The sequence below is a fragment of the Eulemur rufifrons genome, chromosome 8 (assembly GCF_041146395.1).
Source record: "Eulemur rufifrons isolate Redbay chromosome 8, OSU_ERuf_1, whole genome shotgun sequence".
NCBI lineage: Eukaryota > Metazoa > Chordata > Mammalia > Primates > Lemuridae > Eulemur > Eulemur rufifrons.
The window spans coordinates 18,468,390-18,594,506 of NC_090990.1; the positions used below are offsets into that span (position 1 = coordinate 18,468,390).

At 54.4% G+C, this 126,117-nt stretch overlaps 3 protein-coding genes across 4 annotated transcripts; all 3 read right to left on the bottom strand.

Annotated features, from left to right (window-relative positions):
• Window positions 1-1,437: 1,437 nt before the first annotated feature.
• AHDC1 (AT-hook DNA binding motif containing 1) lies at window positions 1,438-65,462 on the bottom strand. Of its 2 annotated transcripts, XM_069479642.1 has the most exons (9): window positions 65,424-65,462; window positions 65,042-65,177; window positions 64,712-64,809; window positions 22,553-22,724; window positions 22,164-22,379; window positions 17,171-17,282; window positions 17,001-17,038; window positions 11,675-16,597; window positions 1,438-2,095 (listed from the first exon to the last, which is right to left on the bottom strand). In XM_069479642.1, exon 8 carries the CDS (start codon window positions 16,521-16,523, stop codon window positions 11,718-11,720), a length of 4,806 nt encoding a protein of 1,601 aa, XP_069335743.1. In that variant the 5' UTR covers window positions 16,524-16,597; window positions 17,001-17,038; window positions 17,171-17,282; window positions 22,164-22,379; window positions 22,553-22,724; window positions 64,712-64,809; window positions 65,042-65,177; window positions 65,424-65,462; the 3' UTR covers window positions 1,438-2,095; window positions 11,675-11,717. The 2 variants fall into 2 exon arrangements, with proteins under 2 accessions (XP_069335743.1, XP_069335744.1); XM_069479643.1 differs by lacking the exons at window positions 22,164-22,379; window positions 65,424-65,462 and having other exon boundaries at window positions 2,009-2,095; window positions 64,712-64,806; window positions 65,042-65,325.
• A 5,960-nt stretch (window positions 65,463-71,422) lies between these two features.
• Window positions 71,423-85,553, bottom strand: FGR (FGR proto-oncogene, Src family tyrosine kinase). Its single transcript, XM_069477526.1, has 13 exons — window positions 85,446-85,553; window positions 84,733-84,796; window positions 83,583-83,827; window positions 83,055-83,157; window positions 82,228-82,326; window positions 78,081-78,184; window positions 77,683-77,832; window positions 76,636-76,791; window positions 76,364-76,543; window positions 75,703-75,779; window positions 75,285-75,438; window positions 74,060-74,191; window positions 71,423-73,946 (listed from the first exon to the last, which is right to left on the bottom strand). Exons 3-13 carry the CDS (start codon window positions 83,812-83,814, stop codon window positions 73,738-73,740), a joined length of 1,596 nt encoding a protein of 531 aa, XP_069333627.1. The 5' UTR covers window positions 83,815-83,827; window positions 84,733-84,796; window positions 85,446-85,553; the 3' UTR covers window positions 71,423-73,737.
• A 30,837-nt stretch (window positions 85,554-116,390) lies between these two features.
• IFI6 (interferon alpha inducible protein 6) lies at window positions 116,391-119,871 on the bottom strand. The gene is made up of 5 exons (XM_069477529.1): window positions 119,788-119,871; window positions 118,411-118,574; window positions 117,963-118,040; window positions 117,733-117,882; window positions 116,391-116,615 (listed from the first exon to the last, which is right to left on the bottom strand). The coding sequence occupies exons 2-5, from the start codon at window positions 118,478-118,480 to the stop codon at window positions 116,518-116,520; spliced, it is 396 nt and encodes a 131-aa protein (XP_069333630.1). The 5' UTR covers window positions 118,481-118,574; window positions 119,788-119,871; the 3' UTR covers window positions 116,391-116,517.
• Between the last annotated feature and the right edge of the window lie 6,246 nt (window positions 119,872-126,117).

Sequence of the window (126,117 nt, forward strand, 5' to 3'; positions counted from 1 at the left end):
ATGCTCTTTCCTCCTCCGAGAACTCCCTCACTTTCTGCCTAGCACTCTAGCCTGGCCCCCTGATCCTCATGGGGTCCTACTGCTTCCTGCCCCCCGCTTCCAGCTCTGTACTGGATTGTGGGCTTGAGTGTAGTGTTGGTGTCTTCCCCCTCAGCAACAGGAAGAGGAGGATGAAGTCTTCGTTTCAGTCTTGGGGACACAAGGAGGGGGCTTGGTGGGTGGATGAGCCTTTACAGCCAGCACAGAGGCTACAGCTTTAGGGGATTGTGACCTGAGTCCTCCTGCTTCTTCTTCCAGATGGGGTGCCCCGAAGGTGGGGGTGTGTTTCCCCCTCAGACAAAGGGTTCCCCTGACTCTCCTAAGTCCTGGGCCTTGCTGGCTGGGTCAGGGAGGGCAGGCCACGTGGAGTCGTCCCTTGGTGTATCTCCGAGCTTCGCTGAGGATGGACAGGAGAAGCCACACTCAGCAGAGCTTTAATATAAAATGGGTCTCTGGGAACAACTGCTTCCTACAGACCAGGGGGGCCAAAGTGGGCATTATTTGGGTGGGGGCAGCCAAGAGCACCCCAACGTCAGGGAGGGGGAAACAGCTTTGCTCTTCTAGGCCCACCAGCAATAGGCAGAGGATCAGGAGTTTTCTTTTCAAAGTTTGCCCAAGCTGGGAGGAAATACAGACCCAGCACCTGGGGTTCAGAGTAGAAGGAAAGAGAAGGGCAAAGAAACATTGGGGCGACGGGCCTGGTCACACCATGGGTTCTGCATAAGCAGATGTGAGTGTGCTGGAGTAAAAGGGGGGGCCTGGAGGCAGAGCAGACCCAGGACCCAGGGCGAATGGGAGACACGCAAACAGGGGGCACTCCAGTCCTAGCGGAAAGTTGGGGGGGGTCCTGCAAGGGTTCTGGAATGAGCGTTGCAAAGAGAGATGTCCCTGAACCGGGGTAGAACTGCGGGGCCCAAAGGCCAGGGAGACATAGGACAAAAGCAGGAGACCCAAGACTGGTGTATAATGGAGCTTCCTCGGGGACGGGAAACTCAGGATTTGGGGATACAAAAAGGGGTCAGAGAAAGGGAGACCTGGAACTTGGGATAGAATTGGGGGGGCGGTGCGGTCTCGGAGTCAGAGGAGACCCAGGATCTAGGGCAAAGTGAAGGTCCAAGAGGCAGAATTCCAGGACCTGGGACAGAATGCAGGGACCAAGGGCCTGGAAGTCCTCGGGAGCAGGGTGGGGAGCTCAGCAGAGGCAGGGGAGGCCCAGGGCCCGGGACGGAGTGGGGGTGTGTGTCCCGGATCTCAGGCAGGAGGGAGAACTCAGTGGCAGGGAACACATGTATGTATTTCAACTCCTTTGAGGGACCAGTGGCTGGTGACAAAACCCAGCCCTGTCCCTTCCATTCCATCCACCCTCACTCACCCCCCTTTCACAAGACACGAGGTTGGTTTTTTTTTTTTTTTTTTTGCTTTTTTTCATTTCTTTTTAATACAAACTTGGATCTTTGGGTGTGTCCTGCCAACAGAAAACAACAACAACAACAACAGAAGAGAAAACCCAAAAGAGTGAAAAATAAGAAAGAAAGAAAAAAAAAAAAGCTCCCGCAAGAGGTTCTTCTCCCTCCCCCCCACCATGCGAATTTGCACACCACGGGACCACAGCAGGTTTACAGAATGCAATATACAATCCACGATTTATAATAAAACAGTATATACAATAAATAGGATATTGTTCATTTTTGTCAAACGACCTGTAGATAAATTTCTCAGTGCATACTTGCAGGGGCTCTGGACACCTCGGGGCCCCGCTCGCAACCTCTTGCACACGCTCTCGCTCTCTCGCTCTCTCTCTCTTTTTTTTGTCTTTTTCTAAAACTGTGTTTTGTTTTTAAGTTTTGTACATTTTTAAAAAGTATTTACAATTGCTGGTTTTGTGCAGAAAGGGCTCACCTTCGGCTTCTGCGTGGAGGAGATGGGCAAGAAGGGGTGGGGGGGAGATGGGGCTGTGGGGGGTGCAGGGGGGCAGGGTGGGAGGCAGAGGGGCAGGCGCTCCTGCCAGAGGACGATGTGGACGCAGGGAGGGGTCTTGGCGTTGGTTTTCTGAAAGCTGCAAAGAAACACAAGAGAAGAGGCAGGGGTCAGCCGCAGGAACACACTCTGAGCTCTAAGATTGGGGGGCCAGGAGGGAGACCCCCACCTAATTCCCGCCAGGATTCTGCATTATTCCTTCTCCCAGAAAACTTGGCCCTCTCTTAGCTCAGTTTCCCAATCTGTCAGACAGGCATGTTCAAGCCCCACACCAAGAAGTGGAGGCGGCGCTGGGTGAGGAGTCAGGCACAGCTGAGTTCAAAAACCAGCACCATCACTTAATAGCTCTATGACCTTGGGAAGTCATTGAACTTCTGGGAGCCTCAGTTTACTCATCTGTACAAAGGGGATAACAGAACTATCCCACAGGTTGTTGGGAGGATTCAGTGGTTTAAGGTAGATGAAGCCTGATCCATAAATGCATAATAAATGATATTTTTCTGGGGCCAGTTGGGCTCTCCAAACCTGTTTCCTCATGCATAATGAGTTTAGTAGCTCCTCCAACCTAGGCTGTTCTGAGGGATGGTACAATGAGGAAGACAGGGCCACAGCACAGGTGTGAACCACTACTTTCATTTCTTCTAAAGTCCAGCCCTCTTCCCAGCCCCCACCAATGCCATTCTGTTCTTCAGAGAGGTGAGGTGATGAGGAAGTCTGTCTGACACAGAGCCATTTGTGTTTGGCTGAACCGTGCCTTCCTGAAGCTCAGAGACTCTCAAGTCCCCAGTCCCTACGATCCCCAGACACTGGAGACTGGAAGTACCTCCTTTTCCTAGACAGGAAAGGAGGGGCGCCGTGGACCTGACTTCCCTGTTCAGACCCCCAGCTTGGCTAGACCACCTGGCTTCCCAGCTCTGCTGGAGTGAACAAGAAAGTATCCAGAGGACAGGGCTGGGCTTGGTCACTCCCAAGACCTCCAGCCATTAGCCTAGTCCTTTTGGAGTTCTGTCCTCCTCTCCGAGCCCTGAGATGCACATCCCCCACACTGTGTGACCATGTCCACCAGAATTAAGGGGTAGCAGTGGGTGTGCTAAAACCGCCTCCTAAGACTCCTCGGCAAGCCTATCCATCCTCCCCCACAGCGACATGAACCAGGCGGCGACAGAAAGCCTCTCCTCCCTTGTACTTTCTTGGCTTCCCTTTCCAACAGGACCACATTTAAATTCTGCTCAGCCTTGGCTGCTGTCTGCTGGGCAGTCAGCCCCAGGGACGACTTTTGTCCTGAGGCTGGACTTGCCAGGACTGCCCCAAGGGCCAGAGGAACCAGGTGGGCTCCCGCAGAGGCAGGGGCAGCACCCCACCTGGGTGTATTGGACCAGGTGGCAGGCAGAGGCGCGAGAGGCAGGGTAAGAGCTGCATCTTTGTTAAGCTGTCAGGTCTCCTGCAGTTGCGGAGAGGATGGAACATTAGCCGTAGGGGTAAGCGGTGTGCCCGGGAGGGCGACAGCTGTATTGCAACTGGGGCGATAGGGAGAAAGCAGCTTTTGGGACAGGGGTGCTGCTGGGGTGGATGTCGGCTCTCCACAGCTAGGTGGTAAACAGTTCAGCTGCAGAGATGAGAGGGGCGTCCATTAGGGGGCAGGACCATGGTATCTGGGGTGACTGGTTGAGCCGGAGGGCTGGGGGCACCTATCCAGAGGACAGCTTTACTGTGATTGAAGAACAGTTGCCAAGCTAAAGAACCTCTGCTGGGGTGAAAGTGTTGGGGAGATTTAAGATGGGCAGCTCCAAACCACTTGGCGAGCTGATGGCGCTGAACCCCAGCCTTCCCTGCTCCCTCCAAGGGCTACGGGGCAGGCTGGGAGCCTCTGCACAAATCCCTGCTGCCGCCCACCCCCTCCCGGCCCTTCGCCACTGCCAGTGACCCTCTCCAAGCCAGGTCTCCATGGTGATCTCAGCCCAGCAGGCTACTCCTGCCAGAACCATTCCCGCGGTGCCTGCGGCCAGGCAGCAGGAGGCTTTCTCACCCTCTGCTAAGCCGCCCATCGCCTCTCACCTTCCTCCCCCCACCGCCCTCCCCAGCTCTCAGGACGTGGCCAGCCACAGACTTTGGCAGAATCTGGGGGATGGTAGGGAGTGGGGGAGGGGGAATCAAAGCCCAGGGGTTCTTGGGGAGGGGATGAGAAGGGAGAACGCTGTGGCTGTGTATAACCCTGACCTCACTAGGTTCAACAAAACAGACACCAAGACAGATCAGGTCCCTGCCCTTGAGAGGCTCACAGAGCAGAGGGGGAAGCAAAGCAGACCCCAAACCAGGCAATTACGACGCAAAGGGATGGGGGCTGTGTGAAGGGAAGTCCTGGGGGCACCTAACCCGGTCTTGGCAGGACGGACCGTGGCTCTTCAACTCAGTCCTGAGCACAGCGCCCGGCACATGCTGGGGTCAAGAACATGCGCTGACTGAATGACAGAGCGACGGCTGATCTAAGTCCGGTCCAGCTCAGGTCTTGCACGCCTCCAGCACGCCTCCTAAGACTGCCCTGTTACCATAGCTACGGTGCCCTGGCCATTCCCTACCCTGCTCTTCCAGGGCAGAGACCTGTAGGTGGTACCTCTGCTCTCCAGTGCCAGCATGCACCTGGCCCCCAGGACACCAACCACCGTTCCTAAGACTTCACCTTCAGTGCCTCCGTGATGAACAACTGCACCGCCACATTGCACTGAGTCCTCACGCTCCAGCAGTTTTACCATCTGAGGTGCCAGGGCATTAAGTGGTCCCTGCCTGTCAGTGGGGGCTGGCACCGGCAGCACTGAGGGACAGCCGAGCAGAGAGTCAAAGTGCTGCAGATCATATATAAATCAGGTTGTCCAGAGAGCTGCTCTCCCCCGAAAAGGAGCACACACATTTGTGTGTCTAAGCAACCAGCAAACGTGTATTCACACCCACTAATTGCCAGGGCACGAGTGAAGGTCTAACCTCCACTCTCCAGTCTCTGCCCTCCAGAGGAGGGTCTCAATGTCAGACAAGGCAGTAGAGCAGAAGGCAAAGAGAGAACAGAAGAATTTGAGAGACAGATTTGCTGTGTGACCTAGAGCAAGTCTCTTCCCTCTCTGGGCTTCAGTTCCTATTCTATAAAATAGGGGGGCCGAACAGGTGATGGGAGAGATCTTTGGGCACTGAGATGGTCCCCCAGATGGTGCCCCAAAGACAAGGGGCCAGTGGCAAATCACGGCTGCCCAAAGGCTGATCCATCCTTCAAACATTTTCAGGCAGTCAGGTCTGTGAGCCACCGGGATGTGGACAGGATACTGCTTTCTGGGCACTCACACCGCATCTGATATGCAGAAATCTGGTCAGGTAGGGGGGACCTGGAGTTTACTGAAGTATCAGTGAGGCTCCCAGTTGGGGCTGGAGGGTTTGTGTGGTGTGGATGTGTGTAGCTCTCCTCCTACCCCAGAGACGTTTTTAAAAATCTGAGTCCACTACTGACCAGAGGCATCCCTTAAACTCTAGCCCTGCTAGCCACTCCCTCCCCAGGGCGCTTCCCCTGCCTCCCCACTGCTGGGCAGGACCAACAGGGTTCACATCCATGGTCACCCACCAGCCTCGTGGGGCCTCACATTCCTTGCCTGTCTGGGGAGGAGGTTAGATTAGATCCACCGTCTCTGTCTCACACACACGGTCTCCACCCTCGGGCTGGAGACCATGGAGCTATGGTAGGCGATCCCCAAGCATGCTTCTTGGCTCCACCTTTCTGTGTGTCAATGACTGGGCTGCTGAGTCCTCAGGTGAGTCCCTGTCCCTCTCTGTAAACTGGGAGGTGCTGTCCTTGGAGAGCTTCAGAAGCCCAGTTAGCCCTGAGAATTCGAATTGGTTTATTTACACACCCCGTTCCTGTCCCACTTTTAGGAGCATTTCCTGATGACAGTGGGTGAAACTGTCCCACACCCCACAGCGCTTAACTTTTCTTCTTACAACTGTCCCTCTCTTCTACATGCTTTTCTTCTACTCAAAGTTAAAAAAAAAAAAAAAGACCTGAACTGTCCAGGGCAGGATGAGGCACTGGGGTGGGGAGGGGAGGATGGTGCACAGAGATGAGTAACCGGCCTAAAGGGGTTGATGGCGTGGTGAGGACATTCCCGGGAAGGGCTGTCATGGATGCACACAGGGCTAAGATTAACTGGGTCTGGGAAGGATCCTGGAACGCTTCTTGGAGGAGGTGATGTCTGAGTGAAAGACAGAACTGACAGGTGGGAGGCAATGGTGGGTAGGAAAGGGCCATCCAGGCCTGGGAACAGCAAAAGCACAGGTCTCATTCAGGAGACAGCCCCCCTGAAAGCTCCCTCCTGAACTGACACCTTCTGGGGGCTGGTAAGAGAGGTTGGGTTTGAAAAAGGCAGGGAGCCAGGACAGAAGCCTGGAATACCTTGAATACCATGCTAGGGAGGTGGGCCTTTAGTTTGCAGGCAAGGAGGCTGGAGAGGGAAGGATGCAATCAAAAGGCGTTAGGCAATGGAGTCACAGGAGCAGATGTGTTTTAATCAATTCCTCCAATAAATATTTTAGGGGCTCCAGATACCATGCATCTAAAAATGTGGAAAAGCAAGCACTTTGGCAGCCACAATGGGGAGAATGGACTCTCGTGGGCGTTGCGCCAGAGACCCAGGTGGCTGGGCTGGGGCCACGGCCTCTGAAGTCTCAAATTTGTCAAGACCTATTTCCACCTCCAGGAAGGTCCTGCTGCCTGCCCTGCTCACAGGGTGCAAGAGAGTGGTCCCTGATCATTCTCAAGGGAGCGTTCCCGTCCATTCTCTAGAGAGTGAAGCCCACGCGGAGGTTTCGAACCAACACTGCATATAGGCTGCAAGCCCCAAGAGGGCAGGGCACTGCCTGCCTGGTTTAGTGGTACCCTTGGCATTGGATGTAATGCCTGGCCTGAGCAGATCCCTGTTCATGTGTGTTGAACACAGAATTAACCTACTTTCTGTGACCTCTGGCACAAATACAGGGCACTGTGGCGGCAAAGGTTATGCTGACAAAGACAGCAAATATGCCAGGGGGAAAATCACAACATACTGGTCATAATAAAATGTCTTTCAGATTATTTGCAGTGGGGGAGAGGATTGGCATGGATAACTGCGTGGACAGAGTTCCTCGCTGACACAGGTCATTCTTGAGTCTGTGTCCTGTTGTCCACTGGGCTTCTGGTCCCTTGGGATGGGGCATATGACTTATCTTGTCTCTGGCAAAGAACCAGGTGGTATTTCAGTCTCTTTCGAAGGCCCCAAACCTGCAGTAGAATACACGAGCCTACCTAGCAGCGAAGCAGGGGAGGGAGGGCTGGCTATGTGGTCCTGAGCAAAGGCACGTGAGGCGAGGGTCGGAGGTGTGTGACTCACGTGACTCACGCAGACTGGGTCAGAGGCCCCGGAATTCAGTCGGTGGGAAGGTATTTATCCACCCATCACCAGCCACTGATTACGTGCTTACTGTGTGCCAGGGACTGGGCTGAAGGCTTCACGCATAATCTCATTTAATTCTCACAAGCGATGCAGAGAGGTGATGTGACTCACCAGGTGACATGACTCAGCAGGGCACCTAGCTGGTAAGGGATGGAACCAGGTTGTGCATGGAGGCCTGTGTGCATCCACAGGCAGGCTCCTCGCCAGTTCTGGGGCCCTGCTCCGGGACGTGGGGAGATGGGAGAGGAGGAGTGTGAGGGCATGTTCACGGGGAGATTACATTTACAGGAAATGAGGGCTCAGAACAAGAAGGCCCGGCGTGAACGTGGCTGTAGGAGACACAAGAGGTAGGGAGGACGGCCTCAGAGAGTGGGGAAGAGCATGCACCCAGAAGAGGCAGGGCGGGACTGGCTGAGCCCTGATGTGAAACCTCTTGCTCAGAGCCAAAGGCAAGATCAAGTGACCTCTTGAGGTTTCAAGACACGAAGAGACAAAGCCCAGAGCAGCTGGGGCCAGGCCCAGGCCTGGGCATGCCTGCTGACCCCGGCTGGATGGTGGCCTTGGAAATTGCTTCCTGCTCTGGTCAGGCCCCAGCTGGTGTAACCTTGGAGGACCTGTGACATTTCTCTTGGCCTCAGGTCAGGCCTGAGAGGAGTAGGGAGGGGAGAGGGACTGGAGATTCCTGAACACCTTGGAGGACTCTGCCCCCCTCCCACCCCTGTCCCCAAGGATCTGGTAGGACTGATCTTTAGCCCATGGGCCCAATGTGGAGCCAGTCTGTCTGGCTCTACTTTCCAGCTAGAGGACCAGAGGAGGTGTCTGCCTGGGACCAAGGCCCCCGCTTTCTTGATCTGTTCTCTTCCCTGTCCTGTCAGCCACAACTCTCAAACTAGTCGGGTCCCAACCTCCCCACTCTGTCTCCTCTGAGCTTTCATCTAATTCACATGGGGATGTGACCTGCCTTTGTCCACAGCTCCCTCTGCCTGGAATGTCCATCCCCCCGTCTCTGTGTGTCCAAGTCTTGCCTATTCTTCAAGGTCAAGCTCAAGTGCAGCTTCTTCCACAGAACCTCAAAAGCCATTTAAAATGTCAGTCTCAGAAAGAGTTGTAGGGATTGTCATTTTGCAGCTGTGGAATCAGGAGTGTGGCGTGGACGGAGGCAGCCGTTGTGGCAGAGCACCCAGGCTTCGGAGGGGACCAATCCTGGCCCCACTATTTACTACCTACAGATGCCCTGGGCAAGGTTCATAGCTGTATCCATTTCCCCAACTCTCTGATGCGGGTGGGGGGCACCTTGCAGGCTGCTGTGAAGGGTCGGTGAGACAGTGTCACACAAAGGGCCCAGCACAGATATGTGTCCCTTTTCTCACCAAGGGGGCAGAGGGACGACATCTGACCACAACACCCAGCTGCCTGGTGCACAATCTTTGTTTCTGTGCATTTGCCACTTTCTACCAGGTGTTTTCAGGTTCTTTGTGTATTTGTTTTAGCTTCCTGCAGTGGATGCTGACCTTGAGGACAAGCACCATGCCTGCTTTGTCTCCCCAGTGCCTGGCATTGGATGGGCATGGAGGATTCGAGATGGGAGGCTGAGCTGAATTACCATTTCTGCGGTGCCCAGCATCAAATCTGCTCACTGCCTGTTGGTGAACGAGTGCGTCACTGTCCTCTCTATTCAAGTCCTCTGTTGACAATGTGACTCCCTCTATTAACTCTCCTTCCTTGCTACTCTCCTTCCCTACATCCCCAACTTGTTCTCACCCCCACAATGATTTTGATCATTCCCTGGCACCGGGGGGTTGCCCTAGACGAGGAAGCTGGAGTGCCATCTTAGAGAGGAGAGGAGGTCTGGCCCACCACCATTGCTTGTCTGGAAGGCTGCAGCTGGTCTCCTCACTTCAGTGCTTGCCCTGCTCACGGTGACCCATGGCATTCCAGCCAAGAACCCTTCAGTGATTCCCGGTTTGTCCGGGACAAAGTTCAAACTCCTTCCAACGCCTGCATGATCTAGCCCTGCCTGCCTTGCTCTTCGCTTAGCTGTCCTGCCCTCCTATCGGTTCCTCAGAGCTCAGCCCTTTCCTGCCTTGAGGCTTTATACACTGCTGCTCCCTCTGCCCAGAATGCTCTTCCCACCCCCTGCCTAGCTCTCTAGCCCCCTCATCCCTCAGGCACCAGCCTCAGGGGCAGGTCAGCCTGCTGCAGACTCTCCCTGGCTCCTGGCTCTTTTCTCATGGCTGTAATTAGCAAATGCTTTGTCATTCTGTTTACTGTCTTTGCCTCTAAACTGGAAGCCCCCTGAGGACCAGTACTTCATTTGTGGTGCCCCCAAATCCTGGCACATAGGAGGTGCTGGACCGATGTCTCTGGAACAATTGAATGCATCGGTCTGAGGATAGTGCTGTTAACTCCCAGCCCTGAGTGGGGAGCGGGGCCAGAATGTGGGGCTGGATGGCATCCCAGTTCCTCCTGCGTTCGGGCCTCACTGGGTGGTTCCATTATGTATTTCACTGAGCTGTGACCTGCCCAAACACCCAGCCCCCACACCCATCCATTTTCCCACCCAGAGTCGGGAGGAATGGTCTTTTAGATTATTTCTCGTTTCTGGATTATCCAGGAGCCATCTCCCCTCCACTGAGAAGGATCAAGAGTTTGACATTTTAAACCCTAAGCAGCTTCTCCCTGCCCTGCTTCAGATCTGCAGCTCTGCTGTGCAGTGAGACACACAGGGAATGGGGGGCCATTTTAATCTTGGCCTGGCTTCATTAGGAAGGAAAATATGCTGCCAAAAAAAAAAAGTTTGGTCCATCGTCTATGTCATGCAGAGTTGCAAGAGCCTAAGAGATTATCAAAGTCAATTTCCTTGAACAGATGGGGAAACAGAGGCCCAGAAAGGGGCAAAAGCTTAGTCAAGGGCATGTAGCAAGTTGGTGGCCAATCAGGGAATGGTCCTCCCCCAGGTCTCCTTATCCTCAGACACCAGGGGTCTGGAGAGGGGGTAATAAGTTTCCACTGAATGACTTCAGGACCCTGCGTCACCCTGGCCTTGGATGGCCTCTGCAGAGCAGGGATGGGGCTTTCCAGGAGCCCCTACTGTTCCTTCTCCAGGAAGAGAAACTCCCAGGAGGCTTCTGGCAACAGAAGTGAAGGGTAAGGGGCTCAGACATGCTCCCAGCCCACCCTGCCACCTACTACCGTGTCTGGGCCAGTTTTCCAACAGATCTATCGTCCAAAAGTGGGGCTGGTTGTGACTGTATTTCTGGAGCATATTGTTCTTCAAGATGATTCCTTCAATCCTGTTCTCTTTTACCACTTTGGGGGCATTTTCTGTCTTTTATTATCGTTTTTAAAAACACCAAATCTTCGGAATATGAAAACTGGCTCTAACTAAGGGGGTCACAATGCCTGACAAAAACAGAATCTACATATCTAACGATATTTAACTGAGCTCTGGGGAAAGCATTTGGCTTCAGGAAAGGGACTGGCTTTTCTAGGGTCAAAACATCCTGCCTGGGGAGAGACCCACTGGCTGCAGCTTCCCAGGGACAGTGGGATCCCAACCCCACATGCTCCTGACCACACTGAGCCCCTCAGGCCAAAGATGTTGAAAAATGGCCTTTGGGGGGACCCAGGGGAGCCAAAAGAGGACACTTTGGGCCATTCTGTAACGTTCTTGCAGAACGTGTGACCAAGCCACACTGGCCAGGCTTGGCCTGGCCCTCGCCAGGCTACACCTTGGAATAATTGAAGCTCCCAGGGAAAGGAGGGTGCCCAGCAGGGCTAGTCCTCGGGATAGGCCCTGGGTCGGTGACCGTCCAACCTGCTTCCCCCTCACCTGTCCCATATAGAGCGATACAAAGGCCCACCCTGTTTGGGAGGTTCTCTCACTGCCCAAGACCTAGCATGAATGAGGGAAACAAGTGTTTGACAAACCAAATTAGGTGGGCCCATCCAATCTATAATCCTCTGGCCACTTCAATTAACAGGACCCCCTGAATGTCCAAGCACCCCATCTCTCCCCACCCCCAAAACTGTCCACAACACCCAATCCCGAATCCCTACTCCCTGTCCCCCACCTTGTCCTTAAATCCTACACATGCGTCCTGCTCCTCTCTGTACCTCTTCCCCTTGCCCAAGCTCTCATGTCCTCACCCCCAACCCCAGGCCTCCGTTCCCTGAGCCCACACCCCCAGACTCACCCAGGAACAAAACCTCGCGGTCCAGTCGGCACTTCAGTTGGCACTACAGGGAGGTGACGGTGAATGTGTCCTCAGGGTGAGGTTCCGCCATGGGCCCCAGGAAGCCGCTCTTGGGGCCCCCACCCAGGCCGGGATGCGCCTGTGGCATAAAGCCTGGATACCTGTAGGCGGTGTCCTGCAGGGGCAGCAGCGAGTCCCTCGGCACGGGGGACAGGGTCAAGTCACTAAGGAGTGGGCAGCCATATCCAGCAGCAGCTGCAGCAGGGCCACGGGGTGGGCCAGGTGGCCGGGCCATCTCCAGTGGCTCCTTGTCAGCCTTGGGTGTGGCTGGTGGGCTGGCCAGGTGGGGGGCACTGAGGCACGCGGCCTCCGTCCTGCCCAGGAAGTCAGCCAGCAGCCCGGTACCCACCTTGCCTTCATAGGGCGGGCTGCGGGCAGCTGAGCCTGGTGGGTACCAATAAGCTGTGCCCTTGCAGCTGGGGGAGTCGTAGTGGGGCTGGCCCAGAGGCAGGTCCCGGCAGCTCAGGTGGGCCTGGGCTGCAGCTGCGTGGCCCAGGCTGGCTCCCTGGAGCCCATGCTTGAGGGGCTCGCAGGCAGCCAGCTTTGTGGGCGGCGGCCGCAGCTCCTCCTTGAAGCCCAGTGTGGGCGAGCAGGTGGGTGAGTACGCCTTCTGCAGGCCAGCATCAAACACCGTGGGCGGGTGGGCCAGTGGTGGGAAATGCTTGCTGTCGAGCTCGGGAGCACCCAGGCTGGGCGAGTCGCAGTGGAAACCTTGGCCGAAGGTGCCATCAGAAGGCGTGGACGGGTTCATGGAATAGGGTCCCATGAAGTCACAGGGGTCTCGCTCTCCCACGCCAAAGGCCCTCGACTGTGAGGGCAGTGGTGACATGCTACTGTCCCCACTGTAGTAGTCCAGGCCGAGGTCTGGACTGTCCTGGAACAGCGGGTTGACTGGCTGTGGCTTGGGGATGAACTTGGCTTTGGCCGCTGCACCACCCCGCTCCTTCTTGGCTGAGCAGGCCCCACCACCCCGTCCACCCCGTGGCTGCCGGGGCCCGGTGCTCCGTTTGGACGGGTAGCCTGAGGCAGCAGCCGAGGCAGACGTTGGGAAGCCCAGGTGTGAGGCCTCAAACAGGTCCACCTTCTTCCGCCGTCCACGGCCCGGCTTGGAGCTGCTCTGGAAGAGGACACTCTGGTTCCAGTTGTAGCCGGGGGCGGATGATGCCTCATTCCAGTCCATCATCAGTTTCTCCAGGCTGGACAGGCTCGACTGGCCCTCACTGCTTGAGGCCTCGCTGTTGGCACGTCGGAACCCGCTGCCACCAACTGGCTGATTGAACTGGGTGCTGTCAGAGGACGACTCGGAGAAGGTCTCAGACACAGCCGTCTGCTGCTTCACCTTCTGTGGCGTGTAGTTGGAGATGTCCAGGATCACGTTGGGTTCGCTGACGTGACAGTCGAAATTGGGATTGTAGAGCTGACTAAAGGCCTCTGAGGCCCAGTCCAGGCCTCCGTAGCCCTGCCGGAAAGGCCACTGAGAAGCCCCCGCAAACTGCCGACAGTTCTCAGGCGAGGGCTGGAAGGAGGAGGAGGAGGAGGAGGCGGCAGAGGCTGCGGAGGTGGCAGAGGCTGTGGTGCCCTTGGGCACCATGTAGCCACCGGGCGAGACAGTGCTGGCCCGGCTGTCACAGCGCAGGGGTGTGGGGACTGAACCAGAGAACGGGGCCCCCTCAGAACTGTTGAAGAAGGAGGCCTTGCTTGGTGGCAGGCAGGGGGCCCCGGTAGGCGGTGGGGCATAGCCAGCGCTGTGGGCACTGCTGGGTGAGGCAGGGAGGCTGCTGCCACTGCCGTAGGCGAAGCTGCAGTCCTTGCTGTTAGCGCAGTCCTGGCCCGTAAAGGGCTTAGCCGGGGCGAATACGCTTTGTCCAGCCCCATAGCCGCCATACTGGGGAGGGTAGGTGTTGGCGGGCGGGTGGGTTGTAGGTGAGCGGGCCACAGCCGAAGGCGGGGGAGCCAGCTTTGGGAACGTCTCAGCTGCCCGGCAGTCTGAAGTGGCTGGAGTTATCCCATAGCTTGCTGCCCGTCCCGGTGGGAAGGTCTGGCGAGCGGGCAGGACGGGCTGGAAGGAGGGTTCTGTCCCAGCCCCACTGCTACCCACTGCCACTGGGCTGGCCTTGGCTCCTCGGCTGGGAAAGGTGGCCAGGCCCCGCTGGGCAGGCAGGGCACTGGTGGGAGGCCCTGCATAGGTGCCCGATGCCTTCCGGGACTCTGGGCGAGAGGCTGAGAGGGCAAAGTCCAAGAGGTCGGAGGAATCATCCGAATCAAGCAGCGAGCGAAAATAGCCAGTGAAGAGGTTTTGGCGTTCCTGGCTGAGCTCAGTCTGGCCTGAGGGCGCGCCCGTGCCGTAGTAGCTGCCACGGCCCGAGGCTCCGCTCTCCAGCCCAGCGGAGGCAAAGGCCCTGGCCTCAGTCCCCTGGAACCCACAGTTTCGGCCAGCTTGTCCGCCTGGGTGCCCATGGTGAGGGGCCCAGCCGCCACCCTTGTCCCCGGCCCACTCGGTGCCCGCTTCCCCAAAGCCTGGGCCACTGGGCACCTGCTCCGGGAACAGAGTCCCATTCTTCCGGGACCGCCTCTTGCGCTTGGGCTTCCCAGTCACAGCGTCCACCTCCCCCCGGCCCCGTTTGCGTGGGTGCCCCAACTCAGTGAGGCCAGGGGCCCCAACCCCAGCAGCTGCCACTGCCACCACCTTCTTTTTCTTGCCAATGCCCTCAAAGAAGTCACTGAAGGAGCATCGGGCTGCCTTGGCTGCATGGCCCCCACCCCGGCCACCAAAACCGCCTGCTTTGCCCCCACGTCGCCGGAAGCCCTGCACACGGTGCAGGAAGTGGGAGATGCTCTGGGTGTCGGGGGCCTGATGCACTGACTCGGGCTCACTGGGTGTCCAGCAGCGGGGTGGCGAGCACCGTCCAGCACACTGGCTCTGGCGGTTCAGGAAGGCCAGCTTGGCGAGGACGTCTGAGTACTCGGCCTTGCTGTCGTTGGCGTCCGCTGCATAGGACGGCTGGGGAGATGCCAGCTTCTGCTTCCGCCGCCGTCGTTTCTTCACCTCTGGCATGGCCATGGTGGCTGCTGCCACAGTGGCCACCTCAGCAGCCACCACGGCTGGCTCTTTGGGCTTGCCAGGACCCAGGAGCAGGTTCTTAGGAGGGCGGCCGCGCTTACGCTTGAGGATAATGGGCATCTCACCGGGCGGGAAGACCACCACCACGTTCCGCCCGTTGTTCTTCATCTTCAGCAGCGGGGTGGGCTCTGCCGACACGCGCAGGCCCAGCTCCTTGCCCTCCACACTCAGGCTGCTGCTCAAGGATGACACTTTGTATGTGGTCTTGTTCCGCCGCCCCAGTGACACAGGGATCTTCGCCATCTTCACCACCATGCGCCGCACACCCCGGCACTTGCCTTTGCGGGTAGGGACCACTGGGGTCTGGGAAGATTCTGGCTCCAGCTCTGGGACTGGGCCTGGGCCTGGCAGGGCAGGAGGTGGTGGAGGTGGCGGCGGCGGGGGCTCGGCCAGGGCAGCCGCCAGCCCTGTGGGCATAGGCAGGGGCAGCAGGCGTCCCTCAGGTCCGGCGTCTGCCTTGCGCCCTCGTCCAGCTTTCCGCCGGCGACACAGGATCTTTGGCCTATCAGTGCGCCGCAAGGCGTACTTGGGGTGACCCTCGGGCCCAGGGGGGCCGTGGGGTGAGCACAAGTCCAGGCGCAAGGGCTCGGCCAGTGGGCAGTGTCCCAGGGGCTGCTGGGGCTCTAGACGGCGACCCGGGACGTCAAGCAACTTGGGTAGGGGGTCGAGTGCCTGGGGGTCAAGCAGTTGCGACTCCAGGGAGTCAGGCAGGGAATCCAGGCCCTGGAGGGCCAGGCCGGGCAGCCCCAGAGGATCAGCAAGAGGCTGCAGGGGTGGCAGCTCCAAAGCTTCCCCGAGAGGCTCTAGTGCCTGTGGGTCCAGGAAGCGGGGCTGAGGGTCCAGGAGCTGAGGCTCCGGCTCAGGTGACGGTGGCTCGAGGGCTTGGGCCTCTAGCAGTTGGGCCTCAGGGCAAGTAAGGGAGGCCAGCTCACTGAGGATGTCGGCATCAGCGAGTTCTGAATAGTCAGGGCCATCTGGTTCAGGCTCTGGGGGCAGACCAGTGGCTGCAGCCGTGGCTCCAGGACTATGGCCTTGGCCAGGCTGGGGACTGTCCCTAGGCTCAGGCTCAGGCTCGTAGAGGGGGTGGCTGGGCCGCTCTGACTTAGCATGGGGGGTGGCCCGTTCCTCAGGGCTGCGGATGCTGTTGGCCAGGCTGGGTGAAGAGAAGAAGCTGTACTGTAGGTCGCCGGGCGGTGGGGCGGGTGGGCGGCTGAGCCGGAGCCCGCCACAGTCCAGGTGCACACCACTGTGCTGCAGGTCCTGGGAGAGCCGCGTCAGGTCCTTCATGATGTCAATCAGCTGCACCACTGGACGCAGGTTCACCCGCCCGTTGTCCCAGTGGCGTCGGGAGCTGCTGCCGTCTCCGGCCGGTGTGGGGCAGCGGGCCTGTGAGACAGGACGGGCTGCCCGTGGGGGCAGCGGGTCGTCCCCCTTGGCAAGGACTGGTAGGCGCCGGGTGCTGGGGTCCCGGCGTGGGGGCGGACGTGGGTTCTCGGAGAAGGTGTGGGTGGAGAAGGCCTTGTCAGGTGGGCTGGCGGGGGGCCGGGTGGGAAGCAAGGGCCGGGGGGTGGGGGGGCCGCCGGGGTAGTACTTGGGCTCCCGGAGGTAGTCAGGAGAGCTGCACACGGCACTGGAAGTCACCACCAGGCCCTGGGGCTTCACACGCATCCTGACCTTGTCCTCCGCGGGCCACCGGGCGGGGCCGGGGCTGACATGAGGGTGCGAGAAGCCGGGACCAGGACCTGCCGGGTGGGACAGGCAGGAGCTTCCTCACTGAACGCCCAAGTCCTCACCAGCTCCCACATCCTCAAAGAGCTCCCGGACCCCCGCAAGGTCTCCTCCCGTATACCAACTCCATCCTCTTCCAGGCCCAATCCCTTTGCTGACTCCCAGCCTTTCCCGAACCACCATGTGCACAATGAACCCTCGTGGGCCGTTGCACTTACTGTCAGCCCACCCCCTTCTAGAACCTGGCTATGTGCTCACGGAGAAAGGGACCCCTGCCTTCGAGAGGGAAACTCATCTTCAGGCGAGGTGACCACTCCAGATCAGACTAAGGAGAGGGCCAGGAAGTCCCATCAAGGGCATGGCCTCCCTCCTTCTTGCCCCCACACCCAGGGCTCAAGGAGAACCGCAGCCACTCACCCTCGGCTCTGCCGCCTGGGCTGTCACACTGGAAATCTCTGTGGGCAACAAGATAGGCAACAGATCTGAATTCCCCAAATGGTCTGGTGGCCACAGCTCAACCCCTGCTCACCTGCCCAGCCTCTTCCAGGTACCACCCCCGCCCCCTCCAGTGCACACACCCGGCTGACCTGGGAGGGAGAGGGCCCCCGTGCCTGGGGGCTCTGCCAGTTGCTGGCTGTCAGCTGGGGGTGCTGTGGAGCAACTTCGGCCTGAGCCCAGGCCTCGGGGCGTGGACAGCGCCTGGAAAGGACCATCGCAGCTCAGGTTTAGTGAGCACCTACTGCGCGCCAGGCACTGGGCGGGAAGCTGTCCAGGCATCGTTTCACTTAATTCTTCATACCAATCCTGTGAGGTAGGGGCTATTAATAACCCCATTTTGCAGATGAAGAAATGGAGGCGCAGAGATAACATCATTCATTCACACACTCATTTATGGAGTGCCTACTTTGCAGAAGGACTGTAGGACAGACATTGGTCAAATCTTTCTAAATGATGTAATTATTAGTGGGATAAGAGCTACAAAGGAAAAGTAAAAGAGTGCCTAAGGTCAGAGGTTTAACAGTTGTACCGGGGAGGCAACAAAAATAAAAGTCCACACTTTGGGGACACATTTTCTGTTGCCAAACACTGGGCTAAGCACTTTATATGGATTATCTCATCTAATCCCCCCTAACCTGAGACCGATAGGATTATCCTCCCCATTTCTACAGAAACCATCCGCTGGAAGGTGGTAAGCACCACAAGGGCAAGGGTATCTGTCTCGTTCACCACTGTATGTATCTCCCAACACCCAGAACTGCAGATGGCACAAGCCAGTGTTTCAAAAAATATTTGTTGAATGAATGAATGAGACACACAGAGCCAACAACCTGCCTTTTCCCATGAGGCTCTTTTTTCTTTTTCAGACCCAAGAAGGATACTGAAGGAGGGAGAGAGACAAGAATGTAGAAAGAGACATGGGCTGGGCATGGTAGCTCACGCCTGTAATCCTAGCATTCTGCTGGGAGGCCAAGGTGGGAGGATTGCTTGAGCCCAAGAGTTTGAGACCAGCCTGAGCAAGAGGGAGACCCCATCTCTACTAAAAATAGAAAAAAAATTAGCCGGGTGTGGTGGTGTGCACCTGTAGACCCAGCTACTTGGGAGGCTGAGGCAGGAGGATCGCTTGAGCCCAGGAGTTTGAGGCTGCAGTGAGCTATCATCACACCGCTGCTCTCAAGCTACATACTCTTAGAGCCCTATCTATTTCACCTTCATAGTATGTATCACAACTGTAATCAATTACTTTGTGTGACTGGCTGTTTAGTGCATCTCCCCCAAGAGTATGGGCTCTTCAGGGGCAGGGATCACGTCTGCCTTGTTTACTGCTGTATCTTCTGACCCCAGGGCCTGGGCTGTGGATGCTACGTAAATATTTACCAACTGACTCCCTGAGCTGGTCAGGGTAGGGCTGGGATTTAGATCCAGGCATGTCTGACTCTCAGGAGAGCCTGGGGACCCAGGGCTGTGGCTGATCCCCAGGAGCTGGGATCTCAGGGAACAGGGAGCTGAATGGGCCCCAACCACTGTGAGGGTTGTGAAGGCTGACCCCGGTCCCTGCCTAGTGTTTGGCCCTAGTGGTCAATTCCCAGAGCCCACCCCCCAAGGACACATGTAGACTCTCACTGGCTGCCATGCGGCCCAGTGCTGTCACCCCACAGGAAGACTGCAGAGGACAGAATAGAGTGGAAAGGGACATTCCTCTGCTCCCCTTTGGTGGGCAGCAATTTGCAATCTATAAAGCACCTTCACATACACGACCCACTGAATCCTTACTGCAACCTGGGAGGCACTGTTTGTTATTCCCCTGTTACAGAGGAAACAGGCGCAGAGTGGTTGTGTAACTTGCCTGAAGTCACATAGCTGTTAAGTGGCAGGATTCCTAATTCTGCCCTAAGTCCAAAGCCTCCTTCCACTCCCAGCTCCTGCGACTTTCCTTCAGCTACTTCTGAAAATGCTCCTTCTAGAGCTGTGGTCTAATTTAAGGCTGGGAGGAACCTTAAAATTATCTAACCCATTGGCTTCCAACCCCTGGGCCTGGGGGAGCTGTGTAACATTCCAGATACCCAGGCCCTAGTCCAGGGCATTCTGACTCATAGATCTGGAGGGACATCTGGGAATCTGTATTTTTAATCAGCTACCCCAGTGGGTACACTTTCTAGTGCCATCTCATGCTCCTCTCATTTTAGAGATGAGGAAACTGAGATCTGAAGATGGAAAGAGACTTTGTCCGAGGCCACAAAATGGCACAGGAGGGGCCCGGTTTTTGCTCATCCAGGTGGAACGTCCCTCTGTCCACTGCTCCTCCCCTCTCTGCAGGTCCCACCTGTAGGATCACTCAGGGCCCTGCTCTCTCCCATGCCTGGCCGTGGACCCGGCCCCTCCCAGGTCAGGTCTCTACTCTAAGAACTTGGAGCACAGCTGCTCTTGCTGGGAGACAAGGGGAGCAGACTCCAGACTCTCCAAGTCCCATTCCCAAGAGTACGGCTGGCCATGGCTCCTGATGCCGTCTCTGAGATGCTTACCAGAAGCCACCATCCCTCCCTCACCAAGGGCCAGGCTTGCCAAGCCTTCCCTGCTCTGGAGACCTCCCACTTGAGGCCTGAGGGTGTGATCTTGGCAGAAGGGAAAAACCTCCTCTCTGGCGGTGGCTTCTGTTCCACCCACCCGTGAAGACCTTTGGGCATGTCCTCCCGCCAGGCCTCCTGACTCTGTCCACTGCTGTCTCTGCAGCCTCCAGCATCTGAGGGAAGCAGCTGGCTCTCTCCCCACCACGCCCAGCAGCCATTCTCCTGGCCCCCTCCCAGGGGTACCACCTAGCCCTGGTCTGTGAACAAAGTCAAAAGGGTCCTTCTGTCCTCCTGTCTGCTTCTGGGTCAGTGTGTCTGAGCTGGCCCATGGGGACACCAGCTGGTTGGGAGGGGGCCGGGGGCCCCAACCTGCTGTGCACAGTGCTGGGAAGCGCCAGCCCACATCCTTGAGTCCCCAGCCCCACCCTCCCCGCTGTGGCTGTGACCACCCCACCCCTTCCCCAACCCTCCTCCCCCTCCCCCACCCACAGCCTCCCCAGGGGAGCCAGGCTGCCAGCCCCAGCTCTCACTTCCGGCCCCATGACCCTCTCTCCAGCCTGAGCACACCTCCCCCCCATTTCCCTCCCAGGCTGGCTTGAAGGCCCAGGGATATCCTCAAATGGAAAACACTGCATCAAAGGGGCTGTTACTGGTGCTCTGAGACCTTCCCCATTACCTCCCTTCTCCTCCTGAGGCCTTATCGCCTAGGATCTGCCCCCTCAGGGACTAGTCATTGCCCCCTCAATCTCCTTCCCTCCAGCCCACTCTGCTGTACCTGCAGATCTTCTTCCAACCTGATTCCAGCCCCAAATCATAACAAAAATAACAATGATGGAAATAATAACGGCAGTTGTCACTCATTTGGCATTTAAATGGAGGCACAGAGAGGTTAAGTTATGCCCTTAAGGACAAACAGCCATATCATTCAGTTCAGCTGGTCTGAATTTAGGTTTGTTGGGGTCCTATAAAGCAAACTGCTTCACTGACTAGAGATTCAGTCCCCTCCCATGCAGCCTCCTCCAACTGTCCTAATCCCAACCATTAGTTCTAATTTTTAACTTCTGTCCTCCTCTCATCTAGCCACCACCTCCCACTGGCCATCCGGATGCACTACCCTCCCTTGCCACTAGGTGTCCCCTTGGAGCCACTGATGCCCCCAAGGGGAGCTGGCCCTGCCCCGCCCCCTTCCCCCCCAGGGCCAGGGGGGCCCCCCCACAGCACAGCACAGCACACCCCACCCACCCCACCCTACCCCCAGCCACACAGAGCTCCTTTGTGCAGCCCTCGCCCACCCCCTTCCTGCCCAGAGCAGGGCACCTGGCAAGTAGGTCTGCCCCAGAACCGCCCCCTGCCAGCCCCCTGCCCTGGGTGCCAGGTGTGCGGGCGCGCCACTGCCAGCTCTGGCTGGACCCGAGGGTCACCCTGCCGGCGGCCCTCCCTTCCTCCCTCTGAGGTCACCCAGGGACTGTGCTTCCCGCCCTGCTCCGCCCCCATCCCCTCCTGCCCTTGGCCCTTCCAGACTCCTGTCCTTGTCTTTCCTTCTGTCTCCCGGAGGACTCCCCTCCTCCAGCCCCACCAGGCCCTCCCCTCAGCCTCACACCCCCGCCTACCTCCTTCCCCTGAGAGCTCCTTGTTCCGCCCCCCCTCCCCGCCCAGGTCTGAAGAACTCCTCCTCCTGGAAAGTTGCTGCTGGAAAGGAAGTGACTTCAGCGATTTGGCCACAAGGCTGGGCACTGCTGAGCCCAGCTCAGCGAGGCTCGCCCAGCCCACCTCCAAAGCACAAATGGAGCCATGTGCGCACACCACCCCCACTGTGCACCCAGAACCCCGAAACACACTCCTCCAGTGCACATGCAGATCCCTGTGCACACACCATACCTCCCCAGTGTGTTCAGATCTTATCTATACACACATCTCTTCAGTGTACACTAGCACCCTGCACACACACCACACAGTGTGGCGTGCACCCCCCCCAGTATTCCCACACCTGCCCAGTACACACCCTGAATCTTGCACACTCACCACTCCAATGTACCGCTGGGGCCTCGAACACCCCCCAGCCCACTTACATAACTCTTCTACAGACAACCCTGTGCACCTAGGACAGAGTCCTACCACACAGCTGCTTGCACGCAAGCCTGAGTGCCCCGTACATTTACAGTTGGGTACACACAGCCTTGCATCCTCCCACAGCTGTACCTCCCCACCCTTACGATCCCAGGAGGCCCCACCCCCAGACCTCAGGCCCCAGGAATGCTCCTTTGGAAGCTGGGTGGGGTCCCCAGGCAGGCCAGGCTCTAGGGAGCTTCCTGGAGCCGGAGGCTTCATGTGTCAGTTCAGGGAGTTGCCTTTGCAGGGCAGGGCAGCCTCACCTGGCTCTGCAGCTCCTGAGCCTGGGTGGGCTACCCTGGGCCAGGAGAAGGGAGGCAGGTCCTGCCACTGTCACTGCCCCACTCCCTGTCCTGTAAGGGCACCCTAGCACAGCTGGGCTACCCAGGCCCTCCCAGCACCTCACCTTGGCCTCCCAGCTCTCTGCTTCATCAGACTCCAGTAGAGAGGTGTCCTGGGGGAGCAGCAGCTGCACACATCAGGCACTCTGGTTTCCACCTCTGCCCTGAGTCTTGGTCACTGTCACAACCCCTTTCTCCTCCCAGGTCATCAAGGCGCCGGGAAGAGTCCTCAGGCTAGGAGGTAGGACTCACTGTATATCCATGAGCCTCAGTTCCCCTTTCTGGATAAGGGGGAGTTTGAGTAAGCTGGGTTAATATCTTTGGATTCTATAAAGGACCTGTTTTTGGCCTAAGCTGGGAGGGGATTGCTGCTGGGACTGGGAGGCAAGTTCCCCTGATCCCCACGTCCTGGGGGTGACCCAGGCCCAGGCCTGGCTGCCCTGCACACTGTTACCTGAGCAGGCCGTGCAGACAGGCCCGGCTCAGCAGGAAAGGCCTGTCTTCACCAGCGTCTCCAGGGTGGTCTCTGCAGCAGCCCGAGCGTCGCCCCGCACCCGGGGCCCTCTGCTCAGCTGGGTGGGCTCTGGGGTCCAGGCCGATGGGTAGACAATCAGGCAAGCGCCCATCTGTGGAAGCAAACACAGAACCCCAGGCATAAGCACCGACACAAGGTGAGCCAGTCATAGGGCAGGGTGCAGAGGGACACTGAGCCAGGACGCCGTCCTAGATGGGGTCCAACTGAGCTCCAACGTCATCCCACTGGGGAGTTGTGAGCCTGTCTCTTGAAACCTCGGGCTCTGCTGGGAAGCAATGTTTTTGTTTGTCTAGGTACACACATGCATACACATGCACATACGCTACAGTGGAAGGAACCTGGCCTTTGGGAGTCAGAGTCCTTGGCTTAACACTCACTAACTGTGTGACCTTGGGCGAGTCAGTTAACTGATCCGGTTCTTAGTTTTCTCAACTATAAAATGGGAAGAATAAGATCTCGTGCATGGGAGGAGCACTCTGGGGAAGCTATCATGCTAAGAGCTTATTTGCAATGCAGGTGTGAGAGTTGCTGTTCGGAGAGGAGTGATGGTGGATGCAGATTTCCACGAGGGCCTAGCGCAGCTGGCGTTTACCTGTCTCCAGCAGCACTGGTTATGTCTCTTTGTTTTCTTTAATACCCATGGCCCTCCTCACCACCTCCCTGCTTCCTGCCCACGTGTCTCCCTCCCTGAGGTCTGTGCTAGAGCCCAGAGGGGGTCTGGGAATCAGGCCTCATGGACTGCTCAGAGGTTCTGGTTGCCTGGGAATTCGCATGTGTGCGACAGAGATTCTGCCTGTATAAATGCATGCCTGAATGTTTGGCTGTCTGCATACATACACCTGTATGTGGGTTCCTGGATCCATGTAGCCTGTCTGTATGCCTCTCTGTATTTCTGTATGTCTGTGCAGGTACATACATAAGGAGTGTGCACATGTGGGGGTCACATGTTTGCTAGGTTGAGGCTGGTGTGGTCAGCAGGGTGTGTGTGTGTAGGGTGCCAGCTGAGTGTGTGCTGGTGTCGGCGTCTTCAGTTGTATGTGCGGGTCTGCACACTATTCCCATTTCTTTCTATCCAGCTTTGTGTGTGTGTCTAGCTGAGCCTGTGAGGACACAGAGATGTGAGTGTATGTGCCTGTGTGTGACAAGGTGGGCCCAGCGGTCGGGGTGTGCGTGTGCCTGGGAGTGCACACGCTCCGCCTGGCTCTCTGCATCTCGCTGTGTCGGGAGCCAAACCGGCTCCTGCCTGTCTCAGAGCTCTCTGGATGTGTTTGGCAGGGCGTGGGGGCGTGCGGCTGATCCTCTGCTGTCCCTGCAGGTTTCCAATCTCGGGGCCTGTGACTGCGGGCACTGGTGTCACTGTGGATCAGTGTTGGCTCCCTCCTACCTCTGCCTTTCTCTGGGTTTTCAGGGTCACGGTGTGGCGGCGTGACTGGTCACGGTGTCCCTGTGGGTCTGTTTCACCATGGGCCAGTCTGTGCTTGTGTGTGAGTCCATGCATGTGTGGATTTGTATGACCTCATGATTGTGTGACTGTACATCACTGTGTGACTGTATATCAGTGGGTCCTTGTGCTATGTCATTGTATGTCTGTGCCAGTAAAGCTATGTGTCAGTGTCAACATGTGTGAGCAGGTCTGTGTGCCATGGGTCTGTCAGCACAACGGCGCCTCAGTGTTTGTGTGGTACCTTTGTGTAACTTGTCAGGGTGTGTGTGCATACATGTGAGAGACCCTTTGTGAGACAGTGTGTGTGTCTGTGTCACAGTGTTTGTATGTGCCTGCTTCCCTCCTCCCTCCCTCGCTCTCCCTCTCTCTCTCTCTCTCTCTCTCTGTAGGAGCCAGACAACTCCCCAAGCCTGGATTAGGGACAATTTATCCACAGGCAGAGAAGGAGAATTCCAACCTGCCAGAGCCTCCCTCCTCTGATCCGTCCCCCCTTTCCCTGTGGTTGGGTGGGCACAGAAACACAGCCCAGCAGCTCCCAAGCCCTCGGGGAGCCCCCACCTCTACAGCTCCCCAGAGGCCCAGGAGGAAGGAAAAGATGGAAACCTGGGTGGCCCCAGGGCCCTCCAGTGGGGGTGGACTGGCTGCCCCCGACCCAGGCTCCCACAGCTCAGCTCATCTTGGCCCCGTTCTCCTACATATGGTGGTGGTGGTGGGGAGTCTGCATGGGGTCTGCCTGGCCCTGGGGGCTGGGGGGACCTAAGGAACAAAGCTGCCCCCAGCCCCTCCACAACCTGATACTCCCCAGCTGATAAATGCCAGTCCCCCCAAATGTAAGTGACTGGGGAACTTGCAACTGTGCCCACACAGGCTGGGTTGGGGGGGGACGCTGGGAGGCAGAGGACAGTGTGGTGGGGGGAATGCGGCGAGGGGGAAGCAGGGGCTGGGCTGGGACCAAGGCTCCCTTCACGGTGCTCCAGGCACAAGGCAGAATCACATGTTTCCCATTAGCTGCTCTGGCCTCCTTGTTCAGGGGGTGTTGGCTGGGGGAGATTTGTTCTGGTTGCAGACACCAGCCGAGACCACACAAGAGAGAGAGAGAGAGAGAGAGAGAGAGAGATTGCCAGAAGGAGAGAGGAAAAGACAGAAGAGGGAGAAAGATACACAGGGAGACAGAGACACACAGAGGGCGAGAAACAGAGACAGAGAGACTTGAGAGACAGAGGCAGGCAAAAACTGAGAGAGACAGGCAACACGTACACAGAGACAGTGAGGAGAGGAAGGCAGGGAGGGGTTGAGACCCTGTCAGAGGCTGAAGAGAGGGTGTCGGGTGGCCTAGAGTGAGCCAGAGGCCAGGAAGGACAGAGAGCCAGAGGGCAGAGGGGCTCCAGGGAGGAGAGCCCGACAGAGAGGCAGGGAGAGGACCAGGGACCGGATGTTTCCCTGGGAGCCTGAGAAAGGGATGGCAGAACGGGGTGGGCCGGGAGAGGGCCGGGGTGAGGCCCGCGTGGGCAGCAGACAGGCCGGAGCTGGCGGCGCGCGGGCAGGGGGAGTGACGCCCGGGCTGGCCGGGCAGAGGCGGCCAGGCGCCCAGCCTCCCGCCTCCTGACCCTCGAGCCTCGGAGAGATAACAGGCCCGAATAGTGCTGACTTGCGGTTCAGAAATCCAATATCCTCCTCGGCGCACTAATCGACTACCTGAGCTCCCGGCCCGCGCAGAGCTGCCCCGATTAATCCTGCGGCTCCACAGCCTTAATTAGTTTAACAGTTTCAGGGGCAGAAGAGGGAGGGAATAGGGTCCCCAGGCTCTTGGGGACACAGCCCCTCCTTGTGCAAACCCTGCCTGGTGCCCCATCTATGCAGTCATACTCCGGCTCTGGCCCCAGAAGCCCCTTTCCCCACCATCGGAAAAACACTGGGTCCTCCCTCCTGGGGAAGGGTCCCAAGGGGTGGCGCCTGGGTGAGAAGGTAGGCTATGTGGGACTGACACCCCCCAGCCCACACTTGTCCCCTTGCTCAGGGTCTCAGCATTTCCTCTGGGGCTCTGTGGTCTGCATGGGGAGGCCCTGCCAACTGCCAGCCCCGTATCACCGGGCAACATGTCGTCTCTTTAGGGTGAGAGACGAGCTCCCAAGTTACTGACAACTTCCCAACAGCATGAGATAATCACACATGTCACTCCCCACAACAGCATGAGACGGGCACATGGTGACATCTCTCACATACACACAACAGCCACAGAGACAGGCCTATGAGTCGGTGACAACCCTCCTAACAGAATGAGCTAAGCACATAACCTGTCGCTTCCCCCAAAACGTGAGATGGGCACATCTGACACCCGCAGATAGTATGGGACAGGAACACAGGTTGTCACCCCTCACAACGGTACAACTAACACACAGCCAGGGAACCCCCCCACAAAAACAGGATGTGGATGCACAGAGAACTTGTCACACACACATAAAACGTGAGGTAAGCCTCATCTTCCAGGTGTGAGGGAGACACAGACCCCTTCACCTACCACGTAGTACTGAGGCAGGGACACCACCTTGCCCCTTCCCTGTGAATCCTCCCTCCAGACAGCAGACGGGTACATGACGTGTCACCTCCCTGACTGCTTCGGACAGGGGACAGGTGATAGCCCACCTCACCCCTCCCCCATCATTGTTGCCAGTCTGGGTGGTGCTGTCCTCTGTCTGCAGAGGCGTCACAGCTCACAGGGCATGAATGTCACCCTAGCACTGCCAGAGCTGGGCACAGCCACACGTTGCCCCAGTGACAAACACCACTGGCCCCAGGAGGAGGTGGAGGCACACAGGGCTCTGGGTGTGACCTTGGTCCCTGGACACCAGAAGGGGAGGTGCTGTGGCTTCCCGCCTGGGCAACGGCTGGGTGCTTGGGGAGAGCAGTGCTGGGGAGGAAGCTGCCCGGGGCACACAGACTACCTGGAAATGCCACTTCCCCCAGCCCCTTCCCCACCCCACTTCTAGAGTGATGTCTTGTGTATCTAGGGAGGGGGCCGAATGAGCTGTGGAGGGAGGGAGCTGTTTCTATGAGACTGCTTAGAGATGTATGCGGAGCAGGGAGCTAGGGGCTGCTGTCACCCTGCACTCACTGAGGGGAAACAATGGCTTGAGACTCCCACTGCCAGGGGAGCCCCTCTTTCTTACACAGGCCTCCCCTCCAAACTTCAGGCCACAGAGCTGGGGACAAGGAGGCCAAAGTCCAGGGGCATGACTCACCCAGGGAACAGGCCCAGCCTGCTGGCCATGGTGGTGAGAGAGGCCTGGAGCCAAGAGGCCTGGGTTCAAGTCTGCCCTCCTCAGGGGCCAGGCTGGGTGACCTTGGAGCAGCAGCTCAGCCTCCTCGGCTTTGGGGAGGGGAGAAGGGACAGGAGCCAGGCAAGTGCCAAGGTCCCAAGGCAGCTGAAGCTGGAGAGCAGCGAGCAGGGCGCTGCAGGCTGTGGGAAGGACAGAGCAGTTTGAACCTGGCTCCGCTGCTCCCTCACGAGGACTCTCATCTTTCCATACCTCAGTTTCCTCATCTGTACAATAGGGATAATAGCACCAGCCTCACAAGACAATGTGGCATATAAGTGGGCAGGTGCTTAAGAAATGGGAAGCTTCTTATTGAAGAGGGAGACAGACTAAGAGAGGGCAGGAGACTTGCCTAAGCCACGGAGCAAGTTAGTATCAGCTGAACTCAGCCACCACCTCCTGGCTTCCCACCTGGAGCTCTTTAAGACTGATAGGAGATCCTGAGTGTGCGTGTGCACAAGCGCATGCACGCACACGGGAGGAGGGATGTCGGGGTGTTGCTGGATACAGTGCCGCGCTACCACGCAGTGAAGACCGAGGAATCTGACAAGAGTCTCCTGTACCCCCTTTATCCTAAACCCTACTTGGCCCACCTTCAAATCTTGGACAAGAGGGGCAGCTCTAAGGGAGGGAGGCAGCACACACCATGACTGGCACCAGCACCTGGTGCTTAGGAGGACTAGAGGATCTGGGATGTCAGTGTTCAGGGTCCCCACATTGTGCAGGAGCCCAGAGAGGGACAGGCCTAGCCTCAGGTCACACAGCATGACAGCAGCAGAGTCCAGAGCCCTGGTCAGGGACAGCCTCAGAGTATAGTCCCTCTAGCCCCTGGGGGTGGCTGGAGCTGGGGGGCCCTGGGGGACTGAGCAAAACGTGGCGACAGATGGCCTGCCGAGGCAGCGGCGATCTGGGCGGCTGGCAGGCATGCTCGCTCCCGCGCAGGGAAGCGGCTAATTTTAGCTGAGGCCTCGATGCCAGCTTTGTTCCCCCCACCCACCCGCAGAGGGGGCCCAGCATGCCTTGCGTGCAACCCGCCTCCCCCAGGCACCCCTACTCCCCCGCCTGGCCCCTTGGTAAGTAGTGCCCAGACCCCAGGGTCCTGGAACTGTCTGTCTGACCAGGCCTCGCCACACCCAGAGGCAAGGCCTGGGCCCTGGAGGCTCGGCTCCTCCAGCCCAGGGCCTGTTTGCCCATGACTCCAAGCTCATTCCTTGAAGAGGGGCGAGGGAGGAAGGACAGAGGCCACTGCCCAGACTGGGAGGGAGGGCCCAACAGCAGGGGCTGCCAGTCTTGGGGGGAGGCGGGGCACTGTCCTCCACCCAGCACTTAAGGAGACAGGACCCTGATTCTATCCATGCCCTGAGACAGACAAATTCTTCTGTGTGGAGTCCCCTGGTGTTGGTGAGCACGGGGGCTAGAGTCACTCTAGACTTTCCTTGTTCCTCATAACTGTGACTTTGCTCCAGGAACTCAAGGTACTTTAAAGAAGTCAGAGATAGAGCAAGCATAATACCCTTGTATCACTGGGGGAAACTGAGGCATACTCTGAGACAGCCATCATTATAGCAGGGAAGGGGACAAATTCCAGTTATCAGTGAGGCCTAGATATGTTCTTCTTTGAATCTTTATAGACAGTGAGCTTCTTGGGCCAGTTTTGCCCCTGGGACTACCCTCTGCCCCTCCACAGCTGATGGAATGGACTAGATGGATGGAGCTCATCTTCGGAAAGCCTGGAACAGGAGGCTGAGCACTCTTGTTTCTTGGTGTCCCACGCTCTGCAGGCTCTTTAACCTTAGACCCCTGCCTCTTTCCAGGTTCAACTACACATGCCCAGTGGGGCTTCCAGGGCATCTGGCACCTTCTAGAAAGGAGGCTCCTTTGGGGTGACTCTGGAGGCCCCTCAGATCCCTAACCAGTGGCTGCAAGGGAAGAGATCAAGCAGGAAATAGAGGAAGGAGACCCGAAAGGCCCAGCCCTCAAAGAAATCTACGTATTTAGAGGAAGAGAGTCAGAGGGAAGAAGAGAGCAAGGGGAGGGAGAAATCAAGGCAGAGAATCAGATCCAGGGAGAGAGGGAGAGACAGACAGAGGGAGAGAGGGAGTACAGGGGGGCAAGAGAAACATGGCAGAGTGAGGCTTAAGGAGAAAGAGATAAGAAGGGAAGGGCAGAGAGCGAGGGAGAGAGGGTCAGCATGCCAGAGGAAGGAAAACAGCAAGAAAGACTCAGGAAGAGAGAGAGAGAGAAGGAGGAAGAAAAAGACAAAGAGAGAGACAGGCAGGATGATGCAGAGACAAAGACATACACACACACACACACACACACACACAGAAGATGGGTAAGGAGCCTGAGGAGCCTGCCACAGACAGGCCGAGGCACAGAAAACCAGCGACCCTGGGAGCTGGAGACAGACAGAGGGATTGACACACCCAGAGACCAACAGAGACAGTCTGAGGGTGAGACACACTTGATGGGGCGGGAAGAAGGGGGAGACACTGAGTGATAGAGTGTGGGGGGAACAGCAGGAGTAGGCAGAGGCGAGGAGGCGAGGGGAGTGGAGGAGGGGGGGGGAGGAGGAGGAGGAGGAGGACCACGAAGACGAAGACGACGGGAGATGTCGTCGCCAGAACTGGGGGGGACAGAGGACAGAAATGGAATGTGGGTCTGGGCATGAGGCTCACAGATGCATCGGCTCCGGTTTCAGCTGGGGCAGTTGGCTGCTAGGGTTGGGGGAGGAAGGAGTAGAGCTGGTGAGGGAGGGGGGCCTGTTGCCATGGTGGCGGGCACGGCAGGGGCACAGTCTGCTGGCACTTGGAGCTCTGGGCATGGTAGGGGGCTGACTGAGGGGGAAAAGGGGGGGTAATGAAGAAACCTCGCCCCTGCCCTCAAGGCTCCACCAGAAAGAAAGTTTCCAGAGGGCAGATAGGAGATGTTGGAAGTGGAACAGGGCTCTGGGCCCTGCTCAACCCCAGGGAGGCTGCCAAAGGGGCACCATTCTCCAGGTCACCTGTGGGCATCCCATGTTCCCACTCGTACCTCAGGCTGGTCCCTGGGGACCCTCCTTCTCTGTCCCCTCCAGTCTAGCTGAAGATCCTGCATGCTGCTACTGCTGCTGCTGCTTGCAGGGGAGCAGCAAGATTGTGAATTCAGGATCTGTAATCCTAACACAGAGCCCAGGCCTACCGGGCTCCAGTTGCCAAGGCGACGGTGGGTCAGAGGGCAGCGCGGGGCGCCCGCTCCTCCAAGTCAGAATCCCAATTGTTAAAGCCCAAGAATAAACAGCTGAAGCGGCCATGGGGGGGCCGGGAGGGGGGCTGAGGTCTGCATCGGCTCAGTGTGGTGTTGTCAAGCGAGATGTCACTAATTGTCTGAAGGAACAGGCTGAGGCAGCTCTTAACTGCTTCCGTGCCACCGGAGACACCTTGGCTGCCTGGCCCCATCCCTGGGGCCTCCCAGCATTCCACTGGGCCAGCTTGTTGGTGGGGGGAGTGCTGGCCCAGCATAATCCCTGCCTCCCTTGCACTGAACCCCACATACTTTGGCTCCCAACATTCCTCTGTGCCCACCTTGGAACCTCTCACCTGCCAGCTAAATCCTTATGTATGTCCCCAGTACCAGTAAGCCCCCAATCACTGGGCGCACAATACTCCTTGTAGCTCAGAACTGCCCCTTCGGCCTGCAAAAGCCCGCCCAGCTCCCCCAACATCTGCTCCCCCTCTTTGCAGAAGTAAGGGGTCCTGGTACACATGTGTGGACTGCAGAGGAAGCTAGGCCTGGGGTTCCTCTGATCTTTGGGAGGTGGGTAGGGGAAAGGGAAGGCCCAAAGCAACTCTCTGCAACCCCTTGCTCTTAGTCGCACACATAGCCAAACACCTGAAGGGAGCTGGAAACACGGTTTCTAGGTTTCTAGCTTTGATTGGTCTACCTACTTGCTGTGTGACTTTAGACAGGTACTTTCCCTCCACGGTCCCGACTCTCCCTCTACCATCCATCCTAAACATTGAGTGGTGCCTATTCCTGGCCAGGTGGTGTCTGTAACCCCTGACCGGAGAAACTCCCAATCCAGGGGGTGAGAGGGGCCGCATAATACAAGGCAGAAGCCAGCAGAAATGCATCATGTAAGATATTCCACGAAAAACACGGAGCAGTGTCTGGTGCACAGTAGGCTGTTCAGTGGACAGCAGTGACGTTAACTAGTAGTACCCTTACTACAGAGGGCCTCCAAAAGGATGTAGGTAATCAGAAAAAAAGATGGGGGGTCGGTTCTGGGAAATCTTCCCGCAGAAAGTGGTACTTGGCAAGATTTGGACAGGTGGGCACGAAGGCAGAGCACTCCAGGGGACAAGAGGCCCGGTGAGGCGCTCCAAGGGGAGCTGAGCTGCGTGGTCTCCGGGTCGCGTGTTCGGCCTCTCCCGGAGCAGGAAGGGCGAGGCCTTCAACTGTCTCCCCGCCCCATGGGCCGGCCCTGCCTCCTCCTCCACCTCCCGCCGACTCCACCCACGGCGCGTCCAGAACACCGGGAGCGGTGCCTGCGAGGGGGCGGGCGGCCCGCGGGCAGGGCTCCCGGAGATTGGTAGCACCTGGCGTGAAGGCGCGGGGGGCGGGGTCGGGGCTTCGGGCACGCGCCCTGCCCCGGACCCTTTCCCCAGCCCTCAGCGCCGGGCCCGGGAGGGGGCGCTCAGCCGGCTTCGCCGCGCCTCTCAGGTGGGGGCCGGGGCGCTATCCGTGGGCGGGGAGCTGGGCGCGGAAACAGGGGATCCCCCAGAGAGGGCCCAGCCCAGCCCCGGGCTGGACGCGTACAAAAGGCGACTTGTTCTTTCTCGGGATGCCTGCGCCTTCTCAAACATACCTACAGCCACACTCCAGGGACAGCTACACCCACAGGCGCACAAAGCCTGCCAGGGTGGGGAGTGGGGGACTGGCGACGGCCCTAGAGGGCCTCGGCTGTAAGAACAGTCCTGCCCCTAACCGCCCCTTGCCACATACTCAACACCATTCACCTCGCCCCTTCCCACCCTCAGAGACTCATGCACAGCCCTGGGGACACTGACGCAGTCACATTCTCAAAACTACCCCCTCCCTCATACTGTCTATAGCTTACCCACTGCGGCTCTGGAGTCAGACTGCCAGCTGCAATCCAGGCTCCACACTGTGTGTGACCTTGGCATCCAAAAGGCTTAGTAAGATTACTTTTTACTGAGCACTTATTCTGTGCCAGTCCTCATAATTACCCTACATGGTGAGTACTATCGGTCCTATTTTGTAGATGGGGAAACTGAGGCTTAGGTTAAATAGCTTGCCTAAGAGGCAAGGATTTGAACCCCCATGTTCTCCAATGTCATCTTGGCCTCCCATTATACCACCTTACACCCTAGCACCCCACCACACACAACCACAGACAGCAAAGACATCTCAGAGTTGAAGTGTAATTCTCCACCCCAAACACATTTCAATGTCACAGTCTAGTACCAGGCAGTTTTTCTCACTACTCAGACTGTGGGGGGGGGAGTGGGGGGACGGGGGCATCTCCTACCTCTAAGCTTCCCGTCCCTGATGCTGGCCATCAGTCATTATAAATGGGGCACAGAGTGAGAGCAGGGCCACAACAGGCTGCCTCTAACCTTTCCAGCAGGCTCACCTCCACCTCCCCTGACCCCAGGATGACAAAGCACTGCCATACTGGTTGGGGCACCTGGCCTGCCGCTCTCCCTGACCCTGTGGGTCTGGACTCTCCTCTAGCTCCCAACCCCTACTGAGAACAAGTTGAAACAAACTCCTTCCTGGGGATGTCAAAGCACCTTTCCTGGGGGAGGCGGCACTGTGATCCCCTGAGCCTGGCTAGGGAGAAGGATCGGGTTACTCTTTCCCCAGCTGTGCCTGGACTCCTTGGGGCTGACCTTTCACCTCATCCAGGCCAGGACCCAAAGGGGGCCAGAGTCCAGCCTTCACCTCCTGTTAACCCTCTGCATTCCTCATCTTTCCATTCTTGGGCCCCCAGTGGGTCTCAGGAAGCCCAGCCGGGCATGCCAACCTTTCCTTACCCTCCCATCTTGGGGTCTGGTTTCCCAGAGAGCTTTACAGAATGCTCCTCCCTGCCCCCTGCCCAAGCTGCCCTGCCGGGATCAGATACCTCCGCCCAAGCAGCTGAAAATGACCTGGGCTATTTTCGCTCTAGGATCACGTTGCAACTCCCCCTTGAGCAGGCAGCTTCCCACACCCCTCCAACCCATAGCCCCCCACCCTTCATCGCTCAACCAGGGCCACTAACAGGGCAGGAGGGCTTTTAGAAACCACTGGCCTAAGCCCCTCAAATGGGGAGACTGAGGCCATGAGGAGCCAGGCACAGGGCTGGGCAGAGAACCAGTTTTCCTGGGTCCCTGCCCAGGTCTCTTTCTACTGTCTAGCACAGCCTGCTCTGTACCCTAGATCTCAAAGCCTCTGACCCAGCCAGAAACCCAGCCAACCTCCCCCAAGCACCAGAAAGTCACACTGGAGGCTACCCACAAGTCCCTGTGCTGCCCTGCATGTCAGGAACCTTTGCCACACTCTTCTCTTTGTTTAGAATTGGGACCAGCTCTGTACCTGTGTCACAAACCAATGGAAGGTTTTAGGGGGTGCAAACTGGGAGCAAAGATGGGGAAGCTGAGGCCTAGAGGAATGGGAGGGGGAGTCAGGATTTATATTGCTTAATACTTCCATGTTCCCAACAGCCCGTTCCCCCAGCTTCTTGGTCACCCCCCCTTCCATTCCTACAAACCCAGCCCCCTCCAGGTCCCTGCCCCTGCCCCTCTGCCTCAAGCCCTAGCCCTCCTGGGCAGGAATGTGACTGGTCAGGTCTGAGCTGACCACATGAGTGGCCATAAGGTGACAGACCCCCATCCTCCCATCCCCCCAGCCTGGGGGAGCTCACATACCAAGGCAATGGGTGGGGGAGCTGCTTTAACCCTTTACAGCCTGGCCTTCAGGGAGAAAAGGAGGGGTAGTCTACTTCCTATGGCCAATCCTATATGAGGGCTGCCAGGTGGGGGGCAGGGTGCAAGCAGAATCTACTTCAGCAAGGAGGGTGGAATGGGGGTATCTGCCCAGCTAGTCCCCATTAAGAAAAACTATTCTTTACCACCCCATATGTTTAATCTCATCTCTCATGACATTTGGAAAATCAGTCATGAGCTGGCACTGAGGGCAAAGAAGGAAAAGAGGCATCATGAACCCCAACCTCAGGAGCCCCGAGTCTGATGGGAGAAACATAACCCTGCCCTGGGGAGTCTGATAGGGGAGACCAGGCACAGAGGCTGGGACAAAGAGCTGAGAGCAAAGAAGAGCAGAGAAGAGCGTGGAGCTGCAGCAGAAGTGGGAGGAAGCCAGGGCAGCAGAACAAGCCAGGTGGGGTCAGACCGGGCAGGCTTCCCGGAGGCCCCTCGGCCCACACCCCTCCCCCCAGGCTCTGGAATCTCGGGGGTCAGGGCTGAGGGACAGCCCCACCCCCTGCTCCCCTCAGGCTCAGGAATTCCACCAGCCAAGGGGGGTGGCTGCTTCGGCCTCAGTCCAACTTGGCTCCCACTGGACCGGGAACTGCAGCTCCTCCTCGGCCCCCCACCCCCACCCCAGCCCTGGGGCTGGCCCCCAGCCCCCTTCCCTCCCCCTCCCTAGCTGGCACGGTGTGTGCCAGGCGCTGGCAGAAAACAAACCCGCCGGGGTGGGTTTGCAGGGAGCGGGGTAACCTTGACACAGTTGCGGCAGTCGCTAATGGCAGACACACACTCCGCCTGTTCTGGGGGGACTGTTGCCGTTGCTAGGAAACCAGCAGCCGCGTGAATGGAAATGGGTCAGTAAACCTGGGGAGAGATAGTGTGACACTCGAACCACTGCAGCTGCTCCAGCCCACACCGAAATCCCTCCTCTTCAATATTTATCACTCCCGTCTGGGCCCTCAGCTCCTGCCAGACCCTGCACCAGCCTGGCCCTCAGCACCCCCACCAGGTTCAACAGGGGTTGGGGGGAAAGAGATGGGGGCATTGCTTATCCATTGGGGGGGGGGTGCCTAGGCGGGATGGAACTGGTTCTGGAGGAGATTGAACAGGAAACAGAGTCTAATCCCGTGGTGGGGAAGGGGTTAAAAGGTCAATTCACGCCTGTTCCTGACTTAGGCACCGTGGTAAAATTACTTTAAGAGCAAGCAGGCTTGCAGCTGCCTGCCTGCCTACCTGTGCTGCCTGCCTGCCTACCTGCAGAGGGACTGATTAGGACAGGAAACTTCCCTCCCCGTGTCCTCCTGGGGCCTCCCTCTACATAAGGGATGAAGGAGGAAGAGGCACCCAAAACATGGCCAGGATCAACTCACAGCCTGAAAACACCAGTTGATGGTTCCAGTACAATCCAACAGCAGCCTAAATGGCCAGGAACTGCCTATTGCCTTACAACACCATCCTGTACAGCTACACCCCCCCCCCAACAGCCAGACACCCGCTGTTCAGAAAACCTTGACAACACCCCTACACAGATACCCCCACAATAGAACATGACAACTGCAATTCAGAACAGTGCTGTTCAGCTTGACACCCATAACAAGCGGACAAACCTAGGCACAGGCAAAACCGCGCTGTGTCAGACTGTGCTGACTCTTCTACCACTTCCCCAGAAGCTGGAGCTTCCCCAGCAGCCTGCCCGGACGCAAAGCCTGGTTCTGTGGTTCACGTATGTTTTTTCGTCCCTCCCACTGCCAGTCTTGCACACACCCCGATACGCTGCCCCTGTGATCGCTTTTCTGGAGACACCATCCCACAAGCTAGCTGCCTAGTGCACCGTAGCCTGGTTCCCTAGAGGCTGACTGGTCACTGACACACACATTCCCTTCCCCTAGAAGCATGCGGTCTCACAGCCCCTCCTGACACAAGCTCTTGTTCTTATGCACAGGCCTCTCTACAGACAACAGGCACCCTGGGGCTGAGCAGTGCCACGCACTGGGGTGATATGTCCCCTCCACCCACCACAATCTCCGCCAGTATCCCTGAAGGGTGTGTCTTGGAAGGGAGGCACTCCAACCTTCTGGAGGAGGGGGGATACCTTGACAGGAATCTCCCAGCTGACTTGGTTCTCTGTGTGCTCCTATCTCCTAGGATACATCAGTCAACATAGGCTCGGAGCCTGTCAGAGCTAGAAGGTGCCTTAGGGAGTCACTAATCCAACCTCCTCTGCTATGCAGAAGGAAACCAAGGCCCAGAAAGGGGAAGCAGCCTGCCTAAAATCACACAGCCCAACTGCTGGTTTCAGCCCCTTTCTCTTTTACAGTCACTGGGAGCCCTTGATGGGTTGGAGAGAAACTGGAGGAGTGAGGTACAAGTCAGCCACGGAGGGCTTTTCTGGGGCAGAGGGAGGTGGGACCGGACTAGCTGGGAGGGGAAGTCTGTAGTCCCAGAGAGGAGTTTATGAGAACTGCCCAGCAGTGCATTCAGAGACACAAGCACCTGGCAGCCCTGGAATCTCGGCCACATAAATTTGGTCAAATTCAGAGTTTGCCAAAAAGATCTGGTTGACACTCATCCATGCCCCACTCCCTATCCCAGGGCCCCGCAGAGCTGTCTCCCCAAACCAAAGGGAAGGATAGTTTAACTTGTTCCCTATACTTGGCCTTGAATGCAAGTTCCCTCTAAGGTCCAGGGCATCCCTGCCTTTTATTTAAATAGACCTCTGCCAAGAAGATGCATGAGTAAAGAGGTGTTCTGCTAGGTAGTTTTTATTTCAATTCCATTTTGCAGAAGAGCAAACAGAGGCTCACAGAGGCAGAGTAATTTGCTCAAGCTCACACAGAAAACAGATAGAGCCTTGAGCTCCTTCCAGTACACCAGGGTCTTTCCCAGTGGACAAGGCAGGCCAATCAAACAGGAAACAAGGAGAACTGGAGTTGGGGGAGGCTGAGAGTTGACACAGGCCCAGGCGACATCCTGGGCTGAGGACATCCTGGTCTGAGGGGAGCCCAGAGGCATCTGAAGTTGAATCTGGTATCTGGCAGTGGTGGAGTGAAAGGTCAGCAAGGAGATGGGAGGGAGAAGAAAGCAGAATTCCACCAGCTTCACAGCCTGCCTGGGCTGTACCCTGGGGAGCCAGTCCAGAGCTCTCTGCCAGCCCCCACCCCCACCCCCAGTGGAACAGCAGAAGGAGCATTGTGAGGAGACTAGTGAGACAGAGACCTTGGGAAGCAAAATCTCACAGGGTTGTTGAAGGGGAAGAGGGTTCAAATACTTCTGAGGGCTGCCTCTACCCCCTGGATGGGACTGGGTGTTACACAGGTGCCCTTTATTTCCCACCCTTGCAATGTGCAGACAGTATGCTAATTGCTTTAAATGTGCAACGTTAAGCCCCACCACAAGGCCAATGCCTATCTACAGTTATCTAGTTTTTCAAATGAGGGAGTGAAGGGACTTGTTCAAGGTCACACTGCTAGTGAGTGGCAGAGAAGGCATTCCAACTGTGCCTGTCCCCACGGCTTTTGTTAACATGGTGAGGGTGTGCTGGGTGGAGGCAGGAAATGCAAATGAACAGGGGCCATTGGTAGGTGAAGAAGGGGTCCACCAGCAGGCAGGGGAGATGCCTGCTGAGTTGCCAAAAGGTTCATCAGTTCACAGAGCACCAAATGGTGTTTGCAAGTAGTAAAGTTGTGAGAAAGCATCCCCTGCCCTCCCCCACAAAGGGCAGAGTAGACCTCTTTCCCTCCCCCAGCCCACAGTGCCAAGAGTGAGCCCTGAGAGGTCACTTACCTACGCCCCTGGATCTCAGGGTTCCTGTAAAAGGAAGCCCCACCCGCCCAGAAGCCCTGTACTGGACTCAGGGACCTGCAAGGTGCACAGCCGCCCCCAAAGAAAGCTGCCGCTGTCCCCGTCGGGGAAATTATCCAGGATTTTTCCAGCATGTCCGCCCCCGACCGGCTCGCAGGTGGGGGGCAGGAGGGGGCTGTTGAGAGAAGGCTGCCTCGCCTTCCTCCTAGAAGCCCTTTTAGACGCTGCCTCTGGCTCGAGCAGGAGGCTCGGGTCCGCAGGCCCAGCCGTTCTCAGGGCCAGAACGGCCCGCCTCCGAGTTTTCCCCGCCACCGCCTCTCGGGCTACCTGGCAGGCTAAGCTGCCCCCTGATCCCTGCCACCCCCGCCCCTCTCCCAGATGAGGCCGCGGAGTTTCTGACTCCTGGAGGAGGTGACGGGCCGAGAGGGAAACCAGGCGGCTGGGGGAGGGGCAATGCCTGCACCTGGCCCCTCTCCGCCGCCCCGGCCGGGAGGGGCGGGACTGGACCCCCGCCAGACCCGAAAGCGCGGCGGGGGAGGGGGTGTCCCCGTAGTCTGAGGCCGCGCGGCAAGATCTCCTCCCACTGCCCTCGCCGCGGAGGCGCCCCCTAGGGTCGGGCGGCGAGGCGCCCCTTCCCGAGCCGCGCGCTCAGCCCTCTCCCCCGGCCGGCCGCGCTCTCCAGCTGCAGGAAATTCCAGAAGCTCTCCATCATCCCAGCGCAGCGCGCAGCCCGGGCTGCCAAGGCTCCCCGAAGGAGAGCCACATGCCGGCCGGCCGCGCGGCCCGCCCTCGGCCCCCCACCCCGTCCAACCCGGCCGGGTAGCCACGTCGGGCCGGGGCCAAGCGGGCCGCCCCTTCCCGCGCCCCGGGCCGGCGGAATGCGTGGCAGCCCCGGCCGGGGGCTATTTTGAGCGGGAGGGGAGCGGCCCAGCCGGTGTTTTCGGCTTTTTCCTGGCCCCCGGCCCGCCAGCCTGGGCCTCGGCTGCCCGCGGAGTGGGGGGGAGGGTCACGTGGCGGGGGAAGGGGAGGGCCGCCGTGATCCGGCCCGGGCCCGGGGCCGGGAGGCGCCCGGCTACGGCCGGGACCTGCGCTGTCCGCCGGGCTGAGCGACGGGATTATTAATAGCGCGCCCGGCTCCGGCGGTGGCTCCAGGGCGCCCGCTACCTGCACGCCCCTCCTCCGGTGAGCGCAGGCGGCCAGGGCACTCCCTCCCCAGCGGCGGACTCAGGCCTAACTGGATAACTCCACCGTGCACCAGTGGCCAGTCACCAGCCTCGGTTTCCTTACCTGTACACTGGGGACGAGCTAGCTACCTGGCTTCATGTGATGGGTACCATATAAAGGGTTTGCTTCCTTGTGTGCCTCTCCATGAGAAAAACACCTTCACGTTTGGGGGTTTCAGATTTCCCATTTATAAAGTGAGGGGATCCAAGAAGGCCCTTTCTAGGGAAAGAGTCCTTTACATTTGAACAATGCGTTTTCATTGACAGCCCATTTGTGCCTAGCAACTACTCAATCAATGGTCATTGCCAACACTGAGCACTTGCCCTGCATTATTAACATGTATTAACTCACTTGATTATAAGGGCCCCATAAAGTAGATATTATCCCATTTTTGCTGATGAGAAAACTGAAGTTCAGGAAGGTTAAGTGACCCACCAAAGGTCACACAATGGTAGAGCCCACAATCAAAAAACCTCTGGCTTCAAAGTCTGAGTTAACCACTGAACAGTATTCACCCTGATACCAGCAGAACAAGCACTGTACCCTTTTTACAGAGGTGGAAAATGAGGCTCAAAGTGTGATTTGCCCAAAGTTGCCTTTGGCCAGTTAGTGGCAGAGGTGGTATCTAACTCAAATTTTCCAGCTCCTAGTCTAATGCCCCACTGCAGCCCTCTGAATCTCTTCAGCTCCTGCCATGGGGCAGCTAGAGGGGCTCCCAAGATAGGGTTCTAGAAATCCACACCAAGCTGTGTCTAGGACCCTAGGACCACCCTCTGCTCCCAAGTGTCAGTCCCAGACTACTGGACCCTCAGGATTCACTAATCCATCAATTCTAGACTCAGACCAGCTTCAGAGCCATGGGGGCAGGGGCATTTGGGAGTGAGGGGAGATGGCATACAGGGGGAACAGCTTGGGACAGGGCTTGGAGCTGCTTCCTGCTCCCCCCCAACAAGCAAGGAAGCACAAAGGCTGGCAGGCCCCCCACTCCGCCCCGGAAACCTGGCAGTTTATTTCTGTCTCTGGGCCCCCTGTTTCCACAGAGTCAGTCCAGGAAGGCTGGCAGCAGCTGGCTCGGAGGGGTGGAGCTCCTGCTCCCTCAAGGGTCCAGCTGCCACCCTGCCCGCCCCCCCACCTGCCAGGCCAGAGCAGACTCAAGTCAGAGGTGACATTACAATGAGGGAGAGAGGAGCTGGGGACCAGTGCTCGGGAGGTGATACCAAATACCTGGAAGAGGCCCAGAGCCCCAACAGAGATTCCACCTGAGGCCAGCCAATCAGGACTCCAAGAGGGAGAACCCTCCCCGCCCCCCTCCAACTCTCCAACCTACAGCCCAGATGTTCTCCCAGGCCAAGTCAGTCTACACCCAGTCTGCTAAGGGTGTAACCTCTGGCAAGTCCAACCCTATTTACTCTAAATCATTCTGGTTCATAATTCCTCTGGACCCTGGTCCCAAAGAAACGCCTGCTTCTATTATAAACCTGTGCTGTTCAATATGGTAGCCACTAGCCATGTGTGGCTACTGAGCACTGGGAATGTGGCCAGTCCACGTTGAGATGTGCTGTAAGTATAAAATATATACCAGATTCTGAAGTCTTAGCATAAAAAAAAAGAATGTAAAATATCTCCTTAATAATTTTATAATGATTATATGTTGAAATGATAATATTTTAGATATACTGAGTTAGATAAGATACATTATTAAAATTAATTTCATTTATTTCTTTTTACTTTGTTTAATGTGGCTACTAGAAAATTTTAAATTACGTATGTGGCTTCCATTATATTTCTATTGGATAGTGCTGTTCTGGATCATACGGTGCTCTGGCTTAGGACCAAGGCTTTGCCTGCTCTAGATCAATATCTGTGAGGCTTTAGCTCACCCACTTCCCCATATCCAGACCACAGCCTTATGTGTGGGTCTAAATCTTACCACCCCATACCACCCCACCCCAGCTTTCTGTGAATGTAGGCTTGGCCAAAGATTATGGCTTAGTCTGCTTTAAACTATCTAGTACATTCTTGTTCACCAATTACCAACATCTAGATCTCAGTAAGAGTGTGGCTCTAGATCACTTTCCATGTGAATCTGCCATGGATGTAGGTTTCAACTTGACATTGTTTGCTTAGATCATTGTCTAGTAAGGTTTAAAAATCTATACATACCCTTTAGGAGGAGTAAGCTTCTAGATGAGGGGTTGGCAAACTATGGCCCATGGACCAAATCCGGCCTGTTCTCTGTTTTTGTAATTCAAGTTTGACTGGAAGACTGCCAGCTCATTCGTTTATGCATTGTCTATGACTGCTTTCAAGGTACAATGGCAGAGTTGAGTAATCATGACAGATTGAATGGCCTACAAAGTCTAAAATTTTTATTATCTGGCTTTTTACAGAAAGACCCTGTTCTAGATGAACAACAAGTCCAACCCACCATAAATCTTCATTCCAGCCAAAGCCCATGGCCTACTCTATCTAGATCACCTCTTGCTGTGGTTCTAGATGGTGCTACTGACCAGGATCTAAACTAGAGCCTAACATGAGTCCCCTGGTGCTGGTTTCCAAATTCTACTCTGATCTCAGCAGATGGGCCCCATAACTCCTCTCTGGGATGGAAAGGGTGTCTCCCTTTCCGAACTGCCCTAGAGGGATCAAGGCCCATGGGCCCTTCTTAGTGGCCTTGGGATGGAAAAAGAGGGTAGATTCCAGAGATAGCACTGGAGGCTGAGTCAAAGAGTCAGGGGTGAGCCCTTACACAACAGGGAGGCAGAACATAATCTGGCCAAGAGGATAGAGTAGCCCCAGGTGCCACGCCTTCCCAGCAGGCTCCAGAGTTGAGGGTTACGGGGCAGACAGCAACCTCTCTGGAAGCCAGGCCAGGGAGCTCTAGGGGAAATCTTCCTCTCCAGCCACCTGCTGCACCTCACTCAGGACTGAGCTGGCACCACTGCCCCCGACCCCTTCCCTGTAGCTCTGCTGTCTCCATGGCCTTCTTTGAAAACCCTCCCATATCTGCCCTTTTCCCTGCCATTTCTCCTTCCTCAGTCCTAGAATCCTAGGCTAACCTTTGTGGTTAAGATCTCAGGCTCTGGAGCTGACAAGCCGGGCTTAAATTCCAGGTCTGACTCTGGGCAAGTTACTTCACTGCTCCAGGCCTCCTCAGTTTCCTCATCTGTAAAACAGAAAATAATAATGGTACCTATTTCACAGGTGGTTGTACGGCTCCAACAAGATCATGGGGTATATCACTTTGCCCAGCACCTGGCCCATAATAAGCTAGTGCTATTAAGTTTAGAGCTAACTGCTGTTTTATTACTATTGATCATCTAGCTTGGTTCCATGGATGGACTTTGGCAGGTCTGTTAACCTCACAAATTTTTACCAAAATTTTTTTATTTATCTAGCGAGAAGGCCGCTAGCCCTCAACATCTTCTCAAAATGGATCCTTAGCCCAAATCGTAAAAAAAAAAAAAAAAAAAAAAAGGGTGGGGGAGTCCTTTTAGATCATTCCAAATGGGAAAACAGAGGCCCATAGAGGCCAAGGGACTAGTCCCAGGTCCCTCAGAGCCAAGGCTAGAACCTAGAATATCCTCTCCCAGGCCCTCTCCTTCCACCAGTCCTAGCTGTCTCTGATCTGACCTCATCACTTCTCACCAGCTTGGCTGTGACAGCTGCCCAGTGGACTGCCCACCTCCAGTCGCCTCCACTGAATCTCCCCCACCTAGTGCCAGATACATCTTCCTCAAATCCCATTCTCATGACACTGCGTCTCTGCCCTGAAACCTTTAATAGCTCCCTACTGCTGATGACAACATCAAGGCCGAGGTCTTTAGCCTGACATTCAAGGGCCTTCACAGCCAGCTCTGGCCCTGCCAACCTCCTCACTATTCCCTCTCATCTGGTCAGTGGGGCTGACCTCTTCCTCTCCTCTCTTCCCTCCCCTTAGTCTCAACACCACCTACACGCTCACTCAGTTCTGGACAGATTCTGCCCCTTTGTTCAATCACACAGTGTCTCAGGCCTTGCCTGCTGCCCCTGCTCTGCCCTCAGGGTTGCCCCTAGGTCTAGCCACCCTCTGAACTCGCCCTGATCTGGCCAGGCCAGGGCATGCTGACCACAGCTCTGGCTCCAGGAAACAGGCCCTGCCCCTGCTCTCTAGCTCAGCTCCAACCTGGACCCTGACCCACCTCCGCACTCCCATACCCTCTCCAGTTCACCTCTCCCTCCTCTGCCCAGTAGACTTTTAAGAACAGCACACCCCCTCACCCCCACCATCACAGGGAATCACTGGGTGTCAGTTGGTTTAGTACTGTCCTCAAAGTCATGACTCCTGGGTCACTCAGATCGTCCTCTTTGAGCTGCAGTGTCTTCCTTCATAAAATGGGGACAGCAATACCTATATGTAACATGACTCTCATGAGGGATAAATGCCTTGTAAACTGTAAGGTGCTTTTTCTACTAAAACCTGCTATACAAATAATACTAACAACAGCCTCCATTTGTAAGTTTATTTAAAAGTGCAATTGGCCAGGCGCAGTGGCTCATGCCTGTAATTCTAGTGCTCTGGAAGGCCGAGGCGGGAGGATGCTTGAGCTCAGGAGTTTGAGACCAGCCTAAGCAACAGTGAGACCCTATGTCTATTAAAAATAAAAAAAATTAGCCGGGCATGGTGACGTGAGCTTGTAGTCCCAGCTCCTCAGGAGGCTGAGGCAGGAGAATCACTTGAGCCCAGGAGTTTGAGGTTGCTGTGAGCTAGGCTGACACCACGGCACTCTAGCCAGGGCGACAGAGTGAGACTCTTGTCTCAAAAAAAAAAAAAAAAAAAAAAAAAAAAAAAGTGCAATAACTCTGTAACTTGGGCACTCCCTCTACCCCTTTCCTGATTCATTTTTCCTCCTTGGCACTTAGCACCATGTAACAAACCATATATTTCACCTGTTTTGTGTTAACTGTCTGTTTTACTCTTTAAACGTAAGCTCCTTGAGGGCAGGGATTTTTGTCTGTTTTGTTCACTGCAGTGTGTCCTAGAAAAAATGTCTGACACCAAGTACGCACTTGAGGAATGAATCAATGAGTGGAGTGCTTACTACGTGCCAGGCACTGTGCTAATCCCTGTTCACAGAGCATCTCATCGGAGGAGATGGGTACTTTGATGACCCTCATTTGGAAAATGAGACCTTAAGTGACTTGCCCTGATCACACAGACGGAAGCAGCCCAGCTAGGACTTGACTCCAGAGCCTGCCCTCCTGATCACTATGCTCTATTTCCTCTCCAGATGGGGGGTTATTATCTATTTCTACATTAGCTAAGCCTCTCGAATCTGTCACCCTCCCTCTGCCTGAGGCCACCAGCCCTCCCAACCATCATTCCCACCTCACTCAGCCATTTCCTCCCACTTCTCGGCCCTAAGCCTCAGGGTCTTTACTGATGCCCTGTGCCCTGCCTGGAATGTTCTGCCTCCCCATCTCTTTCAACTCACCCATTTCTCAAGACCCACCTCTTCTGGGAAGCTCTCCCTCCAGACTTTACTTGCTCCCTTCCCTGAGCTCACACCTCCTTGTTTATTGCTAGGAAAACCCACTTGGGGAGTATATGCTGACTTGGTCGATTTTCTAATTGTTTCCTGAATTTGAAGGCCCGGTCCACGTCCGTCCCTTCCTTTCTACTCCCTCTGTCCCTCTGCTGGCCAGGTCCCCCTCTCCTTCCTCTGCTGGATCAATTCCCTCACCCCCCACCCCATCTCTTAATCAGGTTTAAAGCTTTGTGATTAAGAGCATGGCTTCTGGGTCTCTCAAACTGCAGCTCCACCCCCTACTAGCTGTGTTTCTTTGGGCATGTCACTATCCCTCTCTGAACCTGTTTCCTATCTGCAAAATGGAGATAATGTGAGCACCTGCCTCATGAGTGAATGTGCCTGGCACACAGTAAGCACTCAATAAGTATCAGCCCGTTATTATTTCTATAGTATTTTATCCTGTTGCTTATCTCCATTGTAAAAGCCTCAGCCGCCTCTCTGCCTCCTTCCCTCCTGCCGGAACAGTCCTCCTCTTTCCAGATTATGATGATGATAATAAGACTGCTAACACGTATTGACCCTTTATTATCTGCAGTGACTGGAAACATGTCTGGCACCTGGCAGGTGCTTGATATTCTTTGCTGAATTAATTAATTAGCTAATTTAATCCTCACAATACCCCTTGGAGGGGAAGGAGAACTACTATTAGACTCATTTTACAGACAAGGAAATCAAGGCCCAGAGAGGGAAAGCAACTCACCGTGGCTGGTTGGGATTTGAACCCAAGTAGTCTGACTCCAGTGTCCGGCCTCTTGTTGCCCTTTCTGTCCTCACTCTCCCATCCTGATCTGCTCTGATGCCAACCCCAGGGATAGGACGCTTTCTTTCTCTAGGTGTTGGGTCTTAGCATCTAGATGGATGCTCACTGAATCCTTGCTCCAGAGCTCAGACCCTTCGTATTTTATCTCATTTGAGCCTCACAAAACCGAAAGTGTCAATGCCATTAATATTTCTCCTTGACAGATGAGGAAACTGAGGCTCAGAAAGGAGTCAAGTAACTAAGGACACACGGGATTCAAAGCCCAAATTCTTTGAATTGCATCAAGTTTTTTTGTGATGTTTTTCTCCCATTGTCTTATACAACTGTTGAGAACTGTTCACACATATCTGCCTTGTTTTTCCAGTTAGTTAAGACAGCAACTCTGGGGCCAACCCTCCCATGTCCCCCACTGGTGGTCAATACCATAGTGGCATGGGCTGCGCCCCACCGAGGCTTCCTAACTGCTGATATGCCTCCTCCTAGCCAGGCACACGCCCTGACACTCTGCCTGTTTTCTCCAATAGCAGGTCTTGGTCTGTGGGCTTTCCTGCCCTATCAGACTTCGGGTTGGCAAAGGCAGGGCTGGGTCTCCCCTTCAACCTAGACTAGAGGCTCCCCAAAGATGCCTTATCTCCTGGGAATTCAGGGCTCCCATCTCCCACTTAGGGCATGAAGTGGGCAGGATAGCATGGTGGTTCAGAACCAGGACTCTGGATCCAGTGTACCAAGTTCAAAGGCTGGCTCCACCAGGTACTGGCTGGGTGACCTTGAGCAAGTCACTTAACCTTTCTAAGCCTCGGTTTTCCAAGATATAAAATAAGGACAATAATAATAGGGCTGCTAGGATGATTAAATGAATATCTATTTATATAGTTGGAAGAGTATCTGTGACATGGAAAATGCTATGTTAAGTAAGTAAAAGTTTGTTAAATACATAAAAGTAGGGCTCCACCTAGCCATGGAAGGGTCCCCGTGGTAGGGTACAGAGCCAGTGACAAAGCAAGCCCCAGTTCCAAACAGATAACCGAAGACACATAAGGAAATGGAAAGAGGTGGCAGAGACCTCACACCTTCGGGAAGCCCCTTGTGGCAGGGACCTGCTCCTCCTCCCCCCACATCCTCTAGAACCAGAGGACCCCATTTCCTGGCCTAATCAGTCTTCTGACCTAATCCCCCCCACCCTAATCCCCAAGCCACTTCCCCTCCCCTCCCCCTCCCTCCAACTGTTAACTCTTTCCATGCAGCTAGACAGAGTATGGCCAGAATTCAGGCCCTGCTGCTCTTGGTTGCTGTGTGACTTTGGGTAAATCACTTAGCCTCTCTGAGCCTCAGCTTCCTCATCTATCCAATGGGATAATCTAATCCCCGCTGGAGTTTGTCCTAGGAATTAACTAACTAATAACTGAAATCATGCCCGTGGATGTGTCCACAGGTACTTGGACATGCTGGTGTCCTACCGGCCTGACCACATGGATGGGGATGGACACTGCTGTTGAAAACTGACCCCCAACTTCAAAATTTCCCCCGACAGCCCACAAGCAAGTCCCTGTCCTTTCAATCACCACCCTATGGCATTAAAATACTGTTTATTGCAGGACAGGCGAGGCCGCAGGTCCGGCCCCTCATCGCCACAGTTACTATATCCGAGGCCTTGAAGCGACCTGGTGGGGAAGAGGGAGGGACAGAAGAGACCACAGGTGAGGGGAGACGGGAGGGCCCCCTGGGGGGATAACCAGGGAATGTGGGGAGGACCCCTAGGATGGGAAGGGAGGAAGGGGAGGAGGACAGGCCCCCAAGGCCCTCCCTCTCCCCCACAGCTAGCCCAGCAATCACTTGGCCTAGCCTTCCACCCCTCTAAAAAGGAAGAGGAGCCAGCGGCAGCAAGTTACAATAGGTGATTACCCATCGTTAATTAATTAAAATAAACAGCAAATTAAATACAGCAAAATTAAAATAGCTCAGGAAATTAATTCTCTACCAGCCCCACCTCACAGGTAGGATGCTTAAAGGGCCCCTTGCAGCCAGGATCCAGGGCAGCTGGGGGGTCGGTCACCCGAACCTGCCTTATACCACAACTCCCAGCAACCCCAAGTTGCAATGGCAGAACCCAGTTACCCGTGGACATTCACCTGGCTCTGCCAGCCCTAACTGGCCTCCTGATTCCTTACCCTCAGGGGACCCCACGCCCTGCTCCCCAGTCAGTAGGCAGGAAGGGTCCTGACACCCTCTAGGCCAGGGATGGGGCACTGTGCCTCAGAACATGGCCCACATCTACTGCCACACAGGGCAGGGCAAGAGGGAACGGGAACCTTGGGCCCTCTCTTCTGGGTCCTCTCTGGGACTTTGAGTCAGATCCTGGCAAGACCCTCCTCTTCTGTGCTGAACTCCTGGCCCCTCATTCTGGGTGCTCAAAACCCATCTCTGGAAGAAAGCACTGCTCAAGCCCAGAATCCCAAGCCAGAAGATGCCCAACCAAGGTGGCTAAACCAACTCTAGGACATGATACCAGAACTGCCTCCTGCAAGACTAATCAGCTCACTACACAGAAGGGGAAACCAAGGCTAGGGAGAGCAAGGCATTTGTTTGTGGTCACCCAGTGACTTAGTAGCAGAGGCTGAAGCTGAATCTCTAATGGGCACGTTCCATGTTGCCACTAACAACACTGGAGTTTTAGAGTGCAGCTCGGCTCCGTGCTGAGCCCCCTCCGCCAGCCACCAGGGCCTCACCCCCACAATCCCACCCCACAGCTCTCCCCGAGAGACTCCTCAACCAAACTCTCAGTTCCTGCCCTTGAGGTGCTGTTCACACAGTTTGCTCTACCTGAAGCTCCTCTCCCATCCTCTGCCTGCCCAAATTCTACCAGCCAGCTGAATACCAGCTCCTCTGTGAGCCATCCAGGGCCCTGAAAGGTGCTGCCTCACCCTCCTTTAAGCTCGCAGGGTGCTTCACCTCCTCCCCCACCCAGGCCTTCTCTGCTGTCTGCGGGATGTGGTCATCGGGTGAGTGTTCTGACGCCGCCGCAGACTACCTGCCTCTTGGCCCCAGCACCTGGCGCAGCACCCAGCCCTCAGCTGGTGCTCACTGAATCTCCTCACCTGACATCCCCCGCGTCCGACTGGTAACTGACAATACTATCACTTACTGAGCATCTGCCACAAGCCCAGCACCTGCACTGTCCCGTCTTCCCGTGATGGACCTTGCTCACAGAGGCCGTGTGATTTTCCTGAGGCCACACAGCTCTGGAACTGGAACCCCACTGATCCTTGCCCCTAAATAAATCACCTCTCCATCCCACTCACCTCTTCAAAGTTAGACCACCATGATCGCCCACCTGTACTACTCAAGCATTTCAACTTCCCTCCCTGCCTCCTCCAGTCTCTCCCTGCACTGGTCCTGTCACTAAAGACTTCCTGTGACTCCTTGTGGCCCACTGGATAAAACTATAGCCCCAAGCACGGCATCTAAAGTCAGTGATATCTGCCTTCTGCCCTCTTTGCAGCATCTCCTCTGGTCTGTCAATGTCATTCCATCTTCCCAGCATCCCATACTTGATTCATTGTCAGGCTTTGCGTATGCTGTTCCCTCTGCTTGGAACACCCTTCCCACATTTTTCCTCTTATGAATTCCTATACATTCCCCAAGATCCAAGATCAAGGGTTACCTTACAATCTAGTTGGAAGAGACAGGCAACAAACAAACAGGCTGGTCTCAAAACTAAGAGCTTTTGAGAGGGAAGGGCCCATGTCTATCTTGGTCACCACGGTGTCCCCGGGGCTTAACTCATAATCAATGCTCAATCAATATTTGTTGAATGAATGAATGCTCCATATATACTTGTTGACTAAACAGAGAAATGACAAAAGAATACAAGGCCACAGTAAACAGGGCCAGAGGTAGACAGATGGGGAGAGACTGAGGCCAGGAAGGCCAAGGATGCGGAGAAGAGCAGTGACAAACACCGTCAAGGCTAATCTGCAGCAGAGCCGCGCTCTTGGCAGAGGGAGTGTTTGTGAGAGACAGAGGAAGGAAAATGATGGTGTGAGGGAGGCTCTGAATTCGTGTGCGCGCATGTGCGAGAAAAAGGTGAAGACCCATGTGAGGGAGTGTACGTGTGTGCTATGTGCTGCATTTGTGAACTAGCCTGTGTGAGGAAGCAAGGAAGTGTGCACACACGCACATGTGTGTGTTTGTGTGTGGGTCTGTGCGTGCATGCCATGAGGGCTGTGGGAAGGTTTAAGTGTGTAAGCGAGGCAAGCTGTGTGTGTGCGCGCACGACATGCCATAAATGTGACAGGTTGTACTAGTCTGCTGGGGGGAGTGACTGAGAAAGACGAGGGGTCACATGAGGGAGGGGTGAGAGATTGTGGGGGGACTGTTGTGAGCATGTGCAGGAGGAGATGGTATTACCAATGGGGAAGGTGGGTAAGACGTGTCAGGGCTCTGCTGAGGGTGTGGCTGCCGTGGCCTCGGCCACAGGCCTGGTGCCAGAGGTGGGGGCTGGCCCTGGGCCCAGGGTGGGGGGCTCTGACAGAGCAGAAGATTCCTCAGAGGCCTCCCTGGCGCCACAGGCACCAGATTACCATGACCCTAGGCAGGGAGGTTGAGGAGGAGGCCCAGATGTGCATGTGTCGCTACATCTGTCCACAGCAAAACCTCTGGGCATTTATTTGTCTTTGTCTGTGTCCGGGTGTGCACGCCTCTGCTTGTGTGAGCACCGCCGCTGTGTGTCTGTGCCCGTCTTTGTCTCTGAATGTATCTGGGCCTTTGTCTCAGTGTGTGTGGCTGTTGATCTATGCCTGTTTGCAGGACTGTGCCTGGTTTTGTGAGTGTCTAAGTGTGTCTATAGGGCACTGTGAGTCCCTGACTCTGTGCATGTCTAAGCAGAGGGTGCATGCATCCCCCCGAATGCTTGCCTACATCTGTGAGGCTGTGTGGCCTCGGTGTGAGTAAGGGCATGTTGTGCTTTTGAGGCTGTGGGTCTAGACCTCAGTATATCCAAGTGTGAGTGTGCGCTTGTGTCTCTGTGTGCGGGACTGTGCCGCATGTTGTATGGAAATGCTTATCTGTGTCTGTGTGATGTGTGTTTGTGAGACCAAGGATATGCGTGTGTCTCTGTGCCTATGTGTGTGTGTGTGTGTGTGTGTGTGTGTGTGTTGGGTGTGAGGGGTTTGTCACAGACTGGTGAGCAAGTTAATCTCAGACTCTGTGACACGTGGAATAAAATCACGCTCCCATAATGGGATCATTCGTCTTCCTGTCCAAGGAGAGAACCAACTCTTCACCCTCCGCCCTGGGGGAGCCAGTGGGGCCAGGGCCAGGCACTGGCCCCCACCCAGGCCCCCTTCTGGTCTCAGCACCCCACCCCTATCCCTCCTCTGCTGCACCAGGCTCATTCTGCGTCCAGAGTGCCCTGGTGCCCACTACAGGCTGGGCAGGGCTCCAGGACATGTGACCGGGCCTTAGAGGCCTGTCCTGGGCCCCCCAGCCCCACCCACTGCTGAGGAGGGCCCTGCCCCAGATGAGGGGGGGTGCAGGAAGGACTCTTTGGGCCCCTCCTCCTCCCGGAGGGGAGGGATGAGCTGCAGGCCCGGCCGGGATTTTCCATCTCTCAGCAACAAGATTCCTGGTGAGCAGGCTGTGGGGTTTGGCAGGGCGCCTGCTGGAGACCCGCCCTCACCCACCAGGATGCCTGGGTCCCTGGGGCCAGGCAGCAACTGGTTCCCTGGGGAGCCTGGAGGGCCCTAGAGCTCTGGCTTACTGTTGCCTGGGCCTGTGGGAAAGCCAGACCCTTCCAGGCCCCTGCCTCCCAGCTAAACATGGCTCCCTGGCCCCCCAGGCAAACCACCACCCTTCCTCTGTCCTCCCCCAAGCTCCAACCTTGCTTGAGAAAGCCTTCCCAGGCCAGCCACCCAGCACCACCCCCGCCTGAACCTCAGCACACACCCAACCTCGGTTCTAGACCTCACCTCTGGGTCTGAGGGCTTGCAAGGTCAGGACTGGGCTTCTCCTCTCAGACTGGGGGGTTCTGAAGACAAGGCTGTGTGTCGTGCATCTGCTAAATCTCTTAGTCTCAGCTTTCCTTCCTGAGCCGAAAGTCACCAGGAGAGGATTCCAAACCCAAAGTTGGAGAAACTCAGGCAGTGAAGCCCTCTGCCCTACCTACCACAACGAATCAAGAGGCAAATCCCGTAGTCTGGAATACTGTCCTAATCCTGCCCAACAACGGTGGCTACAACTCTCTCTCTCTTTCCCATGGGAGGGTGCAATTTTAGGAGCTGGTGGGCATCAGCTGGAGGACGTGGGGAATGGGCAGGGGGGCTCCCTCAAGCCCCAGCACCTTAGATGAGCAGTTGGAGAGCAGGTTTGGTAAGAGATTAGGGTGAAGAGAACTGCTCTAAGATTTATGAGCCTAATTCTTCTCCCTTAAATTCCCCTCCAAGCGCCCCCAGTCCCAGCCTGGTTCCTCCAGGGCCATGCTGTGGCCCCAGGCCAATGTCAAGGCCCTAACCCATCTATCAGCCGTTGCCAGGGAGTTTCCACCCCAGCAGGTTCCAAAGGGAGGGGTTCAACTGACACTGGGGGCCCAGATTGACAGGGAGGGGGCATGGCCCCAAGGAATCAGCTAACAGACCCTTGCAGCCTCCCAGAAGCTGGGGGCTCACAACCTCCAGGGAAGAAACTAGGCTGGTGGGTGGGGCCCAGGAGGAGGTGGCCTCCCAGCCCTGGCACCACACCCAGCCCCACCCTTCCAACAGGCTAGGAGACCTGGGATCCCATGGGGCCCTACACACACAGGGTGTGTGACCTTGGGCGGTTGCTGCACCTCCTCGGGCCTCAGCCTCTCCACCACACAATGCAGGAAGTGGCTCAGATATCCCAGGTGTCCCCCCTTCAGCTCAGCCCCCTCAGCACTAAGCCTTGCTCTCTTTCCAGTGCAAGGGTGCCACCCAGAACCTGGGCCAGCTGGGGTGAGGTCACAGCAGCTACCTGGAGGAGTTCCTGAAGCCACCCAAATCAGGGCCGAAGAGCCTCTTATCCCTCCACCACACACCCAACTTCCAGAAGAGTGAAACTGAGGCCTTGAGAGAGGGTCTGGGTCTGCACCAAGACCTGAGTTTTACTGGTAGGGTGGTTAAGAGCACAAACTCTGGGGACAGAAAGACCTGGATTAAAATCCTAGCTGCACCAATAACTAGTTATGTGACGTCCCTTCCATGCCTTTGCTCAGGCTCAGATTCCTCATCTGTAAAATGGGGTAATAGTGCCTCCCTCCTAGGACTGTTGAGCTGAGATGAGAAAACGCATGCAAAGGGCTTGGCATAGCGCCTGACACATAATAAGCGTTTGAACAATGGTAGCTATCATAATTGTGGTTAGTATTAACATAAATCCAGTGGTGGGGGGAGAGGGGAGGAGGGGTCCCCAATGTGGCTGGAGGATGAGGCCAGCTTCCTCCTTGAGTCAGGTCAGGACCCTCAGGGTCTCAGCCGAGGAGGGCCAGCCAAATTCCTCGAAGCCCCCCAGCTGTCTCCCCTATTCGATAAAGACCTCTCATTAGTGCGCCTGGGCACCTGCCCCTCCACGCCTAATAGGCCTCATTAGTATCTTAGCCCCAAGCTCTGAGCCCAGAGTCTATGTGTGTGCACACGCGTGAGGTAAGGGCTGCAACAGGCCACCAGCCAGGAGACGGCATCCTCGCCAACCACACCCCCTGCCTGTCATCCCCAGAGCCTGTCACCACCCAGCTTGTCACCTGCCCGCCTCGCACCCGCACCACCTGTCACCCACCCAGCTCGTCACCCACCCAGCCCATCACCTGCACCACCTGTCACCCACCCAGCCTGTCACCGGAGCCGCCTGACAGGCATCTGGGTGGGGGACAGGAGATGGGGAGGAGAAGACCACAGGGGTGTGGAGCTGGGGGCCCCAGAGACCCTGTGGGACCCCCACTTCAGCTCGGCATCCTGCAGCATCGCCATGGCAACCTCTCAGCCGCAACCACTTTCCCAAACATCCCCCGCCCTCCCCCCCCAGGCCCTGCTCTTAGCTGAGCTGAGGCTGAGAAGAGCCTGAGTGACAGCAGAATGGGGCAGGAAGGAGGGGGCTCCTCAGCTGGCTGGCCTTGGCCATCCTTCCACACTCTGGACTCGGTTACTCCATCTGCAAAATGGAGGGGCCGGAATGGGACAGGTCATCCCTCTCCAGCCTGGATTGGCTGAGCCAGCTGCCTGTGAGGGCTCAGGGGGTGGGACAAAAGGACAGGGGTTTCTGGGTTCTTCTACATTCCTTTGCCCCAGGTCCACCCCAGAGAAGCTGGGGCTCTGGCCCAAGCTCATACAGCAGAAGAGGAAGAGCAAGCTGGAAGGGAGAGGGGCTCTGCCAAAGGACTGCCAGCTGGAGGCGCCACACTGGGTGACCCAAGGTGACCAGGGGCAGAGTTGGCCCGACCTCTGAGCTGCATTATTTATAAAACCCTGAGCTCTGAGCTGAGCAACAGCTGTGGCGCTGCCCCTCCAGGGGGCACATGCCACGGTGGAAGAGAAGACAAGTTGCCTCCTCAGGGAAGGCCCCTGGGGTCCCTAACTCCCTCCAGGGCTGGCTGGGGCAAGGGCTCTGTCCTTCCCCTCCCCCTCCCCCAGGCAGGCACCGATAGGATTACTTCTGCATGACTGCCCGCTCCACAGGGTTCCAGAGACCCTCCTGCCTGCAGCAATCTTTAAAATTCCTCCAGCCCAACCTCTCTCCCTTTCTCCCCAAAGCGAATGCTCCGGAGTCTACCACAGTGTGCCCGCTGCTGGCTGCTGACTCGGCCACCACCAAGCAGGCTGGGGCCCAGGTCCTTGGTGCCCGTGGGCAAAGATGGACTCATCTTCAGTGTGTAGCCCTATGTCCCTCAGAACCCTCTGAGGTCCAGGCCCTGGCCTGTGCCCTCTGGGCATTGGTGCTGACCCAGTCCCACAGACCATGGCTCCAGCTGGGGGCAGGCATGCCAGCTGCACCAAGGTGGAAGGGCACATATGTGCAAACACCCCTGGTGGGTCTTGGCATGCCCGCCCATGTCCTCTGCTACCAGAACCTGGCGGCCTCACCTCTACTCTGACCCCTTCCCTAGCTCACCAATCCCTGCTACCCCTAGGGTGGGCAGACAGCTGGGCCAAGCCAGTGCCTGTGGCTCCCCAGGGCACAAGAGGCAGGCAGGAGATCGATCCACTGAATTTTTTAAGGCCCTAATGGAGCCTGCATCCCAGGACTTGCTGGACTGGGACACAGGCAATGTCTTGGGGACCCTCCCCACGGCACTGCAGTTGTTTCCTCTTTCAGGTCTTGGAGGTCAAGGGAACCCTTCTACAAGCCTTCCCCCAGCAAGAGAAGAGGCACAAGGGACCCCTAGGAAAGAGCTGGGATTGGGGGGCTGAGAGCATACCCAGAGGCCCCCCCCATCTCCCCAGCACTAATGCAGGCAGAAGCAGCTCAGCCTCTAAATCACTCCCCTCATGCTGCCCTCTGAGGCGGATTCTGTGCATCTGTAATTAGGGGGTGGAACAGATGGTGGAGATTCCGTTTAAAATCATGCATCTAGTAAAGTAACCTTCACTGTCGGAACTGACTCCCAGGGAGACCAAGCCTGCAGCCTGGATTGGAGGGGGGGAGTGTGTCAAGCCAGCACCTTCCCCATCCCTTTCCCTGAAGCCCTGGGCCCCACGTCCCTGTCAGGTGAGCCAAGGTGCAGGGGAAGTGATGTGGCAAGCACTTGAAAAAGTACAGGCTAGGGGTAGCTCCCCCTGCCCCCCCACATACGTGTCAGAGCCAGGGCGGGGCTGGGTACTCAGAGTTCCTGGCTGAGAAACCAGGGTGACCAGGTGCCAAGGGGCTCTGCCCCACCCCCAAAGGGGACCCGAACCCCCAAGCCCAGGCCAGGGTCCCCAGAGCACAGGGTCTTGGGTGTGGTAGCTTTGAACCAGATGTCCAGCCTCACTGTCCAGGAATGAAAGGCCTGGGGCGGTGTGGGGGTGGAGATGCCTCCCCAGGCAGAGGAGGCTCTGGGAAGCGGGGGAGGTCTGGGCAGCAGAGAGAGAGAGCACGCACACGCATGCACGCAAGCACACAAGAGTGAGCAATGTGTGTGAAAGGCTGAGACTGTCTGGGGGGGAACAAGGTGGGGTGGGGGAGGGTGTGCTGGAATGTGTGAATGGCGGGAGTGAGGGCTGCAGAAGAATTGAGGCGGGGTATGTGACAGGGTGCCCTGGGGAGCGCGCAGAGCAGAGAAGAGCTCTAAGCGGTGAATGGGTGCAGGGCTGTGACCAAGCTGAGGCTGTAGGTGCCTGTGTATAAATAAGCATGGCGTCAGTGTTTGGAGAGGTGTAGGGGCATCCCTGGGCCCTCAGACGGCCCAGGGAAACAGTGGGGCTGAGACTCTGCTGGGGAGTTGTTGGGCCGTTATACAGGGATTTGCCTGTTGAGATCTAGGGGGTAGTGTGTGTGCGTGCACACGCAAGCTTCAGGAGGTATTAGGAAGGAGCTGAGGGGCTGTGATCTGTTCAGAGATATACTAGAACTGAAGCTAAGTCTGTGTGTCTGCGGTAAATGTTGTGGCTACAGTGGGTGTTCCTGTTTGAGTGGGTGTTGAAGCAGTGAGTGTATGTGTGTTGCTGGGGGAGGCTGTGTGTTTGGAAGGGTGTAGGGGGTACTGGTGTGTTTGGGGAGGTCCTGGGCTGTAGCTGGGAAATGTTGGGGCTGCAGGTAGAGTTTGTGTGTGTCTGGGGAGACGTCAGGGCCCTGAGAGCGTGCATCTATGAGAAGGGATTAGGCTGTAGCTGGGTCCTGGGTGTATCTGGTGAGGTGTTGGGGTTGGAGAAGGAGTTGATATGTTGAGGGTGCGGTAGAAGCTGTGTGTGTGTGTGTGTGTGTGTGTGTGTGTTGGGGTGTTGAGGGGTGTATGGGGGGGTCATAAAAATCTGGGTTTTGGTTACACACTAGGGTTGTAAACATGTGTTTGGAAAGGTGCTGTGACTGCTGGGGGATGTACTGTCATTTTGGGGAGGAGTTGGGGCAGTGTGTCTGGAAAGGTTACTGGGACTCTAACTGGGTCTGTGAATGGGTTTGGAGAGGTGTCAGGGGCTTGCAGTTCCTCTGCATTTGGGAAGGGAGAATGGGTCCCTGATGTCAGCTATGCTGGAGGCTACAGGCTGTGTGTGGGAAGGTATCAGGGCTGTAACTGGGATCTTGCTGTTTGGGGAGGTGTTGCAGCTACGTGGGTAGGCGTGTGGTGGTTGTGTCTGGGGGTGTGTTGGGGCTGTGTGTGTATGTGAGGCAGTTGGACGTCGGGGAGGTGTTTGTATGTAGAGTGGTTGTGTGTTTGTGGAAGTGTGTGGGCTGGGTGTTTGTAGGTGGAGCAGTTGTGTTTAGAGGTGCTGGAGCTGTAAGTGTGTATATGGGGAAGTTGTATATTTAGATGTTGGAAGCTGTAGTTGGTCCCTATACCCAGAGAGGTGATGGGACTACAGGGTGAGGGTGGGGGCCCCTCTGAGGAGATGAGGGCAGAGTCCTGGCCTTTGCTCTGGGGCCCCACTTGGGGCCACCCACTAGAATCCCTGTGCTATGGGGGTTGCCTGTACAGGGGTGTCGAGACAGGCAGTCCATCTGTCTCAGCCTGTGCCCAAGCCCAAGGAGCAGAGCCGCCTCCTCACTCCCTGGGGGGCAGCGTGGCTCCCAGCCCACCCATCTGCCTTCAGATGGTCCAGGCAAGAGCTTCCACAAAGCTGCCTGGAGGGCATCGCTGTGTTTGAAGAGGCACAGGCTGGGGCTGGGGGATCTGCACAGCAAACAGTCCTCACGGAGGCTCCTCTTAAAACCACTGATGCCAGGAGAGAGGAAGAGAGAGGACAGGGGTGGGTATGTCTGTCCTTGTGCGTCTGTGTGGGTCAGTGCCCCGCTGTGAGCCCTGGGGCCTGTTGCACGTGTTTGTGCTGGATGGTCCCTGTTCAGGTCGCACCCAGGCCTGGGAAAACACTGCTCACAACAGGCTCACAGCCTCACACCTGCAGCTACACCCTCCTATCTGCACACTCCCCACATTCATGCACAAACACCCACTCACCTTCCCACGAGCATACATGCCACCACACTCTCCTGCACGCAGTTCACCCTATGCCCCCAGACCTTCATCTGTGTACGCCCCATCACACCCCTCGTTCTGCAAAACCCTGCACAGTCACACACCCATCTCACATACACACCCATCACGTAAACATGCATCCACATACATACCTGACAAACAGCTCTCACACATATACCCACACGCTCCATACCTTGGAGCTCCCCGTCACACCCATACCCCATCTCACATGCACTCAGTCTCTCTTTCACACCCCAGGAAACACTAGCCATCCTTTAAACCCATACATGTGAGCACGTGTTTGTATACATAGGCACACACATACACCCGCGCCACCCTGCATCCTTCCCACCACCCAACCCACCAGGCCATTTCTGTGTCCAGGCCAGGCCCTGCCCCTTCCCAGAAAGTCCCTGCAGACTGAGAGGGCCCCTGCCTCCCTATCCTGCCAACTGGGGAGGGAAGAAGCCCTCTCTCTGTTCTGGTATACCTGCCATTGTATGTGTGAGGACGTGACTCTGTGTGTGTGTGTGTGTGTGTGTGTGTGCATGCGCGCGCGCCAACATGTCCTGAGACCCCATACAGGGCCCGTGAGTCACCGCCTGTATGGATAAGGAAGCACAGGTATGTGTTCAGCAGTTATGTTTGTGAGATATAGAACGAGTGTGAGGGTGGGGATTTACATGTCACAAAAAATGTGTGTGTGTGTGTGTGTGTGTGTGAGAGAGAGAGAGAGAGAGAGGGCCTGTGTAGACAGGTGTCAGTATGGGGGTGTGTTCATACAAGGAGACATCCCCCCTGGTGGGTGGGGAGAGTCAGGGGATATTTTCTGAGAGACAAGAGAGACCCGTGCTGGGGTCAGCAAACCCCTCCCCCCACAAAAAGAACTGCAGGGAGCAAGGGGCTCTGGGAGGCTTCTCTCTCTCCTTCTCTCTCTCTCTCTCTCTCTCTCTCTCTCTCCCTGACCTCTTTAGCAGCTGGAAACTGAGCTGGGGGTGGAAGGAATGGAGACTTGGCTGGGCTGGGGGTTTGGGGAGGGAAGAGGGAGAAAACACCTTCCAGATTCTCATCAAATCCCTGTTTGTGGTTTGTAGCCTCAAGTCTCTCCTCTTTCCTCCCTCCCTCTCTGTCTGTCTGGGCTTCCCCCTTCTTTATCTCTTCCTGTGTCTCGGTCTCTCCCCATCTCTCTCCTTCTCCTGTCTGACTCTAAGTCTCTGTCTCTCTCTCTCCCCAGCCCTTCCATTTTTGACTCCTCCTCTTTCTGCCAGCACCTCTGTCTGTCCGTCTCTCCCTGTCCTGGTCCATCTGTCCGTCTCTCTCCGTCTGTCTGTGTGTGGGTGTCTCTGTCCATCTGTTCCACCACCCATCTGTCTGGCTGTCTGTGTTAGTCCTTCCAAGGGTGCCCACTCATTCCCCAAGGCGCCCTCCCCCAGGTCAGCAAGGCCTCTCCTGGCTCAGAGGGTGGGGAGGGGGTGCAGAGCTGCAGCTTCTGGAAACTTCAGTAGCAGCTGGGCTGAACTGGGAGTTCGGGACCAGCCAGCTGCAGAAGCGGCCCCTCCCCTGGGCTCCCAGGCCAAGGACCCTAAAGCAGAAAGAGGAGAGAAAACGGCCTCCTTGCAGCTGAGTTTGTGTATAGGGGGCAGGGGGCAGGGACCTCACTTCTCTATTTCCCCCAAAGGCAGGCCCTGAGAGAGAGAGAGAGAGAGAGAGAGAGAGAGAGGTCCTCAGTGCCCACCTTCCCCATCCCTAGCCAATGAAAGAGATGCAGGATCCAGGAGGGAGGGGCGGGGGAGGCAAGGCCTTGAGGGAAGGAGGGGCTGGGAGCCTGGGCTTCCTGTCAGCTGGACTGGAGGGGGGCTCCTTCCCTCCTCTTTTCTAAGCAGTCCCTGGGGATCCCTTCTGCTCTGGTCCCAGCTCCAGCCATGAGGAGCCGTACAGGCAGTTCTCGCCAGCTCCACCGGGGCCATTCCCACCTCCCAGCCACAGAGACATAGGGGATCACACTAGTGTCTCCCCCACAACAACGGAGGGTGGTTCTGGGCACAAGGGGACCGTGGCCCTGTCTGGGCACTGCCCATCCTGAGAAGCCCCAGTGAGCCCACCTACCACTGCCAGGCCACACCTCCCATGCACACAGGGCACCCCAGTGCTCACCGCCCACCCAGTCCACCCCCCCATGCCAGCAGCCACTGTTGCAACATGAACCCTGAGAGTTCAACAAGGAGCCCTACCCCAGAGACCTGCACCCTACCTTGCACTGGTGGCTCCAACCATGCCCCCAGCACAAAGCCAGCAGCTGGAGACAGCATCCCTCAACACAGATCCCAGGCCGCTCTGTTACCCCCAACCCCCTCCCCAATAGCTCACAGTCCAAATCCTGCAATAGATGGGGAAACTGAGGCACAAGAGCAAGGGATGGGAGGACACGGTCATCCCTCCTGAGAAGCTGGGGTGGGGTCATAAATGAAGAATGAGGAAAGAAAGGGATGCTGTAGGGGCAGAATCTGGCTCCTTCCTGACCTGCCACTGGCAAAGTCCACAAGGGCTGCACCCTCTGCACAGCCCTTCGGCTGGGGCAGGGCCAGGGGCTGGCTCCCTCCCTCTCAGATCTCCTTGCCCCTGGCTGGGCCCCCTCCCTCCCGCTCCCCCCTTCTGAGCAGCCCTCCCTGCCCTCTCCTCCCAGCTCTGGCTCTCTCATCCTCAGCTCTTGGAAGCCTGACTCACTGTTTCCCCTCCTCTCTCCCCTCCCTCCCTCTCTCCCAGCAGCGGCGCCTCCCCCTCCCCTGGGGGGACTCTGGCCACATGGGTGCCCGCCTGCTCCTCTCCCCGGGCTCCAGCCCCCCCTTCGCACCCAGGAGGCCCCCTGCAGCTGTTCCAATTCTCTAACTACAGTGAAGTAGAGTGCAAAGAGCCTAGGTCCCAGCCTGGCCTTGCCAAGGGTAGCTGTGACCCTGGGCAAGTGGGTCCCCTCTCTAGACTTGGTTTCTGCCTGTCAAACAAGGCAGGGGGAGGAATCCAACTGGATGATGCCCCTGGTGTCTCGAGGACCCTAATGTTCCCTGCTTTTATAACCTGGGTGCCTCTTGGCACAGAGCATCCAACAACCTGTGGGGTGCTGTACCTGCCTCAGGCCCCGCCCCTAGGTCCCAAGAAGAGCTCAGCTCTGTTCCCAGACATTTGGGGAAGGCAGAGGGGAGATGCTGCCTTAGGGCCAGGAGCATTAGTCAAGATCTCTGGAATCCCAGTCCCCCCATTCTCCCTCCTCCTGTGGGATTCTCCCTCTCCCTTTCTCTCCCCCACCTGTCCTCCTGCCTCTTCCCAGACATCTGCTTGTCTCTACTCCAAAAACAACCCCAGCATTTGATCTTGGGTGAGAGGCCCTTAGTGGTGCCTCCCTTCTGGCCACAGGGTGGGGAGTGGTATATTCCCAGGCCTTCTTGGTCACCAGGCCGGCACCTCCAGGGGCTGCAATCCTGGCTCCTCTTGCCTCTTCCCTCTCATTCTCTGTCACTTGTTTCAGTCTCCATCTTTCCCTCTCTTCGCCTGCATGTGGCTGTCTGGGTCTCTCTCCTCCCCGTGCCCCCACTCTCCCCCACCTCCCTGGGGGGCCCATCTGCTGGCATTAGCAACAATGTTACCCTTACTGTCTCCCGGTAGTCCCCAGCTCCACCCCATTCTGGCTTCCTCCTCCCTGCTCTGTCCCAGGAGACCCAAGGGACCCAGAGACAGAGCTGGGCTCCAGCCCATAATAGTGAGTCTGCTTGACCTCACCCAGCCAGACCCGAAGGGCCTGGGTGTCTGGTACGCAGGCATGGCACTCCCAGCCCCCTGGGTGGCTGGCATGAGACACATAGCTCTGTATTCTACAACCCCCACCCCACAAAAACAAAACAAAACAAAACAAAACAGCAAAAAAGATGAAGCTGACCTGGAGGTAGGGACAGAGCGGGGAAGGGTTAAGTGAGGGAGGTCAGGTTTGCAGGAGGAAATCACTATCCAATGGGGAACAGAGGCATAGAGGAGATAGTGGTTCAAAGTCAGCGTTCCAGGCTGATTCGAGAACAAGCAATGTCCCTCTGGGGCTCTGCCAGTCCAGAACAGCTCCCCCCACCCAAACGTCTCCTGCCAGGGACAGTCTGCCCCTGAAGCCTTCAGCGCAGCCACAACAATCAGGTAAATTGAGACCCCATCCCTTAATCTCCTTCAGAATCCAAGTCCAACCTCCCCACAGTACACCTCCACTTAGCTCAGCAGGGGGTTCCAGAAGCCTCTCTGCCAAGATCTAAGCACGTGGAGGGGGGAGACAAAGACCCCCTGCTCCCAAGCCCCCTCCCAAAAAGCCTCATCAAGGGCTGGGGAGCAATGCAAAATAATCCTGGAACCCTCACGCACTAAAACTGAGAAGCTCTGCTGTCTACTCACAGCACCCGGGGGTGTTTGGGGCTCCCCGCCCCATGACCCTGTTCCAGACCCCCCAGCCCAACAACCATAATAAACAGCAAGCTCTTTTTCTTTATGACACCAAATTTCTCCAAGCCCAACAGCTCCTTCCATCACTACCTCAGCCATAGATCACATTAAAAACTCACAGAGGGCAACTTAAACACATCACATTTGTTTCTCTCTATATTATTTCAAAAGTAACGGCATTAAAAATGGATTTTACTACAGAAAATAAATATCGGCACGTGGGCCGGGAGCCCAGGCGAGGAAGAGAGCCCACCAGGGGAATGTCCCTGAAGGCCTGGGCAGGCACAGTTTAGGCACTGACCAGACTAGAGAGGGCGGACTGCACCCTGGGGTGGGGGGTGCCTAGGGAGGGGGCAATGCCTGCCCACCTGGGCACCTGCCCTAATGCCAGATGAAGAGGGACAAGACACTAGTTTGTACTGGTGCCCACTGGCTCCCCAAAGCTCATGCCCTCATCGGTCTTTGCAACCTCTGAAGAATGGGGGCTCTGGGGCCAGAAGTTCACCAGTCTCTGGGGGTTACTCCAACTATTGACACAGCAGGAGAAAAAAATGAATTCAACTTACTATCCAGTTTGATTTTCCATTACTATAAAAATAAATATACATCTGCTCAAAGGAGGGAGATGGCAAGCAGCATGCACATGCCACCTGGGGGGTCCCCCCACAGCTCACCACCACAACCCAGCCTGCCTCCTCAGGCTGGAGGGGGAGGGATGGACAGACTGGTAATCTTTCACTTACAGCCCCAGCTCACAGCCACACACACTGGGCCACACGGAACAGGAACAAGCCAACAATAGAAACACCCCAAATGCCCCTGGCAGGACTCTGCCCAGGCCTGGGCACATGCCCCCGCCCTGCCGGCGGCGACAACAGCAGCAGCGGACAAAATGTGGCCACCCTGACCCGGAGGCAAAGCTTGTCCTCACACCCTGAGCTCTGCCCAGGGAGCTGGGGCCAAGTCCCACCTGACACCAACTGGTCCGGCGGGAAACGCCTGCCCAGCCAGACAGGCACAGGCCCCCCAAGGGTCCCTCCTTGTGCTAAGGGACAGGGCTGGTACAGCCCAGCCCTGCCTCCCAGGGTGACGCCTGGACCCAAATTCAGCTGGCCCTGCCAGTCAGGCACTGGTGCAGAACCGAGGGCACCAGGCTCAGCCCCTCCCAGCCCAGCCTCAGGGCCCCCAAGCTGGAAGGGAGGGGAGACTCCCCACCCCTCCACATCTGGCCCTGGCCCCCAGGGTCTGCGGTAGAGAATTCCCGCCCCCGCTTCTCTCTCTCCCTCCTCCTGCTCTGTGCCCGCTGCCCGCCTCAGGGACAGCCCCAGCTCCCGCCTCCGGCCAGCAAGGCCCACATCCTTCCTCCCTCAGCTGGCCCCTTCGCCTGGCAGGAGGCTGGGGGGGGGGGGTCAGGCTGCTGGGGAACCCCCCCCAGCTCCCATCAGTCCTCATCCCCAGCCCCCAAACTCTAGGTTGCTGTCTCTTTTCCTGTAGAACAGGAAACAAGGTTATTTCCTAGACTCAGAGCCAGCCCCCTGCCCCTCTGGCTCTGCCCGGGGACCCAGACCCAGCAGGGGAAGGCGCCCTCAGCCAGCAAGCAGAGATTCAGCAATTCACCCCCAGCTCCCTGCCTAGGGGGCTGACAGCTGTCACTCAGCACCCCACCCCCTGGGGAAGAGGGGGCCCGATTCAATCAGAGCCCCAGAGGAAACGCATTGATAGGAGATTATTTATTTATTTATGCAAAAGTGAGCCGACTTTGTTCGCCAGGTAACCGGGCACGCGGCCCAACCCCTCCGGCCCTGGCCGCCCCCAAATCCCTCCTCCGCCCCACACCCCCTCCGGGTCATTAGGTCCCCGCCCCTCAACTCCCAGAGAGCCAGCGGAACCTTGGGATTTGGGGGCTGGAGAGGAGGGGCTCCTCCCTCCGCAGTCTCCCCTTTTCCCAGCGCCGATCCTAAAATCCAGCCTTGTTCTCCGCTCCCACGGTCCCCCCTTCATCCCCCCCCCAACATTCTCAGCAAGCTGGAGAGCAAATTGCAGTTTTAAATCCAAAGACGGAGGGAGGGGGAAGGAGGAGGGGGCGCGCGGCAGCGCTGGGCGCGCACCTCGCCCCCGAGCCGGGGGAGCCGCGGGGCGGCCAGGAAACCCGAGAACCCCCCCTCCCCGCCCCCCCTCCCCGTCCACCTCCCCCTCCCCCTTCCCGGCGCTGCCTGCCAGGCTTCGAGCCGAGCCCAGCCGAGCCGCGGGCCCCGGTGGAAACAAAGACCGATCGCACCGCGGGCACCGCAGCCACAAGGTCCAGCGGACCGGACCGGGGGGCGCGGGGCCCCCCCGTGGTGCGCTGCACAAAAGAGCCCGACCGGCCGGTCCCCAGCGGGGGTCTAGGGCTAGGGAGGCGGCGCCACTCACCGGAGTGCTGGGCTGCCGGCTCCGTGGGTCCGAGCCAGGCGAGGGGCTTTGGGGGGCGTCTGTCTTCCGGCGGCGGCAGCGACGCGGGCGCCCGGCTGCTGGGGAGAGGAGTCGTGGAGGAGCCCTGAGCCGCCCGCCGTCGCTGACAGCATGGCTCGCGCCTCGGCTCACATTCTCCGCCGCTAACTCCGCTGGACACGGCCCCCAGCTCCCGCGGCGCCCCCCACCTCGATCACTCCTTCGCTCCTTCTGCGCCCCCCTCGCCCCCCCCGCCGCGCACACACTCTCACAGCGCTGGGCACCCCCGCCCCCACCCCCCCAATTGCAAACCTGGGAGGGAACGCGCCCCGCGTAGTCCTCCTGCTCCTCCTCCTCCGCCCTCCTCCCTCCCGCTCTCTCTGGCTGTCTGTCTGTCTCTCAGACTGTCTCTATTTCTCGCTCTCTCTGCCTTTCTCTGCTCTCCAAGCTGGGTGGGAAAAGGAAATGAGGACAGAAAGCAGACGCTGGCTTTGGGTGGTGGTAGCTGGATTCCCTCTCTCCCTCCCTCCCCCTCCTCCCCTCCCTCCTCCTGCCTTCTGCTCTCTCCGCTGCGAGCGGGGCTGAGCGCAGCCTGGCGGGTGGCTCGCTCTGCCTGCCCGCCCGCCTGCCTGTCTGTCTGTCTGGTCTGCCTCGCTCGCTCCCTCCCTCCGTCTCTCGCCCTCGCCCTGCCTGCCTGCCTCTCTCCGTCTCCGCCGCCGCCGCCGCTGCCTCTGCGAGCTCGCCTTACCTTCGCCGCTCACCATCCGGAACCCCAGGGGGGAGCGCGCGCGCGGCACGCCGGGACTTGTAGTCCCCGCCCCGGCCACTCCGCGCGCTGGGCGGGCGGGGCGGTACCGGCTGCTCCGACGGCGCGGCCCGGAGCCCGCGGGGACCCTGTGCCCTGAGCCCCTCTGGCGGGGGCGCGCCCTCACCCACCAAGGGGCGCCGATCCTCCCCAAGGATTAGGAGTGTTCCCCCTGTTCCGTGTCCCCAGCGGGGGGCTCTGGATCGAGCGGAGGTTGCGGGTGGGAGCGAAGGGGCGGGGTTTGAGAATGGAATGGGAGTGGAATAGGGAATCAGGGGATTAGCCAAAGGGGCTGCGACTTTCTGGGGCGTCCCAATTGAACGCGAGGGGAAGGAGAAAGAGGAGAGGACCGGCTCTCTCAATTTGAGGGCGTTCTCCCTTTCTGAAAACGTTTCCTATTGAGCAAAGCGCAAGAATTTATGGCAGGAGGGCTGCTCCGGGAAACCTCAAAGCCCCAGCCAGTTCCTTCTCACTCAGCGATCGCTCCTCTCAAACTCCGAGCTCTGGGTTTAGCCCCTCCAACTCCTATTTTTCCTACATGTCCAAGGGCAACAAGGGCTCAAAAGTCCGGATTAATCCACAGACAGAACGCACGCCCCCATTCCCGAAGTCTGCTGAGCATTTGCGTAGTGTCGGGAAGCAGGATTCAGATTCAACAGCTCTGAGCTCCTGCAGCGGCCGGGGGCTGGGCTCAGCACTTTCACCTACCTCCTCTTCAGGTCACATCTGTTCTCCAGCCCCTGGCTCCGGGCCCCCTGCCTGACCGATCCCACAGATGGGAATGTGCGCTGCTGCTGCAGAGGGCCCCTTACCGCAGGAAGGTGGCCGGACAGTCCTGGAAGAACTGCCGCGGTTGCCATTTACTGAGCACCACAGGGCCCTGGAGTTCTGTAAGAACCCGGTGAAACGGTGCTGTTATAATTTCCATTTTAGAGATGGGGGCACAGAGGCTCACTTTCCCCAATTAGCAAGTGGCTGAGCCCAGCTGGATTTGAACCAGGGTCAAAGCCCACTTGCTTAACCCCTGGGCTATGGCAGGGAGTTATGACACATCCCCCATCTGTGACTGACCTTCTCTTCCTGTGTCTGTGTGTCCTCTTTTGGCACTTCAATTCAACAAATGTTAACTGAGGTATGCAGGGCTTGCAAGGGACAGGAGATGAATAATGCATAGTGGCTGTCCTGTCCTCTGTGTCTACCAACACCAGCCCCAACTTGTCCTGCTTCGCGGTCCCACCTCATCCGTGTGTCTGACATTCTTTTGCTCCACATCTACTGACTTTGTCCATCTTGCCCCGTGTCTGAAGTTCCTCCAGCAGTGCCTTTGTTCTTGGCCCACCTGTTTCTAACTCTTCCTTTGGCCCTGCAGAATGATGGCCAGCATGTGACAAAGGCCAGTGATGACATTTTGCCAACTGCAGCTCCCTGTCACCATCTTCCCCACACCTTCACCCCTTCCAAGCCCCTCCTCTAGGACAGTCTGGAATCCTCAGAGGACAAAAGAGGGCGTGGGAGGGCACTATCCACTGGCCCTGGTGGGGGGATGGGGGTGCAGCAGAAATAGGAGAGGTTTGGGCTCTAAACAGTAACCTATTGATTTGGCATTATGAGGCTGGCATGACCAGCTGGAGAGGCCCTTATCCTGGAGCAGCTTCTCCTTGCAGACAAGATAGGCCTTGGGTTCAAAGATTTATTTATTGAATGGGAAGCATTATAAGGTCAGATATTAATAAAAGTAGAGGTTAAAGTTGTTAGAGGCCCTTTGCAGTTCCAAAGCCCAAATCTGAAGTTGTCACAAATAAAAGAGGCTTTGGCATCTTGCCATAGCTGGCCTTCCATTGGACAGATTTTGGCACTGGGGAGGGTAGGAGAGGCCTAAGTTCCCCCTTCTTTTACCCTCCCCCCCTTACCCATTAGGCTCTGCCCCAGGTCATGAAGAGCCTACTCAGTCTGAATCAAGTTGTGGAAGGGAGTTGTGTGGGGTAATGCCGGATGCTTTCCTGGAGGTGGACAGCGCCAGGTGGGCTGGAATGAAGGGGAGTTCGGGGAAAGTCATGGGAGGGGGAGTTAAGTGATGACCTGCAAAGGGCAGGGGTAGCAGGCTCTGCGAGGGAGAGAGGAATAGAGTTAGGAGGGGTTTCCCAAGCATGCCCCTCCCACCGGGGGCTGCTCCCGCGGCTACCTTCCCCGAGAGGGCACATGCTATTAGCCCTCAGGTGTTGATCATTTCTGGAAACCAAGCACCGCAGAGTCTCCCTGTTATTTCGGGGCAGGTCTTCCTCATGGAACCTTTCCCGATTGTGTTGAGTGGGGGTCTCCCCAAAGTCAAGCCGAGTCTTCCTGTGGGCTGCTGCTGCCACCTAGTGTCTAATCTCCGCTTCTGCTTCGGCAGCCATACGCCGGCAGGATGGCTGTGAGCGCCACGGGGAAGGAGACTTGAGGGAGAGGACACAGGTTCTGAAAGAGCCTGCATCACTCCAACCACTTTTGTTTTAGTATAAACAGAAGGTGGTATAGCTAGGCCCTAGGAAAATATGAGAGTCTAGAGATGACGTTGTGGGGCCTAAGGTTAGAGTCCATGTGGAGAACAGGCACCAGGCAGACCAGGTCCTGATCCTGCTTTTCCTTCATGTGTGTCCTTAACCTGCCTCAGTTTCCCTGTGTGTAAAATAGAGGCAGAGCTGTTGAGAAGCTTAACTGAGCACATGGATGGGAAAGCACTCTAAAAACCGATAGGGGCCTGGTGAGGGATTATTGAGTCATAAGAATAATAATGACAATGACTGACAGGCCCCTGGGGCTCACAAATGAAGTGAGCCTTGCGTGGGGACAGGCTGCCCTCCCTGAATGTGGAAGTTCTGGGGCTGGCCCCACTCTTGGGGCTGCCTCCAGGAGGTGTGGACGGCCAGAGAACGGTTCAGCCCAGTCCACGGAAGAGGAGATTGAGGCCTAGAGAGGTTGCAGGCCTACCCTAAAACACTGAGCAGCAGCACTAGGAACAAGAGACTCATTGGAACGGAGCCAGTATGGCCCTGGTTTTCCCCTTCTCTGGATGGGAACAACTCAGAGCTGAGGCTCAAGAAACCTTGGAAGCAGGAAGCTCCCTCCTTGTGGTACAGTGAGGACTAAGGCCCCCAGGCCCCCATTAGCCCTCCTCCTGGGCCAGCCCCCTCCCCTCCCCCGTGCAAGTCCTCCCAACATTCCTCCAGGCAACAGGAAACCCCAGCTGCAGCCCAGACTTCAAACAGCTCCTCCCTCTGGGGTAGGGGGTGTGGGAGGAGAGGCCAGAGGCCAGAGGGCAAAGGTCAGCTTTGTTCCTGCCAGAGGTGGTGAGGGACCTGGGAAGACAGAGGGGGGCAGGGTAGGGCCCTGGACAGCCACACTGCGTGTGTGTGTGTGTGTGTGTGTGTGTGAATTCCTGTGGCCCTCAGGGTGTGTGTGGGTCTCACTATCCACCTATGTCTGGGGGGTGAATATGGTTCCTCAGTTTACTTTCCACTCATGGACTTGATTTATGCGTCTGAGTGTTTGTCTGTGAGCGCTCAGCCTGGGATCCCACTGACATGTCTGCAGATGTCATCACTGGCATTGATATGTCTGGGTACCAGGCCTGGTCAAAGCTATGTGTCCTTCTGTGAGTGTGACCTGGTGTGGGTTTTTGTGTTGAAGAGAGATTGTCTTCTCCCTCTTCCCCTCCCATCCTTCTTCCACGTTGGTCACCTGAGGGTTCCTCCTGAGAAGCAAATCTGACTTTGTTACTCCCCTGCTCAAAACCCTTCAGTGGCTTCCCAATGCCCAAGGCTTAGAACCCCAGCCAGCCCGAGTGCATGGCAGACAAGACCCATGCCTACCTCACCATCTTCATCTTTAGCCACTCTGGTGACACCTACCTACTTGTAACTCCCTGCACAGTCCCATTTCCTGCCTCTGAGCTCACTTAATTCTGTCCAGTCTGGAATACTTTTTTCTTGCTTCTTTATCCAGCGAAATCTTACTCTTTTTTGTCTCTGGTGAAGCAACACCTCCTCTGAGAAGCCTTCCAGACTTTCACCTGCCCAGTTGAGTTAGGACCCTCCCCTGTTCTCCCACACACCCTTTATTGTCATTTAAACTGTGAGTTCTTTGAGAGCAGAAACTGTGCTGTATCTCCCATCCTGCGGTTGGAAATTTCTGAAGGGACCTGGTTCTCCCATCCCTGGGGAAAGTTTCCTGCAGTTTTGGATGTAGTTTCCAGAGGGGCCACTAGAGGGAGTGTGGACATCACTGCAGGATAATCCAAGGGTGTGTGTGTGTGTGTGTGTGTGTGTGTGTGTGTGTGTGTGTGTGTACTAGATGAAGGATAGAAGAGAGGCTTCTATACTGCACCTGAGAGACAACTACTGGAGTGGATAGGGGATCCACCCAGTTCAGTCCTAGAGCGGTAGGATACAGGGTAGACTCCCCCAAAGGGTACTAAGACCCCCAGGTTTTCCCCCACAACTCAGGGCCCATACCCCTTGGTTTTTCTCCTCCTACTTCTTGCCTCTGACCCTCCAACCTTCCTCTTCCATGCCTCATCTGCACCTTTAACCTTCCCATGCATAATTATTTGCACTTTCCTGAATGGGCTTTGCTCTACCATACCTCTGGGCCTTTGTGCATGCTGTTTCCCAAGCTAGAGAAAACCTCAGCCTCTGGCTGCTCCATCAGGCAGACTTTTCTTTCACACACTCCAAGAAATCCCCCAGCCTTGGCTCTTAGACTGACCTTGCCCTTAAGTGTTGTAATTGTTCCCTGTTCTGCCTCCCGGACAGGACCCGCCTGCAGGAGACATCAGTAGATGTGTGCAAAATTAATGAATGACTTAGTTCTTCAGCATGTATGGGGCTACCCCAGACCCCTGTGTGCACCATGCCCTCCCTGGGTCTGACTCAGGGTCGATATAATATTTTCACATACTGCTCCATCAAATAAAGAAATGTGGAATGCATGCGACTTAGAGTTCAAGTTCTGGCTCTACCATCTGGTATATGACCTTGTGCAAGTGTTGTAGCCTCTCAGAGTCTTTGTTTCCTCTTTTGTAAAATGGGGATAATCACACTTCTGCATTGCCTCGTGGTGAGGATCAAATTAGACGATGCATGTGAAACACCCAGCATTGGTCAATTAGGAGTCTTCCTCCCCCACCATGAACTTGGAAATAAAATTGCCCTCTGAGTCTTAAGCCAGTAAAATCCACGCATCACAGAGAAGAGCCAGGTGGGGGAGTGAATGAGGCGAGAGATGGTTTTGTAAACGACTGAAGAGTTTTGTGAACGGTGCAAACCGCAATCAAGGTGACCCGCCTGTAATCTCAGGGAGGCAGGGCGAGGATGTGATTGAAATTGAGAAAGCAGAAGCCTAATCAATTGCATTGTGCTCTATCTGAAGGGAACAGAAGGCTGCACAGAAAAGGGGGTGCAGGGGAGAATTCATTTAGCTGCTTCAGAGGGAGAGACGAGGAATCAGTAGACACAGGGATTCCAGGCTCCGGAGGCTCTGGTCTCTGCAGATGGTTCACTGTCCTGCTGGGCCTTCATTGAAGCCAGATGGGCATCCAGGTACCAGGAATAGCCCTATAGGACAGACAAGAATATTCTGGTCCCAGGAAAAGACTACAGAGACTAAGAGCACTGATTTTTGAGTCAGAAGACTTGGTTTAAGCCCCTGCTCTGCAACTTCTGCTCTGCAAACCTTGAAAATGCTGATTTACTTCACTGTGCCTTAGCTTCGTTGTTAGCAAAATGAAGGTACAACAGGCTTCTCTGCATAGAGTTCTGTGGGGATTCAATGGCAGCATGCACTTAGCAGGATGCCCTGCACAGGATGAACAATTTGTAAATGGTACAGACAAAGGGAGCTAACAGATATTGAGCATTTTATTGCTATTTCACAGATGAGTTCACTGAGGCTTGGAGAGATTAATAACTTGCTCAGCTTCACACAGCTAGCAAGTGGTGGAAGCAGGATTCACACCAGGCAGGACAGCTCCAGGGCTGTGCTCTTATCTGCTTACTCCTTGGCAGGTAGAAACACTGGCCTCTGGCTTATACATCAGGCTCTTGTGAGTTTGGTCAGCAAGAAACTATGGCCCTCAGGAAGCTTTAGCCACTGAGAGTGTGCAGACAGAGCTAAGCCTCTCACCGCTATGACAATCTTTCCAAGCAGCCACTTGTCTCTCTCCATATTATTTCTCCCATTTATCAACCCCCAGTATGGGGCTGGGCATAGAGAACTCTCAGTCTGCACTGACCACCTTGTCCCCCTTTCCTTTAGGCCACTCAACACTGAGGGTGGGGTACCAGGGAATCTTTCTACCAATAACTAGAGGAGGGAGGATCTCTCCCTCTCTCTCACACACACACACATACACACACAGGACAGATAGGCTCTCTTCCCAGAGCCTAGAGGCAATGAGATCTAGTAGAAAGACCAAGAGCTTTGGTGTAAGACCTGGGTTCAAATCCCAGCTCTGTCACATACAGCTATGTGACCTTGGTACATCATGTCACCCTTGAGCCTCAGTTTTCTCATCTACAAATGAGGCCAATCATAGAACCAGACTCAGGACTGGATTAAATAAAAAGATGGATGTAAACACATCTGACATTCAGCAGACACTTAATAATAAATGAGTTGTTATTACTACTATTTTTCTCCCCTGCCTGTCTATGAACTACTCCAGGGCAGGGACAGGTCTTATTCGTGTTTGTGTTCCCAAGGTCCTGCTTAACAAAGGGTCAATGCTTCACAGAGTCATGCTTAGTAATTGTTCACCAATTGCAGCAGAGAATTCCAGACTCCCGGACTCCTTCCCTGTCCATTCCCTTATTAAGCAAGAGGGTCAACAAACATTTCCTGGTGGGAGAAGTGGGAATCCTCATTCTCTGCTCCTCTTGTTTCCACATGGAGGCATGTCAGCTGCCAGAGGGAGCAGGGGTCAGACAATTTGTCATTGCACAGGTGCATTATAGGTTGTTTAGCATCCCTGATCCTGGTCCCCTAAATGCTAGTAGGAGCCCCCAGCCATTGTGACAAACAAAACTGCCTCCAAACCTCTCTGAAAGCTCCCTTGGGGGCAGAACTCCGCTAGGAAGATCCAACAGGCTAACGAACCTTCAGGCCTCTCCCTTCACCTCCCCTCCCTCTGTCCTTTTACGGGGAATCTGACAGATGCAGACGGTCCACTGTGGCCTTCTTGCGTGCCCCTGTTGAGGGAGGCCTAAGGTTGTCCTGTTGTGACCGCAATGAATGGTAAATCTGCTGAAATCAGGTAAAGAATTAGCAAAACCATTATGCACAGATTGAAGGCTATGTCAGTAGCCTACATCGGTATTAATGAAGGGACATTTTGATCTATCTCCAATTGCCTGTCTTCTGTAACTACCTTTCAACTCATCCTAAATTCACATGGGGATGAGCAGTGAGACTTTTGGGAGTCTTAAAACTCCATGCCTCGAGTCTCCTGTGCTTGCTAGGTATCAGGGCACTCTCTCATCTTCCCCTGCTGCTCGCAATAGCCACACCTGTCCCGTTCACCTCCCACTGGCCACCATCCCTCTCAAAGGAAGGTTCAGGGGAATTTCATGGCTCAAGGATTCATATTGTCATTTTCCTTATTTATAAAATCAATAAACACACACACACACTATTCAGAGAGGTGGTAAACCCTTAGCAACCCTCGCCCTCAAACCTGTGTCTGGGCCCCAGTCTTGGACCACAGCATCCACCCAGCAGGAAAGGGCTCCACAAAGACTTTCTGTCTTTGTAACTTACAGACAAAAAAGATTGGGAGTAGGAGGTAAATTCTTGGCACCTGGACCAGAGTGGGATGATAGGAGGGTAGGGAGATAGGTGAGGGGAGAGATATACAGTTTTATAAATAACTAGACAACATCTGAGCATTTGAGGGAGGTGAGGAGAGAGAGGCTGGAGGCATGTAGGGGCCCAAGTGGGAAGGGGAGAGCTAGTGCTTGGGGCCAGGGTGGGTGAAGGATGAGCGCTGGGCCTCCATTGTCCTATCTGTGAAATGAGTGGGTTGCCCTAGATGGTGTCACAGCACCCCAACTCCTCTGACATACTAAGACTGTATAGGGTTCTAAGCCTGGGGGCTTTGGGACAAAAGCCCTGGGGATTGGCAAAGGCTGGTGGGCACCGCCACAGATGTGGTTGATGTCTGAGCAGGCTATGTATGATCCCCAGGCTGGTACTGTGGTTCCGTGGAGGTGAAGTAGTCCTCCAGGAAGCACTGCAGGTACTCGAAGGTAGGCCTCTCCTCTGGATCCAGACGCCAGGTCTGCTCCATGGCCTCATACAGGGACACTGGGCAGCCTGGGGGGCATGGCATGTGGTAGCCGTGCTCCACCTGTTCCAACACTTCCCGGTTATTCATGCCTGAAAGGTAAGATACCATCAGTAAGAAGGCCCGGCTCCTGGCGAAGGGGCAGGCAGGAGGAAGACTTTCCTCTTGGCCACTCCCTCCAACTCCCAGCAAATCCCCGGCAAACCTGGGTAGGGGACTCGGCCCTTGCTGATGAGTTCAGTGAGCAAGATCCCAAAGGACCACACATCTGACTTGATGGTGAATCTGCCAAAGATGGCAGCCTCTGGGGCTGTCCACTTGATGGGGAACTTGGCCCCTGGAGAGGTTGGGGAGAAGGGAAAGTTAGTGAGGCGGTCCCTGGCAACAGCTGGGTTAAGAGAATGGGGATTTTAGAAATGGGGATCTCGGGGACCCTGAGCACAGAGGTTTCTGGGCATAGAGAAAGGACCTGGTACCTAGTCAGCACCTACTATGTGTCTAGTTTAGTAATGGGCTCTTTCCAAACCATTGTAATAATTCTCATAATAATGACAGCTAGTACTTGTATAGCACTTACAATGTGCCAGGCACTGTGTTAAGTGATATATGTGCATTAACTCATTTAACCCTCACAAAAATCCCATGAGGTAGATGGTATTATTACCCTCCTTCTACAGCTATGGAAAAGGAAGCACTGAGTAGTTAGGTAACTTGTCCAGATCACAGAGTTAATAAGTGGCCGGGATTCATACCCAGGCATTCTGGTTACAGAGTTCACACTATTATACTCTATTGTCTCTCATTTAAGAATTATAGCCGACCGGGCACAGTGGCTCACGCCTGTAATCCTAGCCCTCTGGGAGGCTGAGGCGGGAGGATCGCTTGAGCTCAGGAGTTTGAGACCAGCCTGAGCAAGAGCGAGACCCAGTCTCTACTAAAAATAGAAAGAAATTAGCTGAACAACTAAAAATATATAGAAAAAATTAGCTGGGCATGGTGGTGCATGCCTGTAGTCCCAGCTACTCAGGAGGCTGAGGCAGGAGGATCGCTTGAGCCCAGGAGTTTGAGGTTGCTGTGAGCTAGGCTGACTCCATGGCACTCTATCCTGGGCAACAGAGTGAGACTCTGTCTCAAAAAAAAAAAAAAAAAAAAAAAAAAGAATTATAGCCACTTGGTAAATGTCTGCTGATTTACTCTTGTCTGAATATTTTCATTTTAAAAAAGAGAAAATGCAGCTCACAGAGCTTAGGAGACTTGCCCAAGGCCACATGGCTGACCTAAGATTTGAATCCAGAATTGTCTCTCACACTACATCAGGACGGGGGTGTCCTAGATGATCCGGGGTGAGGAAGAGTTTCTGAGCATGTAGGGCCCCGTGGCAGCCCCTTGCTGCACTGGGAGCTCTTGGGAGGTAGGGTGAGGTGGGGCACCTTGTTGGGGGTTGTACTCGTCATCCTTGATGAGGCGGGCCAGCCCGAAGTCGGCGATCTTGCACACCAGCCGCTCCCCCACCAGGATGTTGGCTGCCCTCAGGTCACGGTGGATATAGTTCATGCGTTCCATGTAGGCCATGCCCGCAGCTACCTGGGGGGCCAAGGTGTGCAGAGATGGGAGCTCATGGGGACTCACAGCACCGTGGCCTGCATGAGGGGCGAGGGGCCATTTGATAACCCACTTTTCAGATGAGGAGACTGAGGCTCAGAAATAGTGCCCTGCCTCAGTTCTCACAACTGATACGGTGGGCGGGGCAGCACTTCCGGGGCCAGGCCAGATGTTCGAAGGTACAGGGATCCCTGAAAGGTTAATAGGAGGTAGGTCTGGGAGTTAAACGGTGCTGTCCCAGTTTACCTGGGCTGCCATGTCCACCAACTGGGGCAGGCTCAAATCCTGGCCCTCCCGGTCCTTGAGAAACTCCAGCAAGCTACCTGGAGAGAGGAATCCAGAAAGTCAGCAGCAAGACTCTGCTCCTAGCTTCATGCCCGCCCTCTCTCGCTTGGCCCCTCCCCTATCCGGAACCAGCTAACCTATTTGGCCCCGCCCCCTTCTCCCAGCGCCCTCCCCCTCACCTAGATCCGCCCCCCCCGGGATCCCGCCGGGATGCCTCAATCTGTCACTGATCTCGCCCAGGCCCTGCTGCCAGACACCGACTCTGCACATCTCGTTTCTTCTCTTCCTCGGTCCCCCTAGACCTGACCTACTCAGACTCCGCCCCAGACCCTACCTCGTCGCAGATTCTGCGTTCGTTTGCGCAAGCCCCGCCTCCACCCCTCCACCCCCACCTCCCCACGACAGAGGCTCCGCCCCCTCCGCTCCCTCCGCCCCCTGTCTACCTTGGCTCCGACGCCGCTCCAGCACTCCTGTGGTTTCCCACATTTCGACCCCTCACTAGGACTCTGCCCATTGTCCCTCGTCCCCTCACAGATCGCCGCCCAGGTCCCCAGAGACACCCATCCTAACTTCACCCCAAATCCCTCTCGCCCAGACTGCGCCTCCTGACCCCGCCCCTCACCGTGGCACATGAACTCGGTCACGATGTAGATGGGCTCCTCGGACACCACGGCATAGAGCTGCACCAGCTTGTCGTGCCGCAGCAGTTTCATGACCTGTGCCTCCTCCAGGAAGGCCTTCGGGGACATGGTGCCTGGCTTCAGCGTCTTCACTGCCACCTTTGTGCTGCCGTTCCACGTGCCTGCCCGGCGGCCGTGTCTCGTCAGGACCCGCTCCCCACCAGCCCAGGCCCGCGCCCCGGCCCCTGGTCCCCGGTGCCCGGGACCTCCGTACCCAGCCACACATCCCCGAAGCAGCCGGTGCCCAGCCGGCGCTCGAGCGCAATGGAGCTACGGCTGATCTCCCAGGCGTCCTTGGCCAGGCCCAGCGTCTGCGGCTTCATGGTGGTGCAAGGCGCCGTGAGCAGGTGGCACAGCCCGTCATTCACCTCTGGGGGCGAGGGGATGGAGGTCACAAGCAGGCCAGAACGCCCTCCCGACGACACGCCTCATTCCACCCAGCCCAGCACCAGACCCCAAGATTAGTTACAAAGAACTAGACCCCAGGAAGGAAGGCAACCTAGTCCCGTGAGTAGGTGAACGTGCAGGTGCCGAGGGAAGGGGAGGGCACCCAGAGGGAGAGATGATCTCTGTCAGCATTGGGGGCCTTCCTATAAGCACTAGGAGCCTTCCCATAGGAGGTGCCCCAGCTGGGCCTTGAAGGATAAAGTGGGATTCTGACAGGTAGAAATGGGTTTGGGGATTCCAGGCAAAGGTGTGGACATGAGGCTCACACCCTTCTGTGGACCCCATCTTTGGCCTAAGCAATCAAGGCAGAAACCTGGGCATTGACTCAGTCTGGCCACCATCACCTCTCACTAGACAATGGCCACTGTCTCCTAATGGACCCCTCATTCTGCCTTGGCCCCTGGCATCCAAGTTCCACCCAGCAGCCAGAGTTTCTCACCAAGGTGCAAACCAGCCTCTCTCGTCACCCCCTGCTCAGGGCCCTGTGACAATGGCTCCCTGCCTGCCCACAGAGCAGTCCTGGTGTCTTGGTGGGACATTCAGACCGCACAAAAGCTCACTAAACTTTCCACAGATTCAGGACTCGAGGCAAGAGACTGGCCAATTCCCCGCTCAGTCATCAGGGGGCGCTACTTGGCCGTGTCCTCGAGAATCCCACAGAGCAGGATCCTGGTCTGGGAACCCCCACACTCGGGTTCTATTCTTGGCCCAACCCCCACGGCTTTGGTAGACCCTTCCATTCTCGGGCCGCGGTCTCCCCATCTGGACAACGCATCAGCGAGGTGCTGCGGGGATCTGAAGCGCCTGCCCTCACCCATGTAGTGCTGCACCAGCTCCTGCACCGAGTCGAACTGGGCCCGCGTGGTGATGTAGTAACCGCCAGTGTCCAGCTTGCGGATCTTGTAATGCTTCACGTGATCGCCTCTGGTCTGGTCCCAGTCACGGATGGACAGGGAGTAGGCGCCTGCGGTGAAGGATCGCTTTGGAAGAGGCCCAAAAGGCTGGGGGACTCTAAGTTGGATGGCCACATCCCTAAAACCCAGTCCCAGTCTTAGCTCTACTCCTCAAACCCCGTCCCAGCCTTGGCCGTGACCAAACACCCCCCACCGCTCCTAGCCCTACCGCAATGGCTGCCCCCCGCCACACCCCGCCGTCCCCGTCCCCGTCCCCGTCCCCCACTCCTGCCGCCTTGGCGCGTGGCGCCGCCCCCACCTTTGGTGGTCTCGCTCTCGCGAATGAGAAAGGCCCCCTGAGGGTTGCCTGGAGAGAGCAGCTGCCTCTCTGCATCCTTCCTCCCGATCTTTCCAAAGTACCACCTGTTGGGAAGCGCAGGCAAGAGTTAGGCATACTTCCTTCAAGCCCCAACTCATCCTCCTGGACAGACACCTCACAAGTCAAGACTCAGTTTCCTCACATGTAAAATGGGCTCATACACCTGCTCCACAGACTGGTCGGAGGATCACAGAGAAGTGGAATGTAAAATGCTTGACACGTACTAGGTGCCCAATAAAGGTTAGGCTTCGCCACTCTATGAGGTTATTATTATTTTTTAATCGTCAATCCTGGCCTATCAATGAGTTTCTCTTGAATTAAAATTACCAGAACCATGCTGGGCGTGGTGGCTCACACCTGTAATCCTAGCACTCTGGGAGGCTGAGGCAGGAGGATGGCTTGAGCCCAGGATTTTGAGACCAGCCTGAGCAAGAGGGAGACCCCATCTCTACTAAAAATAGAAAAAAAATTAGCTGGGCATGGTGGTGCACATCTGTAGTCCCAGGTACTTAGGAGGCTGAGGCAGGAGGATCGCTTGAGCCCAGGAGTTTGAAGTTGCTGTGAGTGAGGCTGATGCCACGGCACTCTAGCAGGGGCGACAGAGGGAGACTCTGTTTCAAAATAAATAAATAAATAAATTGCTAGAACCGCAGTCACCAGTGACCTCCTCAGGGTGTCACGGACCCTTATTCTGTCCCACTAGAGCCCCTCCATGCACTCATTTTATAGATGAGGAACTTGAGGCTCAGAGAGGGGAAGTGCCTTCCCACAGGCCAGCGGATGAGCTCTACCTAAAACCCTCTGCCCTCACCCTAGTTCTTTTCTCACCACCCAGGCAGTCACCTAGACCCCTCCCCCAACCCCGCCCCCAAACCCTTTCCTGCCTTAGCCTCTGAGCAACACCCTGTCCTGCTTCTCTGCCCTTCTTTTTCTTTTCTTTTCTTTCTTTTTAAATCTATCTCCCTCCCTCCCTTCTTCCTTCCTTCCTTTTCTCTCTCTCTCTCTCTCTCCCCCCCTCCTTCCTTTCTTTCTTTCTTTCTTTCTTCCTTTTTCTCTCTCTCTTTCTTTCTTTCTTTCTTCCTTTCTCTCTCTCTCTCTCTCTTTCTTTCTTTCTTTCTTTCTTTTTTCTTAGAGATGGGATCTCTCTCTGTCACCCAGGCTGGAGTGCAATGGCATGATCATAGCTCACTGCAGCCTTGAACTCCTGGGCTCAAGTGATCCTCCTGTCTCAGCCTCTCCGAGTAGCTGGGACTACAGGTGTGCCACCATGCCTGGCTTCTTTCTCTCTTTCTGACTGCTCCTGTCCGGCTCTGATTGCTGCTTTTCCCCTATTCTCTTAAACTTGGATGTTGTCCTAAGTCTCAACTTCAACCTCACGCCTCAACCATTCCTGGTCTCTCTTGGGGATTCTTTCTGGGATTGAATTACAGCCCTAAACTAAATGTGCAAGTACATTGTGAGAGTTAAAGTGACCACAGATGTCATAGAAGACTGAGGTGATCACTAAACTGGCCTGTGGCCCTCTTGGGCTGAATTAAAAGGAGCATAGTTTTCAAATCAAGGGAGGCAGACTTCTCAGTGAACTCTGGGATAGTCAGTCCACACCTAAGTTCTAGGCACAGTTTGGGGAACAGGGGAAGGCATTGGCAAGAGGCATGTCTAGGAGGACAAGCAGGGGGGAGAAGGAGGAACTGTTGAAGGATCATTTAGACAGAACACATGCCTAAGTTTTTTCAAAGCCCTGTCCACACACATAACATTAGCTAAACTACTTCCTTAATAATCAATATAACAATAACAGCACTTATTTTGTGTTAGGCTCTGCTGTGGTACATGTAAGTATTCATTTAACTCTCACAACAATGTTGTGAGGTAGGTACTATTATAAACCCCATTAGGCTGATGAGAAAATTGAGGTATGTAGTGGTTAGGCAACTTGCCCAAGGGCACATGGCTCCTAAGCTGTGTTGCCAGAACAGGAACCTAAGCTGTCTGCTCGAAGTCCTGGGCTCCTAACCACAACACTACACTTAACCGCAACACTGCACAGAGCACCGCTCAGAGCTTCGTGACACTGCCCCAAGATGTGGACACAAGCAGGACCCTTCCCCCACCTACCTCTGCCTTCTGCATCATCACCTCTCCTCTCCTTCATGCCTCCTGCGACCCTCCCCGGGCTAAGGCCTCCCCCTGCTGGAGCTTGGGACCCTGTCCACTCCCTTCTGCTCAAAGACACTCCCCCACCCCACAGAGCAGCCCCCGCCTGCAGCTTCTCCATCCCAGCACTGTCTAAACATGCCCACATTTCTTCCTTCCCTGAACGAAACTGTTCTAACTTCCATCTTGCCACCAACGTTCTGCTCTATCTTCTCACCTTCCTTTCACTTGAAAAAGCGCTTCACACTTGGGTCTCCACTTTCTCACCTCCCACTCCCTCCCAGGCTCTGCTCTCTGGCCTCTGCCCCCACTTCACACAGAGAAATCTCTCACCAAGGTCACCCGTGATTGCCAAATCCAGTGGTAGCCTCTGACGCTCCCTCTCTTGTTTCCTGAAACTTCTCTGTCCTCTAGGCTGTTGTGACTTGGCCTGGCCTGGTTTTCCTCACTTCTCCAATGGTTCCGTCCCCTGCAAGGGCGGCTTTCCCCAGAGTTGGGTCCTGGCTAGGACCACTCTCTTTCTCACTCTCCTCCCTCTTCCTTCACCCTCCTAGGTAGCTTTAAGTATCATCTTTAATGAGCCCCAAATTTCTGCCCCAGCCCAGGTGTGTCCTCTGCAAGGGCTACAACAAGTAAACTAAGGCGTCTTAGTGCCAATTAGGAAAAGGTGCCCCTTCCTCTGGGCTAATTCAGGGGCACCGCTTGGCATGGACCGGGCACCTGGCAGGCAAAGCACAACCTAATCTAATTGCTGGCAGCTTCTCCCACCTGGGTTCCTCTCCACGAACCTCAATCCAGCAAGTACCCACCAGAATCCACGTACCTGCTCTGTGCTCCCCACCTTAGCAAATGGCACCATCATCCACCCAGCTCCTTACAAAGACTTTGAGTCACCCCTGATCCCTCCCAATCCCCACAGCCCAATAGCAAATCAGTCACCAAGTCCTGCTGACTCCCATTCTGCAAAGTCTCTTCAATCCTTTCTTTTCTTATATATGTGTGGTATATGTGAAGATAGAGTCCAAAAAGCTCTTATGAGCCTCAGTTTCTCCATATGTAAAATGGGGACAATAATAGTATCGATAATGTTATTGTGAGAATTAAATGAATCAAGGTAAGTAAAGTAGCTCTTGTAGTATCTCAAGTATATAAATGGTCACTTCCTGCCTCCATAATGGAATTAATACTAAGTAGGCTGGGCGAGGTGGCTCATGCCTGTAATCTTAGTACTTTGGGAGACCAGCCCAGCCCAAGCAACACAGCTAGACCCCATCTCTACAAAAAATAAAATAAAATAAATTAGCTGGGTGTGTTGGCACACACCTACAGTCCCAGCTACTTGCAAGGCTGGGGCAGGAGGATCTCTTGAGCCCAGGAGTTTAAGGTTGCAGTAATGCCACTGCACTCTAACCTGGACAACAGAGTGAGAATCTTTCTCAAGAAAACCCAAAACAAACAAACAAAAAAATTAAATAATGCTCCTTTGCATATGTTTAGCACTTTACAATTTTTTAAAGCTCATATGCTGTTGCTATCATTGAGAATTGATAATGTACAATGCTTAGCAAATGCAGCCGGTCTACCCGGGTTCACAGACCAGCTCCATCACTTACTGGCCATGTGAACTGGGGCGGGATATTGGATTTCTCTGTGCCTCAGTTTCTCATTTGTAAAGTAGGGTAATCATGGTTTCCAGCTCTGTTAATACACAGAAAGCCCTTTGAATGTGTACAGAACATAGCACATGCTATATAACTATTGTCTACTATTATTATCGTTATTACCTTCTTTTATTCTCCCAACGGCCTTATGAAATTATAGATAAGGAGATAGGCTCAGAATGGAGCAATGACTTGTCCAAGAGGTGGACTTGGAGTCTGGACTCCAGGGTCCTGTCCACAGGGCTGGCCTTCCCCCAGTCCCCACTCACTCTTCAGCCTGGATGGTATCCACAGGGGCCACATAGTTGCTGGGAATGTAGCCAGTTTGTCCAGAGCTGAGGGACCGAGCTTCCCACCAGTCACCTTCACTGTAGGCACAAAATAGGGCATGGTCAGCAGGCACCAGGCAGGGACTCACCTTGGACACCCCCCAGGGGCTTTTGTCTGCTCAGTCCCCAGCCTCCTGCAGCTGCCCCAGAAGGGCTTTTCCCTGCAGAAGGAATAAATCTGGGGACATCTAGGCCTCCTGGCTTCTTCCTCTGGCTCCTCAGCTGGGCTGGGGTTTGGGGATACAGCTGACTATCGCACAACCCTACTGAAAATCCCCCAATGGCTATGTACTTCCTTCTGGATAAAACCAAGACTCCTCCATGTGGCTTAAAAAGCCTCATAGAATCTTCCCCCAACTGCCTCTCCAGCCTCTGTTCCCTCCGTTCTGCATCTCATACTTTATGGACCACCTAGACTGAACCACTCGGTGATTTCTAGAAGTCATAATTTATTCTCATTCGCTCTCACTCTTTCTTTTTTCTCACCTCTTCGTTAACTGTCTATTCATTTTTCTAGTCTCGGCTTAAAAATCACCCCCTCCAGGAAGTCTTCCCTGATCACTACTACCCTGGGGACCTTGTTTGGTGTTCTTTCTGTGCTATAGTTCCTCATGCTCCCCACCATAGTAGCAGTCACCTAAGGTTTTCATTGTCATGTGTATGTGTCCTTAACTAGGCTTTCTGAGGACAGGAGCAAGTAGGACTCCTGTCTGGATCCTGCTCCCCAGTCCATGTCATGCCCTGAGCTAAATGGCCTGGTCACTTACGTGTTGTTCAGGATGTGGAACTTCTCGCCCTTGGTGAAGGTGAGGTCATCCTCTGTCCGGGCCTCATAGTCATACAGAGCGATGAACAGGGTCACCCCTGTCCCTGCAGAGTCAGCAGAGTAGGGCACAGGACAGAAGCACCATGGGGTGGTCTGTACCCCAGATTCCTGTTCCCCAGCTGGCACAGTCCCTCCCCACTGCTGCAGTGCCCTGGGACCCAAAGGCTGTTGGAGTCCAGTGAATTTCTGATTTGGGCTCCACAGCTCGGCCCCCCATGGGTTCAGGACACACACCTTTAAGTCCATCTCTCCCACTCCTCCTCTTCCCCACCAAGAACACTTCCCACCTCTTAGGGAAGTGGCACCTAAGAGGGCAAGAGTGTTCTTTTCACCACTTGCATCTGTCATTGGGTCCCCCTCTCAGACTGGGGTTCCGAGGGTGGGGCTGTCCATACTCCCTCCGCAGGATTGTGTCTCCCACATCATACCGGAGGCTCCTAAGGACAAGTCCACAGCCCGTGGGACTCACCTGATATGCCTCTGATGGTGCCACCATCGAGGAAGGCGGGGCTGGTGGGCTGAGGGGAGAAGTTGCTGTAGTTGGGGATATGTGCAAAGGAGGACACAGACCGGGCCTGAGTGGGGTCGGGGCCGTAGCGGTCTGCCGCGCCGTCTGCTGCCCCATAGCCCCTGAAGCTCCCTTCCAGGCCAGCATCCTCCTTGGGCCCTGGCTCCACCTTCTTGCAGAACACACAGCCCATGCCAGGTTCCCTGCTACAGAATGGGGCATGCCTCACTCATGGGCCCCTGCCAGGCACACCACCCTGTGCACACACGAATGCACGCACACGTACGCACTCGCCCAGGCACTCAGCTTGCCCTCTCAGGCCTGGGCTAGGGTCCGCCCTGTGGGGATAAGGCCCTGCCTGCTGGGTTGGCCTCCCATATGTGACTCCTCAGTGCTCCTCTTCCCATCCACTCCCACCCACGTCTCTGGGGCTGCTTTCCGCACGGAGATACTGCTGTGCTTACTTGGATATTTTTCCTTCCTGTTGCTTTGATACATTATGTTTCTGCGACTCCTTCAGTGTGTTTGTGTATGAGTGTCTTTGTGTGTCTCTAAATATGTGTGAGTTTGCCTGTCAGTGTGTGTGTGTGTGTGCAGTTTTTTGTTGTGTCTGTGTGTCTGTGTGTGCATATGATTGTATATAAAAGTCTCTGCATGTTTGGCTGTGTGTGTGCACGTCTGTAAGACCGTGTGAGTACGCATGTGTTTCTGTGTGAGTGTGTGCGTGCACGCAGGTCTGTGTGAGTGGTTGTCTGTGTGTGTGTGTGTCTGTGAGTGTGCACGGAGCTCTGTGTGGGAGCAGGGTGCCTGTGTCTGTGCAGATCTGTGTGTGTGCCCGTCTGTGGAGCTGCATGTGTTTGTGCGTGAGTGTGTGTGAGGGCTTTGTGCCTGCACCTGGAGATTCCCTGCAGAGAGGGATCAAGGCCATTTCCTGTCGTGGGTCCAGCCTCCAGCCTCTCAAGCTGCCTCATTCTGGCTCCCCCATCCGTTACCTAGCAACAGGGCCCTTGTAGGAGGAGGGGGCTGTGAGGAGTTGTGGGGCCCAGGAAGGCCACCCCCACCCTGATTTCTGGCCCTGAAATCCCTCATTCCCCTCCCACCCCCCACTCACCCCCTCAGGCTCCTGCTCCTGGGTCAGTGGGGCTGCAGCATGGTCCTTAGGAGGGGCGGGAGACCTGAGGGTGAGACAGAAGGACATGGAAGATGAAGGCCCTGCCAACGTCCCCGCCAGCCGGCTGCCCAGCTCCTGCCCTCTTCAGGAAGCCAGAAGGCCTGGGCTCTGCCCCAGCATGATTTCCGCCTGCATTTTCCTTCCCACCACCCCTGGCACATTACACAGCCACCCTCACACAGGACACACCGCCCACGCCAGCTCTCTCACACTCATACCCACCTGACACACCAGCAGATGGACACACACTCGCACCAGCACACAGTCACACAACACTCACAGCACACATTTGCATGACTGTGCTTGCCAACGCCACCACACACCAACACCGGCTCTCACACAAGCCCAGGCTCTGAAGCACAGTAGCACACGCACACATACACATGTGTACACAGACACATATGCACATATACATATACATGCGGCCTTCTCGGGTTAGCAGACTAACAAGCTCGGACACACATATTTTCATGTGTTAGACCCATCTCTCTAACCGGATTCCTATCAAGCCATGCTCAGCTCACCACAGGCCCTGGTCACTGTCTCCTAAAACCAAGCCCTTCCCTGAACCCCGCCTCTGCTCCCAGCCTGGGCTGGGTGAACCCCAGCAGCCCCAGGTCACAACTAGTGGCAGAAGGAAAGTGGACACCTACCTCCAGAGCTCTGCTCCTATCCCCACATCAGGAAAAGGCCCAGGTCAGAAGCTAGGGCCACCAGAGTCCCGTGGGGAGCCCTTCAAATGAGCCAAGCTTTTCCTGGCAGCTGTGTATCTGAGCAACAGAGCAGGCAGGTCATTGAGCAAGGGTCCCCCACACCCTGCCAGAAACTCTGCCATTGCAACACCAGAGAGGAACTGACGGGGGACAGGGCTCAGTTTCCTAAGATGTGAGAGGAATGGAGAGTTGCAGGGTGGGGCCCATCCACTGAACCCTGATTTGCCCCCGAGGGGCCCCAAGGTCCTAGGGACAGGGGCCCCAGCTTCTCTCTCTTGACCCCAGTCCCTTATAGATATCCCCTCCTCTTCCCTCTGGGTCCTGCCCTTCCTGTCTGACACCACTCACCTCTTCCAGGAAGGCTTCCTGGGTCCACCAGGTCCAGTTGCCTGTGATGTGATGGTTCTGTCACATCAGTGCCCTGACCTCCACCTTAGCCCCACCTGCCCCTCTAGCCCTTCACTGTAACTGTTCTCCCATTTGTGTGCTGGGGGTGGGGGGTGACACCCATGTGGTGAACCATGGGGCGGGCTGTGGTGAGAAGCCTGCCCTAAAATAGCCCCCGTTTAGCAGGCCCTGGCTGAGATCTTCACCCCCGGACCCCTCCCCTGGGGTGCAACCGCTGTGTCTGGAAGGCCCCAGAAAGCTGCAGAGTGGTTAGGGCCGGGGCAGAGAATGCAGGCGGTGGGGAGGAGGGCGTCCAGCGCCAGCCCAAGGGATTTCAGGGCTGGTGAGAGGAGAGATGGGGCTGCTAAGAAAACAAAGGCGACAGGGTGAGAATGAAGATCTTCTCACAGGAAGACACACGTGCACCTCAAATGGCGCACAGGGCTGACACCCAGATCCATGCAGCCTTCCGACCCATTCTCAGACACGCACGTCGCCTCACCACGACATACAGAGACACCAAGCTGCCCTGTACGGATTCCCAGACACACACATCTTCAAGTGCACACCCCCCCCATACATACACCTCCAGCCCTCCTCCATCTGCACAAAGACACACGCGCGCGCGCGCACGCACACACACACACACACACACACACACGCAGCTTCTCCGAGAGAACAGCAAATATGGAATTTATAGCACTTACTATGTGCCAGCCACCGCATTAAGCACTTTACCTATATTGCCTCGTTTTACCCTCACAACAACCCTATGATTTAAATATTATTATTAGTGACAAGGCAACTGAGGCACGGAGAGGTTTAGAAACTTGTCAGAGGCCACACACACGATATATCCAGGCATTTGGCTCCAGAATCTCAGCTCTCGGCCACTTCTCTCCATGCTGCCCGTCACAGACATGGATGGTTGCAGCCATTCCTGCAAGTGTGCACAAATGCAGAGCCCCCCTAGGGACACGCACTACAAACACACAGCGATACAGCCCTCCCCCAGACACAGACCGGCACAGAGCTCTCCTCGCTAAGAGGACGCAAACTTATATAACCAGGTCCACACACAGATACAACGTTGCCATTTCTAATAGCACCCAAGTATATATTGCCACAAAGTATCTGGATCAGCCCAAGGGGAGCCCTGAATTCCGCCTGCCTGGTCTGGGGAGGAGGGAGGCCGTGCGCCTCCAAGGAAGCAGAACGCTCTGTGGGCTGAGGAAGAGCCTTGGCAGGACTGACAGTATGGTCGGCGGGCGGAGGTGGGCAGCTCTCAGGGCTTTGTCACTCCCAGGCTTGATGGGGACCAAAGCCTCAGCTGGGCCTGGCTTTCTGGAGACCGATGTGCTGAGGGGGTCGGGGGATGGAAAGCACAGGGTCTGGCATCCGCGTGGCCCAAGGCAATGAGGGGGCCACGCTGCATGTGACCAGGCTTATGTGGTTTTGTCAGAGGAAAGAAAGAGATGGGGAGAGACTGAAAAACAAGCAGAGAGAGAGATAGAGACAGAGGCTGAGAGATACAGAGAGACGTAGAGAGAGAGGGGAGAGCCAGACAGACATAAAGACAGAGACAGATGTAAGAGACAGAGACGAAGGGGATCGGGTATGGTGTGCTGGTAAACTGATTCTCACAAAAAACCCCAAGCCCTGATTTGTCGCATTTGCTGATTTCCATGGTGTAAATACTGCCACCATGGCTGATTTAGAGCCACCAAAATGACTTCCTGATTGCTGGGCTGGGAGAGATGCGCAGAATCAGCTCCCCCAGAGCCAGAAGCAGCCGGCTCCAGACACCACCGCCGGAAAGGAACAGAGACAAAGAGAGACTGGCAGAAATGGGGGTCAGAGAGAAAGGGCAACTGAGAGACAGAAACTGAAAAACAGAAAGACAGAGATGAAGCAAAAGGAGCAGGGAGAGAACTAAAGAGACAGAGAAAAAAGACAGAGCAAGGGAGCAGGTGGGGTTCGCTCTGCTTGGGCATCTCATGAAAACAGCTCCTGGGACTCCTCGTCCTCCCCTTGCTTGGGTCCCTACCCGGCACCAGTTCTCTGCAGAGTAATGTGACTTCCTAGAAATCTGGGTGGCAATAACTACTCTCGAAAATGTGCTAATTTATTAAACATTTGCACAATGGCTGGCATCGTGCCAAACAATTCCCACACATGATCTCATTTAGTGACCCTATGAGGGAGGTTTTAGTGCTACTTCTATTGTACACATGAGGAAACTGAGGCACAGAGATGAAGCTGCCCAAGACTGCACTGTGAGTGAGGGAAGCTGAAACGCAATGCCAATCAGTCCGCTCCGAAGCCCACCTTCAGCGCTGCTCCCTTCTGCAGTCCTCGCAGAAGCAATAATGTGTGGCCCCTAGTGAGCACCTATGGTGTGGGTGTGCCAGGCCCTGTGCTCCATGTTCTGAATCCTCGATGCGATGCGACAGAGAGAGAGAGAGGGAGGGAGGGAGGGAGAGAGATCTGCTCAGACTCTCTCCCGCAATCACTGAATCTGAAGCCAGTTCTCTCTTTTCTCAGCACTGAACTTGGCAGCCTGCTAACACCAGAAAGGGAGCAGTTCAAAGAGTGGCCACAGCATTCTGGGCACTGCAGGGACTTGGGTCTGTTTATGAAAATGTCTCTTGAACATCCGGTTGACAAGGGTTGGCTCTCAGAACCCCATCGGTGTCAAAATCAGGTTATGGGTATCAGAGCTGAGGTCCAAGCCTGGACCAGGGCACGCCCCCCTTCAACAGCTGCCCCTGTGTAGCCCTCCCCAGCTCTGTTCTTTAGTAGCTCCGTGACCTTGGATGAATGACATAAGCCCTCTGGGTCTCAGTTTTTGCACCTGCACCTCCTGAGCAGAGCTGTTGTGAGGGCTTGATGAGGTGTGGTTTTTGCCCAGTGTGCAGTGGCCAAACGTGGCTGAGAACCACAGCAGCAAAGCCAGAATGGCCCCCAGGGACCATTTATCAGTTCACCCCCTTCTGTGCATAAGGGGGAAGTGACTTGCCTGAGGTCACACAGCCAGATGGCATTCAAAGCCAGGACTATTAATTCAGGTCCAGAGTTCTGCTCCTAGCACTGTGGCTGTGTTCTTCAAAGCCTGAGCCGGAGAGCATGCTGTCCCTGACCGGTGAATGCCATGCTTCCTACCCAGTCCCTGGCCAACTGAACACACCACCCCTGTCATATCTCAGCGGGCCACCCAGCAGGGAATCTGCCTCCCACCCACCCCTACTCCTGGGCATAGGAGCCCCAGGCCCACCCATTCTTTCTTGAGATCCACACTTCCCAAAGCCATGTCAGGGCTTTGATGTCAACACAGGATGTCCCATCCCCTCCAACCCCCACCAAGTATCTGTGGGATCTAGAGACAGACTTAGGCTCAAATTCTACCCTGCCTGACATGTGGCACTGGGCAAGTCAGGTCATCTCTTAGAGCCGCACTTTCTTTGCCTATAAAGTGAGAATGCAAATCTCTACCTGAGAGGATTGCTTCCGAGCATCCAAAGCCATCAAGCCCCTAAAAGTATCAGGCATACAGTAGGTGCTCAGTGAACTTTCACTTCCCTTGAGGGCAGTGGGGGGGGGGTGGAGGTGGTGGGGTGCAGGGCTGGGCAGGGCTAAGAAGAAAGAGAAGTTCCCAGGGGCGGTGGAAGGGCTGAGCGGCCCAGCTGCCTGGGGGATTTCACCAAAAGGGAACTGGGACTTTGGGCAGTGGCAGGAAACCACCATCCTGCAAGAGTTCCGGCTTCTCCTCAGGGCTCCAGGTTGGCCAAGGGCAGGAGGGACAGGAAACAAGTTTAAGGTCCACAGGTAACCCCCAGCCACTGCACGCCACCCCTCGCTAAGACCTGCCGCTCAGTCCTCTCACTGAGCCCCTCCCCCTGAGTCTCCCCACCCCCACTGAATCCCTGGCTCCCTCACGGAGGCCCCCACCTCTCACTAACCTCCTTCCATCTCCAATCATCCTTTCTTGAGGCCTCATAACCCACCCACCTTCGTCCCCTGAATGTCCCTGGATTAAGAAGATATGCTGAAGACAAGCCGCTGTCTGACTTTGCCACCACCCTGGGGAGGCCAGGTGGGGGCGGTGGGGGCAGGGGGTGGCCTCTCTGTGCCAGACTAGCTTTACCCTCCACACATGGTCCCGAGGGCATCCGCTGAGTTTTCTCCACTTCTTGTGGGTAAAAGTGGTTTTCCGCCTGCTGCTGAAAACCTACCCACCAGCCTCTAAAACAGGGGTCTTGAGGGCCCGCCTGGCTGGGACTCAGGATTTTCAGGAGACGGGAGCCATGGGTAGTGCCAGGGGAGCTGAGGGAACAGGAATCTAGATTCCACAGAGTGGCCAGACAGGAAGCCCCCTCCCCAGTCCCACCTTGGGCCAGGCCGGAATGCTCTGCGCAGGAAGGGCCCTGGCCCCTCCTTCCCGAGCAAGCGCCGCCGGGGTCCCCTACACAGTCTCCGAGGTCAGGCCACTTCCTCTGCTGTATGGGCCCCAGGTGGCTGCAGAGAACACTGGCACACCCGCGCATGTGCTCACAGGCTCATGCTCATTCACTCGAAACCCAGAACTACACTCTCACACATCCTCACTGGGAACAGGAGCCAGTCCTGAAGCCGGTGAACCCCACGCCCTTCTCTCCTCCCCCTACTCTCCTCGCCAGAGGGCCACACCAGATTTGGTCAGCCTGAGGTGGGGACTCAGGCCTCAGCCGTGGCTACATCAGAGATGAGATGCCCTGGACTTCTGGTCTCTACTGCCGGCCCTGCCAGTCGCTGACTCCCAAACCTCCATCTTCTCAACTGTGAAATGGGAACAGAGCCTCACTCTCCCTTCATCACTACAGATGGAAGGATGCCAATGGCCTCAGGATCCCTGGGAGACTACACACCAGAGCGGTGGCCAGCTGGTGTGGCGCCATGGAGGGCGGGGACAGATCTCAAGCCTGCTGATTTCCCCAGTATGGGCCCTCAACAGAGCCACAGACATTTATTTATCAGGTGCCAACTGTGTGCAGGCTTCCCTGGAGGCCCTGACAGTGAGACCCAGGCTTTCTGGTCCCCCTCCATGGATTTCAGGAGGCGAAGGAGACCCTTGCTGGGTCAGTGGTGACTCTTAACCCCTTCAGGACATTCAGCAAAAACTGCTTTCTCCACCTGATTCTCACAGGGTGGGGGGTGAGTGCAGAGATAATTTCTCCCTATAGTTCACATGAGGGAAATGAGGGCCGGAGAAGCCCCAAATTTGCCTGCAGTCATACAGCAATTAAGGGCCCAGTCTTGCTGAGAACCCGGGTCTCTGAAGCTGCAGACCCCCCCACCCCAGGATCCCCGAACAGTGAGCATCATCGCCTCACCGCTCTGCGGGGCAGCCCACCCGCGACCCAGGATTCAAATAGGGGAGGAGGCGGGGACCAAAGGGGGCTGCGCCAGCAATGAGCCCGACAGTGGCCCAGCGCCCGCTCGCCTCTCCGCCCTCTCGTTGCCATGGGGACAGCCCCTCCGGGCATTCGCGGTCAAAAACAGGATTTCCGTCGGGGCGGCCAGCAATTCCCGGATCCCGAGGGGAGCATGGACCGAGACCGCCACTGCGGGCGAGACGGGGCACCAGAGGGGCCCGCCCCTGCCGAGGGCGGGGACATCCCCAGGAAGTGGGGACCCACGCCTCTAGCGCCTTGAAAGAGTCCCGCGCGGTCCGGAACCTGAACCTGACCACCAGTGTGGGGGCGGGAAGGTCGGGGGGCTGCAGTGGTGGCTGCCCCCCCTGCTGGCTACAGGTTTCACCCCGACTTCTGCAGATTCGGGACAGAGGAACTTTCTGGACCCCCGGAACTGCGCCCCACGTTCTTCGTCCTCCAGAAATCTTTCTCCTGGACCCCCTTCCCGCAAACTCCCTCACCTGCCCCTCCAAGGACCCCCACCTAGTTCCCCTCTCGCAGACCCCTCAGTTTCTCCCCAAATTCTCACTCTCAAGGTCCCCTCAGTTTCTCCCCCAGATCCCTTTAGAGTCCCCCTTAGTCCCTCTCCCCGAATTGTGTCAACCTCATTTTACAGGTTCCCTCCGTGTTCCCACCGACCTTTTTGGGGGTCCCTTTAGTCTGCTTTCCCCGTATTCCTTCAGCCCTCTCCCCAAATTTTATGTCTCCAGTTTTCCTCCTTAGGACCTCTTCGGGCTGGGGTCCCTTTGGCCGTCAACCTCCCCGTCCCTCTCCGGAGCCGGCGCCGCCGACGCGCTCGCCTACCTGGCCCCGCTTCTGACCGCCGGGGCGAGCCGGCGGGGCTCCCAGCAGCCGCGACTGCCGACGTGGGGCAGAACTGGGGTGCTGCCCGCGCTGGCCGCCGCCCCCGCTGGGCAGGGAGGAGGAAGCCGCCTCGGACTTCTCTTATTGCAGCCGCGGCGGGCGGCGGCCCTGGCAGGGCGGCGGGGGAAGAAAGTTCACAGTCACGCCCCCGCCCCAAGCTGCTGCCCGCAGCGAGGAGGGGCCCCCAGATCCCAGGTCCGCCGGCTCCCACTCCCCTCCTCCCCGGGGTTACCGGGGTTGGCTCCCCCAGCCCTCTCCCTGCACTCCAGACCTGAGTCTCCAGCACAGCCTTCCTAAAGGCACCCTCCAGAGGGGGGGTTCCTCACCCCCAGAAGCACCTGCTCTTTCAGGATCAATGAGTTGGAGTGTTGAGAGGGGTCTTTCTGTATAACTGAGGACCAGATCAGGACTGGCCTTACCCAGGTTCTCACAGCCAGTTTTCCTCAGACTGCTGTCACTAGACCCACCGTGGATCCTGTCACCATGCCTTGCCTTCCTCAGGGGCTGGGCGCTGCAGGCATAGGGGTGTAGGACGGTGGGGATCCTGTGACCATGTCTTGCCTTCTTCAGGGGCCGGGCGCTGGGGGCACAGGGCTGTAGGAGGGTGGGGAGAAACCGCTTTTCAGAGGAATGGCCCTCAGGCAGCCCTGAGTGGAGGGGAAGAGTGTCACCTCGCCCTACTCCCAAGTTTTAGAAAAATTGAGTACTGTTCTCTATCACAGTTCCAGCCTTTCTGACCAGCAGGGATGCCCCACCCCTCCTTAACCTGGGGTGCAGTGGCCTCCCAGCACTCTTACTCCTTCAGCCTTACCCAGGCAAATCCCTCCTGTCTGGGGAGGAGGCGGTGTGAGCGGGAGAGCTGTTTGGTGACGTCCCTGTGTGTTGGGATGTGGTCGGGAGGCAGGGAGGGTGTGCGAACACAGAAGCGCACGTGTGTGTGAGTGTGTGTGTGTGTGTGGGTGTGAGAGAGAGAGAGAGAGAGAGAAACAACGGATTGTAGGCAATGACACAATGACTTTGGTTTTGGGATCAACTGGGTCACGTTATGCAGGCAGCTGTGTATCTACGTACGGGCAGGGGTGTGTGTGTCTGTGTGTGTGTCTGTGTGTGTGCACATGCTCAGGTGGGTCTCAGTGTGACTGTGGGGTGACATAGAGTGGTGGGTGCAAACAAAAATGGTTTTCTCTTTGGAAAATGGGAGGAGGGATGAGGAAGAGGACATGGGGGAGTCAGTGGAGGTGCGGGGAGGATGGCCTCACCTTGGCTGGGCAGCATCACCTCCACTCTCAGACACTGGCCATTGGTCCACATGTTCTACAGACAAACAAACATTTATCATTGCCTCTCCGGTTCCAGCCTTAGGGAACACAGAGATGAGAGTGACTGTTCCCTGCTTCTGGGGCGCTCCCAATCTTTCAGGCTCTTCATCCTTCAAGTTCTAACTCACAGGCATCTCCTCAGGAGGCCTTCTCTGATTGCCACCTTGTCCCCAGCAGAGCACTCAGTGCCTTCTGCCTGGTGTACCACTGGTTCCTAGGGAACAGGTGTGTGGGATATTTTTTCTTCAAGGGCGAGAGTCTGTGGATGCCTCTAGTGCTCACACAAGGCTGGCAGAGTGGCAGTCTCTCTGGGCATAGGTATGCGTGAATCAACCAAAGAACAAAGCAATTAACAGGTGAACAAATGAAAGCCCAATGAAAAACTAAATGATTGAGACTGAAAAAAAATAATGAATGGGCTGGGCATGGTGGCTCATGCCTGTAATCCTAGCACTCTGGGAGGCTGAGGTGGGAGGATCGCTTGAAGCCAGGAGTTTAAGACCAGTCTGAGCAAAAGCAAGAAAAATTAGCTGGGTGTGGTGGCTCACACCTGTAGTCCCAGCTGTCAGGAGGCTGAGACAGGAGGATCACTTGGGCTCAGGAGTTTGAGGTTGCTGTGAGCTATGATGAGGCAACTGCACTCTAGTCAGGGCAACAGAGTAAGACTCTGTGTCAAAAAAAAAAAAAGGAATGCACGAAGAAATTCAAAATTGTTGATTAAATCAGCAAATGAATGGAATAACAAGATTGCTTCTGCTTTTTAAATTACATGTTGGAAAAAAAAATTAAAAAATAAAATAAAATACATGTTGGACATTAGTCCCTTGCTTAAAACCTCCCAATGGCTTACCTTTCACTTTGCTTGGAATATTAAAAATAAAATAAAATACAATAATAATAAAATCCAATGGCCTCCCAGGCCCTGTGTGCCTGGCTCCGCCTCTTTGGCCATCTTTCTTATTGGCCATACTGGAATCCTTGTCAGTTCCTAAAATGCATTGAATTTTTGTCTCAGGGCCTTATTGCATGCTATTCTCTCTTCCTAAGGCACTCTTCCCTTTGCTCTTCACAGTGCTGGCTCCTTTCTATCCTTCATTTGAAGTGCCACCTCCTCAGGGAAGACTTCCTTGACCACTCATCTAAGGGGGTCCCCTCATTCTGGTCTCAGCACCCAGTTTGCCTCCTTCATGGCTATCATGATCTGGAATTGTGTATTTCTCTGTTCATTATTTATACTCTCTGGATCTTTCCTCTTTTTCCTTTTCTTTTTTTTTTTTTTGAGACAGAGTCTTGCTCTGTCACTTGGGTTAGGGAGCAGTGGTGTCAGCCTAGCTCACAGCAACCTCCAACTCCCGGGTTCAAGCGATCCTTCTGCCTCAGCCTCCCGAGTAGCTGGGACTACAGGCGTGCGCCACCATGCCCGGCTAATTTTTTCTATTTTTAGTGGAGACAGGGTCTCGCTCTTGCCCAGGCTGGTCTGGAACTCCTGAGCTCAAGCGATCCTTCCACCTCGGCCTCTCAGACTGCTAGGATTACAGGTGTGAGCCACTGCGCCCAGCCTCTGTGTCTTTCTTGAGCAGATTAGGGCTCTGACCTCAGGAGTCACCTGGCACTACTCAGGACAGAGACAGGTAGATTCTATGCTCTCATTCATCCATTCAGAATAACCCTGGTTAGGATCACAGACTCCACGTGCAGACTACCTGGTTTGTAGACCAACTCTGCCTCTTCCTAGCTCCATGACCTTGGACAAGTTATTTTACCTTTCTGTACCTCAGATTCCTCATCTGTAAAATGGGGATAATAGTAGACCCCACCTCACAGAAGTCTTGGGAGAAATCAGTGCATTGTTAGACTAGTGTTTAGCACATAGTAAATGCCATATAAGTGTCTGCTATCATTCATTCAATCAGTCAAATCTCAAACCAGTCACTATTCTGTGCCAGGCTGGGTGCTGGAGGCTCAGAAGGAATCGTGCCCGTCCTTGTCCTCTGTGTGGCATTTGCTGCCTCTGTAGCACAGGAGGCTGGTGAGCACAGGGCAACGAGGCTACAGGAGGGGCCTGTTGAAACCTCCCAGTCTCTGACCACAATTTCCTACCCTTCCAGACTACTTGCTCACATGCTCCTTTAAAACAATTCTAAAAACTGATGCCAAAACCAGAAATCAGGCCAGGCGCGGTGGCTCACGCCTGTAATCCTAACACTCTGGGAGGCTGAGGTGGGAGGATCACTTGAGCTGAGGAGTTCCAGACCAACTTGAGCAAGAGTGAGACCCAGTCTCTATTATAGAAAAAAGAAAATTAGCCGGGTGTGGTGGTGTGTATCTGTAGTCCCAGCTACTTGGGAGGCTGAGGCAGGAGGATCGCTTAAGCCCAGGAGTTTGAGGTTGCTGTGAGCTAGGCTAATGCCACGGCACTCTAGCATGGGTGACAGAGCAAGACTCTGTCTCAAAAAAAAAAAAAAAAGAAAAAAAGAAAAACCCAGAAATCAAAGCCGAGCAAGCCCACTGAGACCTTCGGTCCATTTCCCATCTAGCCATCACTCGCCTCCTGTTCTCACTTCTGCTTTCAACCTCTAAGGCCTCTCAACCAGAAGAGGCCTTAGAATGAACCCTACCTCGACCCTGTCATCAGTCCTTATGGTCGTTCTTTGCAAAGACCCCGCACTGCCTGCCTCCCTCTCTCTCCAGTGTACTTGCCTGGACAGCCCAGGCCTGCAGGAACCCAGCCATCCACCTTCTCTGAGTGTAGAGGAGAAAACCACCTCCTGTGCAGACAGGGTCACAACTCCCAGCCTCAGGACACTAACCAGGCTCAGCAATCCTCTGGTGCATTTCTCAGCAAACGGCCCTTTATCTCTGCCTGGATGACCAGTGCACATCTTTTCTTCCATCCCCCAACACCCCACCCCATCTCCCCTTTCTCCACTTAAATCCTCTCACCTTCTGAGGACGTCACACCTCTGCAACCCCCTCTCTCACACCTCTGCAACCCCCTCTCGTGCACCATCCATCTCTCCCTTCCTCAGAATTATCCTCTTAGCATACAAACATGTTCTAGAATCCCTGTTTACAAAGAAAAAACAAAAACCTTTCCTTAGAGAATTAAGCATTTATCCTGCCTTTTAAGGAAAAACTGTAGTTTGTTCCTAGTGGATGAGGCAAAGCTCTTCTTTGCAGGAAAATGCCAGTTAGATGCGAGCACACAGCAAGATGGTGGCCACCCGCAGGCAGAGAGGAGAGGCCTCAGAATGAACCCTACCTTGCCAGCACTTTGATCTTAGACTTTCCAGTCTCCAGAACTGTGAGAAAAAGGAGGGAGGGAAGGAAGGAAGGAAGGAAGGAGCTAATAAATATAGGATGAACATGAGAACTAGAAAAACTGCATTTTGTAATCCCAATTAAATCACCAATTTAAAGAATCATCAATGATATTATCTTAGTCAGCTTGGGCTGCCATAACAAAAGGTCATAGACCAAGCGGCTTAAACAACAGAAATTAATTTTCTTGTAGTTCTGGAGGCTGGAAGTCCCAGATCAAGGTCCAACAAGGACAGTTCCTAGTGAAGACTCTCTTCCTGGCCGACAAATGGCCACTTTCTTACTGTGTCCTCATGTGGCAGAGAGCGAGCGAGCTCTCTGGTGTCTCTTCTTATAAAGATCTAATCCTGTTAGATCAGGGTCCTATCCTTATGACTTCACTTAACCTTAATTACTTCCATAAAGGCCCTAGCTCCAAATACAGTCACATTGCGGGTGAGGGCTTCAACTCATGAATTTGTGGAGGACAAAATCTAGTCCATGGCAGATGTCAAAACCACTAGGTGAGAGGGTTTAAACAGCATGTTCACACAGTGTGGAAGGAGCTCCCCACAGTGCTTTGGTATTTGCAAAGAGGAGCGCTCCTTTTCAATGGGGAGGTCTGGCGGACGCCCCCTAATAGTGCTAAGTTGGCAGTATGTGCCACCTCGTGTGACGACTATTAAATATACACCATCACTATGAAGAATTCTTCGTCTTCACAGGTGCTTAACAAAATCCAATCAAAGAGTCAGTAAAATATGGGGCAAATATGGCCCTCCATCTGTTTTTGTGCAGCCTGTGAGCTCACAATGGTTTCTTTCTTTCTTTCTTTTCTTTCTTTCTTTTTTTTTTTTAGAGATGGGGTCTCACTATGTTGCCCAGGCTGGACTCAAACTCCTATACTCAAGCAATTCTCTCGCGTCAGCCTCCCAAGTAGCTGAGACTACACGCACACACCACTGCACCAGGCTTAACAGTGGTTTTTACACTTTTTAATGGTTCTGAAAATCAAAGGAAGAATACTATTTCATGACATAAGAAAATGATGTTAAATCCGAATTTCAATGTTCATAAATAAAGTTGTATTGGAACACAGCCACGATTACATATCGTGTGTGGCTGTTTTGGTGTTACAGTGACAGAGCTGAGTAGTTGCAACCAAGACTGTGTGGCCTGCAAAGCCAGGAGCATTTACTTTCTGGTCCTTCACAGAAAAAGTTTGCCAACCCCATTCTAGATCTAACTTCCAGTTCTAAGAGATACAGGGTTTGAAGGAATAAGGTGAAGGGCACTAAGATCTACGATGTGGATCATTCTACAACACCGCTATCGTGGTCACTTTTAAAAGTTGTCATAAAAAAAAAAGGCAGGGTCTAGGGGTGATTGTTTATGTTATATGAGACTTCAAAGAGACAGGTAGTGTCTAAACCTTGGTTAAATTTCTTTTGGGAAAAAGACCCACTTATTGTATATATTAGTTAATGTGTTTTTCTCTTTCACTCCTCGACTTTAAGCTCCACTAAGGCAGAGGTTTTGTCGTTTTTGTTTTTGTTTGTTTGTTTATTTTAGAGACAGGGTCTTGCTCTGCTGCCCAGGCTGGAGTGCAGTAGCACCATCACAGCTCACTGCAGCCTTGAATTCCTGGCTCAAGCCATCCTCCCGCCTCAGCCTCCTGAGTAGCTGGGATCACAGGTGTGAGCCACTGCTCCCACCTTGTAGCTTGAATTTGCCATAATCTAACCAGCGCCCTGCAAGTGTCTGGCACCCACTAGATTGTCCCGACCCGCAGGACTGTCAACGCGAACCCTGGAAGAGGGAGTGGGAATTGGGGGGACAAGAGACGCGAGAAATGGAGACAAGACAGGAGTCTGATCAAGTCTCGTTTATTGTGTGCTGAGTGGCAGGTTTTGCTGAGGTCAGCAAGGCGGGAAAAGAAAAGGCGGGGTAAGGTCAAACTGCAAAGCGGCCGTTAAGTAAGGCGGGAAATGTCAGCTGCTCCCACAGTGGAACTGACTGTGCTGCTGCTTGTGGAGTGGAAAACTACTGAGCTCAGGCGCCAGAGGCAATGCTGTAGCCGGGCCTCAAGGCTCCGGACACTAGATGCTTAATGAATGCTGACTGAAAACAGGAATGAGGGAATAAACCTTGCTGGGGGGAGAGGGATGACTTTCCAGAGGATTATCAAGGACAAACCAGAGGGTGGTTGTCCACAGGTGAAATCTCTGATAGAGCCCCCCACTCAGTGGCTCTGGTGCCAGGGATGACACTCATTTTGGGGACCCCAGACAGCAGAACTCTGACCAGCGGGTGGAGCCTTGGGCAGGCAGAATTCCAGCTCAGGAGCAGGAAGAATCACTGTCCCCCAGGAGTGTCCAGTGCTATAGAGGACAAGAGGACCAGACTCCAAGCAAGACATCTGGAGGTTGAACAGACCTCATAGAGCATCTTGTCTTACCCTGCCCTCGTACAGATCAGGAAACTGAGGCCCAGAGACAGGCAGACACTTGCTCAAGGTCACACAGCCTGTCAGTTTCTGCCTCTTACCCAGGTAAAAAGGAACGTGGGGCCAAAGGACCCCTGGTGGTGCAGACAACAGGTGCTCAAGGTTTAGAGAAGGAAGAAGTGGTGAGATCAGCTCTGCAGGTGAACAGGTGGGTCTCAGGAGGTGCCAAGATGGGCAAGCAGAAGGGATCTGCATTGACTGACCTTGTGACCAGGCAGGGGATGGGCCTTCCTGGTGGTTCACACCACGACAATCCCCATCACCAAGCCTTTGCCCAGAGATCCCTCCACCTGGTGGCCTCTCTGTCCTCTTTTTTTTGCCATGGCCCAGCCTTCTAGGCAGGATTTTCTCCCTCTGACAGGCTATGTGACCTTGAGCAAGTATCTGCCTGTCTCTGGGCCTCAGTTTCCTGATCTGTACGAGGGCAGGGTAAGCCAAGATGCTCTATGAGGTCCGTTCAACCTCCAGATGTCTTGCTTGGAGTCTGGTCCTCTATAGCACTGGAGACTCCTGGGAGACAGGGGTAGTACTGGCTGAGGCCCTTGCCAGGACCCCCAGGAGCAGACCTGGCTCATCACCCCACGGAGTAGGGGTGCTTAGCAAACTCTCTCCTATTTCTTTGCTAAAGGCAGCATGGTTGAAATTCAGGACCCACAAGTTACTAGCCGCGTTATCTCACAGGCAAGTGACTTAACAACTCTGGGCTTTAGTTTCCACATAAATAAAACTAGAACAATAATATCTGATTCCCAGGATGGGAAGTAAAGGAAATGACAGCTTTGAAAGTACCTTGTACATATCAGGTGTACAGAAAAGCTGTCAGGAGCCAGGGGGTTCCCATCAGGAGTTTTGGAATCTCTCCGACCACCCCAAATTCTAGTCCCTTCATCATCGTAAGCTGATTGACGTAGGAAGAAATTATAAATACCTTATGTCTATGTCTAAAGCAGGCCTGGCACATAGCGTGTGCTCAATAAATATTTGTTGAATGGAAGATTTATTCTATAACTACTACCTCACTTGAGCCTTAAAGCAAACTGGTAAAGGGCAAGACAAGGGTTATTATCTCTGTTTCAAAGTCGAAGCCATTGCAGTTCAGAGAGGCAAAGTGATCTGTCCAAGGTAACACAGCAGAACTGGGCTCAGAACCCAGATCCCCATAATTAAGACTCCCATCCATGCAGCAAGGTAGAAATCATCCCACCCATAACTTCACCAAAGCCAGGAGAAGGGGGAGGGCACTATGGAGTGGTCAGCAAGCTGGAGAATGGGACAGGTTTATTGTGAAAGACTCTCCTGCAAGGTCAATCTCCTTGTCCCTGGAAACTGAGGTCCAGGGAGGCAGAGTCACTGGTCCAAGAATGTAGTGACTCAATGACTGAGCAGGCCAAGTCCCTGCACCAGCCATCCAGCCCCTTCTAGCTCAGGGTGGGAGCAGCGTGGTATCCTGGTTGCCCCTGTGCCCCCTCCCCAAGATGTGCTCTGCACAAAAGTCCTCAGCCTGAGGTGCAACACCATGACCTGGCGATCCTCAGGGAACTGGGAAAGGACCTCAGCCTCTCAGAGCACCACTGCCACTGGCATGGGAGGAGCTACAGCAGCAAGGAGGACTTGGGGCTGCACAGGAAGAACTTCCTCCACAGCCTCCGGTGGGCCAGGGCTGGCACTGCTCCTGCACAGGGCACAGCACCTTCCAGTTTGCCGTCTGTCTTCTTTCTGCATCCCCACAACCACCCCGCCACCTCACAGGATAATCCCCACTGTTCAGAGGAGGAAACTGGGGTTCAGAGTGGGGGAGGGTTTGCCCAGGGTCACACTGGGAGAACTCGGCAGAGGCAAGATTGGAAAGCAGGGCCGACTGGCTCAACTTCAAGTCCTTAGTCTTGCTCCACCTTAGTTCTAGGCAATTCCTGTCTTCTCCCTGGCAGGACTAAGGAGGGTGAGCCTCCCCTAAAGTCACCCAGCAGAGCAGCAGGCAGGTGGGCTCTCAGCCCCACCTTGTCCCCAAGTACTCTGTTGCTTGGACTTCATTTTGTACATATCTGTTTCTGCATCTGCCTTTTCCACTGGCGCCTGCAGGGCCTGGCTCAGAGATGGCATCGCTCAGGATTTGCTGACTGAATTGAAAAACACGTTTATTGAATATTTATAATGAGCCAAGTCTATGCTAAGGGCTTTATATACATCAGCTCATCTAATCCTCACAATGACCGTGTAAGTGGGATACTATTATCCCCATTTTACAGACAGGAAAAGCAAGACTTAGAGAAGATAAGAAGTGGGTGCCTAGCACATAGTTGGTGCTTCTGACTGTTTTACTCTGTACTGACTGAATGGATGGATAAGTTAAGAAGGGGGAGGTGGGGGTGAGGCGATCAAGGTTACAGGCGTCAGCCTCTCCCCTCATCCAGGTTCAATCACCTCCCACAACACGCCCACCACATTTCGTGCCTGGCTCCCGACCACTGGCGGACCACAGTCTTGGGGAGCTGGCAGCCCCACCAGGCCCTCGGAGAGCCTCTAAGCTGAACTAAAGGGAAACCTTTTCTGCCAAGCAGCTGACAAGCGTGGCTCTGCCTGAGAGCCCGGACTGGCAACTCCGTGGTGGGGGTTCACCCCCAAACTCCTGACAACCAAGAAGAGAAAAAACAGCCCAGCTGCTCTCTCAGATGCCCTAGGGAACTAAGAGGAAGCTCATTCTTTATTGCAGCAAGAGTGATTTCAGCTGGATTGCAGAAGGGACTGACAGAGAAAGGGAACAAGCCAGAGGGGGAATTCCTTATCAGAGTCAGGAAATGACACAAGTGGTCCCTGCAGGCAGATCTATAGGCTGAGCTCTGGGAAAGGAAGAAGGCCCAGCAGGTTGGAACCACAGTTCCCACAGTTTCTGCACAGGGCAACCATTGTCTATTGGGGGACATATCATACCCTCAAGCCAACAGCCAAATGAAAAGGCCACTTGGGAAGGAGAGAAAGGGACGGTGTTCTGAGAGAAGGAGCCCGTATGGTCACATGGGAGGTATGCCTGTTCCCTGGGAGGGAAGGGAAGTCACATTTATGGAAGCTCTACTGTGGGCCAGGCACCAGGTTCAGCGCTTCACACAGGTGTCTCATTTCATCCATTCATTCAAAGAATATTTACTGAACGTGCCACACTCTGTGCTAGGACCTGAGGGTAGAGCTGTGAACGGGACAGACACAGTCCCTGCCCTCTTGGAACCTAGAAGTGGGAGGAGACAGCCAGCACATATGTGATGTCAGGGGGGACACGTGCTTGGAAGGGAAGTCAGGCAGGGAAAGGGCCAGAAAGTGCTGGAAATGGGGGGCAGGGCAGGACGGCTTAAAAAAAATTTTTTTTTTTTTTTTTTTTTTTTTTTTTTTTAGGTGAGAGAAGGCCTCCCTGCAGAGGTGACATTTAGCAGACACCTGAGTGAAATGAGGGAAGAGCAGCGTGAAGCCTCCGAGGGGGGAGGCCTGCGTGGCTGGAGGGAGTGAGTGAGGGCAGATGAACGGAGAGCTGTCAGCTGTGGGAGGGACAGGCACGTCCTGGTGGCCTTCGCAGCTACAGTGAGGAGATTTGATTTTGTTATAAATGTGATGGGAAGCCTCTGGAGGCTTTCTGAGCAGGAGAGCAACATGATTTATGTTTTAAAATAAGTTTTAATTTAATTTTGAATAGATAACACATTCGTGTGGTTCAAAAAGAAAAATATGTAAAAAGCCTGAAAAGCCTTAAAGGCTCCTCGAAGAAGTCTTGCTCCCATCTCTGCCTCTCCTTTCATTGCCTCCCTTCTACCAACCACATTTGTTAGTTTCTTGGTTGCCCTTCCAAGCTTTCTTTCTGCACATACAAGCATGTATTTATCTAACATTTCTATAGCACTTACTACGTGTCAGACCTTGTTCTAAATTCTTTAAAAGATTAACTCATTTAATCTTTATAACCCAACGCTATGAAGTAAGTACTATCCTTCCTCTTTTACAGATGTGGAAACTAGGGAACAGAGAGACTAAGTCACTTGCCCAAGATTGCACAGCTTCTAAGTAGCTTCTTAGTTTCCTAGTGCTGCCATAACAAACTGCGTGGCTTAAAACAACAGAAATTGATTCTGTCACGGTTCTGGAGAAGAGAGGTCTAAAATTAAGGTGTTTACAAGGCTCATTCCTTCCCCAGGCTCTATGGAGAATCTGTTTCATTCCCCTCTCCCAGCTTCAGGTGGTTTCCCGCAATCCTTGGAGTTCCTTGGTTTGTGATGCTTCACTCCAACCTCTGCCTCTGTCTCTGCATGGCATTCTCCACCGCGTCTCTGTCTCTGTGTCCAAATTTTCTTTCTCTTATAAGGATACCAGTCATCTGATTTAGGGCCCATTAACTCGATTATATCTGCAAAGACCCTATTTTCAAATAAGGTCACTTTACACGTTTTGGGCGGACATGAATTTTGGTGGGATACTATCCAACCTAGTACAGTAACTGAGCTTGTATTTGGACTCAGGTAGTCTAGCTTCTGGGTCTGCGCTCTTAATTACTGGTTATGCTGCCACTCAGTAAGAATATATATATAAATATATGTGTAATAATATTTATATATATAATTCCTCCCCTTGTCCTATAAAAGGTGGAATATCATACATGCTGGTCTGCATTTTGCTGTTTTTTTTTTAGTTAATGCCCTCTAATAGTCTCAGGATGCTTTTTTTTTTTTTTTTTTGGTAGAGACAAGGTCTCTTTCTGTTGCCCAGGCTGGACCAGGCTGGAGTGCAGTGGCAGGATCATAGCTCACTGCAACCTCGAACTCCTGGGTTCAAGTGATCCTCTTGTCTCAGCCTCTTGAGTAGCTGTGACTACAGGTGCTTGCACCACATCCAGCCAATATTTTAATTTTTAAAATTTTTTGTATTGGTTGACAATGTTTGGCCGAAAAAAATTTTTTTTTTTGTAAATACAGGGTCTTGGTATGTTGCCCAGGCCAGTCTCAAACACCTGGCCTCAAGAGATCCTCCTGCCTTGACCTCCCAAAGTGCTGGGAATACAGGTGTGGGCCACTGTGCCTGGCCTGCACCTTGCTTTTTAAACTTAATATCCCTTACAGAACTTTCCCTATTAGGGCACACAGATCTAGCTTGTTCTTTTTCATAGCTACATAGTATTCCATTTTATGGCCGGACTGTGCACTACTTAATCTAGCAACTCCCTAGTGAACAGTTGGGTTGTTTCCAATCTTTTGCTGTTGCAAGCAGTGCTGCAGAGAATAACTGTTCATACATCATTTCTCTTTTATGCAAGGAAATCAGAAGCATAAATTCCCAGAAGTAGGATATGGGAAAGCATTTGTAATTTTGATAGATTTTTTCCAAAGTGCCCTTTTGGGGACCTCTATCAGTTTATATTCACACATGTGAGAGTACTCTGTGAGAACATGTGAGAGGCTACTATGTCCTTACAGAAATGCCCACAGAATATGTTATGAAACTTTTATATTTTTTTGCCAGACTGATAAGAAATGGTATTTATCTTAGTCCATTTTGTGCTGCTATAACAAAATACCACAGACTGGATAATTAATAATAAGCAGAAATTTATTGGCTCATAGTTCTGGAGGCTGAGAAGTCCAAGGTCATGGGGCTGACACCTGGGGAGGGCCTTCTTGCTTGCTGCGTCATCAGAAAGGCAAAGACAGGGCAAGAGAACAAAAAGGGGACTGAACCTGCCCTTTTATAATGAACCCATTCCCAAAATAATGAACCCACTTCTGTGACAACAGCATTAATTCATTCCTGAGGGATTAGCCCTCATGGCTAATCACCTCCCATTAGGCAACCCCTCCCAATACTGTCCCATTGGGGATTAAGTTTCCAACACAGGCTTTTCGGGGGACACATTCAAACCATAACAGTAGCCCAGTGACATTTTCCTGATTTGCATTTCTTGAGTGAGTTTAAACTTCTTTTCATACATTTAAGAGCCATTTTTATTAACTTTTCTGGGAACTGTCAGTTCATATCCTAGACCTATGTTTCTATTAGACTGTTGGTCTTTTTAATCAATTTCCAGGAATTCTTGTAAAATTATCGAGATGACCCTTTGTCTGTGATCTGAGCTGCAAATATTTTCCCCCAGGTCTTACGACTCGATTTATAGTGTTTTTCCATGATGAAGTTTTTGATTTTTATATAGTTGACTTTATCAATCTTTTTTAATGGCTTTTTGATTTTTGAGTCATGGTTAAACTTTTCCCACTATGAGATGATAAATTCTCCCATGCTTTCCTCGAGTGCTTTCATGGTTTTATTTTGATTTTTCTAGCATTTAAATCTTTGATCCCTTTGGAGCTCATGCTGGTGGTCAATGTCAGGCGAAGATCTAATTTTTTTTCCCAGTTTGCTACCTAGTTGTCCCAACATCACTTATTAAAGAGTCCATTCTCCACTTTGAGATGCCATCTTTATCAAATACCAAATTCCCCTGTGCAATTAGGTCTATTTCTGGACTTTCTATTCCAGTCCATCGGTCTGTTTGTCTCTCCCAGAACCCAAACCAAGTTGTTTTAACTATTGAGGCTTTAAATATTATTATCTAGTAGTATTATAGTAAGATGAGTGTTGCCTTTTATTATTTTTTTTTTTTTAGAATTTTTCTAGTATTATTCTCTCTCCCTTTGTCTCTCTCTGTTTTTTTTTTTTTTTTTTTTCTTTTCTTTTTCTTCCTGAGGGGTAAGGAACCTCAGGAAATCTTATGGGACTTATACTCCTGTAGGGGAACAGAAAATAAACAAGTAAGTACATGTCATTTGGTAGTGGCTAAGAAAAAAAATACAAAGCCAGCAAAAGGACAGAGGCAACTAGGGAGTAGTATCTAGATGGGCATCCAGGGAAGGTCCCTGGTTGGGGGGGGGTACCTGAGTGGAGAGGAGGCGGTGCCGTGGATACCTGGGGGAAGACATTCCTAGCAGGACCAAGGGCAAATGCAGAGGCCTGAGGCAGGAGCATGCTTGGCACGTTGAAAAACAGCAAGGCCGCCTGTGCGCCTGTGCGGCTGGAAGGGAGGGATCAGAGGGGAGAGTGGGAGGCGATGAGGTAGATCGTGCAGGGCCTTGTAGGTCACTGCAAGGACACTGGCTTTTCCTCTGACACTGGGAGCCATGAGAGAGGGGGTGAGCAGAAGAGTGACAGGTTCTGACCTCTGTTTTAACAGGAGCACTCAGGCTGCTGTGTGGGGCGCAGACTGCGGGCAATAGGATTTGGGATGGGTGAATGAATTGTAATTCGGTTTCCTTGTCCATCTTCCCCCACCACACTGGGAGATTTGCAAGGACAGGCACTGGGCTAATTCAGCTCTATAAGCCAAGTGCCAGGCACAGAGCAGGCATGCACAAACATTGTGCAAGGAAGAAGGGAGGGAGGACAGAGGAGACAGGAGGAGACAGGAGAGGTAGAGTCCCCCAGGGCATCAGTCCCCAACCATTTTTGCACCAGGGACCAGTTTTTGGAAGACAATTTTTCCACGGACCGGGGTAAGCGATGGTTTTGGTATGATTCAAGCGCATTGCATTTATTGTGCAGTGAAACCTCTCTGCTAATGACAATCTGTATTTGCAGGTGCTCCCCAGCGCTAGCATCACCACCTCAGCTCCACCTCAGATCATCAGGTATTAGATTCTCCTAAAGGAGTGCACAACCTAGATCCCTGGCATGCGCAGTTTACAGGCGGAGCTTATGCGGTGATACAAGTGACAAGGAACAGCTGTAAATACAGATGAAGCTTCCCTCACCAGCTCACTAGCTCACCTGCCACTCACCTCCTGCTGTGGGGCCTGGTTCCTAACAGGCGACAGACTGGTACCAGTCCTCTGCCCGACCCCGGGGGTGGAGACCACAGCCCTAGGGAATGGCTCTACAAAGGCCACAGAAAGTAGAGGGAGCAGGGATGATGAGAGTGCCTATTCCCCAGCAGAGACCAAGGCCAAGAGGTGATGAATCAGGAGGGAGCTGGGCCCCCCAACCCATTGGCTGCCCAAGCCAGGATCTGTGACCCTCTTCAAGAATCAGGTTATGGCTGGGCGAGGTGGCTCATGCCTGTAATCCTAGCACCCTGGGAGGCTGAGGCAGGAGGATCGCTTGAGCTCAGGAGTTCAAAATGAGCCTGAGCAAGAGTGAGACCCTGTCTCTACCAAAAAGAAAGGATTAAAAAAAAAAAAAAAAAAGACCCAGCCAGGCATGTGGCACACACCTGTAGTCCCAGATACCCAGGAGGCTGAGGCAGAAGGATTGCTTAGAGCCCAGGAGTTGGAGGTTGCAGTGAGCTACAATGACGCCATTGCACTCTACCCAGGGCGACAGAGTGAGACTGTGTCTCAACAACAACAAAAATCCCACAAAACAACAACAACAAAAAACAAGGCAATTGAACACCCCTCCTCAAAACCGATTAATAAAGTAAGAAGAAGAAAAAAAAAAAAAAAGAACCAGGTTATGTGCAATTTATGCTGGAGTTTTGCCACCAGAGGAGCCCTGGGAGAGGCCGTGTTCCTCAGGGTGAATGTTGAAAGGTGAGATGACCCGGAGGAGAGAAGAACAACTTTGCGGAATCCTGGCACACTGAGGCCCTGCAAAAGGTAATCTGGCCCCTTAACAGGTGGCAAGCGAGGCCGTGAAGGAAAGGAACCCATCTAAGGTCACACAGCAAGTAAGTGGCCCAGACTGGTTTTAGGGGCTTGGTCTCTATAAGATACCTCTTTGGCCGCTGCCTAATTTGGTCTGGGTCCCTCTGCGGTTTTAGGGAGTGACCAAGTACAGAAGGAAGGGAAGACTCCTGGTATTCCCAGCCAGCTCTTAGCTGCTGCCAAGGCACAGCTGTTGAGTCCACACTGGGGATGGGACCCAGCTGTGGGAAACAGGAGCCATGGGACACTCTAGGACCTCAGGATGTTTAGGGCAGAATGGGCCTGGGAGCAAGGCAGGTAGACAAGAGGCACTAAGCTGAGGGGCAGAGGAAAGAGGTCAGGCTTGGAAGTTAGGCCTGACTTTGCCACTGTCTTGCTGTGTGACCTTAGCTAAGTAGCATCCACAAAGGTGCCTCAGTTTGTGCATCTGTAAAATGGGAACAGGGTCTCTTGCATTATAGGGCTGGCATGGGGGTTGAATGAAGGTATCGGAGTCCAGTGCTACCTGAAAATGCTTCCTTCCTGGCTTCTCCACTCCCAGACTGGGGACCTGGTATCCTTGTCCCCAGGAGATGCTGCTCACTATTCCTGATCAAAGGGGAAATGAGCTGTGATGGTGTCTCAACTCCCAGGTCTCCAGGTGGATGCAGGTTGTGCCAGTGCTGATGCCTATGGGCTCTACCAAGCCAGGTGAGCCTGCATGGTCCCTCAGGACTGGTGATCAGGCCCTCCTCAGAAAAGGTGATCATTCTCTCTGGGCCTCAGTTCCAGGGAATCTCTTGGAGGTGGGCAGGAATTAGAAGCCTTCTAACAAATTATTGGAGTGGGTTGCTTTAAAAAATTAGTGAGCCTCCTGCCTCTAGAGGTATGTAAGCCAAGACTGGACAAGCATTGGGTTAGAGAGTCCCTCTCATCAATTCAATAAACTCTGATTAAGACTCTCCTTTGGGCCAGTTCCTTGCCCATCATTGTCATTGAGGGATACAGTAACAAGACATCCTTACCCTCCTGTAACTTACATTCTAATAGGGAAGAGAGACATTAAATAGTGTCAAGAAAGTGCATTCTCCGATATAGCAGGGGCTGGTCATGGAGCCTTGCCCTCCCACCCACAGAGGAAGTGACTTCTAAATTGAGATTTGAAGGATAAATGCGAGTTAACTAGGGAAGGGAAGAGTGTTCAGGTCTGAGAGAACAACAGGTGCAAAAGCCTAAAGACAAGAGAGAGCTTTTACACATTGTCAAGGAGCTGAAAGTTCAGCATGGCCAGAGGGAAGGAGGCAAAAAGGGGAGTGGCTTTGCTGAATGAGGTCAGCTGTCACTCATCAGTCCTCAACTAAACAGGGACCAGTCTTAGGGGTAAGGATCCACTCTCTCCCATGATGGTCAAGGATGAGGAATTAGCCAGGTCGAAGGAGAGGGGATGGGGCAGGGAAGTGATCCCAGCAGAGGGAATCGTATGTACAAGTTGCTGGAGGAGAGGAAAGAGAACTACAAGCTCATTCTGGCTAGAGCCTGGTGGGAAGGGAGGGCAGGAGGCTTGGGTGAGAATAGAGACCCAGGCATTGTGGTCTTGTGGGTCTTTCTGAGTGGCCCGAGCGTCATAGGGAGCTGAGGGGTACACGCAGGCCAGAAGGGCTTTATGCAGGGGCATGCATCCTTGGTAGGGTCATGGAGGAACATTGCCCTGGGATGCCCTTTATGGTCCCTGCAGCCCCTAAGACCTCAAAGAACCTCTGGGGAGCCTAGTCCTCTTAGGCACAATCTCATTAGAGCCATCTCAGGGAGGATGAAGAAACTCATTTGTCAGAGGAAGCTCAGAGAAGTCAAGTGACACGGCTAGAGGGCCCCGAGTAGGGGTGGATGGTTGGGGAGAATGAGGGGAGTGTGGGGAAAGAAAGGGGTGAGGGCTGGTAAGAAGAGAAAGCCAGAGGCCGGACACCAGGAGTTGGGGCCAGCTCTCAGCTCATCACTGACTCTTGACCCAAGAAGTCTTAGCTTCCAGGACCTCGGTGCTGGAAAGACAATTCACTCATGCTAGGATGGGGGAAGCGAGGCCCCCAGAGGTTAATTGCTCTAGGCCACAGAACAAATCAGCTGCAAGGTCAGAGTCAGGAAGGAGGAACTAGCAACTGTGGAGCACCTAGTATATGCAAGCCCAGCGCAGGGTCACATCATTCAATGCAGGTGTTACTTCATTTCACAGATGAGCAGACTGAGGTCCAGAAGGCGTGGCTTTTTTTTTTTTTAAGTATCAGTAATACTGAAGAAGGCGTTACTTGTTCAAGGGCACACAGAGTTAGGGCTGAGAAACCAGGCCTGTACACGCCTAGTCCGCAGCTCTTCTGGGTCTGAGTTTGGGGCGAAGGAAAGAAGCAGAGCGTGTCAAGGAGAGTGAGGGGGGCGGTGGGACTGTGTTTCTGGGACTTTCCTCGCTGAGGTCAGGCCACGAAATAGCCGCGCTCCACTGAGCGCCCGGAGGCTCGGTCACACTCTGCGCCCGCCGGCTGCGGGAAGCGGTGCCGCTGCAGCGCGCGTCCCCTCCGCTGTCCCATTACCGCCTAGAACGGCGGCAGCCCCGAAAACCGCTCGGCGCTTCGCCGGCTACACGAACGTGCCCCCGGGCGACCCTGACGCGCCGAAGCAGGCGCTGCGGCCGCACGACCCCAGTGCAGTCTACGCGGACACCTGGCCACGCTCCTTCGCCCGCTACTGCTTCGGTTTCTACGCGGACCGCAGCGGCGGTGAGTGTGGGCGCGGCTGCTCCGCGCCCGCCAATCAGGGAGCAGCTCTGGCCCCGGACACGCCTCCCATGTGACGCCAGGAAGCCGACCCCGGAAGCCCCGCCCAGTTCCTCGCGCCGAGGGTGGGGGCAGTGGGTGGGGGACAGTGGGTGGGGGCCCTCGAAGGGTGAAAATAATTCCCATGTGAGTCGCTCACATTGTAACTGCCCTAAGAAATCCAGGCAGGGCAAACAGATTCCTAATTTTAAAATGTACTTACTCACTCACTCATCCTCCATCTATATTTTGTGTCCATCCACTCAGCAGAAGTTGTTGGGTGCCTCTATGGGCCAGGCGCTGTGGTGGGTGCTGGCGATAGAGTGGTGACCCTTGTGCTTGTGTCTAGTGAGGAAGCCTGACGATAACAAAAGCTTATGCCAATCATGTTTTTATTACAGCCATCATCAATTCTAGGAACGTAGGGTACAGGCTGCTGCAATAACCAGGTGCCTAATTTGGACTGGGCTTCAGGTCCCTGGAGAAGTTACACTGAGCCGACTCCTGAAGCAGCAAGAAGTGTTCCAGGCAGAGGGAAGAGCTTATGCAAAGGCCTTGAGGTTGGCAGGCACGCGGAGGGTTCTGGGAAGGAAAAAGAGGCCAGTATGTCTGAAAAAGGAGTTAGGGAAGGAAAGAAGGTGAGATGAGGCTCTGGAGGATTTGCAGATTATTCAAGACCTTGAAGGCCACCGCAAGGAAGTAGGATTTTCTTCTAAGTGCGGTGGGTATTTAGTGTTTTAAGATCTTCCTAGTTGTGTGTGGAGAATAGACAACAGTGGACACAGGGTAAGAGCAGACCCTGGGAGACGAGGGGGTGCCCTCCAAGCAGGAGGGTATCGAGCTAGATAAGAGGGGGCCACATGGGTAGAAAGACATAAACAGACTCAAACAATTAGAAGGTACAAATAGGCAGGCTGGTTGATGGATTGAATGTGGGGGGGTGGGTGAGGCAGAGGGAGGTTAAGATTAAGTCATTCATTCATCAGACGATTATTTGTAGAGTTCCTTGTGGGTGCCAGGCACTGTTCTAGAAAGGCAGACTCTCTGGGTTAAAATCCTGGCCCTGTCACTTGCTAGCTGTTTGCCTTAGGGAAGTTATTTAACCTCTTTGTGCCTTGATTTCTTCATCTGTAAAACGGAGATCCTAAGAACATCCAATAGTATTGTTGTAAGGGATAATGAGTTAATATATGCAAAACCTTGGATCTGGGTGTTTGCAGCTGGATTCTGAGGCTGGAGTCTGGGACTTGGGTACATGGGGCTGATTGCTTGGGCCTGATTCTTGGTGTAATCAAATCTCCATTTCTTTACTGGCCTTATACAGAAAACTAAAACAGGAGGATATACTAGAGCAGTGGTTCCTACACTTGGCTGCACATTAGAATCACCTGAAGATCATTTTCTAAAATTTTACAGCCCAGGTTGCACCCAAGACCAATTAAATCATAATCACTATTGGTGAGACACAGGTATCAGTAGTTTTTTGAAGCCCCCAGGTGATTCCAATATACAGAGAAGTCGGGAACCACTGTGGTAAGGAGAAACAAGGAGGCATTTTTAACGTCGGTAGTCAGGAAGGGCTTCTCTGAGGAGGTGACATTTGAGTGGACACCAAAGAGTAAATAAGGAGCCATCACTGGAAAGTCAGGGTTTTGGAAAAGCCTTTAGGAAGGTGTCCCCTAGCCTAGACATCTGCATGCCTAGAGGTGCCTTTGCCCAAAGTGGAGAAGATTGAGGGAGGAATGGGCTTGGATTGTTGGGTTCCAAGAGAATGGATGAGTAATTGTGGCTGAGTGAAGACACTCTGCCCCTTCTGGAGGTCAGCACTTGGAGCAGCTGAACCACACCACGCCCCCAGTAACTATGGGTGCTGGAAGGCAAGCCTCACTGGTTCATCAAGAGTTCATGGTCACCACTGTGGGGCATCAGTGGCTACATCCTCATGTCTGCCAAGACCACCACCTATGGCATCACCACCACTGCCACCTACCCTATCCTTCTGTGATCCGTAACTGAACAGCTCCTGGCCGATACCCCTGCCTGCTACTGGGACTTCCCCCTCCTCATGCCTGTCCCTGGAGAGAGGCCGGCAAGGGCTGTCCACTGGGCAGACTGTGGTGAGGCAGAGACTTGGTCAGAGTCACCCAACAATGCTAAGGGGTGGTGGGTCCCAAACCAAGCCCCTGCCTCTCTGCCTCAGGCTGGCTTCAGGAGGCCTCTCTTTCCCTGCCCTCCTGCTTCTGACCGTGTTGGGAGATCTGGTTTTCCATGGTTGGGGGTATGGGTGGATGGAGGCCGGGCACCACCCTGGACAGGCAAGTGTATGTGAATAGAACAGAAGCAGTAAAATTGCACCAATTTGTGTTGTGTGATTATTTGTCGTGCCTGGGCTGGCATTTGCCTTGGTGTTGGCTACAGGAGGAAGTCCAATAAATACATCCTGGGAGAGTGATTGGGGACAAGCTCTCCTGTGGGGTCATTCAGTCATACAGTTAAAAAACCACTAGGCCCCTGCCAGCCTCTTACTGGGCACTGGACACTTCTCTGGGAGCTGGTGCTTGGAGCTGGGAACTGGGGCTGGATATTTAAGACCAAGTACTTGGGGCTGAGTTCTGAAGCTGGGTACTGGGACTTGAGTATGTGGGGCTAGGAGCTCGGGCTTGCTTTTTAGAATAACTAAGGCCCCATTTCTTTATTGTCTTATACAGATGAGCCTGTCCCCTAACCTGTCCTTTCTGCGGCTTCACAGCACATGGCTTCCCATGTGTGACCCTGCCTGTCCCAGCAGCTGTCTGCTCCACGAAGACCCCACAGGGAAGGAAAAGAGAAGGCTCTGGGCCTCTTCATGGGGCCTTCCTGGGACCCCTTTTCTCTCCCCCTAAGCCAGGAAGCCCATGCTCCCTAATCTTCCACCCCTCCCCCAAGCCATCTGCTTAAAGGAAGTGGCTCCTGGGTTCTTCACAGGAAGCCACAGTCCTCCTCTGCCTCAGCAACCTCCAGCTGCTGCTGGCTAGGCCCCCTTCCCGGCAGAATACAGGGATGCTCTGTACCTAGCATCACCCTCTGCTGCCCAGCCAAGAAGTGTGGGTTGCTCCTCTCTCCTTTAAATCCTTGTGGCTCAGATCTGGGGGGACAGGCTGTGGGCGTGGAGGGGAGACCTGATTGCAGAGAGTCCAGAATGTTCAGGAGTTTGGAGGTCCCTGAATTGTAGGACTGAGGGTCTGAAGGGGAGAGGAGGGGGCAGGCCCTGCCGGGATCCTCAGATGGACCACTCCCGTGAGCTCCGGGAGCTTCTGCTGCATAGCAGGGGCAGGGTCTATTCATTTAGGTCCCTAGCCACCGCGGAGGGGCCTGCCCTTGGGACGGCGCTTGGTAATTGTGGAGCTGCTCCAGGCTGAGGAAGGCAGATGAAGATTCCAAGGTGGGGCTGCACTGCCACCTGGTGGTCAGACTGGCACATAGCACCATGAAATTGTGGGAGCCTCTGCGGGGAGAGGGAGTGGACGCGACGTTCAAGGGTGTGGGGACCTGGAAGGCCCTTTAAAGAAGGGAAATCCCTAGATAAAGGAATTTGTTGGAAAGCAAGATACCCCAAACCTGAGTGCTTGAGAAAGCTATTCTAGGTCTGGATGAGAGTCCAACTCCTCTCCTTCCCCATTTTACAGACTAGGAAACTGAGGGAAATGATAAGGAAAGAAGACCTTGATACTGTCTAACGCCAAGTCAGTCAGAGATGGGATCTATTTCTGGGCTCATCTAAGGTGTGGTCCCAGAGTGAGGAGCCGCCTTGCTAGTTTCTAGTTACCCTCGTTTGTGACCAAACATGGCATCTCCCAGCACCATCACCCATCACTTTAGTCATCAAAATTGGCACCACAAAGTGGCTTTTGGCTGCTTCCAAAAATAAAATTCACCCTAAGAGGGCTAGGATCTGACAGGGCCAAGGAGACTCAGAAGCATGTGCTGCCAGCTCAGCAGATGTTTTAGAGCAGGAAGCTCCAGAGACCATGACATCCAACACCCGCAACCCCTGTTTTAAAAACAAGGAAGTTGGGACTCAGAGAAAGTAACTTGGCTGAGGTGACCCAACCCTGGGGCCGGGTCAGGACTCAGCTCTGCATCTCTCGGAAGGCCATTGCCAGGGAGGCATCTAGAGATGCACTGAGTATCTCTTGACTGTTGCACTAGTGTATCCTGGTGTGTGTTCACCATTCTGCCGCAGGCTTCGTAGACGGGATGATTGTGGTCTGTGAAGGCTGGCAAGGGTGAGAGTGGGTGAAAGGATATAGGGGCAAGGAAGTGGTGAGCGGGCGGGAGAAGAGGGGTCATGGATCCTTTTAGGGGCTCCTCATTTGTGCACTGTGAGCTCCAAGTAGCTAGGAACTAGGTCTCTTCCACTGCGGTGTCCTTAGCACCTGGCACAGTGCCTGGCGCAGACTAAGAACCCAGTGAACACCTGCAGAATGAAGGCCTCGCCTTACCCTGCTCAGGTCCAAGGGGAGCCTGTGGAAGGTGGAGTCTCCCCATAAAGGACTGGTCTGGTCATTTTCTTTCTTTCTTTTTTTTCTTTTTTTGAGACAGAATCTCACTCCGTTGCCCTGAGTAGGGTGCCATGTCATCAGCCTGGCTTACAGCAACCTCAAACTCCTGAGCTCAAACGATTCTCAGGCCTCGGCCTCTCAGAGTGCTGGGATTACAGGTATGAGCCACTGGGCCCAGCCAGGACTGGTCATTTTCAGTGTCATTCAGCCTTAGGACTGCTGAGGCCTCAGATCTAAACTCCTGGGAGCAGAGCTGTCTCTGTCTTGATGCTATCCAAGGGAATAAATGGAAAGGGGTGCTTCTGGGATGAGAGACCCTAATTTGGTGCCTACTTTTGGAAGAAAGCAAGAACATCATCTGTGAGCCCCAGAGACAAACCCCGACTAAGTTGGATGATCTAATTCCTGATTGTCACTTGGCTATTTCCTCTGTGTTTTATGCAAGTCCTTAACCATAATTATAATTACATTTACTGAGTGCTTTCCATGTGCTGTGTTGTCCTTCCCTTCCTAGTCACAAGGCCTGTGGGCTCATACGCAAGTTCTGTGAGGAAAGGGAGGCCTTGCTGACCCCTCAAAAAGCTGATGTCGTACCCTTTCCCCAGAGCAAGGGCCTGGCCTTATGTTCTCCACCTGAGGTGAGCACGCTGGTGCTTCCTGACAGAGCGGAGACCTGGCTTCTCCATGTCTGCCTCATCAGAGAAGTAACCAGAAGCTTCTCTCAGTGAGAACAAACTGAGCTCTCCCTCCCCAAGCACCTCGTGAAATCGAGCCTGCCATTCCTGCTGTGACAGGGGGAGCAGGAGGCTGTGCTGGGCAGGAGTCCAGAGGAGGCGATGTCTGAGCCGGGTTTGCAAGGACGGAAGGGACTTTTTCAGGCGGATCAGCTTCAGAAGGAATTCCAGGCAGAGAGAACAGCATGTGCTAAGGCCCAGACACAAAATCAACTGGTTTTGTTCCAGGAGCTGTGGTTGACTTGATGGGAAAAAGGGGGTGGGGGGGTGTGGATGGAGCAGGCCAGAGCCAGATCTTGCTGGGCTTCTCATTGCAAAAAATGACTCACAGAAGGACAAAGTGTTTTCTGGGAGATGTTTATTCTGTTTTCTCACCTATGTCATTGTGGAGAGTGACAGAGAAAGTGCTGGATTCTCACTATCAGAGGGAAGGCAAGGAGGGAGGAGGGGGTTCCTGGGAGCCGCTGGCTACTCCTCATCCTCTGTCTTGCTCTCCACGTACTTGTGGGCAGAGTAGCCCAGAAGGGCACCAACGTTGCCCATGAGGACACTGCTGCCACCAGCCCCTGTAAAGCAAGCACAGATGGGTCACTGGGGCCCAAGCACCAGGTCTGGGAATCCAAGTATCTGGAAACCATTGGTGGAGTCCAACCCCCTGGTTTCCAGATGGAGAAACAGAGGCCCAGAGAGGGGATGGGGCTTCTGCAAAGGGAATTCTATTTCCACCCTGCCTTGCCATGCCAAATCAGAGACGTGTTACAGAGATGAAAAAGGCAGAAATAATGGCTCCTTCACTTCCAGTCTGCAATGAAAACACCACATTATTCATGATGCTAACAGCCACCTTTGGGGAGCCCTCACTGTGTGGGTACTGGGGGTTCACAAGCAAGGGATCATTTCATCCTTGTCACAGGCCTGTGACATGTGAGAGGACAGGGGATATCTTATAACACAGGGACGTCCCTGGCCTTGTGGCCCACACCCTGCACCTGCCACTGCAGGGGTGTGGCCTGGTCTGTGTCTTCCTCTCTCAGCCCTCCCAGAAGGGCTCTCTCCTTTTGGGCTGTTCTTTGGGCTTTTGCCATCCAGAATTGAGAGAAGATGGAAGGTTCAGAAAGGCAGAGGGGAAGTTTGTCAGGGGCAGTTTTCTCTAGGACTTTGGAGGCCTCAGAGGGTGGGGGAGAGAGAAAGAGAGAGAGAAGTGAAGGTGATTTTTTTTTTTTTTTTTTTTTTAGAGAGTCATTCCGAGCTCTGTATCTGTCCCCTTCATGGTGTTCAAAATGTGCATATCAAGACCAGGGTTGGTGTGAGATTGACTCACATTTCTCAGCCACTGTGGTCTCTGAGATTGAGCAGATTCAAAAAATGTTAACCCGAGGATGACCATCAGGATTTACAGTTGAGGGAACTGAGGCTTGCTGTGACTTGGCCAAAGCATCCGTGAGGCACCTGGCCTTAGAGGCTAAAAGCGAGGCTTCTGGCATCATACTGACTGGGTTCGAATCCTGACTCTGGTTCGAATCCTAGCTGGGGAAAATTGAGTAAATTACTTAATTCCTCGGTGCCTCAGTTTCCCCATATGTGTGATGAAAATAAGAAGAATATCCACCCCACGGAGCCGAGTTGGCCCGTGAAAAGGGCTCAGAACAGTAAAGAACGTCCCCGCCAGAGGACCGCACTCACCGAGGCTCTGCAGCGTGGCCACCAGCCCCCCAGCGGGAACGCCACCCCCGTTCAGGACCGCGGACCAGCTCATCAGCGAGGCAGCCACCGAGTTGGCCGCGATGCCGGCGCCCGTGAAGCCCAGGAGCGGCAGCGCCGAGACCGCGAGCCCTGGAGGAAGAGGAGGCGGTGAGCGAGCGCCGGGCAGGGCCCCGCGCCACCCGCCGGGGCTCTCCGCCCTTCGGACCCACCTCCTCCGACAGCCATGTAGGTCAGGGTGCCCCAGATGCCCCAGTCGCTGTCCTTTGAGCTCTCTTTTTCTTTTCTGCCTGCGGGAGAGCGGACAAAGTGGAGCCGGGGAAGGCGCAAGGGTCCCCTACTCTGTGCCTCGGACCGCTCCCAGAGGTGGGGCCCCCCTCCTCCCATTCAGAGAGCCTCACAGAGAGGAAGGGATTTTTCCCTAGGTGCCAAGCCTGGCACAGAACCGCCATTGAGTAAATTTGGGTAGAATGGAGCAATTGACAGAGTAGGGGGATTTGAATCCGGGACTCAGGCTATACAGCAATTGTCCCCTGTAACAGCTCCTCTAGTTCAGAAGCACGCCAGGGCCTCCACATCGGGCATTCTGACACTCTACACAGGATCCAGAAACTCTTCCCTTCTTCCTCCCATGCTCCTCCCACCCTCCAGGGTTCTTACCTGCTGCTCCCCCGACGCAGGTGAAGAGTAGCAAGTAGCACAAGAAGAGCGATACCGCCTTCTGCCGCATGGTGGCGCCGCGCTCAGGGTTTATCGCTAGACCTGAGGCTGGGTGAGAGGCGGGGACGGTCCCCAGAGCTTTTCTGGAGCTCAGTAGCTCCCTCCTGCAATTCAATTCTGACACTATACTGTCAGATCCCACAGACTGCGGGCTCAGTCCCCAAGACTGCCAGTCGAAAGCCCCAGGTTGTTTTACCTGTGCTTCTGAGTGACCGGCTATTAATCAGAGTCCCCGCAATCTCCTCCTTGGGTTTGATTAACTTGTTAGAGCCACTCAGGGAAACACTTTACTTACATTTACCGGTTTATTCTAAAGGATGTTACAGAGGATACAACCACCTGCCTAGGGCTGCCAGCCATCAGTCAAATAATTAGACTTTTATTACTCAAAAGACACATCACTTTGAAGATGCCAAGGATTTTAGGAGTTGTATGCCAGAAAATAGGGGACAAAGATCAAGTATTGGTATCTCACAGTATCACAGAGGGTAACGGAGCTTGCCCAAGGTCACACAGCAAACTGTGCAACCTAGATACACATTCAAGACTGATGGAATTCAAAACCTGTGCTCTTTCCTTTATACCACAAAATGACAAAATACATATGCCCCCCAAACCCACCTCTAATGTGATTTTTGTCAGCTCAATGCTATTTCCTTAAGTTAAAAATAAACAAAAAAGCCTTCCATGTATTGAGCACTTAGCACTTTACGGCACAAGGTCTATTTGTACCTATAAAAAAACCCGTGAAGTAGATACTATTCTTATCAACCATGTGTTATAGATAAGGAAACTAAAGCTCAGAGAGGTTAAATAAAATTCCCAAGGCTGCCCAGCCAGGAAGTGGCAAAGTCAGCATTTAAACCCACAACTGATGCCCAAGACCACCCTTTCAACAACCACTCCAGATTGCTTCATCTATCCTTAAAGATGAACTCTGTCACATTAGATCCTACCATAAAGGGGCTTCAGAAATCATCCAGTGCTTTGGACAGGTAAGGTAGCTTAATCTTCATCTTACAGAGAGGAAGTAACTAAGGCCCCAAGAGGTGGAGTGACAGGGTTAAGGCCACAGAGAGAGCTGGTATGGCACCTATAAGCTGGGTCTCATGCCTTTTGCCGTTTTGTATCCCATCTCCCTAAAAGCCCCAACCCGTGCCCTTAGACTAGCCCCATCCTAGGGCACTAAAAGGGACTCAGGGCTGCTGCCTCCCTGGGGAATGGGCGTCCTGGCTCCCGGAGCATGAGGCTCGCAGGCAGGCAGGCTGGCAGAGGGTGGCAGCTTTGATACCCACACTTCACAGCTCCTGGGTTTACCTTGGAGGAGAGAAGAGAAGCAATGTTCCTGCTGGAGCCTGCTGGTAGATGGAGCAGCATCGAGTACACGGCTCTCCGGCTGCAGGCTGGCTTTTTATAATCACATTTGGATGCCCCCATCTCGCTGCCGGCAGCCAATCCCTGTCAAGGTTTCCATTTCCCCGCACTCAGCTGAGTTTCATTTTCTCCTCTGTGCGCTGCCTACTGGCAGAAACGTGGAATTCAAGCTGGGGACTTTGGGGATAGGAGGAGTCAAAGCATGTCTCATATAGCAGGACCATAGCCCTTCGGTGCTCAGTGAAGCCTGACCAATGGCTCCCCTTGGGGCCCAGAGGTTTTTCACAATCCAACCCAATTAATAACAACACGTAATTTAATCATACTTAATTTAATAATAAATACCTCATTGATTGAGCCCTTGCTGCATGCCAGGGCCTATACAAAGTTCTCTATGTACATGATTTCTTTCCAAAATCCCACAACAATAGTCTTGTGACATGTGACATACCATATAGAGTTTTTTTGTTGTTTTTGTTTTTTTGAGACAGAGTCTCACTCTCTCATTCTGTCCCCCAGGCTAGAGTGCCGTGGCATCAGCCTAGCTCACAGCAACCTTAAACTCCAGGTCTCAAGCCATACTCCTGCCTCAGCCTCCCAGGTAGCTAGGACTACAGGCGTGCACCACCATGCCCAGCTAATTTTTCCTATTTTTAGTAGAGACAGGATCTTGCTCTTGCTCAGGCTGGTCTGGAACTCTGGAGCTCAAGCAATCCTCCGACCTTGGCCTCCCAGAGTGCTAGGATTACAAGCATGAGCCACTGCGCCCAGCCCATATACTATACTGTTTATAAATCCCACAAAACCTTGGAAATTAAATCATTTGTTCCATTGTTCTCTCTCTCTGTCTGAGTGCTTCTGGGTGATGGGCATATGGTGACACCAGTGAAGCCCATGTTCATGTGGCCAGATTTGTACACCCTTAGCTTTAAAATGGATCTCCTGGCCCTAGGTAATGGGTTGAGCATTCTTTAAAGCCTTTGGATGGTGATGCTTGCAGAAACACTGTGGGTAAGAAATGCAACCCGTATGTGGAGGACATAGTAATTCCAGTAAGGATGAATTGTTGCCTTCCCCAAAGTGGAAGGGATCTGATGTAATTGACCTGCCACCGGATGACTGGTTACTGTCTCTGAGCAATGTTGCCATATTCCTACCTGCTGCTGGCAGATTGGCTATTTGTTGGCAATTGCTAGATCAGCCTTGATGAGAGGGAGCCCAAATTGTCGGGCCCATTTATAACCCCCACCCTGGCTATCACGGACACTCTTTTATGGGTCTATTGCAAAGCAACAGGGGGGCTAAGCTTAGAGGCAGGCTGACATCCGCAGGATGGGCCACCCTGACCGCCTGGCTGCAGAGCCAGGGGGTCTCTGGTCACCATGGATGTGAGACATGGAGATCCACATGCTTTATTCCCACTCCTATAGTTCCATCCATATGCCCCTTGCTCAGAACTGCTTATTCCTAATCTTCCAATCTGCTCTTCCCATGCCCTTGACCAGCTAGCCAAGCCATTTGCCACTTATTAGGAATTGGTGTGTGTTTGCACCTTAGCCCAGCTCTCTCCACACAAGGGAGATAAGAAAGCATACTGCTCATAGTTCTGTTCCCTGGGAGGGCTCACTACTGTCCTTTTGGGTGACCCCCAACTGGGACTGTAATAAGTGTGACACATTTGCAGCTCATACCAAAATACTAACTTATCTGTGAATTGCGTTCAACTCTTTTCCTCCTTTGTCAGCTGGTTTCAGGGAACCCTCCATGAGGCCATAAGTGGGGTCAAAGGAGAGGTGTCAGATACACAGAATTAGGTGCCACGGAAGCCCCCCAGTTCATTTAACTCACTTGTGCCTTTTGGACTCCTTTAGCCTTTGAATATACCACTTCCATCACATCTTGAATTATTGCTGTGCCTTTCTGATGATGTCTAACTTAAGGTATGAGCCACCTGGCATCCGGTAGTCACTACTGGGGCCCAGTGACACATCAGGAACTTTTTTTCCCAAATGGACCACAGTTAGTTTAGCCTTACTCCAGAGTCCTAGCAGATCTCACTGCAACTCTCCCGTTTGGACTTTCGGAGACTCCCTACAAAATCTTTGTCAATCTTTACACAGAAACATCCAGCAACATTGTGTCTACAGGATGATTTAATCCCAAGTGGCAGTATAGCTTGTTTTGTAGCCTGAACCTGCCGTTCGGCTAAGAGGAAAAAAAAAAACACTCAGAAAAAATCCACTCAACATGCCTTTTCTATTCTCTCACTTAACACCAACAATCAACACAGAAAACTTCTGTGACCAAATATGTGGAGGTTTTCCCCCTTCACCAAGCAGCAGACACTAGCTGGGTGTCCTCTGATTCAATTCTGACACTGTCTACCTGGAGATAGTGTTATTAGGCAAGTGGGCTTGCTGCCCAGTGCACACAGAAGCCAATATGGTGGCACCAGCTTTTGAGAAAAGAAAGGCTTTGTTGTAAGACTGGTCAGCGAGGAGACAGAAGGTGGACTTAACGCTATGTCCCTGATTTGGGGTCTGGGGCAAGTGTATGGACTCAGAGGGCAAGAGGAAGGATTTAGGAATGTTGGCTTGGTGGGGTCTGATTAGAAGGCTTTAAATTTGACCAAGGTATGTTGAGGCTGATTTTAGCCCTAGATCTTTTGGGCCAACAAACTCCTCACTTTTGAAAGAGTCCTGGCATTTAGGTTTTGGTCATGTCCCGGTCTTTTTGGTTTTGAGGGGAGGAATCATTGGTTTTGAGTGTTGTTAGAGGTCAAGCTTTTTTTTTACTGCATATGCCTGGGCTACATGACTTGCAGTTTTTGGCTCACTATACCTATAAGGTGACTCGACATTTTGTTATGGACAGAATAGGCCCTGTTTGGACTGGTCCCATGGTTACAATAGCATCAGATCCCACAGGTTGAGGGCTCAGTCCCCAAGGTTGCCCCCGCCCCTGTATCCGTCACAAGTCTGGGCCTCTGCAGAGAACTTCTGACTGACAGGCTTCAAGGTGGGGTTTCATGACCCTTTCTTTGGGTTTAATTTTATAGAGGGGCTAACAGAACTCTGGGAAACACTTACTTACATGTACTGGTTCATTATAAAGGATATTACAAAGGATATTACAAGGGATACAGATGAAGAGATGCGTAGGGTAAGGTAAGGGGGAAGGGGCACGGAGCTTCCCTGCCCTCCCTCGCATGCCACCCTCTAGGAACATCCACCAGTTCAGCTATTGGAAGCTCTTCAAACCCTGTCCTTTGGGTTTTTGTGGTGGCTTCATTATGTAGACATGACTGATTAAACCATTGGCCACTGGTGATCAACTTAATGTTTAAGCTCCTCTCCCCTCCCCAGAGGTTGTGAGGTGGGGCTGAAAGTCCCAGCCCTCTAGTACTGCCTTGGTCTTTCTGGTGACCAGCCCCCATCCTGAAGCTACCTAGGGGCTCCCAGCTATCGGTCAACTCATTAGTGTACAAAAAGACATCACTTTGCAGATTCCAAGGATTTGAGGAGTTGTATGCCAGGAAACAAGAATGAAGACCAAATTTATGTGTCACAATATCACAGCCCACACCCCAGTCTCCAATACTGCATCCCTTCCATCAAAAGGACGTACGATTCAAAAGACACTGCCACATTACTAAAATTCCATTCAATCATTAATAATTAGTCCAGTCCATCATATTGTATAAATGTCTTCCAGGGTGAGATCACTTTGCAGGCTTCATTCAATCTTGTCAGTTTCCAAAGCAAGCATAGTCTTGGCAAACATATAGCTTCCCCCTTTTAGGCAACTGGTATAATTGAGCTGAGAGACAATGTCATCTCTTACTCTGAGCCTCTTTGGAGGTGTTAATGTAATATTGGGTTTCTCTCAATTCATAACCCATTTATTCATTTCTTTACCCTCAGCTACTATTTCTTCTTCTCTCCATTAATATCCCAACTTTTCTACCTTTGGATGGGACTTCAGAATCGCCACTGTGCTAGATTGCAGGTAGCAATACTAGTCTAGCAAGCACCTCCTCCTCAGTCCACTCGGAAAGGTACCATAGGTGTAGAACTTGTGGGCTGTTTTCACCACCAGGCAATATCGCTGCATTTATTGTTAATCATAATTTTGCATAACCTTCCTCCATCAGGCTGTTAGGAATTTTGGCATAAAATTTAAGATACAGTTATAGTTTCTTGCTTAGGAATCATCCCTGCTTCCAGCACTTGTGGTTGCAGCCCTGGTCCTAGGAATACTACATCAGGTAGGAGAGGGAAAAAAATGTTTTTTTAAGTGATTTGGGGAAAAAAGAGAAAAATATATAGTTGTTATACTAGTATACTCCTTTGGCAAGAATTGCATAGTCATTGCAGCGTCCTCCCCACCCCCTCTTCCCCAGATCCATCAGAAAAACAGGAAAATCTAGTGGGGACATTCCTTTAGTCATGTCACACTCATGTCACACTCATGTCGAGTGTGAGCACACACTCATGGAGGTGTGTAAAACAGCCCTTCATGTTTTAGTCTCCGTCTGTTTTAGAGAATCGATGTTTTCATTGCCTGTTCCACTTCTCCATCGAGCTATTACTGTGAAGAGGATCTCTCTCTGCCCATTGTTGGACATTATAGGCTGTACAGTGTGTTTCTTAGGCTGAAAAAATGAGGGCCATTCATCCAAATCCATGCAATATCTTCTGTTCTGGTTTTTTAATGGCACTCTGACCATTTGCATCTTCTACTGGGTAAGCAAAGCCCAGTCCAGGCCGGGGGTGGTGGCTCATGCCTGTAATCCTAACACCCTGGGAGGCTGAGGCAAGAGGATCGCTTGAGCTCAGGAGTTTGAGGTTGCTGTGAGCTAGGCTGATGCTATGGCACTCTAACCTGGGCGACAGAGCTAGACTTTGTCTCAAAGAAAAAAAAAAAAGCAAAGCCCATTCCAGAGACAGTGTCTATTCTTGTCAAGGCCCATTTGTAGCTCCTCCAGGGCTATCGGATCGATCTGGCTTGCTAGCTATGTTTAGGGCTTTTCCACCAAGGAATCTGCCCCATAGCCATTGGCAGTTTCTGTCTGTCTTGCTGGCACACAGAGCAGTTCTTACTGGCATCATGTGCCTGAGAGGGAGCCAGAGGAACATGTCTAGATTCAGCCCATCTCTGCACTGCTGCAGTACCCCCAAATCCATCATTTCGTGGATCCAGATGGCCACCTCAGGGGAGCATATGGTGGGGTGATATCTGCTTGTCGATTCCAGGTACCTTCTGAACCCAGAAGGGGTTTCTTCTGATGGGTATCTAGATGTCCTACATTAACACACCCCTCAAATTTCTGTAGGGTTGTTACCGAACCAGACTGGGGTCCACTAACCGGGCACAGTAAAGCCAGACACTGGAGCCAAGAGTGGCAGTGCGAGGAAGAGGCATTTTATTGCAGGGCACCATGCAAGGAGAATAAGCAGCTGACACTTAAAGCCTGAACTCCCTGATGGCTTACAAGCCAGGGTTTTTAAAGGCAGGGTACATTGCAGGCAGGCAAAATTGCAATCAATATATGGAGGTTGTCCATTGGCCTGGGCCAAAAAGGCAGGATATCCTGAAATGGGGTGTGTGTGTGATAGGTGGATTCGGAGATTCTTGGATTAGCAGAAAGGAATGTTAAGATGAGTGTGACAGTGAGTGGGAAATTTAGGACAAAGAACAGGGATCAATTCCTCGGTTCCCCCTTATCTGCATTTTCCATCCAGTGGGTGTTCCTGAAAAATTCAAGAACATATGTTAAGTTTCCACAGGGAACAAAAACACCTCCTGACTCTGGCTTGCCTGGAGGACCACTGTTATTCCTGTGCGCGTGTTAAGGCTAGCGAGGTGCCTGGAACTTCCCCTGAAGGAAATCAAGATTTCTCTTTATTTCCATGCTTGGGGGGCCTGGCAGGCCCCTAAGAGGGGTCCCTGTTTTGTCTCAGGGCCAGGCCCTATATGCCAATCTCTTTAATAGACCAGCTTTCCGTTGCCCTCTTGCTTGAGTGTGGGGCCAGGCCATTGGCCACTGCCCGTGAGTCAGGAAAAGCCTCAAACAAGGGCTCCTGCCGCTCGCTGTTCAATTCTTCCATTGCTGTTGGGAAAGCAGCATGTAATTCAGACCACTGAGCTGATTTATTTTTACTTTCTGTTCCCCTAAAATAATCAAAAGGGTCAGAATCTAATTTTTATTTATTTATTTATTTATTTATTTATTTTGAGACAGAGTCTCACTCTGTTGCCCAGGCTAGAGTG

Bases quoted from the DNA above. Each gene is read 5' to 3' on its own strand.
- FGR (XM_069477526.1), bottom strand. From the start codon at position 83,814: ATGGGCTGTGTGTTCTGCAAGAAGGTGGAGCCAGGGCCCAAGGAGGAT. The intron at 82,327-83,054 runs GTAAGTGACCAG...TTGTGCCTACAG, and splicing joins TTCCACATCCTGAACAACAC to TGAAGGTGACTGGTGGGAAG. The intron at 75,780-76,363 runs GTGAGGGGCGGG...TCCTCTCTCCAG, and splicing joins GACCGAGTTCATGTGCCACG to GTAGCTTGCTGGAGTTTCTC.
- AHDC1 (XM_069479642.1), bottom strand. From the start codon at position 16,523: ATGCGTGTGAAGCCCCAGGGCCTGGTGGTGACTTCCAGTGCCGTGTGC.
- IFI6 (XM_069477529.1), bottom strand. From the start codon at position 118,480: ATGCGGCAGAAGGCGGTATCGCTCTTCTTGTGCTACTTGCTACTCTTC. The intron at 118,041-118,410 runs GTAAGAACCCTG...GCTCTCCCGCAG, and splicing joins CTGCGTCGGGGGAGCAGCAG to GCAGAAAAGAAAAAGAGAGC. The intron at 117,883-117,962 runs GTGGGTCCGAAG...CTCTTCCTCCAG, and splicing joins CTACATGGCTGTCGGAGGAG to GGCTCGCGGTCTCGGCGCTG.